Source organism: Artemia sp. Qi Xiang Cuo, chromosome 1 (genome assembly GCF_049724085.1).
Source record: "Artemia sp. Qi Xiang Cuo chromosome 1, ASM4972408v1, whole genome shotgun sequence".
In the NCBI taxonomy this organism is placed as follows: domain Eukaryota; kingdom Metazoa; phylum Arthropoda; class Branchiopoda; order Anostraca; family Artemiidae; genus Artemia; species Artemia sp. Qi Xiang Cuo.
The window spans coordinates 47,615,798-47,759,976 of NC_142794.1; the positions used below are offsets into that span (position 1 = coordinate 47,615,798).

Genomic DNA, 144,179 nt, shown 5'->3' on the forward strand with positions numbered 1-144,179 from the left:
TTTAACAACAACATTTTTAACAACAACAATTTTTAAACATCACGGTATTGCCGACAAAACCTGCATTATGTCCCATTCACTGTGGTGCAAATTTTTTGACCTGAAACATATCGGAATAAATTTAACCAACGATGAAATCACTGAAGTAATGAGGTTTATTGGCAAGTCTTTGGAACATATTTGTAGTGCTGGGGAGCTACCCAATTCCTGGCAGAATTAAGGTCCTAGCTGATCAAAGGAAGAATTATTTGCAAAGTCTCTTTACTGAAAATCTATGGAAAGAAAACAGCCTCTACTTCGTACAAGGCGTTTGCAACATCCTGGAAACTACAGAAGCCGCCATGGGATGTTACGTTTACTGCTACCTCCGTATGGTGTCCACGGAGCTAAACGTACCTGGCTTGAAACTGGGAGAAATATAAAGCTAGTTTATTTTTCTCACAATCTCAAGCTTGTTAAGCAAAAGGAGACTGGCTCTAAAAACCAACATTTCAGCCCCATCACAGTCCAAAGAATCAAAATACGAGTCAGAGGGAGAAGAGTTAGATATGCTGGGAGATACTGCTGAATGGGGGTTCCTAACAGCTTTGAAACTGACTGACTTTAGTGTTGATATAATTCAATGCTTACTCAAGAAAAATCTTACAACCCCCATTGCCAGAATTTAGGTAATTCAAGTTTTACAATCGTTATCCTATTTGTATTTGGTACTTCAGTCTATTTGTATTTTGTTCTGTGTTAATATGATTCCGAGCTTACTTGACAAAATTTTTTAATATCGCCTTTCCAGAACATAAATTATCACTGTTTAAAGAAGACCTCGTTATCTATGTAGAGTGGATTATTTTCGCCCCAGGGTATTCAGGCGGTAAAAGAAAAAATTCGACCTTGGGTTTTGTTCTATCTTGTGGGGGTACTAAGCATAAGATTTTCTCAGAGTTTGAAGAAAGGTTGTGTGTGAAGAAAGCTAATACAAGGATAGTTGAATGTACTGTTGATTAAGCTGAGCAATTATAGAAGTATGGAGGAAAAAATAGATCACTAAAGCACCTTCAAAACGTTGCATAATATTGCGAATCTTCGAGAAAATTCAAAGAAGTCTAAACAGCACAAGGACATGTTCAAATGGTTAATGCATGTCCAATTTTGTTGCATAATTTCAATAAAGACCGCGCCCCTTTTGAGGGAGTTCAAGTCCTATATATAAAATTATGCAAATTTTGGTGCGTATAGCTTTTGATGAGCAACTTGTACATTAATTAATTTTACACATTTAGAATCGGTATAAATAATAGTTGCACGTACTTTGACCAAAAATAAAACAAGGCCTCGAACGTTAAAATTTGTTATAAAGAAACTATAGAACGTAATCAGCAGAATTCACAAATCCAGAAGAGGGGTTTTCATGTTAGGTTTCAATCAGCATAATCCCTTAAGGGTGCTTAGAAACAAAATAATTTGTTAGGAACGTTAACATTATTCCAGAAACTACTCTAAAGTCGCCCGTTTGAAATTAAAAAGTATGAACACCAAAACCTGATCCTATTTCTAGGTTTTGAGACAGCCAGTACTGTTGGAACTAAAGTAAAGTTAGATGACTGAGTTTATTTTAGTCATATCTAATTAAACCATGTTTTGGTAATTTGAATTTTTATGAAAGAGACTTGGTTGTTCTGTAAAGCAAATAGATGATTGATTTCTTGACTTCTCTCAAGCATAAAAAGCAGATCTAAAATAAATGTAACTTAGGGTAATGAATATCTTTTTGAAGCTATCTACTACATCTACTTGCAATATTGTGGTACCGAGAACTAAACGGTTTGTATCAAGAATTTTAGCTCTATCATAGACTGAAAGAGATGTTGTAAAGGTATTTACAGGAGCAGCTTTTTGCTTGAGGACCTGAACAAACAAATATATACAAAGATTAGTCTATTGAGACTTCATTTTGGCATACAGTTCATAAAGCTATGGCTCTTTATCTTTGAGTTAGAGGTGGATAAATGTGCCCTGTCTCCCTTCCCCCTTCAAATTAAATATGCGAAAAACACCGATGCTACAAGTAGATACGCTTTCCCTAAAGGAATCTTTCGCATTTTCTAATTCACCGAAAAAAAAATAGTACAAACTATTTTATTTTGAGCACGTGAATATTTCTTATTCAGTAATTTATTTTAGGCTGTTTCAAGAAAGTTATGGCTTTTCTAAGTGAGAACAAGATCTATTGTATTCTTGACAATTCTAATAAGCCAAAATACTCACAGAAATAAAGACTTCTATGTGCAATCTACCCAGCCAAATATAGTACACTACGTACAGCCTTGTATATTAGAAAATCATACCAACCTTCAATAGACTTTTGTTGATTCCTTTCTTGTCAATAGTATTTTTTTTTAGATTTTTGCTTGGGTAATAATTTCAACTCTTTTCTTTTAATCGTTTGTTTATCCTTCCATTCTTAAGAACTTATTCTTGCTGTTGTTGTTTTTTTCTCCTACTAGAAGACACTTTGTCTCATAAATTAAATTTCAATATTTTTATTCTGTATACAAAGAGATCATGAGAATGATGGTGAAACTATGTTGCTAAAGGGAGTGGGGTCTCACCTCTGCCAATAGTTCGAGAATTCGTCAACTTTTTAAAACATGCAATATATTGTTGACGATTTATTAAATAGTTTAAGGATGAGGATTCATTGGATTTTCTGTGAAATTCAAAATCTACCATTATGCAAGCACTACCGCTAGAATTCTTTCCCGGATGGGGGGCCACAAGTAATCAGGCCAACTGTCACAATATCAGACCTTCTAAACACTCTATGAAAATCATAAAGTGTTATAAAACGAAATGGCGTTCTGGGACGTTTTACTCAAGCAGTAGGTCCCATATCCCATACCTACAGTTTTATTGGCTACGATTGGCTACAGTTTTACCTTCAAATTATAATTCATGAAGAAAAAAAAGTTTAAGATAAGCTTCTAAATACTCTCGTTTATCACGAAATAACGGAATATGTGGCTAATGGAGAAAACCTAAATTGTTTCTTATATTCAATTAATTAAAAAAAAAGTTTTTTCAATTGAAAGTAAGAAGCAACATTAAAAATTGGAATTAACAGAAATTATTACGTATATGAGGGGGTTTGTCCCCTCCTCAATACCTCGCTCTTCACGGCAAAGTTTTTTGGAACTTTAAAAAAAGCTTTTATTGTTCTAATTAACTGACCCTTGTTTTTCTGAAGTCGTTCTTGAAGAAATGGGACAAAAATTTTAAATTTGGCGTAAAAAGCTAGGTCTTGAGGAGGGGGCAACCACCATCATATACATAATAATTTCTGTTCGTTTTAAGTTTTAATGTTGCTCCTTACTCTCATTTGAAAAAAACTTATCTTTTTTGTCACTTAAAAAGAGCACAAGAAATTTTAATTTCTGTTTGAACGAGCCCTCTTCCGATATTCTGGGACCACTGGTTTGATACGATCACCCCTGGGAAAAAAACAACAACAAACAAATAAACACATATAATCTTTTTTTTGCCAAAAAAGGTAAAATTCCAAATTTTTGCAGATGGGAGCTTGAAACCTCTAAAGTAGGGTTCTTTGATACGCTGAATATTTATTTTGTTGGTGATGATGGATTTTCGTTAAGATTAATTGACCTTTAGGGGGTTTTTCCTCATTTTTTCGAAAATCAGGCAAATTTTCTCAGGCTCGTAGCCTTCAGTGGTAAAACTGAACTTAATGAACCTTATATATTAAGAGTCAGCATAATAAGTCGATTCTTTTGATATAGATATTGATATTAAAATTCTGCTTTTTAGATTTTCGGTTACTGTTGAGCCCCATAGTTTGATAGTCTGACTGTAATTACGCTTGCTAGAATGGGTATATAGTCCATTCTTATCTGATTGATTTTATTAGAAGGTACTTGGCGAGATCCAAAAAGAGCCACATTGTTCTTACATTTAAAGTAATTGCATCCCATGAGCTTTGAAATAACCATGTTATTTATACCCGTAAAATAGATTGTAATTACCATGGAATGAATTGGATATACAACAAAAACTAGTTAATATGAAAGCATTGTCTGTGGTCCATATGTTGGCATATGTATGGTAGCATTGGTGCCACACGGTGGGGCAACGTTATATGGCCAATCGTAGTACTCTTCAAACTCGTTGTACACTAGATTTTCTGGGCAGCTCTGAAAAAAAAAATTGTTAGACGCAAATCAAGTAGGCTGTTATTTTAAATTAAATTTTGAATTTTTTTTACGAAAAGAAATGTACATGTCCAACAAACTATACTGAAAGTTCAACTTAAATCATGTGTTTTAGATTCGAAACAATATTTCCTTCTTTTTCAAGGTTCTGAAACATGATTATGAATTAACCTCTTGAGTATGGGCAATATTACATAGGAAAGGACTATTATTTTAAAAGGGAAGTCACCCCACAGTGTTTTGATACAGGTGCCCTTTTAAATGTCGATGAAATATATAAATGATCTGAATAACAAATACTATTCCACTTTTGGAAATTAACATATGAAATACTGATGTTTTTCTTTATAGTACTGATGTTTTGTAATTAATTAAAAAAAAAACAAAGTTTTTCCGAGGGAAGTAAAGAGCGAAGTTGAAACTTAAAACGAACAAAAATTATTACTTCACTGCCTATCTAACATATAGCAATAAAACTAGTACGAATAAACCAACTAATTATGTTTCCGTATGCTTTTAGGATTATACAAAACTAGCGCTTTACTGAAAATACAAAATAATATAGGAGTTTTGGTGCAGTAAAAGCAAACCAATTAAGGTCATCATTTATAGAATCAAAATATTATCAATCCCTTTTAGAATCAATTCTTTTTAAGATAAAACAACAATCCATTTTAGGATTTAAGTTAATTTTTTTACGTTTAATTTGGTATCACTTCTGCACAATGGCTCAGTTCAATGACTGGCTCTCGTTTTTGTTCTGAAAAGGGATCTGTCATGATTAGTTTGTACGCAAGTTCGAAGTAAGGCCATCTTGATAGTATTAGGACTAAAGACTAGCTTTAGAATTTGTATCATAGTTTGAAATTCACTCTTGTATAGAAAGAACTAATCGGATTTCCAGAGCTCATAATATGTCTTATTTGATCTCCATTTCAAGTGATACTAAAGCATATTTCTTACAATTTAAGACTGTATATTACCCACTATTGGTATTATAGCTAGTGAGACCAAAATAATGCTTGATAATTCAATCAAATATTTCTGTATGCTGTTCAATTACTTCACAGTTATTAAAAAATATTTAGTTTTACGCTTATGTTTTTAAGATAATTTAATTGTATACTTTTGGTCACTATGGGCTGTGGTTCACTCTTTGCTAGGTTGCAGCTACCGCTGCAACCAAGATACCTTGCCGGGACATGCTTTGAAAAATGAGCCTAAAAAATGACTAAAAAAAACAACAGCGGATGCCGATATTATCGATACGATACATATGATACCAATACGCACGATACCGATTCGCGCGATGTCGATACGCCCGATACCACATACAGCCCTTACCTAGGGACTACGGACGGCCATATCATCATCAAAACCATATATATTTGACCTTTGAACTATGTTAAACAAAACGGCTATTTCAAAATTTTTATAGGACTAGTTGTGAGGGCGGGGGTCTGGTGGGGGAGGGGCTATTCACCCTCCAATCTTTTTGGTCACTTAAAAAGGGCACTTACAAATTTTAATTCCCTTTCTAATGAGCTATTAAACACCTCTAGATGATCCTCTAGCCACCCCCTAGCTCTTCTAGAAAAAAGAAAAGAAAAAAGGGAGATAGATCAGTGCTACCCATGCAAAAAAGTCATTTTCCTTGGTGTTCAAGGTGAGGGACTGTTATTATCCTACAAAAGGTTTTGGACCATGCTGATTCCAATGGTACGCTTTTTATTTCAATATGACGCCATTTTCAAGGGGTTTTAGGCTCTTTTTCGAAGTCACCTTAAATTTCTTTTCGCAATAAATTTTTACTTCTAACATTAACCAAAACAATAGTTACCATTTCCGTTTCAGAGTCAAATGTCAATTTTTTTCACTAGACAGTTTTTTTGAAAACGCGTTTTTTAACTTCTGGCTAATATGGGCTGTGGTTCGCTTTTTACTAGGTTGCAGCTGCCGCTGCAACCATGATAATAGTTAAGATACATGGTAATGGCAGCAAAGATGTTTTTCCAGTCCAAGACAAAAAAAAATGTACCATAATGAAAAGAGCCATGTCTCTTTAGGGTATATCTGATGATAAGCCAACAAAAATTTAAAACTATCTTTCTGGACCATATATATTATTTTTTTGTTTTTCTTCGCCATTATTGTTTTTTTCTTCTCTATAAATATTTTTGCAAAACCCTCATTTGTATTTGATTTGGTACGATGAATTGGCATCAATGATATCCAGTCAGTCACTTTATCGAGCATCAGTTTTGTTTAAACATATTTTGACTTGTTTTTATATCAAGTTGTGATTATGTAAAAAAAAAAAAATTGAAAAAAAAAGAAAAGTTATCTGTCGACGGATCTGTCAAAAGGTGACTGAAAATATGAAATTTAAGAATAGAAAGTTGCTTGTACTTTGAGTAATACAGAAAAGGTAAAATATAAAACAATACTTAGGCATTGTTCATATTGGTGTAGTAAGGTGCAGCATGGCGAAACAGAATAAGTAAGATAAATAAATTTCAATTCAGTTTTTTGTTACGCATGACCAATCAGAGTGCTTAATTTGTTGCTTCAGCAGGTCAATGAATAGGGTGGTGAAAATAAATAAATATTTATTTTATATGATTAAATTTAGTAATTTGGGCTATAAGGCCACACTGCTTGTCACACCAATGTGAAAAATCCATTAATTGCCTCAGAATACGGTTGTATTGACAATAAAAAAAATCAAGAAAAATCAATTTTTAGTCAGAATCAGATTTAACACCTTCTTTCTTTTTTTCCGATGGTAGCTGAAGCCTTGACTCTTTTCATGTGCAGGAGTAGCTGCTCGTCGGTATGAATGCATAGCGTACTTCCTTCGGCCTGCTTCATACTGAGTTTTGTCTTAAGAATACCACCTAATGTTTCCGTTTTAAGCTTGTTCGGTCTGTCTGTCTTTATGATTTTCACTGCACTAAAAAACCTTTCGACAGCAACGTTAGAGATAGGAAGAGAAAGCACTAATATAACTGCCAATTTTAGATGTGTGTATAGATCGGTTCCGGAAGAGTTTTTCTTCGAAAAGAAAACCAGACATCAGTAGGTAGCCGCATCCATAATTTTCTATATTTTCAACATTGATGGGACTTTGCTTCCTCCGCTCCTGTTCGATTTTGTTTCCATCCCATGATACTTTCCCATACTTTTGAATATAGAGTTGGTGAGAATCAGGCCGCAGTGACTAAGCTGATACAGGGTAAACCATTTCTGCATATTTGTAAATATCATCATCGAAACCAAATCGAGTTTGGATCTGCAGCACAGGTTCGATGTAAAAAGACTGTGCAGCTCTGAGGATCTTTAGAACCGCGTCTTGGGGCATACCAGGATCTGAGTTTTTTGCCAAGAAAGAGTTCCGCGCATTTGGATCCAAATAAATACTTTCGAGGGGAAGGTAAACACTTGGGTCATTCTCTTTAAGTTGGAATGGATTTGTTGACTTCAGATAGTCCTTCTTCTTGAGGCTCAAAGATAGTTCCTTGAAAAGAGATTCAGGCGAGAAAAAGACATTTTTGGTAGATTTTTACATATAGTAGCTGTTCCATTTTGTCTTTTCTCAAGTTCATTTTTTTAAGCATAGTAATGTAACCTAGTTTCATATGACGATTTTACAGTTATATAGTACAGCAGGCAGGTGGATATCAATGAGTATTAACTGGCTTTCAATCACCTTAAAATAATAAAACAATCATCTTGTAAATGGAAACATTCCTTATTGACAAGAAAGTCATTGTCCTATGGAAAGAACAAAATGTTTGAAATGTCAATACAAGGTGACAGATCACCTGGTATCCCAAATTTATTCCATTTTTGGTGTCATTAGAGGATAGCAGCAACTATTGATTGCAAGTCAATAATCAAGAATCAGAATGAGGCAGGGAGGCTGCGGAAACAGGAAAAGGCAGAGAAGTTCTAATGAAAATAATACACTAATTGCTCTTATCTGGCTAACTAACCAAGTTTTCGGTAAAGGTTCAGAAAAGGGCAGGAAAAGGGATTCCTGACAAAAACATCTCATTTATTGCTATACATTATTTAGTCTAATGTGCTCCAAAGGCGCAGAGGGCTGTCCAGTACAGGCAGGATACTACCAATTATTCTCTTACTGCATGTCCTGGTTTAACTGAGCAGGACCTCTGCACCTTTTACTGCAGGGGTCCCTAATTTGCACATTTACCAAATTGTCTTCAGATTATTAGTAGTATTGAAGGAATTTCGGACCCCTCGCTTCCAGGTCAATATAGTTGTTATCGTCGTCTTCTAAAACGCTCTATCCAGAAAAAGCAAGCATTGAAACATAATGAACTTCCGAATCGACAGTGCACAACATCCTTAACTCACTTTATGGCATGGCCAGACTATCAGCTTTCTGGAAAAATGGGACAGAAAACTACTTCCGTCCCATTTTCTTTCTCTGGGTCGGAAGAGTATTTTCTAAGGCCGAAAACATAAAAACTCCTTAAAAAATCCAGAAGAAAATCCTAAAAAAATCCTAAAAATCCCCAAATCCCCAAAAATGAAAGAGTTTGCCCCTAAAAGACGTCACAATCCCCATTGAAGGGGGGACATTCCTAGAATAGAAACACTGAAACAGTTTTTAGTTTGTTGTGCTCGTGCCTAGCAGTATAACGTCTACTGGACGAAAAAAATGGCAAGCTGAAATCTTCCTAGAACTGGCAAAATTCTTTGACAAAAATTACATAAGGGTATGTTTACAGCCAATTAAATCTTGAGAACTGTTGATTTCTACATCCTTTGTATAATTTTCTTAGAATTACCCTGTTTCATGAATATTAGGAAAGCATGGATTTGGATAATGTACTGTAAAACCAAATTTTTCAAAAAAAATTAAAGGTTATTTCACTACTTACAAGCTAATTCACCAAGTAAAAAAATAATATGTTATATTTGTTATGCTACAAGTAGACGAAATTTGCTGCTTTAAATTTCTAAATTTTCAAAAACAGAAGACCTAAATGAAAAAAAACATCAAAATAAATATTATGCACATTATAATTGACTTAAGCTAGTTTTCATGAGCACTACTTCTTGCAAAAAAAAAACGACTTCTTACCTGTAAAAAAGGCTTATTATCTGAGCACTGATAGAATTTGCTACAGTCACTGGGATGAGCATAGAGACCCTCTGAGGATGGGCAGTCGTAACACATATCTATACCACTACCCGCAAATTCTTCCAGAGTCTCGCCGGTAAGGCATACTGCATTTTTTAAAAAAATGGCCAAATGAGGATTCGCTGTGAGCCATGCCAATTCGCAGTCGCAGGATATTCTATCACTTGTAGCCTCATCAATACCTGCTATATCTATGTCCCATTTTATCCAAGAATTTGATAAATTTCTAATATGCCAGTCTTCCAATATCGGCTTAAAGACAGTCTGATTGATATAGCCAAGTTTATTTCCACCAAGCTGAATTTGAAAAAGGGTTTTCTGTGAATCAACGAAGTGCGACTCAATTATTTCAATTGGAGTTTCTTCGAAAAATATCTTTAAAGCATCATAACCACCATTGAAAACATTAGTCTGAAGTTTCTTCAAATTGTAATTATTTTTGAACACGACATGTTGTTCAGTAATAAAATTGTATTCAAACATTTTTGTTGGTAACGACTCTAGACTTGTATTCTCAAAATGATATTCGCCCATAATATTGGCCTGTACGCGGCCGATGGTTCTCATAGATCCTGCATTCATTAACTTCAACTCGCGCAAATTACTATCAAAAGTAAAATTCATGTCCAAGCTGGTTAATCTTGTTCCAGTTATTTCAATTCCCCATATATTTCTGAATCCCAAAAACTGTTGTTCGTTCAATACTTCAAGCAAATCACTTCTGATTATAAGCCATTGCAAAGCCTCACGAACATCATTTGACCGTATATCCAATATATCTGGCTCAATTATTGACAAATTCCTTGCATTTATCTCTAATTTGAAAAACTTGAAGCCAAAAAACACACCTGAACTCAATTCCTGAAGATATGGTGTTGTTATTGTCAACGTGTTGATGCTCGTATAATTGTCCTGAGTCTTGAAGGTGAGGAGGCATTCTCGTATTTCTGAGCTGTTTTTTGCCTATAAGTAACAGTCTAGTTAATAAATAGAATTGCAATTTGGTGGCAAAACAAGTTATTTTCAGCTTATAGTAAGGGGCGACATTAAAACTTAAAACAAATAGAAATTATTCTGCCCCGTCCTCAATCCCTCGCAATTTACGCTAAAGTTTATTATAGTATTTTGAGACATCTTATTATTGTAGTTAAATGGCATCTTTGTTTCAGGACTAGTTGTTACAAAATTGGAAGAAAAAGTAGCGTAAAGAGCGAGGGCTTGAGGAGGGGGCAGCCTGCTTATATACGGAATAATTTCTGTTCATTTTAAGTTTTAATATTGCTCCTTACTTTAAGTTGAAAAGACTGTTATTTAATTTTGAGTATTTTTTTATGCTTAATTTCTGATCGTTTTTCAAATAAGGCTGGAAAATCCATGACAAATTTATCCACGGAAAACCCCCACTACGTAACCCCTTCTTCCTAGGAAATTCCACGCGGAAAGTGCCATCCTCGCTGAAAATACCTCCGGAAAACTTTCTGCGGACCATTCCCCTGAAAATTCTCCTTACTTTTGTCAAAAAAGATAGTTTTATATGTAAATTTTAATGATTTTTCCAGTCATACCGGAAATCCCCACCCCCTCCATGGAAAATTTTCCCTGGAAAATCCCCAAGGGCATTGACTCTCTGATAAAATTTCCCCCGGAAAATTCTCCCTGAATTTTCTTTTCACGAGTAAAACCGAGTAGTCAGAGAGAAAATAAGAATTCTAGAAAATTCTCCTGGTGAAAATATCCCCTAGGAAATTCCCCCTATTACTTTTCTCCTCAGGTAAAATTCTTCTCCTAGAAGGTTCCCCCACATAAATTTCCCTTGAGAAATATCCGAATATTTCTGAATAACAAAACTATATCTAAACCATGTTCAAATTGCATAATTTACGCCCCTTTCCCTAGGGGGTCAGCGGGGTCATACCATCCCCAGGACTTTTCAACTATGCTGGACAAAATGGCTAGCTCAAAATTTTGATCTGATTTCTTCGGGGAAAAAGGGGTTTGGGAGGGGAGCTAGTTGCCCTTAAATGTTTTGCTCACTTAAAAGGTCACTAGAACTTTTGTTTTCTGTTTGAATAAGCCCACTACCAATCTTCTAGGACCATTTTCACGGTGCGACCAGTCCTGGGAAAGAAAAAAAAAACAATTATCACTCTTGCGCGATCGTTCTTCTGGCAAAGCATACAAATATCAATATTTTTGTATATGGGAGCTAAAATTCTCTGCAGTAGGGTTTTTTGATATGCTGAGTGTGATGGTGTGATTTTCATTAAAATCCCTTGACCTTTTGGGGGTATTTCCTTCTTTTTTCGAAAATCAGGTAAAGTTTCTCAAGCTCGTAGGTTTTTAAAGGTACGATTAAACTTAATAAATTTTGTATATTTGGAATCAGTATAAAAAACTAATTCTTTTGATGCATTAATTGTTATCAAAATTCTTTTTTTAGAGTTTTGGCTACTATTGGGCTGAGTTGGTCCTTACAGTTCGTTAGCACGATTTTTTTTTATGTATTCAGCCTTCTATCATGATGAACCCCCTATCTAGCCACCTGATGCGTATCGAATGATCTGCAGCCATGTCTAAGGCGGTAAACAACCAAAATACTCTGCTACTGACCTAGCAAGCGGATGACATATGGATATCACCGATAAATATACATTTACGCGAGTTTGTAACTTAAAGAGTATAAGATCCACAAATTTGTATAGTAAAATCCACTTCCTTTTAACTACAAACATGATTAACTTTGTGGAATGAGCGAAATTGAATTGTAGAATTGACAATTTCAGTTAAAAAATTTCAATTTGAAAGCCTATAATTAATTGAGCTTTTTATCGATTAAAAATTTAATAAGTTTTTATGTACTTCATATTTCATAGAGAGTAGTTAACGAATTTTCCATGGGAGCTAACCATAAATTGCCTTTATTTTTTATTCTAAGTGTGGATTTATTGTAGAAGTATTTAGTTCCAAGATCTTTCTTTAAATTTAAACAACTGACATGATATTTCTTTCAACTCATCTGTATTTTGTTCGGGGTACGTTTTGGCATTTAAGAGAGGAAATAAAATTTAGATCGATTCCAAGCTTAGTATATTTAGACTCAGACTTAATAGACTAAATAGACTAAAAAATGACTTAACAGATTTCAAACCTTGATACTTCCCCAAGTCTACTATAATGGGTAGACTAAATTGAAAAAACTTAATTTTAGAGCCATATTCTTGAAATTAATAGAAATAAAAAACAAAACAAAAAAAAACAAAAAAAAAACAGTAAATTTGCTCCTCACCAATTTGAAAGAAGGTATCTATGGAGAATAAATACAGAGAAGAATGAAGACGGATAATCTTTTAAGTTCGTCTTCAATGGAGGATCTGGTAATGACATACCATTGGCATCTTTTTCAGTAATCATAAGCAGCGTAATAGCGCTGCCTAAGTAAAGAACGATGTTGGCACAATGTATTATTATTTTTTTTTTCATATCGGGGCACTTCGTGTCGAAGGAGGTATCGTAGAAACTTCGAACAGGGCTCATTCGATTTGTAATTGGAGTGGCTAGTGCCCTTTTTAATAGTCGAAAATGATTGGAGGGCAACTAGCCCCCCCCATACCCATCATTCCCCCAAACACATCCAGTCAAAATTTAAAGATAGCATTTTGTTCAGCGTAGTTGATTTCCAGATAGAAAATATGTTTTTGAGGAGGACACGGATATATAAGATTTTTATAGAAGGTGTTGTCGTAGAAACTTTAAAAAAGGCTCATTCGATTGGAAATTCAAAGGGCTAGTGCCATTTTTAATAGTCGAAAGTGATTGGAGAGCAACTAACCCCCCTCTTACGCCCCCCGGTTCTCAAAACACATCCAATCAATATATCTATATAACAAGATTATTCAACGTAGTTTTAAGTTCTGGAAAATAGGTCTTTGAGGATGACAACCCCCCCCCCACAGCCCTCCTGGCAAGGATTGTAAGTTATGCCCTGGGGGCATCTATGGTTTTTATAGAACGCGTTATCGTAGAAACTTCAAAAAGGGCCCATTCGATTGGAAATTGAAATGGCTAGTGCCCTTTTAAGTAGTCGAAAGTTTTTGGACGGCAACTAACACCCCTTCCACGCCCACCATTTCCCCAAACACATCCAATCAAAATTTTAGAAGGCAACTAACAACGTATTATTTTTATTTTTTTTCCTTTAGAGCAGGGCACTTCGTATCAAAGAAGCTGTCGTAGAAACTTAGAAAAGGGCTCATTCAATTGAAAATTGGAGTGGCTGGTGCCCTTTTTAATAGTCGAAACTGATTGGAAAGCAACTAACACCCCTTCCACGCCCACTTTTCCCGAAACACATCCAATCAAAATGTTGAGATAGTCATTTTGTTCAGTGTAGTTGATTTCAAGATAGAAATTATGTATTTGGGGAGGGCACTCACCCTCAGCCTTCGGACAAGGGTTGTAAGTTATGCCCTTGGGGCATATAAGATTTTTATAGAAGGCGTTGTCGCAGAAACTTCAAAAAAGGCTCATTCGATTGGAAATTCAAAGGGCTAGTGGCCTTTTTCATAGTCGAAAGTGATTGGAGGGCAACTAACCCCCCTCTCACACCCACCTTTTCCCCAAACACATCCAATCAAAATTTTGAGATATCCATGTTATTCAACGTAGTTTTAAGTTCTGGAAATTAGTTCTTTGAGGATGACACCCTCCTCCCCCCCCCACAGGCCTCATGGCAAGGATTGTAAGTTATGCCCTGGGGGCATCTAAGGTTTTTATAGAACGCGTTGTCGTAGAAACTTCAAAAAGGGCCCATTCGATAGGAAATTGAAATGGCTAGTGCCCTTTTTAGTAGTCGAAAGTTTTTGGAAGGCAACTAACAGTAGAATGCTTATATTGAATTCTGCTGCCCGTATAGGAATTCCACGTTTCATGGTACCTTTCCAAGGCAGATTACCAGACTGGTTATTTGGCAGTGTATAATGTGGTCAAACAGGGTTTTTTCTGTTATTAATAAGAATTTCATAAGAATATACGTCGTGAGTTCACGTGCATAATTTTTTTTTCTTAAAAAGCTGATATGGTATAAAGTGGTCAAACATGTTTTGGGAGCATGCACGAAATTATGTAGCTCAAACAGTGTTTTTCGAGTCAACATCCGCAAAGGCAGATTACCAGACTGTTTATTTGGCAGTGTATAATGTGATCAAACATGTTTTGAGAGTATGATCATAATTATATAATTTAAGCAGACAGGTTTTTGAGTCAACAACCGTTTTTTAGGAGCCAATCAGAGAGCGGAGGTTACTCCATATACGATAACTTGATTTGTGGTTGGGATTTGAATAAAAGGAATGTTTTTCTTTACAATTCATATTGCTAAGAAACATGAATTCAAAGAGAGTAGTTTATTCGAGAGGATATTCGTAGAGAATAATGAGTGGTGCATTTACACTATTGGAGATTAATTATGAAGTCGACAGCAGCAACAACGATATACGAATACCCAATGTGGCTGTGGAAATAACCGGAGGCTGTAGGCTATGTCTTGAATGGGACAATATGTATGCTAGAAATGTGATATCATTAAGCAAGTTTAAGCAGGAGGAGCAACTATGTTTTGCTGGAAAAGTGAATATTCTCCATATAAATAAACTTCGGTCAGCATTATATGTCCTATCGAAATAAATTGATGAGAACAAAATGTATCAGTGAATATTATTATTGTAATTATGTTCAATAAAATTGTTTCTAAATCAAAGGTATTTTTATTTCTATAGAAGACTAGCTTATGTTTTTTAGAGTAGAAAAAAAAAATTATGGTTAATCTGTAGTTGTTTGTGAGAGTGTTAAAACTCTAAAAAATTGATTGATTCTAGACAGAGCGACTCATGAGGAGTCTTGTGTTTATGGACAAATGTTTCGTTCTAGATGATAATTCTCTAGAATTGTCTATTCAAAGAAAGATATTTTCTCGGGGAATGCTTGTCGATATAATGAAAAATGATTCTCCATCATTAGACTATTGTATGAAGCTTCTACATCGTGGTCCAAATGCATTTACACAATTTATTGATATATTGATCAAGACATAGCAAAATGATATTGTGGATATGCTTTTAAACATTAGTTTATAAATTTAGGACTTTTTTTCATGGGAAAGATGGTACTCAGGGATGATTTACTCCTCTCTCACTATCCCCGGCAATTTTTTGTTGTTGTTGTTGCTAGCTCAGTTTCATTGTGGCAGTGAGAGTGTCAACAAATGAAAAAATGTTCCATACATGTCCGCTATGTATGTACACACTGGGCAGCTGGTCATCATGTAAGAATTGCACAATGATTGACGAGTATGATGAAAAGTGTAGATTATGCAACCCGTGTAAATTGCATAGAGGATATGCTGTACAAATTAAAGTTTGTAATTCCTGTCTTGAAGAGGTGTGTGACTCTCATCCTAGAGGGCACCTATGCTCCAATTGCCACTAAGATAAATGTAATCAGTGAGAGAATACATATCCTGGTATGATTGGAAAGAATCCTAACCGCTATTTTAGTTTATTACTGCGAGATTGGTATCTTCGTGGCTTTAGATTGTTTTGGGAGAAAGGGCCGGGTCAGCGATTCAACTGTTGGAGCAATAAAAGAATTTGGTTTATACTTCCTCGTTGTGAAGACAATGGGTGTTATGATTATAAGCACACTGATTTTTATTTGGCAGTGACGAAGTGTGATTCGACACTTGAGGACACTGTTTGTGAAATTGCTTCAAATAGACAAATTGAAACATGTGAATTCTATAGAATGAATGAGAATAGTGTCATTGACTATACAAAGAGATATGACAAGAGTGAAGTTACACTCTACTGTAGAAAATTTGACCCTGACATTGCACTACATCAGGATCAGTACACTGTGAATTCAGATAATCTACCTGCATTAGTTGTTGTCGACAAATAGCTATACCTAGTAGTAGATGAAATCTAAAGAGTAGAAAAGTCGTTTTATCATGTATATAAATTTTTATCATTTATTAATAAACAATTTCACATACATTTTTAGAAGATTTTATTTTTAGAACACTATAATCAATATTAAACATGCTTGCAAGTATATTATCCCACGAAAAGTCTTTCAATTAAGGTAAATCAACACAGATGTCGATAAACTGTTTTTAGGTATACCCACGACATCTGAATATAAAAAAGAGTAGCGCATGAAAGCCACATGTCTTAGTCGTTAAATTCTGTACTCTTCGTTGATTTTGAATAATAGTTTACCCACTGCTTTCAATAAAGCTGCTGATGTATGTTGTGTAGAATTTATACGATAGGCCAAGAGGATAAAAAAATTCAATATTCTTCGCTGTTTGAAAGATGCGTAGCCAATGGCCGGTCTTCAATGTCGATGGACTGCTATTAACAATGATTAGGGTGTTGTTAACACTTGGAATTTTTTCAATGTAGTCCAAAGGTAAATAGTAGGACTTGTACTGGGACATGTATAGATCCATACTAAATACGTTGATTGTTTGATTTGTGTTCAGGGTGCTAGGTCTAGTAGAACACTGCCGTCGGGTGTGATTTCCCAATAGGTTTCAAATTGACTCAGTGATATTAACGTGATACTCTCAGTCAAAGCATCGGCAAATGTACACTCTAAACGTACATTCCCTGATCGTACTACTAGTATGTTTCATATCCTGAGTCACCGACAAGTCCAAAATAATTACCCCATGACTTTTTGAAAACATTGAATCGGTTATTCCATTTTCAAATAGTTGAGTCATGATCTAGGGATTGCATGGTCAACTCGTAGAGTGTTCTATAGGATTTTTTGTCAAATGATAGAGTGTAGAGTGGAATACCATTCACTTTGCACACTAGGCTAGATAGACCGAAACAATTAAAATCATGGGGGGATTCAATCCAGGATCAAACGGCACTGCCACACTTCACAAAGGCAAAAGCCAATTTCTTTTGGGATTGTCCATTGATAAAGGATGAAACGCTATAGCTACGAGAGTCTGTGGCACTGTGACGTTGATTGGTGATCGTATGTGAGACAAGAAGTTTAATAATGTTGCCATTGGCTCTTAGCTTTTCCACTGCCAATGCAAAAGAGCTCATAACATGTTGTTTTTGTGCGTGGAGAAATGCCGATGTGATAATAAAATTTGCATCTGATGTTGCTGGAAGTATTTTTCTCAAAAGGAAATTTAATCGGGCCATCTGTAAGCTTATGTTCGTTTTGACATGGGGGGGTAACCATTGGGACTTATTGAATTTCTCAGAATTTAATTTCCCGACCCGATAATACTCTTGGGTAACTACAGTAGTATACTCGCCATCAGTAACAACACCTGATCGATATTCATAGCCCAATGTTTTTCCTCTCAACCCCTTGTATGCCTTTGGTGCCATCATCATAAATTGTATGTAGCTTGCATAGTTTGATAAATTATTGCTAGTGCTCACCAATGTTCCATTAATAAATACATTAATTTGTTTGAATAGATTGTGTAGAATACAGTTTTCGTAGGAGAGACCGTCGGCAGCATTTGGAGTTGTATTATCTGACTTTTTCTTCACCGCTACATTTAAATCAATAAATGTTGATGACAAAATCCATGAAATAGTCTTCATTGGAAAATATTTGAAAGTGTATATTTTCCGCGAGGGGTTGTTGGGGATGAAATTGTTCATAGTAGCCATACTTGACACTTACATCATCATTTCAGCATCGAATAGATTCAATGAGGAACTGATTGATGGATATGCTTCCTTGTCGGGGAGATAAGTCATCTTAAGAGAAGAAATCCTTCTTTGATCTAACAATCTTTTTCTTCTTCTTCTTCTTCTTCTGCTTATTGGTCTTCCTTGTTTTATTCCTCAAAGTCCTTGTTGATGTCCTTCGCTTCCCGCCTGAGTGGAGACTGATGAGTGAATAACGTGCACGCATTATTTTCAATCCCTCCCTATTTTGCCGATATTTTAATAGCTCACCAACGGTTTTGCTGAAGATCTAATATTTTCCCTGACACTCTCCTTGAAATTCTTGCCCGACCCTCAGTCCTGTAGCGTTGAGGCAGCAAAATTTGATACAGCAGGTACAAGATATTTTCTGGCAAGGGGTAATCCAGAATGAAATAGCCTAGCAAACCAGCAAACAAGACTATAGCCAGACAGGGTGGTACACCCCTTGTAGTAGTCTAATCCATTGCCTATTTGACGTGGACTCAAAGCACCAACATAGCAATCGATATCGGGGCAGACAAATGGAATTCTTCTATTGTTCATTTTAGGTGATTGTGCTTTCGCCGACAATGGGTCGAAAATGACATGTAATGACTGCTAAGCCTTTTGTTATTGCAAGAGGATCACCCAATTCACTTCTTAGTGTTAACTAACAGAGTTCAAAATACGAAGTGTTTACAGGAACATACTGAAGATGCTTTATATTATAATGATGAACAAGTTCATGAGTTGTTTTTCGTTCAAGAACACTTAGGAGGGGGACATTTGAATTACCGACTCTCGATGTTTCCACAAAGGATGCATAGAGAAAAATGCAAGATTCCGAGGAGAAACCAGGTGGATAATCAGCAAAAATAACTTGATACATCCCGTAAACGGTGCCAGCATTTTTCCCATTGATCATATTCTGTTTAAAGCCAAGAACATCTCTCAGATTATCATTGAGAATAATTATTTCAGTGTCAACAGGTGAAGTGATATAAATCCTATCATATTCCAATGAATAATTAAAATGGAATATACCCTACCTACGATATGAGATTTTTCTATTGATTGTACGCCACAAATCAGTCATGTTATCATATTCAATATATTTCAATTTGGCATGTGGATATCTGCTAGATTTAAGTGCTTCAACCCATTCATAGTCGACAAAGAGTGTCCGATCGAATGGTATAACTTTTATATCATACATACGATCCTTTCTCATCATGTCATAGGTATTTTTGAGAATACAGTCGACAAGAGCCACTTCATACGCACCGTCAAATTTGATGGCGGGGGAGAGTTTTGTCGAAAAATCACTTGTCGTATTCAAGTCGTTGTAGAGAGTATCGGAAACGTTGGACATAAATGTTACATAGAAATCACTGGGCATTGTCAATATCTTCAACACCAATCCAAGAATCAAAATCAGAGTTGTATCCTAGCCACCGAACAAGTAACTGTTTCCTACCTCAGTGAGTACGAGTCTTTAATATCTTTTCAATTTGATAGATTTCACTATTATTTTTAACCTTTTGTAGTTCATAGTCATAAGAGCCGCCGAGAATCTCTTCATCTTTGGTACCGCACAAACGATAAGTTATGGGTTTAGTGTCTAGGATTTTTACCACTTTATAAAGTTCTATTGACCACAAGTAATTCCCCTTTTCAAAAACATTAGTTGCCGTATTAATTCGAACAGTATCACCAACATTGAATTTATTTTTCTTCTTGACAATCGTTTCATTGGAATATTGTTTAAGAAAGGTGTCAATTGTATCATGATCAGAATGATGAACTTCCGTTCGGGCTGAGTTGGACAATGATCGATGAGGTCGTTGATTATAAATCAACATGATTTTTTCTAAATCATGAATAAAAGCCGGTGTATTTTTCAATGTACAATATCTCGAAATTAAAAGTCGAATAGGTCTTATCAATCGTTCGGCCAATGCAGCCTTTATTTGGCTATAACTATGACAGAGCAGTGTACTATATTTCACTAGTACTTTTGCAACATGGGGGTTAACAAATTCACTACAGCGATCCGTTTCAATTTTTTTACATGAATCCTTTTCGAAAATACTTTCAATGTCCTGAGCAACTTCAACGCCTCTCTTTCATCGCAATGGAATGGCATATACATAGCGACTCAAAACACTGATTGCAAGTAAATGTATTTGTACGGTGTATTGTGACGTTGTTGAATCTCATCTAGAGTCAGGAGATCTGCTTACATTATATACAATGGAAAAAAGGCTTTAGTTTTTTGATATTGATTAGCACGAAGTCTATGATTTCTATGCAGAGTGTAACTTGATTCATTTTGTATATAGTTTTGTACACTTTTAGTGTGAACACCAGTGACCATGGAAAGAGTGGTGGGTAAACTTAAACTCCCCACCTCACCAATATTTTCATAAACACGTTTCAGAACTTCAACCATTTTGAACGTAAACACGTTGTGTAACGTCCGCTACCCTTTTGTATACTGGCGTGTTGGTGGTGGTGGTGGTGACGTTGACTTGATACGTCTTCGCTTTTGTATAGCTATCAGTGGTGTGCTAGTATTTTCCAAAATTGATTTAAAATCTTCTTCTTCATGTTCATATTTTAATGGTGTTGACAATGATGCATGTTCATTTAATTTTTTTAGAATTTGTCTATTGCTAATAAGGTTTTGGGAGAGTTTAATGTATTTAGAAAGTTGTATAGATGAGCTTCCAAGAATAATAATCCCCTACGATCTGTAACTATGTCAAAGATTAAATCGAGTAGATTATTGCTCTTGCCCTGAATTATAATCTCATTCCGATTGCTCTATACTTAAATCTTATCTTGGCCACTTTTCAAGAAACAGGCTAGGAGTTGTGTAAATTTTTAAAGATATTATTGGGGCCTTAAGTGTACCATTTTCAATACAATTGAATCCAGTTCTTCCTTTTTTAATTGTGTTCCAGCAGCAGCAGACTCTTGAAGAGATGATTCTTTTTTGTGATCAATACCACCGGCCTTCACATGATAGGATTTATATTTGTACACTAGGCGAAGTGCATCCTGAAATGCAAGCAGCCTTTTATCATCGTAAATATTCTCGTTGACAAGTCATTTACTAAAATTGTCCTTAAAGTGTTCCACAGGGGAAAAAAGAAATTTTATTTGGGTCAACTAATAGGGTTTTACCAACTAGTGAAAACTGTTTAAAAGTCCTGCAATTATCGGCAGTGAAAGTGTAAAAAAGCTACCTCCCGCCTGAAGATGTTGTTTATTTTTTAAACTATTTCCTTAGTTTGTATATGCCAATTTATGTAAAATTAAAAGATTTTGTTTTGCCTGTTTCTTATATACTTCTTGCAGTTGAATATCACCCTCAATTATATTTAAACAAAGTTCAGATATTAGATTAATGAAATCATTGTCAATACCATGTTTGAGTATGGCTTTCCTAAGCGAGGGTTTTGAAGTGTTTCGAACTGAAAACAGATGTCTATTTTCATTTAGTTTCTTCAGCGTCATTATAGAGACTAATAGCTCTTTTTAGTGTTCACGGGGAGATATACTGTAATTTCATTGTCCAAAATATCTCCGACTACACAAGGATCCTCGGGTGTATTTTGATTCAAATCCAATAGGATAAAACCGTGGGGTATATTAGTTGACTGATTGTATGCTGAGAGCAGAAATTTAGGGGCACCGGGGTTTATCTGTTTATTGAGAATTATTACGGAGCTAGAATCGCCACCAGATCTGTGGATGATCTAGTAGGTACATTTCAATGCAACTGTTCACATACATTTGCTCTGATGAAAGAGATTGTGTAGAACCATAGTAACAGAAATCTGTTCATGATGAGAGCAAACGGTGAATAGTTGCAGTATTTCCTGGGACCATTATTCAATAGATTCAGCCAGATCGTCAATAATCAGCCAAGAGTTTGCTTCAATAATGTTGAAAACATCAAGTCCCTGTATGAATTGTATATGCACCAATCCCGTCGTGGCAATTGCTTTTATTTTATCGTATGACTCCTGCCAAATACTGTAACAATAGAAGATTTTTTTTGGCTATTCCACAAACATTTTATCACAATTTTTAATTAGTTTAGTTAAGAGTGTTGTTTTGCCCGACATTGATGGCCCACACAGAAACGATCTGAATGGTGTTTTAAATTGATACACGTTCCCTTCAATAGTTCACCTGGACAACTAACTGTAGACTATAGTTGTCTAATGACTAAAAAATTTCCCTATTACTACTCCATTCAAGAACAAAAAATTAATAAAGAATTATATTTCTTGTATTAAAAACAGCACTTTACAGAAAAAAATACACCTTTTTAAATTTATTTATAAAAAAAATGCACTAGAAAAAGCACTTAAAATAATATCACTTTTTTTTTAATGCAACATGTACAAAAGCACAAAAAAAAATCTGCTCTAAGTCAAAAAAGATAACTTTGGTAGTGGCGGTGCGCCCCCGCTGGCGGCCGGTACCCCCACCCCCCGGGCCGCGAGGCTCCCCCCCCCCCAAAGGCCGCGAGGCCCCCCCCCCAAGGTTTTGGAAAAAATTTTACTGGACTTTATGCAAACCGAGACTTTCCCTATGGATAACACATTTGGCCCGGTCTGAAGTTAAATAGTGTCGAAGGGGGAGGGTAGTCATACCGTCTTGACAAAGATAGCCCTTGTCGGAAATGGTACTCAAGGCAATTTTTTCTACATTTACAGTAAAGTTCCTCTTGTTGAGGGAACGAATTGCCAGCAATTTGGCTCGTGGAATTGTATTTTGAACAATACAATTCCTATAGATGTCCGTTTTGAAATTCTTATCAACATAGCGCGTGGTTACTCGTTTGCAACGTTTGTTGATTTCCTCTTCGTATGTCTGTATAAAGTACACCTTCAGACTTAAAAACATACGACGGGAGATCATGTCGCTTCCCGTTTCTGATTTAAAAAATAAAAGTTGATTTGGTGCCCGACGTTTCAATAGCTCTGGGTAAAGCCCACTCCAATTGGTGTAGTCCATCCTTGAGCTGATAATTTCACCGTGCGCCAAATCATCAATTAGATTTGGAGTTTTTACTTTTAACAGTAGAGAATTTGTGTCCCCGTAGAAGACCTCTACTTGCCCCTTCTTCGGCCATTGTACTCTAGCCAAATTGTAGCAGAATTCTAACAGGAGTTATTTTGAGATCTCCAAGATCGCAAAGCCCGAACCAATATTTTTATTCAGGACAATAATTCTTTTTTTTCTATTCAATAGTACCATGTCCGGGCCAATGATTGTGAAGGAAGTGTAATTTGGATCTGCAATAATTCGAGCATAATGTTTGGGATCGGTCACGACGTCACAACGATTCCTATTGCGAACACTCTCACACATTTTTCCGAAAGCCGAATTCAAAATGAGCTTATAAATTTCTTTTTAGGCTTTCGTTTGTGCTTCAGAACGTTTCTTGGCAAAAGTGTCAACAAACGTTCTCAGATATGGTTTTTGGCTAAACTGGAGCGCTCTGTTAACCTTTGTGGTTTTAATAATGTTGTTGCACATACATTCTAAGGCAATGTGATGTAAATCAATATTTTTTTTCGGCAACAGGTCAGCAATAAGTTATTTTTTTGAAGGTAATCAATGCAATCCGTCCACCTCGACTATAAACCTAGTGCCGGGTCTCAAAGAGTCCCTAGTCAAAGGTCCATTGATGCACGGGAAAACAAAATCCTTTACTGAATCGTGAAGCTTAACTGGTATCTCCCCATCAATTTCAAAAAACCATCTAACCAGTCCATTCTCCTCAACACTGTCAATGTTGGGGAAATGGGGAGCTTGAGGGTCATTGAGACATTTATAGTCACCGCAAGGTAGCGCATAATGGGACATGGCCGAGGGGTAGAGAGAATTCATATCAAGGAAAACTGCATCCGATTTTGTCCCCGTCTTCTCTCCAGTTGGATCAGTTTCCAATATACGATCCCCGTGAAAAACGTATCCACCCCTCATTGACCTTTCGATGAACAGATGCTGATCAATATCTGTGATTAGCCCAATTTTTTCCCCGCTAATTTTTAGGATGAGGTCCATCACCAGATGAGGGTATGAAAAATAATAGCCCAAATCAAGATTAAATTCCCAATACATTTTGTCAATATTTTTACACATAATATCTTACAAAGTTCACACATCATCCGACAAATACATCTTGTAGTAGTGAAACCCTTTTTTAAACCCTCCCTCTGTCGACACTTTTTTAGAAAAACTGTATTCATCGGGGGTGCGCCTACGATCTTGCAGACTGTCGTAAAACGATTCAATCGAAGGAATAGTTTCCTCGGCAAATCTCGACATGGAACAATAATACTCATAAGGATATATACCCTTGACCGTCAACAAATCATATAAATCATTGGGAAATTGTTGCTTGAGAAGGGGGAAAGCGTTGCAGCCGTCATCGTTTTTCTGTACCTGAATTAATTCACTCAATCATTTGGGGAAAAAACTGTAGGTATCTAAAAAGCGAATTTTATTCGTTTAGTCAACGTTGCCTTCAAAACATTTACACCCAAATTTCAAAACAAGCAACTTTTCCAATGATTTATGAAAGATATTGTAGGAAATGCTGTCTATCACCCATGCATCATCCACTGTACCATTTCTTTGAAGATGTGCCATTGCTGGTAGCACATACTTCAGATCGTAGTTAGAGCTATGTATAAAAACCGGAAGAAAGAGTTGCTGTTTAATTTTTAAATTAAATGAATTGTTAGCCCACCCCAAAAATTTACTTTGTCCCGTTGAATAGGGGTCAAAAAGATCATCATGCCCCTAGACCTTGTCTTTGAAGGGAGAAAACCCCTACAAATCCAGCACTCCGTCCTTCTTTATAATATTTACTTCTCTTTAAGTTACACTGAAGCCGGGGCGTTTATTAGACAATACTATAAAATTACAGTATTTGCCATGTTTATTAGTCACTTACAACTTTTCAATACTGCACTTCTCATCAATAGCCAAAAAAACTTTTAAAGTTGCATTTTTTTATTATAATCGTGACGAGCATGCGCATAGGAACACGCAACTAGTTTGTGTTCATTGACTATATTTGGCCTTGATGGGTCTGATACCTCCACCAGCCTTGATTCACAGTCCAAAGATACTTTATCAACTTGTAGCAGGGAATTTTTGAAATTTTTAAATTGTAAAGTATCTTTGCCTTCTGCCGGCATTTCAATTCGTTGATTGCCATGGATTTTGCAATGCCTCATGTGATCCGAGAATGTTGGCTCACATCTAAATGAAGAAAGGCACATGGGGCAATAGTGACATTCTCCTTTCTTCGTGCTTTGGGATAGGAGTCGACTTATTGCTGGAACGGGAAAAAAATGACCATAGGAATTTACATCTTTGGGGGGTTCGTAGATAACCCAAACCCAATTTTTAACATTATCTACCATCGGTGTCCTAACTGAATATAAAACCCCTTTTTTATTTGGTTTCTTTCCCCCATTTACAAATTCCGTTTCATACTGGAGAACAACCACCCCCAACCCAAGATTTTCATTTGTTTTTTCAAATATGGTTATTTCTTTCAAGGACACCGGATACTTCCCCTCTAAACAATCAAAATTTACTTTAGGGAAATTTTCTCCACCGTTACGAGCAAGGCTGTCGAGATTTTTCATTGATGACTCATTTTTTAATGTTTTATGGGCTGCTGCTAAAAATGCATATTTAAAGCATTGCAGCCCCGTGTTAAATTTGAAACTCTGAACTCCTTTGGTAGCCGAAGAATCTGGGTGGCATTTTATTTGTCGACTACCCGCTCCCCTTAAAATAAAGTTTTTTTAAATCTACTTAGATTCAGATCCATGTATTCAATGCATAAAATGGTGGACCCACTTCCCCTCTTGTTAAACATGTCCAAAGTTGATAATAATTTGTTTAACCGGTTGAAAAGTTACTGTCAAATTCATTTAGACCGGGGTAAAAAGTTTGGTTGCCAGCTGAAAAATTAAAATAAAAAATGTCCCCAGATGTCCCCTTTTGTAAATAAATTTTTTGATTTACCGATACCTTAACCCCCCCCCCTTGACCCCCCCAATTCTGAATCTGAATCTCAATGAGTGCTCAAATTCGGTTGATGTAGCTATGGAGAACATTTACAGGGTCTGTTAATATGACCCCATCGTCAATCACGTTTTCTTCGGGAGGATGAAAATATACTCTATATGTTTGTAAGTGACCTGGAGCAGACGCTAACAAATGAAATTCACGTAGTTCCGAGGATATGACACTATTTTTTTGTCCTGCATCCATTTGCACAGGACCAAATTCACTAATTATAAGTCCATCGTCGAAAATATCCCCGGAAAAATTAGGTCGAACAATTTGCATAAGACTGTCCATTTCTTCAGCTATAAATTGAAAATCCAGGGGGATATTAAATGGCAGACCTTCACTAATATCATCCGGCGGGAGGGGACAATTACCCATGATGCTTTGAAGTCCCGGGCCAGGGAAGGCAGAAGTTTTCACAGCTTCCCCCTGAAACTAGAAAATGAATGGATTAAGTGTTTTTCGTTGACGAAAGTTTTATCACAATTATAGCACACTTTTTTTTTATCGAAATTTTTTTTTCTTAATTGGATTCGAATTTATCAAACAAACACACAATAAAATAGTGAAAATCATTACGTTGTTATTGAATTTTCAATAATCATTATACTATCTCCATGAATTATCAGGTAGACAGAAAAATAAGCGGCACATGCACCACTCACACACACACACACACGCACACACACACACACACACACGCACACACACGCACACACGCGCACACGCACGCACACACACGATCACACACACACGTACACACACACACCACACACACACGCACACACACACACACACGCACACACACACACACAAACGCACACACGCTGAAATAGTCTTACAGTTTGAAATTACTTTTCTAACACATATATGTATTAAATTAGACTATAAGTAATTCTGTCTCTGAAGTCAGATAGAAACACGTTGCGGAAACAAAATAACGCGACATCAGAATTTCTGCTTAAAAATTTCTTAATTTTCTCATAACTTTTGATGAATTAAGTTAAACGAAATAATTTAAAGATATTCGAAATCAGCATCAAAATACAATTCAGTTGATATGTATATTGAAAAAATTTCACCACTCGGATCAAACATAAGAAATAATGATATTGAAATAAATATATACCATCCAATCATTACGTCGTTATTGAATTTGCACTTTTCATTATACTATCTCTATGAATTATCGAGTAGATGCGGCGCATGCAGCGCTCATACAAAAACACATATACATACACAAACACTTGCGCACACACACACGCACACACAAACGCTCACACATACAAACACACACACACACACACACACACACACACACACACACACACACACACACACACACACACACACACACACACACACACACACACACACACACACACACACACACACACACACACACACACACACACACACACACACACACACACACACACACACACACACACACACACACACACACACACACACACACACACACACACACACACACACACACACACACACACACACACACACACACACACACACACACACACACACACACACACACACACACACACACACACACACACACACACACACACACACACACACACACACACACACACACACACACACACACACACACACACACACACACACACACACACACACACACACACACACACACACACACACACACACACACACACACACACACACACACACACACACACACACACACACACACACACACACACACACACACACACACACACACACACACACACACACACACACACACACACACACACACACACACACACACACACACACACACACACACACACACACACACACACACACACACACACACACACACACACACACACACACACACACACACACACACACACACACACACACACACACACACACACACACACACACACACACACACACACACACACACACACACACACACACACACACACACACACACACACACACACACACACACACACACACACACACACACACACACACACACACACACACACACACACACACACACAACACATCATTACGTCGTTATTGAATTTGCACTATTCATTATACTATCTCAATGAATTATCGAGTAGATGCGGCGCATGCACCGCTCACACACACACAAACACACACACAACAATCATTACGTCGTTATTGAATTTCCACTATTCATTATACTATCTCCATGAATTATCGACTAGATGCTGCGCATGTACCGCTCAAACACACACACACACAAATACACAACAAAATAATGAAAATCATTACGTCATTATTTAATTTACAAAATTCATTATGCTGTCTTCATTAATTATCGGGTAGACAGAAAAAATACGTGGTGCTTGTACCGGTCACACACTCCATCGAATAGATTTAGGAAAAATAATCAACAGTGATGAACAATATTTGAAATCACACATATAACTTTTCAACTTGCATATCGAGAGCTGTAGGGGTCACAGCATTCTCGCCTTGCATTGGTCGTGAAGGGCCCGGCAATGCTTGATAGGGAGTGACCTCAAAATCTTGTGCAGCAGCAGTAACGTTATGAGAAAGCATCCATTCCTGAGAACTGTAATAGAGCTAGCATATCTGATGATGGATGGTCTTGCAGCTTGCATCGATGTGGTATCACCCCATCTTGGTCTCTTTTTGTGGGGAGAGTAATTGTAGGAATCTTCCTCCTCCTTTAAAAGGAAGAAAAATTTAGTAAGGAAATAAAAATAGCCTCTCTTTTACAGATAAATTGTCCTCTAAAGTTTATTCTGATGTTTGTAGTGCTATAACTATTAGCACTTTAGAAATATTCAAAAGAAAAGCTTTTAAAGTAAAATTTTGGAAAATTTTTAGTTTGGGGGGAAGGGGGATTTCAAAAACATCTCCCCATAATATAATCTGCCCTATAAAGTAGATTCTGATATTTGTAGCAATCTATGTCTTAGCGCTTTAGAAATAATTAAAAAGGCTTCTAAAGTAAAATTTTGAGTTTGGGGGGGAAGGGGGATTTCAAAAACACCTCCCAATAATATAATTTGCCCTATAAAGTCAATTTTGATATTTGTAGCACTCTATATCTATTAGCACTTTAGAAATATTTAAAAAAAGGTTCTAAAGTAAAATTTTTGAAAATTTTGAGTTTGGGGGGAAAAGGGATTTCAAAAACATCCCCCCATGCGATGAAATAGTTTTTTTTTCACATCGTAAAACCTTCTTAATCATGGAATACAATTGAAAATAGAATATATTTCCTTTAATTAGGCTAGAATACAATTTTCTCTCTTTGTCAAGGAACATCCTTGTTGCTAATTCATTAAGCATATGCCATTAATTTATGGTAGCAAGAGCGTGTGAAATTTGATTCCCAAAACTGTCACTTCCTTTGTAACACCGAAGCTTTCTATTCAAACCGGAAAAAGACAGCACATTTTAGATGGACGATGGGAAAAGGATATTTTTGAACGAAATAACTAAAAGTAAGGAATTAAAACTTGTAAACAAAGCAGTGGAGGAGAGATTTTATTTACATAATGGAAAAAAGCGTAAAATTTGTTTTCTATCGAGTATACTCATAATGTTTTAAGGTTTGTATTGTTGGAGGGGAGGGGGGCCTATGCCCCTGAAATTTCAATTTACTGGTAAAATGCTTCTTATCTGGAAATACATTAAGAAATTCAGTAAACTATACTCACGTTGAAAATATAAATATCCATTGTTTCAAAGCTAATAATATTCAGTGTACTATGCTCGATATGTTAAAAAATAATGGAAATTAAATTGTAGTGCATGAACATTTTATACGGAATTTCAAGGACGAATAAAAACGGAAGTTACCTCGAAAAACCACTCTGGTTGAGTTACATAATTTCGTGCATGCTCCCAGAAGATGTTTGACTACTTTATATCATACCAGTTTTTTAAGAAAAAAAAATTATGCACGTGAACTCAAGATGTACATTCTGATGAAATTCTTATTAATAACAGAAAAAAACCCGTTTGACCACATTATACACAGCCAAATAACCAGTCTGGTAATCTACCTTGGAAAGGTGCCATGAAACGTGGAATTCCTATGCGGGCAGCAGAATTCAATATAAGAATTCTACTACTAACACCCCTTCCAGGCCCACCATTTCCCCAAACACAAACACATCCAATCAAAATTTTGAGATAGCCATTTTGTTCCACGCAGTTTAACGTTCAGGAAATTATACCTTTGAGCAGGACAGTCCCCCCCCCCACAGGCTTCAGGGCAAGGGTTAAAAGTTATGCCCTGGTGGCATATAAGTTTTTATTAAAATCTTTGTCCTAGAAACTTGAAAAAGGGCTCATTCGATTGGAAACTCAAAGATCTAGTGCCCTTTTCAATAGTCGAAAGTAGTTTGAGGGCAACTAATCCCCCTCTCACGCTCACCTTTTCCCTAAACAAATACAAACAAAATTTTTAGATACCTATTTTGTTCAGCGTAGTTGATTTCCAGATAGAAACTATGTTTTTGAGGTGGACACTCCCACACAGCCCTCAGGGAAAGGGTTGTAAGTTATGCTCTGGGGTCATATAAGGTTTTTATAGAGCGGTTGTCGTAGAAACTTCAAAATGGGCTCATTCGATTGTAAATTTAAATGGCTATTGCCGTTTTTAATAGTAGAAAGTATTTGGAAGGCAACTAACACCCCTTACACGCCCACCATTTCCCCAAACACATCCACTCAAAATTTTGAGATAGCTATTAAAGTTCAGGAAATTATACCTTTGAGCCGGACACTCCCCCCACATTCTCCTGGGCAAGGGTTATAAGTTATGCCCTGGGGGGATATATGGTTTTTATGGAAATCTTTGTCGTAGAAACTTGAAAAGGGGATCATTCCATAGGAAATTCAAAGGGCTAGTGCCCTCTATAATAGTCGAAAGTGATTTGAGGGCAACTAACCTCCCTCTCACGCCTACCTTTTCCCCAAACACATCCAATAAAAATTTTGAGATAGCCATTTTGTTTCACGCAGTTTAAAGTTCAGGAAATTATATATTTGAGCAGGACACTCCCCCAGAGTCTTCAGGGCAAGGGTTATAAGTTATGCCCTGGGGTTTATTAGTTTTTACTTAAATCTGTGTCATAGAAACTTGAAAAAGTGCTCTTTCGATTGGAAATTCAAAGGACTAGTGCCCTTTTTAACAGTCGAAAATGATTTGAGGGCAACAATTTTTAGATAGCCATTTTATTCAACGTAGTTGAAAGTTTGGAAATTCGGTCTTTAAGGATAACAACCCCTCCCCACTCCCCCCGCACAACCCTCAGGGCGAGGGTTGTAATTTCTTGCCCCGGGGGCATGTAATGTTCTTATAGAAAGCAATGTTGTAAAAACATCAAAAAGGGCTCATTCAATTGGAAATTGAAAGTGCTAGTGCCCTTTTAATAGTCGAAAGTAATTGAAGGGCAACTAACCCCCCTCTCATGCTTACCATTTCCCCAAACATATCCAATAAAAATTTTGAGATATCCATTTTGTTCAACGTAGTCGAAAGTTCTGGAAATTCCCTCAGAGCCCTCAGTGTAAGGGTTGTAAGTTATGACCTGGGGGCATATAAGGTTTATATTGAAATTTTTTGTAGAAATTTCAAAAAGGGCTCATTTGTTTGTAAACAGAAATTGCCCTTTTTAATAGTCGAAAGTGAGTGGAGAGTAATAGACCCCCTTCTCACGCCCACCATTTCCCCAAACACATTCAATCAAAGTTCAGAGATAGCCATGTTGTTCAACGTAGTTGAAATTTCTGGAAATTAGGTCTTTGAGGATGACAATCCCCCCCCCCAGCCCTCTGGGCAAGGGTTGTAAGGTATGCCCTGAGGGCCTATAAGGTTTTTATTGAAAGCGTTGTCCTAGAAACTTCAAAAGAGCTCATTTGATTGGAAATTGAAAGGGCTAGTGCCTTTTTTAATAGTTGAAAGTGATGGGAGAGCGACTAACGCCCCTCTCACATCCACCGTTTTCCTAAACATATCCAATCAAAATTTTGAGATAGCTATTTTGTTTGATGTAGTTGACAGTTCTTTTAATTATGTTTGGTTCTAGAAATTATGGAAATTGTGAGGGGTATTACAACCACCCTCACAGCCCTTAGGGTAAGGGTTGTAATTTGTGCCCTGGGAGCATGGTGTTTATAGAAAGCGTTACTGTAGAAACTCAAAAAGGGCTCATTCGACTGGATATCGAAAGGCCTAGTGCCCTTTTTAATAGTCGAAAGTGATTGGAAGGCTTGAAATTTTTATAGTAAAGATCGATGTGGGTATAATGTATGATTTTGTTGCTGTTTTTGTTGTTGTTTTGACCAGGGCACTTCGTATCGAAGGAGTTGTCGTAGGAACTTCTAAAGCGGCTCATTCGATTGGAAATAGAAAGGGCTCATTCCCTTTTTAATAGTCGAAAGTGATTGGAGCCTAATCCCCCTCCCACGCCCACCCTCCCATTTACCTTTATGATTAAAAACTAAATGTTGCCTTAAGATTAAATCAAAATGCACTGTGTTAATGCTAATTCCCAATAAGGCATCTCAGCAGTATCCCAAGAACGACTGATGGTATTATGTTCAAACTTTCGGGGTTACTTCTGCTTCTAAAATTTAACCAAGCCAATATAGCGTAAGTGTATCCAAGCTATCAAAGAAAGTAAGCAGGTTTTTTTCCGAATGGTACCAGGTTTTCCATTTCAGGTCAACTAGAGGAGGTTTGAAACTAAATTAAAGAGTACTATTTGAGTCCAGATTTTTAAAATGGTGTATGCTGCTAGAAATTGCTAAAATATGTTCTCCGGCAAACAAACAGTAGGCAAAACTATACATTCTTAAAAAAACAAAAAGATTTAAAGTATTGTTTTCTTTTTCCCTGAAAAGAATATGTCAATATAAAACGAACAGTTATAAATTAGAAAAACTTGTTCCACAAAATAAGTTTTTCAAAGAAAAGTAATGAACTCCATTAAACAAAAAATTAGGAAAAATAAAATCAAATAATCTACCAAGCATGCAACAACCACAAATCAGCATCGATAAATAAATGAAACCCAAAACAAACAGAAATTACAATATATAACCGAGTCAAACTCAAAACGAGCAGAAATTAACATAAGTTGGGCTCAAAATCCCTGTGCCTTCCCAGAGCCAGAACATAATTTGCACTTTACTGAAAAAAATACAAATGAATATACATTGTCAATTTATGATACAATTACTGATAGTTAGTAATCAAAATGTTAATATTATTTGATTTATTAAAGTTATAAAAATAAAAACATTTATGTTTTTTCCGTATAGTGCAAATTGTATTTTGGCATTGGGAAGGCTTGGTAGTTTTGAGCCCATTATCTTAATTTCTGCTCGTTTTGAGTTTGACTCGGTTATTTATTGTAATGAATTTAAAAAGCTTTTTCCACAAAATAAGTTTTTCAAAGAAAAGTAAAGAACTCCATTAAACAAAAAATGAGCAAAAATAAAATCAAATAATATACCAGAAGTGAAACTACCACAAATCAGCATCGATAAATAAATGAACCCAAAACGAAAAGAAATTACAATAATTAACCGAGTCAAACTCAAACGAGCAGAAATTAACATAAGTTGGGCGCAAAACCCCTATGCCTTCCCAAGGCCAGAACAAAATTTGCACTTTACGGAAAAAATAAATGTTATATATGTTCTTACTTTTATAACTTTAATAAATCAAATAGTATTAACATTTTGATTACTAAATATCAGTATATGTATATTATACTGACAATGCAATTTCATTTGTTTTTTTTCAGTAAAGTGCAGATTTTATTCTGACCTTGGGAAGGCATAAGGGTTATGCGCCCAACTTATGTTAATGTCCTCTCGTTTTGAGTTTGACTCGGTTATTTATTGTAATTTCTGTTCGTTTTGGGTTTCATTTATTTATCGATGCTGATTTGTGGTTGTTGCATGCTTGGTAGATTATTTGGTTTTACTTGTGCTCATTTTTTGTTTAATGGGGTTCTTTACTTTTCTTTGAAAAACTTATTTTGTGGAAAAAGTTTTTTAAATTAAATTCTGTTTGTTTTATATTGACATAGTCTTTTCAGGGAAAAAGAAAATATTACTTCAAATCTTTTCGTTTTTTAAGATTTTATAGTTTGGCCTGCTGTTTCTATACTGGAGAAAAATTTTCAGCAATTTTTAACAACATACACCCTTTTAAAAATCTGGACACAAATAGTACTGTTTAATTTAGTTTCATACCTCCTCTAGTTGACCTGAAATAAACAACTTCATACCATTCGCAAAAAAATCTGTTTACTTTCTTTGATAGCTTGGATACACTTACACTATTTTGATTTGGTTAAATTTTAAGAGCAGATATGGGAGGTTTGGTGTGGGAGGGTGGGCATGGGAGGGTGGGAGTGGAAGGGGGATTAGTTTCTCTAAGTTTACTTTCGACTATTAAGAAGGGCATCAGCCCTTTCTATTTTCAATCGAATGAGCCCTTTTCGAGGTTCCCACGACAACTCCTTCGATACGAAGCGCCCTGGTCTAAACAACAACAACAACAAAAAATAATACATTATACCCACTTTGATCTGTACTATAAAAATGTCAAGCCTTCCAATCACTTTCGACTATTAAAAAGGGCAATAGGCCTTTCGATTTCCAATTGAATGAGCCCTTTTGGAAACGACGACGAGTACTATTTGTGTCCAGATTTCTATAAACACCTTATATGCCCCCAGGGCATAAATTACAAACCTTACCCTGAGGTCTGTTAGGGTGGTTGTCATCCTCTAAGACCGAATTTCCAGAACTTTCAACTACGTTAAACAACATGGCTATCTCAGAATTTTGATTGGATGTGTTTGGAGAAATGGTGGGCATGAGAGGAGTGCTGGTCGCCTTCCAATCACTTTCGACTATTACAAAGGGCACAAACCACTCCAATTGAATGAGCGCTTTTCGAAATTTCTACGACAACTTCTTCGATACGAAGTGTCCTGCTCTAAAGGAAGAAACTAATAAATAATACATTGTGCCAACATCGTTCTTATATGCCCCCAGGAGATAACTTAAAACTCTTAAACTGAAGGTTGTGGGGGAGTGTCCTCCTCTTTACTTAGTCCCCGTTTCTTGTCTCGTTTCTCGAGTGTCCCCGTTCTTTACTTAGGTAGCGCGATCGTGCTGCCTAGGATTTATTCAACAACTTTCTATATAAACCTTATTGCCCCCAGGGCATAACTGACAACCCTTGCTCTGAGGGCTCTGAGGGGGGCTTTTTCCCTGAAAAGACTATGTCAATATAAAACGAACAGAAATTAATTAGAAAAACTTTTTCCACAAAATAAGTTTTTCAAAGAAAAGTAAAGAACTCCATTAAACAAAAAATTAGCAAAAATAAAATCAAATGATCTACGAAGCGTGAAACTGCCGCAAATCAGCATCGATAAATAAATGAAACCCAAAACAAACAGAAATTACAATTTATAACCGAGTCAAACTCAAAACGAGCTGAAATTAACATATGCTGGGCTCAAAACCCCTGTGCCTGTGCGATCAGAAATCATAAGAAACTTCGAAAAGGGCTCATTCGATTGGAAATTGGAGTGGCTAGTGCCCTTTTTAATAGTCGAAAGTGATTGGAGGGCAACTAGCCCCCCCCCATGCCCATCATTCCCCCAAACACATCCAATCACATTTTTTATATGGCCATTTTTTCAGCGTAGTTGATTTCCAGATAGAAAAATATTTTTGTGGGGGACACTCCCCCACAACCCTCAAGGCAAGGGTTTCAAGTTATGCCCTGGGGGCATATAAGGTTTTTATAGAAGGCGTTGTCGTAAAAACTTAAAAAAAAGCCCATTCGATTGGAAATTCAAAGGGCTAGTGCCCTTTTTAATAGTCGAAAGTGATTGGAGGGCAACTAGCTCCCACTTCCATCATTTCCCCAAACACATCCAATCAAATTTTTGAGATAGCCATTTTGTTCATCGTAGTTGATTTCCAGATAGAAAATATCTTTTTGAGGAAGACAATCCCCCACAACCCTCGGGGCAAGGGTTTTAAGTTATGCCCTGGGGGCATATGAGGTTTTTATAGAAGGTGTTGTCGTAGAAACTTCAAAAAAGGCTCATTCGATTGGGAATTCAAAGGGCTAGTGTCCTTTTTAATGGTCGAAAGTGATTGGAGGTCAACTAGCCCCCCCCACGCCCATAATTCCCCAAAACACATCCAATCAAAATTTTGAGATAGCCATTTTGTTGAGCGTAGTTGATTTCCAGATAGAAAATATCTTTTTGAGGAGGACACTCCCCCACAACCCGCGGGGCAAGGGTTTTAAGTCATGCCCGGGGGGCATATAAGGTTTTTATAGAAGGCATTTTCGTAGAAACTTCAAAAAAGACTCATTCGATTGGAAATTCAAAGGGCTAGTGCCCGTTTTAATAGTCGAAAGTGATCTTAGGGCAACTAGCCCCCCCCTCGCGCCCATGATTCCTCCAAACACATTTAATCAAAATTTTGAGATAGCCATTTTATTCAGCGTAGTTGATTTCCAGATAGAAAATATGTTTTTGAGGAGGGCACTCCCCTACAACCCTTGGTACAAGGGTTTTAAGCTATGCCCTGGGGGCATATAAGGTTTTTATAGAAGGCGTTGTCGTAGAAACTTCAAAAAAAGCTCATTCGATTGGATATTCAAAGGGCTAGTGCCCTTTTTAATAGTCGAAAGTGATTGGAGTGCAACTAGTCCCCCCCCCCACGCCCATCATTCCCCCAAACACATCCAATAAACATTTTGAAATAGCTATTTTGTTTAGCGTAGTTGATTTCCAGATAGAAAACATGTTTTTGAGGAGGACACTCCCCCACAACCCTCGAGGCAAGGACTGTAAGCTATGCCCTGGGGGTATATAAGGTTTTTATCGAAGGCGTTGTCATAGAAACTTCAAAAAAGGCTCATTTGATTGGAAATTCAAAGGGCTAGTGCCCTTTTTGATAGTTGAAAGTGATTGGACGGTAACTAACCCCCCTCTCACGACAACCTTTTCCCTAAACACATCCAATCAAAATTTTCAGATAGCCATTTTGTTCAACGTAGTTTAAAGCTCTGGAAATTAGGTCTTTGAAGATGACAACCCCTCACACCTCTCAGGACAAGGGTTGTAAGTTATGCCCGCGGGGCATATAAAGTTTTTATAGAAAGCGTTGTCGTAGAAACTTAAAAAATGGCTCATTCGCTTAGAAATTGAAATGGTTTGTGTCCTGTTTAATAGTAGAAAGTAATTGGAAGTCAACTGACACCCCTTCCACGCCCACCATTTCCCCAAACACATCCAATCAACATTTTGAAATAGACATTTTGTTCCACGCAGTTAAAGTTCAGGAAATCATACCTTTGAGCAGGACACTCCCCTCACAGTCTTCAGAGCAAGGGTTATAAGTTATGCCCTGGGGGCATATAAGGTTTTTATAGAAGGCGTTGTCGTAAAAACTTAAAAAAAAGCCCATTCGATTGGAAATTCAAAGGTCTAGTGCCCTTTTTAATAGTCGAAAGTGATTTGAGGGCAACTAGCCCCCCTCTCTCGCCCACCTTTTCCTCGAACGCATCCAATCAAAATTTTTAGATAGCCATGTTGTTCAGTGCTGTGGATTTCCAGATAGAAATTATGTTTTTGATTAGGACACTCCCACACAACCCTCAGGGCAAGGGTTGTAAGTTATGCCCTGGGGGCATAAAAGGTTTTTACTGAACGCGTCGTCGTAGAAAAGTCAAAAAGGGCTCATTCGATTGGAAATTGAAATGGCTAGTGCCCTTTTCAATAGTCGAAAGTTATTGGAAGGCAACTAACACCCCTTTCACGCCCACCATTTCCCCAAACATATCCAATCAAAATTTTTAGATAGTCATTTTGTTCCACGCAGTTTAAAGTTCAGGAAATTATACCTTTCAGCAAGACACTCCCCCCACAGTCTTCAGGGCAAGGGTTTTAAGTTATGCCCTGGGGGCATATAAGGTTTTTATTGAAAAGCTTGTCGTAGAAACTTGAAAAAGGGCTCATTCAATTGGAAATTCAAAGGGATGGTGCCCTTTTAAATAGTCGAAATTGATTTGAGGGCAACTAAACCCCCTCTCACGTCCACCTTTTTCTCAAACACATCCAATCAAAAATTTTAGATAGCCATTTTATTCAACGCAGTTGAAAGTTTTGGAAATTAGGTCTTTAAGGATGACAACCCATCTCCCCACAACCCTCAGGGGAAGGGTTTTAAGTTATGCCCTGGGAGCATGTAAGCTTTTTATTGAAATTGATGTAAAAACATCCAAAAGGGCTCATTCAATTGAAAATTGAAAGGGCTATTGCCCTTTTAATAGTCGAAAGAGATTGAAGGGAAACTAAACCCCCTCTCACCCCCACCATTTCCTCAAGCACATCCAATCAAAATTTTGAGATATCCATTTTGTTCAACATATTCGAAAGTTCTGGAAATTAGGTCTTTTAGGATGATAACCCCTTCAGAGCTTTCACTGCAAGGGTTATAAGTTATGCCCTGGGGGCATATAAAGTTTATATAGAAAGTTGTTGTAGAAATTTCAAAAGGGGCTCATTTGATTGGAAATTGAAATTGCCCTTTTTAATAGTCGAAAGTGAGTGAAGAGTAATTACCCCCACCTCCCCCCCCCACTTACGCTCTTCATTTCTCAAAACACATTCAATCAAATTTTAGAGATAGCCATTTTGTTCAACGTAGTTGAAAGTTCTGGAAATTATGTATTTAAGGATGACAAACCCACCAGAATCCACAGGGCGAAGGTTCTAAGTTATGCCCTGGGGGCATATATGGTTTTTAATGATAGAGACTCTATGATAAAAACTTCAAAAAGGGTTCATTCAATTGAAAATTGAGAGGGCTAGTACCCTTTTTAATAGTTGAAAGTGATTTGACTGTAACCACCCCTCCCCCCTCACGCCCACCATTCCCGCAAACACATCCAATCAAAATTTTCAGATAGCCATTTTGTTCAACGTAGTTGTAAGTTCTGGAAATTAGGTCTTTGATGATGCAACCCCCCCCCATCCCTAAGGTCGAGGGTTCTAAGTTATACCCTGGGCGCAGATAAGGTTTTTATTGAAAGCGTTGCCGCAGAAACTTCAAAAGGGCTCATTTGATTGGGAATTGAAAGGGCTAATGCCTTTTTTAATAGTTGAAAGTGATTGGAGAAAGACTAACGCTCCTCTCATGCCCACCATTTTCCCAGACACATCCAATCAAAATTTTTAGATAGCCATTTTGTTTAACGTAGTTGAAAGTTCTGGAAATTAGGTCTTGGAGGGTGACAACCACCCTCACAGCCCTTAGGGTAAGAGTTGTAATTTTTGCTTTAGTGGCATATAAGGGGTTTATAGGAAGTGTTGTCGTAGAAACTCAAAAAGGGCTCATGTGATTGGAAATCGAAAGTCCTAGTGCCCTTTTTAATAGTCGAAAGTGATTGGTCAGCTTGGAATTTTTATAGTTTAGATCGATGGGTGTATAATGTTGTTTTTTTTTGTTTTTTTTTAGACCAGGGCACTTTGTATCGAAGGAGTTGTCGTAGGAATTTCAAAAAGGGCTCATTCGATTGAAAATGGAAAGGGCTGATGCCCTTTTTAATAGTCGAAAGTGATTAGAGGAAAACTAATCCCCCTCCCAAGCCCACCCTCCCATTTGACTTTATGTTTAAAAACTAAATGTTGCCATAAGATTAAATTAAAATGCACTGTGTTAATGCTAATTCCCAATAAGGCATCTCAGCAGTATCCCAAGAACGACTGAGGGTCTTATGTTCAAACTTTTGGGGCTGCTTCTGCTCTTAATATTTGACCAAATCAAAATAGCGTAAGTGTATCCAAGCTATCACAGAAAGTATACAGATTTTTTTTGCGAATGTTATCAAGTTTTTCATTTCAGATCAGCTAGACGAGGTATGAAACTAAATTAAACATTCTATTTGTGTCCAGATTTTTAAGAGGGTGTTTGTTGTTAAAAATTGCTGAAATTTTTTTTCCAGCATACAAATAGCAGGCCAAACTATAAATCTTTAAAAAAAACGAAAAGATTTAAAGTATTATTTTCTTTTTCTCTGAAAAGACTATGCCAATATAAAACAAACAGAAATTAATTTAAAAAAAACCTTTCTTAAAAATAAGTTTTTAGAAGGGAAGTAAAGAATTCCATTAAACCAAAAATTAGCGAAACTGAAATAAAATACTTTACCAAATCTGAAACTACCCAACATCAGCATCGATAAATAGATGAAACTCAACACGAACAGAAATTACAATAAATAACCGAGTCAAACTCAAAACGAGCAAAAATTAACATAAGTTGGGCTCAAAACCTTTATGCCTTCCCAAGGCCAGAACATAATTTGCGCTTTACTGAAAAAAATACAAATGAATGTGCACTGTCAGTTTAATATACATATACTGATATTTAGTAATCAAAATCGTAATATTATTTGATTTTTTAAAGTTACAAAAGCAAAGACATTTATATTTTTTCGGTAAAGTGGAAATTATGTTCTGGCCATGGGAAGGCATAGGGGTTTTGAGCCCAACTCATGATTAATACTGCTGGTTTTGAATTAGACCCGGTTATTTGCAGTACTTTTTGTTCGTTCTGGGTTTCGTTTATTTATCGATGCTGATTTGTGGTAGTTTCACGCTTGGGAGATTATTTGATTTTATTTTTGCACATTTTTTGTTTAATGGAGTTCTTTACTTTTCTTTGAAAAACTTATTTTGTGGAAAAGGTTTTTTTAATTAATTATGGTAAAAAGACTAAGTCGCTCTATGAAATGTAAATAGTGTAGTAAATTAAAACTCAAGACAAATAGAAATTAGGCACTTGCAAAATTAACCAAACAAACACAAATTAACTGATTACAACATGATAACGCATAGCACACTTTGAGAAAAAACAACGAAAAACAAACTAAAAATCATAAATATCCAGACAAAGTGTTTTGGCAGCCGATGAATATCTGAACCCTAATCCATTTTATGTGACTCCCGAATATAAGAGAACACTTGACGACTTCGTCTATTGGGTATTTTACTTTTTGAGATCTACATTTGGAATTCGGAAATGGTATCCATTAAGACAGTTTCAAAAATTGGTAGATATGGAAGTTACACGTACGATCGGTAGGAATCTGATAGTATATACCTTAGGTCACCTGAAGTATTTCCAACCAAGATACTACCCACGGTATTTGTTGTGGGGTCGTTGTAACGACTTTCATGTTGACCATAAGGTCTTTTTTGATTAAATAAGAAAAAAGTTCTTTCAGCCAAAAGTAAGGAGCTAAAACTTAAAACGAACAGAAATTATTCCGAATGTCATGGGGGAGCCTCTTCCTTAACCCTTGCTTTTTGTGCGGATGTCTTAAAGTTCTTCAAAAAAAGATTCTCATTCAAATTTAATGGCCCTTGTGTTTAAGCAGTCTTTCTTAAAGATTTATGACAAAAAGTCAAACTTTGGCGTAGAAAGCAAGGGTTGAGAGAGGGGCAACCCCGTCATATACAGAGTAATTTCTGTTCTTTTCAAGTTTTAAGTTGCCAGAAGAAAGATCACATATGTGTCTTTATTTGTTTTTTCCCAGCGGTTAAAAAAAAAAGTTAAGTTGCAGCAGTTAAGTTGCTCCTTACTTTCATTTGAAGAATCTTGTGTCGTTTTATTCAATTTCTGATCGTTTTTCAAATCATTGGCAGGAAGTACCCCCCTCTCCCGTTCCAAATATTCCTTAACAAATTCCCCCTGGAAACTTTCCTCCCCAAATAAAATTCACCCCGTGGAAAATCCCCTTTCGCAGAAGAGGCCCCCCCTCCCTATAAAAAACTGTATGTTTCCCAATCATACAGACGATGTGTAAACAATGGTCAAGTTGCACAGCTTACAGCCCCTCTCCAGAGGCTATAGGACGTCATCTCATCCCCAAAGGCATAGCTATTGAATCTTTCTGCTATGCTGAATTAAATGCCTATTTCAAATTTTATTCGGATGCCTTTTTTGCGAAAAAAAAAGGCATGGGAGCGGAGCTAGTTGCGCTCCAATCTTTTTAGTCACTTGAAAAGGGCATAAGCTTTTATTTCAATTCGTCGATTGGCCCGACAAATTACCGCTGGGAAAAAAAACAAATAAAAACACATCTGTGATCTTTCTTCTGGCAAAAAATACAAAATTCCATATATTTGTAGACAGGAGCTTGAAACTTGAAACATTAAAACAGGGTTCCCACCTTTTATTCTTACTTTTGCTTATTTTAATGCCCTTTTTTACAGCCATATGGACTATTCTGTCCTCAACCATTGTGTCTATATTACCCAATTTGCAATTCCCAGTTTTTGGCCTTTATCTCCCTGCCAGATTCTTCCTGTTTGGCTGTTTCTGTAACTTCCTCTATGGACTTGATTTTTGGTCTTTGTTTCTCTATTAGTCTCCTGCTTTCGGGTTGTTTCCTCCACTGCCTTTGTCCCAAGGTTTGACCTGTATTTCTCTGTCAGCTTCTTTTGCTTAAAAGCCAGATTGCTTGTGCACACAGACACGAATATATATATATATATATATATATATATATATATATATATATATATATATATATATATATATATATATATATATATATATATATATATATATATATATACACATACATATATATATATATATATATATATATATACACACACACACACACACACACACACACACACACACACACACACACACACACACACACACACACACACACACACACACACACACACACACACACACACACACACATATATATATATATATATATATATATATATATATATATACCGAGAGCCAAGCAGCTTCACCGCCGGGCCCCGGCACTCGGCACGCGGCAGGCATCTATATATAAATTCTCACTGTCACTTGTCTTCTAATCGCAGACAATTTGAGAATTTTCTTGATTTCATGACCTCCAAATATATATATATATATATATATATATATATATATATATATATATATATATATATATATATATATATATATATATATATATATATATATATATATATATATATATATATATATATATATATATATATATATATTCGTGTCTGTGTGCACAATTAGAAGAGGTGCCTTTTTAAAATTAAATTTTTTTTATTGGACCTTTAACTTTTGCCTCGGCTTGTCTTTTGTCATTATGAAAGACATATCGCTGAGCCTTTGTTTCTTTCAATTGTTCAGGTGGTGGGACAAAAACTTATTTTTCTTCAAACAATTTATCTTGCCCAGGTTTTTGATTTTACATGGAATGGAAGGCATTGACGACCACCTTTGTTTCTTTTAATTGTTCAGGACAAAACTTATTTTTCTTCCAACGATTTATCTAGTCAATATTTTTCATTTTCAAAGGTATGGTAGGTATTGATGATCTTTTCCATGTCAAAATCCAAAACCCAATCATCTTCGCTATCATTTTCAATTTGTTGGTTCGTTACACCTCGGCTTATCTTTCGACATTATGAAATACATACGCCGAACCTTTATTTTTTAACAAAGTATGTTAGGCATTGATGACCTTATGTATGTCCAAATCCCAAACCCAATCATCATCCCTATCATTTTCAATTTTTGACACGTTTTGATTCTTGCTGTCCAGGTTGATTTTCATTGACTTGCTGCTCTTCATTTTCATTTTTGACTCGCTCATATGTTCGATGTCGTATGTCTTCTAACCGCGTGTGTCTTTGCTCTTCATTTTCATTTATAACATGCTCTAATTGTCGTTTTCGCATGTCTTCTAACCAAGAGAGGGCAACCCCCTTCACATAGGTAATAATTTATGTTCTTTTTAAGTTGTAATGTTGCTCCTTATTTCCAGTTATAAAAACTTGTTTTTTATTTTATTTAATATGTATATATGAACGTATGTGTGTTTGTGTGTGTTCGTGTGTGTGTGTGCGTGTGTACACACACAGACAAATATTATTTATAAATTCATATATATATATATATATGTAGAGAATTGGGTATAGCAGCCGGGCTAATTGGAATCGTATAATTTTAAATAATTTTCCATGTTATAGTGTATTATTTTTCTTTCTTTTGCTGGTTCTTTTTCAGGTTTAACAATCAAAATTTATATTTGTTCTTGCTGTTTAATAAAAAGGTATCCTTATTTGTATTTTATTGAAAAAAAAATATCTGTGTGAAAAATTTTCCGTTCAAAGACGTCAGTTGGAGGGGGGTGTTTTCATTTCCCATTCCTATACCTTTTTGTCCATCCTAGATTTTGAAAACACCTTTTTGTATTTTTCACTAAAAAACTATATTTTTGTTTGGTATATTCAAAGAAATATTTGAGAAAAACAACGAAATTGCCTCCCCTAGATTTTGAGAAATATATTTTGCTTTCAGCCCTTTCATTTTTCATAGATTGAAACTTAGGAATATGGGCTAGATGCATCACCTTCACAACCCCCAATAGATAGCATCCCTTTGGTGGGCGAGAATAAAACTTTCAAAGCTACCCTATATTCCTAAATAAAGTGGCAAGCTGGGAAGAATCTTAAGAAAACATAACCTTAATGTCACTTTTAGAAATTAAAATAAAATACAGACTTTTTTCAACTGTGACAAGGATAAAACCAGCCCCATTCTGGGTAGTGGTGTTTATAGAATTCCCTGTTCTTGCGGCTTTTTCTAAATTGGGAGGAACCACCAACGATTGGGGGAGAGAGTATCGGAATACAGGTCCTCAATCGACAAAGCCATGGGGCTACGCCAAAGACCCGAGACTTTTGATTCCGCCTTGGTTCAACACGTCTATGGCAAGCCACATCATCTCGTTTTGTTTCATAAAACCTCCATTACTACCCCCATTAAACGTATCATGCAAGTTTTCAACGAGGCCGTTGAAAGAAGAAAAAAAAAAGTATCCACCAAAAGGTCGCCATTAATTGAGATGCTGGTGAAACTTATCTAAGCCCCAGTTATAATGCACTTGTTAATTCCGATCGTTTTTATATCTCTCCAACAAGTCATGTTTCGTAACCTATCTATGCTAAGGAACCAGACGTTTATCCCCCCCCCGGAAAATACCTTAGAAATTACTCCCCACGGAAAATACCCCCCCCCATGGATGGCTAGTCTTCATTCACTTTCGACTTATAAAAAAAGGAATAGAACTCTCAATTTCTGATCGAATGAGTATCTTCCAAAGTTTCTATGACCATGAGGTGGAGGTGGGAATGAGGAAGGGGCAGTCCCAGTCCTGTATATAATTAATTCTGCTCAGTTTGGGGTTAAATGTTTCTCTTCACTTTCATGATAACAGCGTGAACCAAAAATATTCCCGGGAATCAAGAGGGATTAAATGTCAATTTTGTATTTTTTTTATGCGTTTTTAAAAAAAATTTGTACCACTCCCACCCCACCCGAAAAACATAACCCAACAAATAAAAGCCCTGGATACGGTCCTGGGGATTATTTATCAAATTCTACCTCCACCCTCCCCTCGTCTCACCCTTAGATCTAGGGCTTTATACCTCTATAATGGGGTTCTCTGATTGTTTTGTAGCAAGGGAGGGAGGGAGATGCCTCAAAGGGTGCATTTTAATGCCAAAACGATCCAACTTTCATTGAGCTTTCAGATAAATACAGAATTAGTTTTAAGGAAGAGACGAGGGGAGGTGGAGGTAGAAATTTATATATAATCTCCAGGGCGGTATCCAGGACTTTTTTTTGGGGGGGGGGGGTACAAAAAAACTGTAAAAAAAAACAAATCAAAAATGTGAAATTGATGCTTAACCCCACTTGATTTCTGGGAATATTTCTGGTGTACGCTTTTATTATGACATTAAAGAGTAACATTAAAGCCCAAAATTAGCAGAATTTGTTCTGTATAGGAAGGAAGCGGGACTGCCTCTTCCTCATCCCCATCTCTGCCTCACGGTCGCAGAAACTTCTGAGGGCGCTCATTACGTAAAAAATTGAGTGTTAGTATGATTTAAGCATGAGGCTCAGCATGATTGAACCTCATCCCTGGTTGTTTCTATGCGTGGTATCAAACAGTTCGTGGTAACGAACTGTAAGTAAGGAGTGACCCGGCTCAATGGTAACCGAAACAATGGTAACCGGAATTTTGATACCAATAGGTACATCAAAAGAATCAGATTTTAATTCGGATTTCAAATATATAAGTTTCATCAAGTTTAATCTTACCTATTAAAAGTTACGGCCTGAGAAAATTTGGCTGATTTTCGAAAAAAGGGGGTAAAACCCCCTAAAAATTATAGAACCTTAATGAAAATCACACCATCATATTCAGCGTATCAGAGAACCCTACTGTAGAGGTTTCAAACTCCTGTCTACAAAAATGTGGAATTTTCCATTTTTTGCCAGAAGAAAGATCACGGATGCATGTTTATTTGTTTTTTTTTTTCTTCTTCTTCTTCTTCTTTTCCCCAGGGGTGATCGTATCGATCCAGTGGTCCTAGAATATCGCGGGAGGGCTCATTGGAACGAAAATTATAAGTTCTAGTGCCCTTTTTGAGTGACAAAAAAAATGGAGGGCAACTAGGCCCCCTCCCACACTCATTTTTTTTCCCAAAGTCACCCGATCAAAATTTTGAGATAGCCATTTTGTTCAGCATAGTCGAAAATATTATAAATATGTCTTTTAGGATGACTTAATCCCTCGAAGTCCCCAGGGGGAGGGCTGAAAGTTATGAACTTTACCCAATGTTAACATATAGTATTGGTTATTGGGATACAAATATTTGATACAAATAGATACATAAAAAGAATCGGATTTTAATTCTGATTTCAAATATATAAGTTTCACCAAGTTTAATCCTACCTATCAAAAGTTACGCACCTGAGAAAATTTGGCTGATTTTCGAAAAAAGAGGGAAAAACCCCTAGAAGTTATAGAACCTTAATGAAAATCACACCACCGTATTCCGCGTATCAGAGAACCCTACAGTAGAGGTTTCAAGCTCCTATCTACAATAATGTGGAATTTTGTATTTTTTGCCAGACGGAAGGCCATGGGTTAGTGTTTGTATTTTTTCCCAGGGGTGATCTTATCGACCCAGTGGTCGTAGAATATCGGGAGAGGGCTCAGTGGAACGGAAATTAAAAGTTCTATTGCTGTTTTTAATTGAACAAAAAAATGGAGGGCAACTAGGCCCCCTCCCAAGCTCATTTTTTTCCCGAAGTCACCTGATCAAAATTTTGAGATAGCCATTTTGTTCAGCATGTTCGAAAGTATTATAAGTATGTCTTTTAGGATGACTTAATCCCCCGAAGTTCCCCGGAGGAGGGCTGAAAGTTATGAACTTTACCCAATGTTAACATATAGTATTGGTTATTGGGAAGTATACAGTACAGACGTTTTCAGGGGAGATTTTTCCTAGTAGTGGGGGGGGGGGTCGGGGGTTATGGGGGAGTATCTTTCCATGAAGGAAGTTTTCATGGGGGAAGGGACATTGCTATTAAGGGGACGCCAGACTTCCCAGCATTATTTAAAAAAAGATCAGAAATTAAATATAAAAAAAAACAAGTTTTTCAACTGCAACAGCAGCAACATCAAAACTTTAAACGAACAGAAAATATTACATATATGATTGGGTTCGCCCCCTAGTTAATACCTCACTCTTTAAGCCAGAGATTTTTTAGTACTTTCATAAGAGCTATTTATTCTAATTAACGGCCTTTGTGGTTAAGTGGTTATTTTTAAAGAATTGGAACAAAATTCGAAGTTTCGCTTAAAGAGCAAGGTATTGACTAGGGGGCAAAACCCCTAATATACGTATTAAAAATATAGGAATATAGAAGTTCGTTACGTAAGTTAATTCGTAAGTTACGTATATTTATTACTAATAAAAACGTTCGTAAATAAAATGAAACAAGTTTCGAGAAAGCCATTTAACCAAATAAAAGTAAATTAATATGAAAATTTTGTTTAATTATTCATGTACTGTGAGCCAAGATCAAAACCTGCATTTATTCAAAAACGTTCAAAAATTAAATAAAAAAACAAGTTTTTTTTAACTGAAAGTATGAAGCGACATTAAAACTTAAAACGAACAGAAATTATTCCGTATATGAGAGGGGCTGTCCCCTCCTCAACGCTTTGCTCTTTACGCTAAAGTTTGACTTTCTCACAACTCTTTTTTTAAACAATAAAAAACTTTAGCGTAAAGAGCGAGGCGTTGAGGAGGGGACAGCCCCTTTCATATACGGAATAATTTCTGTTCGTTTTAAGTTTTAATGTCGCACCTTACTTTCAGTTAAAAAAACTTGTTTTTTTTATTTTATTTTTTAAACAATAAAAAACTTTAGCGTAAAGAGCGAGGCGTTGAGGAGGGGACAGCCCCTTTCATATACGGAATAATTTCTGTTCGTTTTAAGTTTTAATGTCGCACCTTACTTTCAGTTAAAAAAACTTGTTTTTTTTATTTTATTTTCTAATACACCGTCAAGGGGTCCTTGTTATGGATTTCCAAAAATCAGAATATGCATGATTTGAATAAGAGGGGTAAGTAACTCGTCTCCGATAAAAAAAAAACAACTACCGACACCATCCAGTATTACCCATACTCACCAATACCAGATGTTACTGACAAAATCCTGGAAATGAGCCAAGACCCATGACCATAAAAGCAAACCCGAAGGGTAAACCAGTTTTTCACTGCAATTGCAGGCACTTTGCTGCATCACCAGAACTTCCTTGTTGCATTTGCTTACGAACCGACAAAAACAAAACTTTTTATGTCATATCTCAAAATCTCATACGTATCTCAAAGCTGAAGAATGGCAGATTTCTAGGAAAAATCGCAATAAGGCGGAAATGCTAAAATGCTCATTTGTTGGGTGCATAACCAATTGGAAAAACTTCCTCCTATTCATCTGGTCAATAGCTAATGTACTCATAGACTACTGCTACAATACCCTCGTAAAGCTGTTAAAGAAAAAGGAAACACGATATGCAACAACTAACCCGACATTTTATTGCTGGCAATCTCCTGTTTGACATTATACTGGTTCAAATGCAACGTCATCTAGAAGAATACCTTCGTGATGAGTAGCATGGGTCCCATTAAAATCACTTTTACACACACTTAATAATTACCCTCCGAATGTTCATAGAGGAGAGTTTAGAATGGCACCAATAACAAAAATGTTTTACCTGGATTATTTGTTTTACGTAGGCTTCGGCTTCATTTAGTCTTGTAGCGTTTTTGATATTTTGATGAAAAAACGGTGACTCATCAGTTTCACAAAAAAGAACTTTTGTAACTACCCAATTAAGCGATGTTGCAAAGCAGTAAGTTCCATGCAGAGTTTTTGCATCCGTGTTTTTCGCACATCTAAGGCCAGATTCCGCGGAGATAAGTCTACTCCCATTAGTAGCTTTGAAGAACAGTCTTAATAATGTGACTTGAGTATTGAGTGTCACATACCAGTGGCGTCACTTCACGAAAATTTAGAGGAGGGTCTATTTTTTAACATCTTAAGGGACAAATTTTTCGTCATTTCAATTTTTTCAATGGTAATTCTGAAATAGGGCATTTTCAATGAGGATACCACACAAAACATTTCAAAATCCAGGGTGGTAGAGGGCACTCCGGCTTTCTTCCCCCCAAATAGCTGACATTGCAAGTGAATAGCCTTCCAAAGCTGCCTATAGTTTCATACAGGCGGCTTTGACCCTGGGTTATGACCTACTCCCATAGATATGCTCATATCTTATTGAAATGCTAACCTTACCCATTACATTTATTTCAAAACAATAAGTTGGTGATTAAAAATATACCTTGTTGTTAATAAACAAGTTACAAATATTACAAAATGCACAGTTGTAAAACCAGTTTTAATATAATTTTGAATTTCATAAATTGAATTTCATTTTGAAGTTCTACTACTACCACCACTACAACTACTGATTATGCTACTAGTTGAAGTGCTACTGCTACTGAGACTACTAGCGTCTGCGACTACTTGCCACAGTGAGACTTGTAACTGCAACTGTGACTACTTGGAACTGCAACTACGGCTATATGCATCTTTAACTACTTGTAACTGTAACTTTGACTACTGCTACTACTACTAATGCTACTATTGCTAATACTAATACTACTGCTACTACTACTACTACTACTACTGCTACTACCGCTACTACTTGTACTAATACTACTATTACTACTTCTATTACTACTACTATTACTACTACTACTACTGCTACTACTCCTACTACTACTACTACTACTACTACTATTACTACTACTACTACTACTACTACTACTTCTATCACTACTACTGCTACTACAACGACTTTTATTACTACTACTGCTACTACTACTACTAACTATTACTACTAGCTCTGCTACTACTAACTCTGCTACTACTATTGAACTAAATCAGAAGAGTTTAAACACATCCAGGTTGTCAAAACGGTACAAATGCAATATAGCAGGAATGGAATAGGATATTAAGTTGAAACTTTCATGGAAAGCTGAGGGGAATGTCAAACTAAATCAAAAGACATCATGTGCATCCAGTTTTGCCCAAAAAAGTTAGTTTACATTTGAACAACAGTCGTATGTTCTTCTCCCTACACCAGAAAAAAACCTTTCATAGAAAATAGAGTAAAAAACGCTTATTTCGATGTTGTTTTTTAGTCTATTTTCAATATTACTAAATTCAGTAATGCATAAATATTGAATGACTTAATTTATTATGTTTGCGTAAATTTAACATATTTCCTTACAGCTTATTCCTGAATGCCTTTCCCTATGGCCCTTACACATAAAGATTTACTTACATCAACAATAGTCACACCTTCTAGGCAATCGTAAGCAAGGGCACGACTATAAACAAGGCAAAGAATAGTTATCAACACTCCAGTTAACTCCATCCTTAAAATGTGTAAAATGTAACTGGGATTTAAATTATCTTTTAAGACTAAGCATTATCAATTTAGCAAGTAGCTAAATTAATCCTATTGGTCTGGCAGTCTTAGAATTCCTGACTTTATTGCTGAACACTGACGTCAGATGTAAATTCATATTTGGTTGAAATAACGTTAACTGGATAAATTTGCTGTGTTTTACTCAATTCTTGGTATTGCACCCGTCACAGCCGTTTGTACAAATACTCTCATTGCGTAAAGGGCTGAATTCTTTGTGTTTTATGGGAAAAGATAACTTAATTGAAAATTTTATCAAAAGGTTTCTTTATCAGGATGATCACAGAGTACAAACATTATGTCAAATTCTTATTTTTAGCAAAATTCTCACAAAATTGCAAGTTTAATTGAAATGTTTATAATTCTAAACGGTGAGTGTAAAATTGGGGCACAAAAAAAAGAATTGCGAGAAAAGTGCTCGATCAACTCATTAACCTTAACTGGGTTAAAATTTTGAGTAATTAATTTTAAGGCAAAATAATGCAACACGTAAAACTGAAATTTTCCTCACCTGCCTATGCGAGGAAAAGCTACGAGTAAGAAAAGCAATTAAGTATAATAATAATAAAAAAAACTGTTTGAGTAATTTACCGCAATTGTGTAAGTGCCACTAATGTAATGTCATTTCTCAACGGACCTATTACTCAAAATCATTTTCATTTCTAGTGACAAGTAATAGCTCTCGCTTTAAAATTATTTGTTTTTCAATTCATAAAATAGAGCTGGAAAATTTTTGTAAAACCTAAGAGCCTAGAATGTTAACTCAAAATAAAGCCGTGAATAGACAATCTAGGGCTAAACGGAAAGCAGGTCGTCCCCGTCTGGGGTGGGAGGATGTCATAAAGAAAGATTTAAAGGAAATGGGAATTTCGTGGGCGGTTGTAAAAAGGGAGCCTTTGAATAGATTGGGGTGGAGGAGGAGCGTGCGTAGCTGTGTTGGCCTCAGGCGGCTTGGTGCTGCGATGAGTTGTTAGTTAGTTAGTTAGAGGGAGACATTTGCCCTCTGATCACTTTCGACTAATGAAACAGGCACGAGTTATTTCAATTTCCAATTAAATGACCCCTTTTTGAAGCTTCCACGACAAAACTTTCTATAAAAACATAATATGCCCCAAGGGCGTAACTTACAACCCTTGTCCTGAAGGCTATGGGGGGGGGGTTCATCCTCAAAGACTACGTTGAACAAAATAGTCATATCAAAATGTTGATCAGAAATTTTTGGGGAAATGATGGGCGTGGGGGGGGGGGGGTATCCTCCTTCTGATTACTTTCGACTATCAAAAAAAGCAATAGCCCTCTAAATTTTCAATCGAAAGAGCCCTTTTTGAAGTTTTTACGACACAACTTTCTATATGACATTATATGCCCCCAAGGTATAACTTACAACCTTAGTTCTCAGGGCTGTGGGGGGTGGTCATACTCAAAAACATAATTTCCGGACCCTTCAACTATGTTCAACAAAATTGCTGTATCAAAATGTTGATCGGAAGTTTTTGGGAAAGTAATCAGTATGGGGGGGCATTCGCCCTCCGATCACTTTTGACCATTAAGGTGGGCACTAGCCCTCTCAATTCCCAACTGAAAGAGTCCTTTTTGAAATTCTTACGACAACGCTGGCAAAGACCCAATTTCGCTGGCAAAGACATTTTGTTCAACTACGTTCAACAAAATGTCCATCTCAAAAGTTTTATTGCATATGCTTGTAGAAATGGTGGGGCTTAATAGGATTGTTATTTAACCTCCCATCCCTTTCGACTATTAAATTATCCACTAGCGCTATCGGTTGCCTATCGAATTAGTCTCTTGTAAAGCTTCTACTATAGCGTTTTCCATAAAACCTTGTATACCCCCAGGGCATAACTTACAACCCTTGCCCTGAAGACTGTAATGGGAAGTGTCTTGCCTGAAGATATAATTTCCAGAAATTTAAACTGCGTTGAACAAAATGGCTAGCCTATTAAAAAGAGCACCCGCCCTTTCAATTTCCAATTGAATAAGCCTTTCTTGAAGTTTCTACGACAATATTTTCTACAAAAAGACTTTATATACCCCTAGGGTATACCTTACAACCATTGCCTTGAAGGCTGTGGGGGGGTGTCATCCTCAAAAACCCAATTTCCAGAACTTTCATCTACGTCGAACAAAATGGCAGTCTCAAAATTTTGGTTGTATTTTTTTGGGGAAATGGTGGGAGTGAGAGGGGGGTTAATTGCCCTCCAATCACTTTCAACTATTAAAAAGGGCACTAGCTCTTTGAATTTCCAATCGAATGAGCCCCTTTTCAAGTTTCTACGACTAAACTTTCAATAAAAACCTTATATGCTCCAAGGGCATAACTATTAACCCTTAACCTGAAGACTGTGAGGGGTAATGTCTTGCTCAAAGACATAATTTTCAGAACTTTCAACTGCAGTTGAACAAAATGGCTATCTCAAAATTTTGATTGGATTTGTTTGGGGAAATGGTGGGCGTGGAAGGGATGATAGTTTTCCTCCAATCACTTTTGACTATTAAAAAGGGCACTAGACCTTTGAAATTTCGAAGTTTTCAAAGTTTCTATGACAACACTCTCTATAAAAACCTTTTATGCATCCAGGTCATAACTTACAACCTTTACCCGAATGCTGTGGGGGGGGGGGGATCATCCTCAAAGATCTAATTTTCAGAACTTTCAACTACGTTGAACAAAATTGCTATCTCAAAAATTTAATTGGATGTGTTTGGGGAAATGGTAGGCGTGAGACGGAGGCTAGTTGCCTTCCAATCACTTTCGACTATTAAAAAGGGCATTAGCCATTTTAATTTCCAATTAAATGAGCCCTTTTTGAAGTTTCTACGACAAAACTTTCTATAAAAACCTTATACACCCCCAGGGCATAACTTACAACCCTTGCCCTAAGGGCAGTGGGAGGAGTATCCTCCTCAAAAACGTAATTTCTATCTGGATATCAACTATGTTGAACAAAATGGCTATCTCAAAAGTTTGATTGAATGTGTTTGGGGAAATAGTCAGCGCGGAAGGGGTGTTAGTTGTCTTCCAATCACTTTCGACTATTAAAAAGAGCACTAGCCATTTAAATTTCCAATCAAATGAGCCCTTTTCGAAGTATCTACGACAACCCCTTCAATACGAAGTGCCCTGATCAAGAAAAAAAATGACACATTGTGCTAACATCGTTCTTTGCTTAGGCAGCGCTATTGTGCTGCCTATGATAAAAAACGAATATTTACCCTTTCGGTATACTTTAAAGCTAACAATGGTAATTAGTCCTTAGTGTTATGTGTCTAACAATATTAAATTGGTAGGCACCTAATTGTGGAGGACACGGATTAACTATTGACGAGTCCAAGTGGTAGGGACTTTTAATTGAGTGACAGAAAAATTCATTCTTTTTGTTAATTTTCTAGCTAAAATCACATTTTTTTTCACTTCATTACGAAAATATGATAGAAAAAGCTCTAAAAAAAAACAACTCAAATTCAAACATTCGAGTCTATGAACACAACCACTCCTTCGTACTTTTCTCTGTAACCTGCAAATTGTCCCAGCCGTCTAATCACCTTTCTGGTGTTTTTATTTAAGAAGATGAATATTAAGTTGTAAATGGGCGAATCAAATTATTAGCCGTCTTAGCCTCCTGTAAAAAAAAAAATTAAAGTAACCATTCTTTTTTAAAATTGAAAAGTGACTATGCCAACCTACTGCGTGAAGGTGATGCAAAAGCACACACTTGAAGACAACATGTTCGCCAATATCTGTCTTGTTACTCTAAAAATAATAAAAAAAAAGTCAAAAAGTTTTGCACCAGCCAGAACTATACCCAGGTTTTCAATTTGATTTAATTCCATACTGTCAAAATGACAAAAAGAGTTAAATTATGAAAATATGCTTTTGGCACCATTGACCTTTAACAAATAAAATGTTGACAGCTTACTATCAACAAACATTTTATTGGGCAAAAATAAATTTTGTTTTTGATTTTAGGAGGGTCCAAAGGCCCTTCTCTCCGTCAGTACCTGAAACTTTCTATAGTGAAATCTTCCTTTTGTTTATTTACCATACCCAATAATTTGGAATGGCTGTCTTTGCCAAAATTGTTCAAACTGCTCTATGCAAAATAAATAGTGTTTATAATTGGTAGGTCTATTAAAAAATACCCATTTGGTTACGTGATGTTTTAGGATAAGTGGCAAACAGTCTCAACAGGCGGGATTAGTTAAAAAGATATTAGGATTTTGTTAGCATAATTTTTTGCAGACCGCTAGTGTGCCATGATTTTCCTAAAAGTATTAGTTGAACAAACCTTGTAATAGCAGAGCCCGCTTCTCTTGATCTTCGCGAACCAAACAAAGGGGGACTCAACTGGAAATTGAGAAGAAAAAAAAAGTTTCAAAATTCTTGCCTTCAGTTGTCCCCCCCCCCTTTGCGACCCCCAAACGACGCCTCTGCTCTGCAGAAAATCTGCATTAGTTTTTTTTTAATGTTCAGACCTTTAACTAAAAGAAATCCACAACTATTTTTGACTTTATTTCACTCAAGTCAATTACCGCAGTCTAGGGTTCAATTACAATCCGTGGTTCCTGTCGTAGTTAATTTTGGACAATCTGGTAGCTTTTCATTTATTTTTTGGCTGGCCTGGATCAAAACCTTAGTCACACGAGAGAATTTCTTTTTCTTCCTCTACAGGATTTCTGTTTCTTGAAAGTTTCCTTCCTTTTCTTGAAAACTTTATATAATGCATGTAGCTTTCTGGGCACAATACAAGAAAAAGGATATCTGTTTTTTGCGGCGAATGAACTGCTTGGTTTACAGTACGCTGGGTACTATTTCAACTTGCTGTCTGTACACATGAACAGCGCCAAGCCTACCAAAACTCTTTAAGAGCCTGTAAATCCATGTTGCAATTTCCAAAAACTCTTTGTTCAGTATATTAACCTTGCGTAAGACGAACGGAAAAAAAGTAAAAACCGAATTTCACTATAATGTGATATTGTGAAGATAATGTGAAGAAAAAAATGATTATACATTCCATGCCCTTTGACTGGACCTTTGATCCGGGTATGGACCTTTCTTGCCCCCCCCCCCAATAAAAATGCTGGAGATTCGCCCCTGCTGCAGAGTATTACCTTTTAACTATAAAATATTGCGATTTATTATTTACCTCATTGTATAGAAGATTATTTAAGTAAGGAGCCTTTCAACTTTTAATTTCAAGTACATTTAAATAAGTTTTAAGGCAATATTGTAAATGCTTAATGCCTATAAGATAGGTGATAAGTTATAGTGCAGTACTTTCAAAATGAAGAAAGAGTAATCAGAAGAGACTGAAGGGCCGTGCCCGCACACTGGATCTACCTTTTTAACTTGACTCCTTTGGGTGACAACATTCAGTCGCTTGAAACGCCACCATCTGCCAACCCTGCCTATCCCTTTTGACATTTTTTTGTGGAAGAAATAGACGGAAATATATATTCAAGGCATTTTGTAGTATAGGCTATACCTAACCTAACCCTGAATTGGCATATATAGGGGGGGGGGGGCTAAAATGAATTTCCGATAGAAATGCTTATTACATTCGTAATCAGCAAAAAAAAAGGCATTGAATGGTGTATTCACTATTGTCCTAACTCAATAATATGATTTTGTAGAACTTTACCGAAATATATACCCTGAATTGGCATATAGGTCAATATATACCAAATCATATTATTGAGTTTCAAATAAAGTGAATACACCATTTGATGCCTTTTTTTATGCTGATTACGAATATAATAAGCATTTATATCGGAAATGAATTTCAGCCCCCCCCTATAGCGGCTATACCTAACCTTGAATTTGCATATATAGGGGGGGAGGGGCTGAAATTCATTTCCGATAGAAATGCTTATTATATTTATAATCAGCATAAAAAAAGGCATTGAATGGTGTATTCACTTTAGTCCTAACTCAATAGCCTAATATGATTTGGTATATATTGACCGGCATATATGGGGGGGGCTGAAATTCATTTCTGATAGAAATGATTATTATATTTGTAATCAGCATAAAAAAGGCATTGAGTGGTATATTCACTTTATGTGTAAGTCAATAATATGATTTGGTAGATATTTACCAGCTAGCCTCTGTCCTAGAACTAGTCTATATTCAGGTATTAGGAGATAGGAAGAGTAGGATTTTGGAGAACAGTTGAAATGGTTGCATAGATATTAGGCTGTTTAAAATTCTACTTTAGCTACTTTTGGCTATCTTCAAAAGGGGTTAGGTTAGGAAAATGAAACTTTCAGGGATGGGTCTACAGGCTAAAGTAGGCTATAGATAATTTTTTTGCAGTTCATATCATTGACTTACAAATAAAGTGAAGATAGCACTTGATGCCTTTTCTCGTGCTGTTTATGAGTATAATAATTACTTCTATTGCAAATAGGAGTAATGTTTGAACTTACCTCTCATTTGCATCAGAAATAAACTTTACCCACACCCCGCTAATGTGCAAATATATACCCTGAATTGGTATATATATATATAGGGATGGGGGTAAAATTCATTTCTGACAAAAATAATTGTTATATTCATAATGAGCATAAAAAAGGCATCAAGTAATGTGTTCATTTTATTTGTAAGTCAATAATATGAACTACCAAAAATCTACTGCAAATTAAAATTTACCCCCCCCCCTAATGTGCCAATATATACCCTGAATTACAACCATGCAAAGAAGTCATCAACTCTAGTAAAGTTATTGAAAAGTGGTTAAAAACATATCACTAGTTTATAAATAAGTTGTTCAAGAGTAACATATTCAAAAAATATTTAGGCCTGTTTATAACAATTCAAACCTCATTTATTAGGCAACTCAAATATAAAATGTTTATCTACTGTTTCAAGTTTGTCAAATGCAGTCAACAAAAATAGTGCTGAATTTTGCTATTCAAAACTTTGCTGTTGACAATTCACAGTATATTCCAATTCAGGGTATATATTTACACATTAGAGGGGTGGTGAATTTGCAATAGAAACAATTATCACATTCATAAAGAGCATAAAACAAGGCATCAAGTGGTATGTTCAGTTTATTAGTAAGTCAATAATATGAACTGCAAAAAATTTATCAAAGTATGTCCTGGGAAGGTATTTTGAAGTAGCCTACCTACCTCTACTCCTTCTCCTTCTAGAGGTTCCTGACTTTTAAAAATCTGTGTGTTATAAAAGTAAAACCTTGCAAAATAGATCTTTTGCTTAAATGAAGTACAAAATAATTGTTTTCAGCTTCACAACTTTGCTCAATCCCAATTTATAAGGTTTTAAAATTATTCAAATACATTTCCTAAATTTTGAGAAAAAAAACAAAAAACATTGATATGGCTTAAAATTCTACTCAAATAACAGGAATTGCATTTTCAGAACTAAAGCCAGAGGAAAATAAACTGATAACTGAAAATTAAGGTAAAATGTTGTTTTGTCAAAATTTAATTAGGTTAGGCAAATTTCAGGACCCTCTAGAGGGAGAAGGAGTGGAGGTAGGTACTTCAAAACACCTTCCTGGGAAATACTTTAGCCTGTAGACCCATCCATGAGTTTCATTTTCCTAACCTAACCACTTTCCAAGATAGCCAAAAGTAGATAAAGTAGAATTTTACCTTAAGTTGTTTTATTCAGAAACTAAAGAGTAATACCATTCAATATTCTTTCTAAATATGCTATAAAAGTGATAAACAATTATTACAAAGTGATAACCAAACAATACTCTCTTCACAAAACATGCAACTCAGCACCATACAAGAGGCCATTCATAAAAAATTCCTAAACATACTGTGAAGACACAAATACAGCAAAACTATTTTGCTGAACATGTCATTAATGACTGGAATAGCCTTCAAGACGAAACAGGGACTGTACCCAGAACTGCATCCTACAAGTCCAGACTTGACAAAGAATAGAGCAACAAGCCATGGAAATACAAGTGGGACTGTTTGTTCTATTCAGCCACCCACTGATTATTGATGCAAGTTTTTCATAAGAGTGTGTTGCTAGGATGTTGATGCCACTTGTCATTCCCTACCATCTTGCACACTTTATCCAAAGCTGCTATTGTACAGTGGTGTCAACTCTAAGCCACTGGTGAATGGTTTTTATGGATTGTAACCTACCTTGTGGTCACCATTACCAAGTGGGGTTAAATTGAATCTCTCCAGCAAATAAGAGATAAAGTACCTCTGTAGTTTCCACAATCTGGTTAATAAAGTATTATATTTTTTTATCAGATATTTTGATATTTTGTTAGGATTGAGCATCAGAGAAACAGACCCACTATACTACCCCCAAATGGGTAAATATATAGCCCAAATTTGTTTCTAAAATATTATATTTCAATCTTACTTTGGTATATTTAATCAGGATCAAGCATCAGAGAAATATATTATTCATCAACACCTTTAATAATTTGAAATGTATTAACTAACTCCAATCTATCTCTTCTGAATTAAAAAGATGGTAGCCTCAAACATCTCAGTCAATACTTATAAAACAAGCACTTCAAATAAGGAACAAATTTTGATGTCAATTTTTGTACTTTTTCAATAAATTGTAAATCAGATTTTCTTGTTGGTTACCACACAAATGTGTAGTATTCAACTATTGGCTGTGTCATAGTCTTATACAGCATAGTAAAGCCTTACAAGTTAAACCTTCTTTTGATATAGAGCAGACTGTAATTGGCTTTGTGTGATACAGCTAATACTTGTTTCTCAAACCTCAACTGATTATTAAAAACCATACCAAAGTACCTAATGGAATCAACAGAATATATTAACAACTTCACCAATTGAATACTGGTATGGTACTGCATTCATTAGATAATTCACCACATTGCATTTTTCCTGATTAATTGTCATTGAATTCAAATTACACCAATTAACCAATGCATTTAAATCATCCTTTAGAATAACCACATCATCTGGGGAAGATATGCCCCTGTAAATATTTGATTATGTTGAATTACCTGCAGCAAATCATTTATAAATATACAAAACAGAACTCCTCCTAAGCAACTACCCTGAGGGACTCCACTCAAAACCCTATGCTGGTTGACCTATCTGTTAGGTAATCTGTAACCTGAGCCAGAGTTCTCAATCAAATCCCATACTGTTGGCATTTTTTCAACAGTAGAGGTATTGATGCCTTGTCAAATGCCTTATAAAAATCCACATACACACAATCAAACTTTTGAACTAAGTCAGTCTTCATTTGAAAATCATTCATTGTTTCCATTAGCTGAGTATTACAAGACCTGTTTTTCCTAAAACTATGTTGTGGTATATGCCATATATGCCACAGGCTATTGTCCTTGCTAAAGAATGTAAGCTACTAGAGGGCACTCTTACCCATGATTGATGAGATGATATTGAACCAATAATTATGATTGAAAACTTCTAAATGATCAATGTTGCCCCCATGGCCATAGTGTTGACCTTTATCTTATTCAGCTGTGACCAAGAGAAACATAAAAAAAAGAATTGAAATAAAAATGCAAAAATAAACACTTCATGATATTCTGTACCTCATAGTCTGCATATATTTTGGAATACTTTTAGCATATTTCAAAAGGCCTTCTCTTCTTCTTTATTTTTATTTACCATACTTCCTCTATGGGGGGATTTTCTACAGGAGAATATGCCTAACACCTGCATCAAAATGATATAGCCTAGACTTCAATATGAGAACCCTCCCATACCATGAGTGCTTACAACATTAAAAATTCTGACCCCTATCTACTATGGAAAAAGGCTAAATTCTAGTTTAGGGGCCTTTAACTATCTTGGAAAGTAATATAATTATGTTTGAGTGTTTTGATATCCCTACCTCCACCTTTCCCCCTCCCATATAATGAATGTCTCAACCTTGTTTTTGTTCATATTTGTGCCCATATTAATGTTGTAAATGTCAGTCTGTGCTTTTTTTTAAATTCTAGGTTTCTTATATTTTCAAAATGCAGAACTGCCACAAAGTCCCTAAAATTAAGTGAAGGTTCCTATTGGCCCTTTAAATTGATAAAGGTCCCTAAAGTCCCTTTTCTTGCTTTAGTTTAAAGCTCTGTATTCTGAAGGCTGCCAATACCTGTGAGTATATGGTTTTCAGTATTTTTGTTTTGATTTAGATTCTTGGAACCTGTTTTAGCTTGTCTAAGAAAGACAAAAATTGTTGTTACATAGGCTACAGCAGTACTGTCTGGACAGAAAAGACAGACTAGTCACAAAAAGAAGGGATCTGCTTTGCCTCTGGAGTCAATAGGCTAGGAGACAGCAAGCTTTATTTGGCTTTGTTAATTACTTAGAAAACTCTTTTCTGGGTGTCACTTTGGTGCACACAGAGGAAAAAAAAGAGAATAGCTTGAAGTACAAAATACAAAGGAGGCAATTTTTAAAACCAGGTTTCTTGCACGATTTTGAGCTTACATACATTTCTTGAACTATTAGACTACTTCCTAGCACCCTTTTTTATTGGATACATTTCTGGTAATAGCCTGTATATTTTTCTACTAACTTCCTTTCTTTTTTTGAAGTTTAGGGTTTGAAGTTTCAGTTTGAACTAGAATGGGAAGTGGAAATTCTGGGAGTCTTGGTTGAAAAAGAAAGATGTTACAGAACATTAAATTAAAGAGTGGTGTAGAGCCATTCCAGGAGATCTGTTCTCTTTCTACTGTTCTATCTGCAATACATCACTTTTCTGCCATAAGGGCTCCTATACTTTACTGCAGCATGCCAGAACTGCTGAACATAAGAAGAATGTTACCTTAAAGCTAACTCCAAATCAGCTTCATCTCTTGGCAGCATCTTCCATGGAGAGTGATGAACCAGCAAAACTACCCATGCACCCAGGTGCTTGTGTAGTGTGGGAAGAAACAACATTTGCAGAAATTATATGGGCTCTGAAGATGATTGAGTCTGACTATTCTGGGAAATCTGCAGACAGAATAGCAGATGTATATGGAAAAATGTTCTGAGATACAGTGGTCAAAAACTTTTCCTTAGGGTGAACTAAGTTCGCTTATTTTTTAACCAAAGCTCTTGGACCCTTTTTCCAGAAGATGATCCTTGATGAAGTCAGCAAAAAGCAGCTGTTAAAAGCATTAACTTCTCTGCATCTCAATGAAGTTTCATAGCCAGCTGTCTGCTCACAGTTTATTATACATTGCCAGGAAGTTAGCCATTGTGATGCAAAAAGACGTGGTAGTTGATGAGTTTAAGCTAGTCCAGTTATCTGGACCTCCATCAGAGCCAGGAAGGATTGAAAGCAAATGGAACAATGTGATCCAGGGATGAACACATCATAACTTGTCTGAAGTTGTAAAAAATACTTTGACCATTTCACATGGGTCTGCCAGAATTTAGCTTTGTTTCTCCTTTTCTGGGCGAGTTCTCAGCAAAGAAAGAGCTTTGATGAATGAGTGAACTTTGAATTCAAAACTGTTTGTGATAGATAATTGGGTTATATTTGGAGGATGCGCACAAAATGTTGCTGTCACTGAACACTTGATAAAACTGGCCAAATCTGCTAAAAAGACCTATGATTTGTACCTACAGCAGGAAAAAGGCTTGAAAGAAAAAGCTGAGAAAGATTGGAAGGATTTGGAGGCAAGAGAATAGGCGAGAGAGCAACAGCTCACTAAAACCTCTTTGAAAAAAGAGACAATAGAGACTCTAGAAAAATCTCTCAAAGAAAAAAAAGAAGCATTTGGCTCCAAGGAACAGGCTACAGACGAGTTACTGAAGGAAGCTCATAACCAGCTCAAAAACAGCACTGAAAAGAAGGATATGGTTGAGGTACAGCTAGAGCAGGCTATGATAGATGGGACTCAGAGAACCAGCAGTAGTTAGAGTGAAAGAAACAGTTACTGATCACATCTCTGTTCTAGTAAAAGAAAGGGCAAAAATGTGGAAACAAATAGGTTGTGTGTTCTGGTTACCGTAACCTTATATCTTTCATTATATTTTTGTATTCAAAAGTGAAGGATTCAGAAAAAAAGAAGGGAAATCTCTTCCTATGACATGATGATTCTCAGGTGATCAGTTTTTGTTAATTATCGCTTGACCTCTGATCATGGAGAGATGTCTGCAAATTATCTTTCAATTGTTTTTCTTAGTCAAGTGCCATTTGCTGTGTGTCACTGCTTTTTCTTTCAAAATTTTTCTGAAAACTGAGTTTTGGCATCCATTTTCCATCCAGAGTGGTCCCTTGAGAATTTCCTTTTTCAACTAAAAAGAGGTCCCTAAGTCCCTATTTTTCACCACTTGAACCTGTGACAGCCCTGAAAATGGTATTAAACAAAACAATTTGCAATTTAGTTTTGTTATTTTGCACCAGTGAAGTTTAACATCCTAAGTCATGAAGGGCCTCTTGTTGACTATCTCGATGAAATTTGAAATTGCCCAATAAAAAAGAAGAATAACATCTAGGGAGGATTTGATTTTTATTCCATGTAAGGAAAGGGGAGGATGTGGTTTTGTTAATAATATTTTTTCATTTCAAAATTGTCAGTTACAGAACAAAGAAAAAACTAGATATATTCCACTGTTATTGTTTGTTTTACTTATGGAAAAGAGTAAAGCACTCACACATCCTTTTTAATGTAGAAAGGATTCAAACACCTTGCTGAATTTCTTCATGGTAGCATCAAACCCTGGCATTAACCATTCTTTCTTGGTGTGAAGTCAATGGACAACATTTTCTCCTCTTGTTCCATTTCTCCACACCTTTATTATTGCAGAAGCTGTTCTTGTAATCTGGTTCAACAAAACTGTTTCATAGCATTCAATCAACTTCAAAAGCTAGGTTTTGCTAGCCTGAAATCTAAAGTAGAGCAACTGTTCATATCTACCCTTAGACTTCATCATGTCTTGTTGTAGAGGAACAGAGATTTGATAAAGTGATATCAATAAAATGATGCAAGATATGCACTGCTCATTTTCTGGTATGGCTGCTGATGCAATATAACTAATCATTTGGTAACATAGCATTACCTCTTTCTGTGAACTTCTTGTATATTTGGACTACATGAGGGCTAGCTAAATCTATACATTCTTGAAGGGACTTGTCGTATCTCTACTCTGATATTTCAGTTTTATTTGCATGGCAGCTTGATACAAGGAAGATTGGTTTATTATCAAATCACTCTGTAGTAACAGCAGCATTGTCCTCCATGATGAAGCTGAATGACGTGCCTGTATCTAGGTACTTTTGCTCCTTCACAATTTTAACTAGAGCACTTTCCAGTTGATTCTTTATGGTTGTCCCTATTGCATTTACTTTTGAAACTGAGAGCTCTTCTAATTGTCAGGTACTAGTAAAATACTTGTCAAAATTGAGGTACAAGCCTTCTCTCACATTCTGTATGAGATGTGGTACTCCAGCTGCTCCTAAGCCTTTGGGCTGTAGATCTAGTTTGAATATGACCTTTCTCTGGTATATCCTGGAATCATAAACCAGACCTTTTGGGATGTACTGTTTGATACTGCATTTTCTAGCAAATGGAATCATTTGGTCACTGATGCTAAGAAACAATTCCTGTTCAAGTCTCAAGCAATTTTTAAAACAGCATCTTGTAGAGGCCTGAATTCCAATAGACAATCAGCCATTTTTTCCTATGGTAGTACACTGTCACACACAAGGAAGTTCAGATTTTGTCAAATCTGAAAAGAATCTGTTGCAAAATATTTATCACAAATCACAGGAAATTTAAACTTTTGCTCCAGTACATAAACACTCTTGGAAATTTCAGATAACTGATATTGGTTAACTAGCCAAAAAACTGTCTGTTCAGAAGCAGATCTAGAGAGGGATTTTTTTTTATGATAGTGATATTTCATGGTAAACATATTTTTCTCTATAAGGTAGACTGAAAAATACTTGAAGAAACATCAACACTGTTTCCATTTGCTTCTTAGTACAGAGGCATCATCACAGCTTGACAATAAACATTCAAAATTGTTGTAATTTCTTCAAAGGAGAGTGTCTGTTGCCTGACCTTGCTTCTCTAGTATTTGTATTTGGCTCATCTTAGGTACTAGAGAGTTACAGATTTCTTCTTTATCCTTATGAAGAACATTGAAGGGTATGATGCTTAAAATTGCAACGACAGGCTCTTGCTCTTCTTCCTGAGTATCCAACGCCTGATCTACACCCTTTGCAGTAAATAGAGTTCCCTATGTTGGGGCTGGTACTTCAAAGCACTATGGAATTTAGGGACATCAAAGCATCTTCCTGGGCATAATTTAGGCTTTGCATTCATTCCTGAAAGTCTCATTCCACTAACTACGCTATTTTCCAACATAGCAAAAAAAAAAAAACTAAACTAGAATTTTGTCAGGAAAAAAGGAAGTATCATCATGGCTTTCAACCATGTATGAGCCAATCCTGCTTCAAGCCTACTCCTCATCAAGCTCAACCAGAGAACCTAAGGTGATAACATTCAGCAGCCTACTATAATAATTTTTTGGAATCAGTTGAGTAAAATACTAGATACCCAGTAGCCAGACAGCTAGTCATCTTTTTAACACTTAGATCACTGTAAAATCTCTATTATACCACTTTTTTTTTTTTTTTTGAGAGAGAGTTCAGGGTGCAGACTTAGGTTTTGAAATTAATGTTAAGAAGACTAAGTTGCTTAGTCTTAGTCACAGATTGTTTTGGGTAGCTGTTTGACTTAGTATATTTCAAACAGTAAGCTGTACAGAAAAAATTTGGTTCTATCCTGCTATCTAGGGAAATAGTGGGAGAAAGGTTGAATGAGATGACTGGGACATGTTTTAAAGAAAAAGGAGGACAGATTGTCAACGATCATTCATTTTAGCCATCGATCTAGGGACAGACAAAAATCAGGTAATTCACAAATAGGGTAGAAACAGGTCATAAGAAATGATTTAAAGAAAATTGGAACTTCTTGGCAGGGTATAAAAAGGGAAGCTTTGGATAGATTGAGATAGAGGAGGACTTTGCACTGCTGTGTTGGCCTCAGTTGGCTTTGTGCTGCAGTGAGATGTTAGCAGTAATAGAAATTTGATTGCTTCACAATTGAACTTGTCTGAATTTTCTTGATAAGAATGTGATTAGCTTGGATATTTTAACCTTATACATTATTCACAGTTTCAAGTGTCCTAATAGGCAATAGTGGAGCCTAATCCAGTCTGTAGTTTATCCGAACTTGATGAAATCCTTTGGCTAAATATCAGGCTGAAGGTACTCCCCTATCCCTTTTAATGTCAGTGTAATAGCTGTCTTTTATTACTTGCCAAAGCAAAATGTAAATTAGAAAATCTAGATTCATCCAGCAGTTGCAGACAAGTTCTGATCTTGTTATTTATAAATATTCCTATGCTAGACCTTTTTAGGTGGTTATGCCAAAATAGATTCAATTTGCTCCTCTCTTATGGTTTAACAAATAGTTGAATTCCAACAAATAGGGGAAATACAAAACTTGATGTTATTTGCACTAACATGAATAATCTATTCAGTCCCTCCCCTCAACTTTGTCCAAAATTGGTAAGGAGTTGTCACTTCTCCCTCCTTTTGTCTCCTTCTTTAAACCTTAAGCATTCTTTCTCAATGACTTGTGGCCCATGGCCTTCATTCTTGTGACACATGGCTGAATACCAAAGATTGTATTGTTTTGCAATTTACAAAATCTTGATGACAAAATTCCTGCTTTCACCTAAAATGTTAAGTACTGAATATTTAATTCCCCTCCCCCCCCAAAAAAATGCACTAGTGATAAGATCAATCAATCTATAAAGACACTAATTAGAAATAAATTCAGGTGTTCAAGAATCGTAAATTGGAGGTACAAAAAGAAATTCATAAAGCTGCTCAATGCTACTACAAAAATAAGCTAAAATAATTAATCAAATGTAAACCAAAAATTTGTATTTAAAGGTTAAAAAGTTGGGCAGCAGGAGACTGAGCCAGCTAAATTTCAACCTACCTGAACTGCCCTGAAGTTACCACCTAGCCTTAACAGGTTTCTTGATTCCATTGTCCAAAGCCTTCTGGTATTGTCTTATCAATTACCAACTGATGATTTTCCATTTCTTACCCTCTATTTTTCCTTTGGAGATTAGAAGAAGAATTAAAAAAGAAAATAAAACAAACGTCTGCCTGCTGGATATCCCTTTTCGTTTATTAGTGCCTTTAGTAGATTCTTTTCATTACCCTTGTCTTTTATTTTCAATGAGATTACCAATTCTGGGCTATTTCCACAAATATGTAAGCAGGTTTTCATAGCCCCCTTAAAAATGACAATGGAAGGCCTGGTGTTGAAGATGTTTACCATATTTCTCTCAATCCTATTTTTTGGAACTGTTTGAAAGATTCCTTGCAGACTGGCTAAAGGAACAAATCCAACCCTTTACTCCATTGAGGGAATTCAGAAACCTCAAATGGGCTTCAATTTTTCATGAGGCTACGATGTTCATCTTGATAACACCATTGGAAAAATCCCTGAAAAGCCTAATATTTAGCAAAATTTAATTTCTGTTGAACTCCAAAAAGCATTCAATGTTGTTAACCTCAATATATTAGTCGAAAAGCTTGTCATCGAATTTATTATTAATTTTCCCCTGCTGAAATTGGTTGCCTCCTTCTTATCAAATACAGCACAATTAGTTAAATATCTGAATTATCATTTCAATCTTCTCCTTTTTTACTGTGGACTGCCTTAGGGTACTCTCCTATTCCCCCCTCCTTTGTCACTTATGATTAACAGTCTGGCTAAGGAATTTCCTGATAGATAGAGATTTGTTGATGACCTAATGGTCATTGAAACCTGCTATGAAAATTTAATGAGCAATCCTTTGAGCATCCTTGTGCACAAGATGTATTGGCTAGATAATTAATGTGAGTAAGGATTTTGTTGTTAGATCCTTTTCTATTTTAAGGAGTTAATCTCCACTCTTACTCATCTTGCCACATCCTCATGATGATTGTATATCCATTACTGAAAGTTTTATCTGCCTAGGTTAAATTGAAACTTTTCAGGCACTGCTTCTTTCAATACTTAATCAAACTCATAACAAGGTGGCCAAACAAAATGAATGGTGATAAAAAGGTTCAAGTGCCCCTTAGGGCTATAACATCTAATATCCACTAAAGTGGTACTATTTTCAGCTGTAACACTTTCAGCAAATTAAAAAAGTGTTTAATTTGTTGACAAATAATTTACTATTTAATTTGAACTACTGAACCAAACTGAAAAAAAGACAATTCAGTAGGCATGTAAAAAGTTTATATGATGTTTGTTGCAGGGCAACCTATTTGGAAACTCATATTGGCCTAAAATGTTGGCCTAATGTGGGTTGGCTTAATCTACCAATGCTTCAAAAAACAATTCTAACCATAAGGTAATTTACCAGTAGGCAACATTATAGCTTTAACTTTAAATGAATGTTGTTTGATTTAACATTCTACTACAATTCAAGAAAGACAAACAATTGAAATGTGTACACACAGGATATCCTGAAAATCTACAATTTTAACATAAACACTGTGGTCATTTAATCTCTGATTTTCCTAGTATAGATGTTACCAGCCAACTACCAATAATTCCAAAGAAACTGTCAATAGCTAACAATAGCTTATTAATAACTGAGGATAAAACAAAATGTATATTTCAGGTGAAGTGGTAGCCTAATAAGTGTATTACCTTTTGGGGAAAATGTATTCTGTGCAAGGGTTTGTCTTTGGATTTCAAAAAAATAAAGGCATAACATATCTATTATGCACTCAAGCATCTATAACCTAGCTTTTTTTTAGAAGGACAAAGTATGGAACTTTACCTTTTTTAAAATTATTCGCCGGATCTGTTTCTTTCGATAGATTTATTTTATCTGAAAAAAAAAGAGTAGGCTACCAAACTAGACAAGGATATTTGAAATGAGAGCAAACAAACAAGTATAAATTCTTAAAGAATGGGAAGGGAGGATGCCAAATTTTTTCAGGATCTTAAGGAGGGAGATAGATACATTCACTTCTCAGATGATATTTTTGAAATTGATACTTCATTTTAAATTGGAAGAAATTGTGACACCAAGTAATTAAGAGGAGGACACAGAAAGTTCAGGAGGGATAGGACTAAGAAAATAGGTCTAGGCTAACATCAGCATCTCAGCAGACAAGCTGCATGTATGTTACACCTTGTTTGGACCATTATAACACAAGGATTTTCAATTCGTATGATAGGAGACCTAAGGCAGGTCAGAGGCCATCCCACTGCCAATGTCTTGCCACAACGATAGGCATATTACACCTTTTTTTATGACCAGAATCACACAAGGTTTTTCTATCAAGATGTTTGGAGGATTGAAGTGGACCAGATGCTTCTCCAATACCCGACCAACTTCTTGTACCATTGTCGAATTGTTGCGTATTCTTTAAGCTAGAATCATCCAAGGATTTTTAATCTGTATGATTGGAGGATGAAAGTAGACCATTTGCGTTACCAATATTCTATGCATCCCACATTTACTTTTCAGTAATAACTAAGGCATATTGCACCTTGTTAAAGTAAAAAAATTCGCAATGATTTTTCTTGTTTTGATTCAAGGCATGAAATGGACCCACGTCCCCTCCAACACCCCCTTCCTATCTCTCTACACTGTTTAATCAAATAGTAGCCCTGTTGCATCTTGTTGTAACTAGAATCATGAAAGGATTTTCATTCTTAGTGATTGGAGAAAAAAAGTGGTCCCTTCCCATCCCAATACCTCTCAACCCTCCTACCACCAATTTTTTGGTATAAAGACAGACTTATTGCACCTTTTTAGTTAGAAAACTTGTAATGATTCTCAATTTGTATGATACAAGTGATATGAGGCAGAAAGCAGGTCCGTGTCCCCAACCACCAACACCCCTCTCCCTACCAGTTTTTTTTAGCAGAAAGGTAGGCAGGCTATATCTCGTTTGAAGCGGAAACATAGGCATATTTTAGCTGGCTTAATTTGAATGCGTTCAAAAATTTTCACTAATGCAGTAATCACTTGGTGATAGACATTGAATCAAATTGCTCTTATCATTACCATTGAATCTGGTGGAAGTGAATATGGTTTTATGTTTCTAGACAAAGTAATATAGCACTATCTTGTAGGCTTTAGATGGTGCATTTTAAAAGTAAAAAAAAAATGTTTCAGGAGATAGAATATTCATGAAGTTTTTTTTATTTTGGCTGAAACAGGATATTTCGAAACTATTTTTGAGAATGTGTCATAGTTTTTTGTGTGAAAAAATGTTCTTGGGACATTTGTTGTTAGTAATTTTGATGAGCTAGCAACTGAAAGTTTTAATCCATAGCTAAAAAACAAAGCCAAAGTGCTGCTTGCAACACTTTGTCGGTGAAGCTGATTAAAGGCTTCTGCAACACTTCACATTCCTCAAGTAAGGTAGTTATAATTCATGTTCGTTTTGTCTTAATTTTGCTCTTTATTTTCATTTGAAAAAAGATTTAATTTAATACAACTCAAAGAGATTTATTATTTATCCCAATTGATTGTTTTGATATGATGCCATGTTAATTACCTGATAAAATGCCCCCCCCCCCTCCCCAATTGTTCTAGAGCGTTTTCTGGGTTATCCTTTGTTTAGTTCATGATTTGTGTAATAATTTTTGTTTCAGGTTTATATTGATGCTCATTGTTTTGTTTTTCTAAGATGATAAGCTGACGAAATTTTCCATTATGGAAACTAATTCAGCCGAGTGGTTGCATATTATCCTAAGTGACATTCAACTTGAACAGTTTTTCACGAGGATACGAGATGAACTACAGGTAGGATTTCTTTGAACTACGACATCTTTATTATCTACTCGTATGTATCCTTTCAAAATTTAAATAAAACGAAGCAGGTTCATATCTAGTAATGGTAACGTAATTTCGTATTATATCTTCCTCGACCCTCTCTATCTCCTACTTTATTTCTTTTTCTTCCTAGTTATTTTTGTCTCCCATAAAAAGAAGCAGAATAAATTCTAGTAAGCTGTATGCATACCTATGAATTACAATGGTATTATGACTGAAATGTATTTGACTCAACAGAATTAAGTATTGGTCATTGGCATAGTTACGACACAGTAAGGAAAGCCTAATATTTCTTCTGAAATACGAAGCTGACATTTTTTTATATATCTTGCTGTAAATGGTGTTATTTGTTAGAAAACAGTGATAGGTTAAAACGGTTAGGAAAATCATTTTGATTTTTGAAGAAGTTTTTGATTGAGTAGTAAACAACGAGACAAATTATACTTGTTTAGTCATTGTAAATTCCCTTGAGCTAATTGTAGTCAAATAAGAAATATAACCCCCAGATGCTTTGAACCTCAACTCAATGCAATTCAATTGAACTACCAAGGATTGCATCCATCACTTACAGGGGTAATGACTATGTGTTGGCAAGTAGAGTCTGATGTTTTTGGACTTTGGGTAACATTTCTGAATAGGTACAATGATAATCTGCTAGATACCCCTGGTTAGTCACTGATTTTCATGTTCAGAAAAAATGCAAGTCAAGGAGGATTGGCAAAAAAGTGAATACCCGGTTCATGTAAAGTACCACCTGACTCGAAATTTGGAGGGTGTTTTGAATTGATTTTCTTCAAAATAAAGCTTTACTCACGATGAAATCGTTGGAAAATTTTTCGGATCCCTTTTAGGTTGTACTTCTTCTGTCATGGGTCTAGTGTGGGAAATACTCCGGGCGCTGGAGAAACATAATCATGGTACGGCCTTTATGGGCAATTTCAATATAAACCTGGCCTATTCTCTTACAAGGAGCAACACATTCCTGACGCTCAAGTGTGGATATACTCTATCAGGCAATCAATATCCCAAAAAGAATTACACAATATTTTTTCGGATTTATCTCACTCTCACCTTCAGTCATCATCAGTGATGTGTCGGATCATTTCCCCCTTTTCACTGTTAACGAAACATCAAATGTAACGCAAGGTCACTCTCGAAAATAAGAGATGAAGTACGAATTATTGACTTGTATGTTAAGGTTATTAAATGATGAATTGGAGAAAATGACGCGGATACTGTTTTGGAAGAATAAGACGTGAAGGAAGGTTTCAAAGTGCTCCACACTACTTTCACAAATCTATACAAAGACGTTGTTTGAAAGAAAAAGCAGCTAAATATGGGATAAAATAGCGCCAAATTATCCTTGGGCTACTGAGTTTACTTAAATGTATTAATAAGAAGAAAAAACTTTGTGCTGAATACCTTACCTTCTAACCGTAAAAAGTTACGAATAACCATAACCTTTTTCTGAGTTATCTTATCATATTTGTTATTTTGCTGTGCTTGTTGTTTATGTTTGGCTCTGAAGCGCGAGTTTGGAGCACATGCGCTTGTGATATCTATTTTTTGAATACAAGTTTTATCTTTTCCTAAGCTCATAATCCCTGACTTCACTGATGGAACCCGTTGTTTTCTTGATTTGCAAATGGATTTGAAAGGTGGGATTTTGGCCTTTTGGATCGATAGATTTGTTCTATCGGATCTATTTTTAATTGTTAGTTTGGATTGAGGCCTGTAATATAGTGGTCAAAAGTCAATGTAATTGACGGTATGGTGTCAATATGGGGTTTGGACCTTACGCTCGGCCCTCCTCTAAATTATCGAAGTTTTCTTACTATTTATTTTAGATTTCATCACAATTTGCCTGTGTTTCTTTTTTTTCGGATCTGAGTACTCCCCAAAATTTCAAACCCCCTCCAAATTAAATTCCTATATATTTGTCTACCCATTTAAAAACTTCTGGTGACTGTAGCCGGTCAAATGGGAGGCAGTATCAGCCTCGACTCTTAGCTTATTAACTGAGCTCTTGCCTGATTACTAACTAGCCTTTCATTTTAACAAAAAACCTCTGCCAGCATCTTGTTTTTTTTTTTTATTAGCGTACTATGTTGAGTCTTCTTTTGTTTATCATTGATTTAAACAAAAATCCACAAAAGAAGTTTTCCTAAGAAAATTAAAGAGCGATATTAAGCTCTGTATTGTAAGCAGATATTAAGTCAAATAAGTAATTCAAACGTAAAGCGAACTTTCAATACCAAAAAAACGAACATAAATTGCAATAAAAATCAAGCGGACAGAAGCTATTGCAAACAAGAGTAGGGCTAACATCCCTGATTCTTCTAAAGGCCAGAATATCATTTGCGCTACAGTCAAAACAATTTTGTTTCGAGCCATGTGTTTTCATTTGTCATAACATCAAAAAGAAAAAAAAATCTCCACAAAAACCAATATTACTAAAAAGAAGTAATTGAATGCGTATTGACAGTTTTCAGTATATGCTGATATTCGTAAAAGAAAGTCTACGCAATTTTTGGCTTAAACAATGTAATTGAGGAAGCGTTTAGAATGTATTGTTTCTTCAATAAAGCGCAAATGACATTCTGGTCTATCAAACACTTCTTGGTAACGAACTGTAAGTAAGGAGCAGCTCAATAGTAACCGTAACTCTAAAAAACGGAATTTTGATACCAATAGATGTATCAAAGGAATTGGCTTTTTATGCGGATTCCAAATATATAAGTTTCATTAAGTTTAGCGGTACCCATCAAAGGTTACGAGCCTGGGAAAACTTGTCTGATTTTGAAAAAGGGATAACACCCCTTAAAAGTAGAAAATTTTTAATGAAAATCAACCGATCAGATTTGGCGTATCAGAGAACTTTATCGTAGAGGTTTCAAGCTCCCAACTACAAAAATGTGGAATTACTATTTTTTGCCAGAAGAGAGAGTAGTATAGCATTAATTATTTCCGCTAGCGCAGCATTTGCATAGCGCAAAATTTGCATAACCAGTTTACCTAGCAACTAGATCCTGTCATGGACATTCCTCATTAGCATATTGCGGAGGATACATGATTAGCATATTCCAGCTGATACCTCATTTATATATACGTGTACCTGTCTGGACATGATTAACATATGTTTAACCTTTACTGAATAAAAGGAATGACCACTTTAGTAAACTGGTTTTGTATGAATTCAAATGGAATGGTAGAATCGGCGTAATCAGGGGAATGACCACTTAAGTGAACTATTTTATTTGGTTTCAAATTGGACTAATATAATTTATGATAAGGTATTGAACTTGACTTGACAGCATCTATTAACACAGGCATAGTTTAACCGCTTTTATCATTATATTCATGAGAATGAGTGCTTATATCAACACTTTTTTTAGCGGGAACTTGTGGTCATCAATGTCCCACATACAAGGGCCCCCAATGCCCCCCCCCCCAATTTTTGCCCCCTCCTTCCTCTCCAGAAAAAATGAAAAATAACAAAAAAATAAAAATAACAAAAAATAACAAAAATAAAAACAAATAAAAAAAATAACGAAAAATACAAACGAAGTCTATCATTTTCATTTTATATTTCAAAAATATCACTAGGGATTTATTTTATAAGCATATGTAATTTTTTCGTCAATGTTATTAATGTTTTTATTTGTTTTTCTTTATATTGGGCATGTTTATTTTGTTTTTGTTATGTTTTGTTTTCTGCTAAAAGTAATCATATCAAAACAGTGGTCCTAGCATTTTAGGATGCATTCCTTCGAGTTGAATCAGTTTTTTTATGCGGCTGCTCCCATGGTACTTTATGGTTGGTTAGTTCAAGTTCAGTTCGGATTGTTAACATATTAGAAATTGAACGTGGCATACTGGTAATGAGGTTGACATAGACAATTTGAAATGATTTATACATAAATTTGAGAGGTTATTAGCAAATGGTTCTGTAAAGTGAATGTTTTTGGAAGAGGCTTAGGACTATAGGTTGTTAAAATGGCAAAAATGTCAGACCTAAATCAAGGGTTTGTCTTGCAACTGGCCTCTTTTAATGGAATGTATGATGTTACATGCTAGAAAGAAGCTTGAATCAAGGAATATGCCCTAAAAAAACATTAAACAAAGGCACTTTTGCATACAAGAAACTAAACTAGTAGGTGAGTTCCGAGTGTCTTAGTTGCTGACTGAGTATCAAAAATTTAATGGAAGGACTTTTGGTTACATCAAACTCAGCTAGTTGATAAATTCTGTGTGTTTTAGTTGCTGACTGGGTACCAGAAATTTAATGAAAGCACTTTTGAGTACAGCAGGCTCATCTGCTTGGTAAATTCCGAGTCTTTTAATTGGTGACTGAATATAAAAAAAATAATAAGAAAGTACTTTTGCATAGAACAAGCTCAGCTAGCAGAAAAGTTTTGAGAGTCTTAGTGACTGACTGAGCATCAAAAATCTAATAAAATCACTTTTGACTACAACAAACTCAGCTACTTGGTAAATTCTGAGTCTTTTAATTGGTGACTGAGCAAAAAAAATAATAAACAGCGCTTTTGCATACAATAAATTCAGCTAGTAGGTAAATTCCGAGTATCTTAGTTGTTGACTTAGTATCAGAAATTTAATAAAAGCATTTTTGACTGTAATAATTCAGGTAGTTGATAAATTCCGAGTGTTTTAGTTGTTGGCTGAGTACCAAAAAGTTAACAAAAGCACTTTTGACTACAACAAAGTCAGCTACTTGGTAAATTAGTGTGTTTTACTTGCTGACTGAGTATCAAAAATTAATAAAAAAAATACTTTTGAGTGCAGTAATCTCAGCTAATTGATAAATTCCGAATGTCTTAGTTGCTGAATGAACATCAAGAGTTTAATAAAAGCACTTTTGAGTACAACTAACTCAGGTAGATGATATATTCTGAATGTTTTAGTTGCAGGCTGGGTAAAAAAAAATAAAATAAAAGCACTTTTGACTACAATATACTCAGCTACATGGTAAATTCCAAGTGTTTTACTTACCGAGAGCTGGGTTATCTTCAGTTAACTGCTTTCAAGTTAGGTTGATTTAGGTTCACTTAGCGTGGTCTGCCACGCTAAGTGAACCTGAATGAAGCTAACTCGAAAGTAGTTAACTCAATGTAACCTAGCTTTCGGAAAGTAAAACACTCGGAATTTATCAACTAGCTGAGTTTGTTGTAGTTAAAGTTCTTTTATGTAGTCAAAAGTGGTACTAAAGCATTCGGAATTTATCAACTACCTGATTTTACAATATTCAAATGTGCTTTTACTGAAATTTTTCATACTCAGTCATCCACTAAGACACTCAAAATTTATCAACTCCCTCAGTTTATTATATTCAAAAGTGCCTTTATTAAATATTTGATGCTCAGTCAGCAACTAAGACACTCGGAATTTACACCTACAAGCTGAGTTTGTTCTATGCAAAAGTGTTTTTTATTAATTTTTTTTTACGCTCAATCACCAATTAAAAGACTTTGAATTTACCAATTAGCTGAGTGTGTTGTAGGCAAAAGTGCTTTTTTTAATTTTTTGGTATTCCGCCAGTAACTAAACACTCAGAATTGTTGTAGTAGCGTTTGTTGTAGTCAAAACTACTTTTACTATTTTTTTTTGTACTCAGCCAGCAACGAAAACATTCGGAATTTATCAACCTTGCTGAGTTTGTTATACTCAAAAGTATTTTTTAATTAGTTTTTTTACTCAGTCAGCAAGTAATACACAGGGAATTTACCAAGTAGCTCACTTTGTAATCAAACTTGCTTTTATTAATTTTTTTGATACTCAGCCAGCAATTAAGACACTCGGAATTTATCAAGTACCTTGAGTTTATTGTAGTCAAAACGTTCTCTTATTAAATTTTTGATACTCAGTCAGCAACTAAGACACTCGGAATTTACCTTCTATCTGAGTTTGTTGTATGCAAACGTGCTTTTATTAAATTTTTTATACTCAGTCACTAATTAAAAGACTCAGATTTTACCAAATAGCTAAGTTTGTATTCAAAAGTCCTATTACTAGATTTTTTTATACGCTCTCGGTAACTAAAACGTTCGGTATTTTACCAGCTAGCTGGGTTTGTTGTAGTCAAAAGTGCTTTTAATAGTTTGTTGGTATTCTACCAGCAACAAAAGCTCTCGGAATTTATCAACTCACTCATTTTATTTTAGACAAAGGTGCTTTTATTAAATTTTTGATTTTCAGTTAGCAACTGAGACACTCGGAATTTGCCTACTAGCTGAGTTTGTTGTATGCAAAATTGCTTTTTTTTCATTTTCGGATACTCAGTCAACAATTAAAAGACTTGAAATTGAGTTTGTTGTAGTCAAAAGTGTAGTAAAAAAAACATTTTTTTTTGTTCTCAGCCAGCAACTAAAACACTCGGAATTTATCAACTGCCTGAATTAATTGTAGTCAAAAGTGCTTTCGATAAATTTTTTGATGCTCAGTTAGCAACTAAGACACTCGGTATTTATCAACTCCCTCATTTTATTGTAGTCAAACGTGCTTTTATTAGATTTTAATGCTCAGTCAGCAACTAAGACACTCGGAATTTATCTACTAGTTGTTTGTTCTATGCAAAAGTGCTATTTATTAATTTTTTGATACTCAATCACCAATTAAAAGGCTTGGAATTTACCAACTAGCTAAGTTTATTGTAGGCAAAAGTGCTTTTATTATTTGTTTTGTGTATTCAGCTAGCAAGTTAAACACTCGGAATTTATCAATTACCTGAGTTTATTGTAGTCAAAAGTGCTTTTAATACATTTTTGGTATTCTGTCAGCAAATATTACACTCGGAAATTACCTGCTAGTAGAGTTTGTTGTATGCCAAAGTGCTTTTTATTAATTTTTTGTTGCTCAGTCACCAATTAAAAGACTCGGAATTCACCTAGTAGTTGAGTTCATTGTGCTCGAAAGAGCTCTTATTAATTTTTTTTGTACTCAGCTAGCAAGTGAAAAACTTGGAATTATTTAACTACCTGAGTTTATTGTAGTCAACAGTGCTTTTTTTAATTTTTGATGTTCAGTCAGCAACTAAGACACTCGGCATTTACCTACTAGCTAAGTTTTTTGTATGAAAAAGGGATTTTATTGATTTTTTTTATACTCAGTAACCAATTAAAAGACTCGGAATTTACCAAGTAGCTGAGCTAGTTGTTGTCAAAAGTGCTTTTATTAATTATTTTTGGTACTCAACCATCAAGTAAAACACTCCGAATTTATCAACTACCTGAGTTTATTGTAGTCAAAAGTGCTTTTGTTAAATTTTCTATGCTCAGTCATTAACTAAGCCACTCGAAATTTGCCTACTAGCTGAGTTTGTTGAATGCAATTTTGCTTTTTTATTAATTTTTTGATACTCAGTCACCAATTAAAAGACTCAAAATTTACCTAGTAGCTGAGTTTGTTGTAGTCAAAAGTGCTTTTATTTATTTATTTTTCTCAGCCAGGAACTAAAACACTCGGAATTTATCAACTGCCTTAATATATTGTAGTCAAAAGGGCTTTTAATCAATTTTTTGATACTCAGTCAGCAACTAAGACAGTCGGGATTGGTATACTAGCTGAGTTTGTTGTATTTCAAACTGCTTTTATTTAATCTGTAGCCAAGTTTATTTACCAAGTAGCAAACTTTGTTGTAGTCAAAAGTGCTTTTATTAATTTTTTGGTACTCAGCCAGCAACTAAAACACTCAAAATTCATCAACTACCTGAGTTTATTGCAGTCAAAAGTTCTTTCATTAAGTTTTTGATACTCATTCAGCAACTAAGACACTCAGAATTTATCCACTAGCTGAGTTTTTTTGTATGCAGAAGTGCTTTTTATTAAATTTTTGATACTCAGTCACCAATTCAAAGACTCAGAATTTTCCATGTAGCTGAGTTTGTTGTATTCAAGTGTTTTTTATTAATCTTTTGATATTTAGTCAGCAAATAAAACACTCGGAATTTATTAACTACCCGAGTTTATTGCAGTCAAAAGTGCTTTTATTATATTTTTGATACTCAGTCAGCAATTAAGACACTCGGAATTTGTCTACTAGCTTAGTTTGTTGTATGCCAAAGAGCTTTTTTTTTATTAATTTATTGATAGTCACTCAGCAATTAAAAGACTCGGAATTTACCAAGTAGTTGAGTTTGTTCTACTCAAAATCGCTTTCATTAAATATTTTAATACTCGGTTAGCAACTAAAACACACGGAATTTATCAACTAGCTGAGTTTTTTTTTATAGCCCACTTATAAAAAAAATCGCTTGTGATATCTCTGAAATATAAAATGAAAATATATACATTGTTTTTATTGTTCGTTATTTTTTTACTTTTTTAAACTCGTTTTTATTTTTCGTTATTTTTTTTTCATTTTAAAATTTTTTTTGTTGTTGATTATTTTTTTTCATTTTTAAATTTGTTTTTATTTTTCGTTATTTTTCGTTTTTTATTTTTTTTTATTTTTTTTTTCCTTTTCCATTTTTTTCGTTTTTATTTGGGGGGGGGGGGCAAAAAGTTAGCAGAGGGACATTGGGGGCCCTTGGAGGTGGGACATGGATGACCATGAGTTCCTTAAAAAAAAGTATTGATATAAGCACTCATTGTCATGAATATGATGGTACAAGCGATTACACTGTGCCTATGTTAATATATGCTGTCAATTAAAGTTCAATACTATATCATAAATTCTATTAGTCCAATTTGAAATCAATAAAATGGTTTACTTAAGAAGTCATTCCTCTGATTACGCCGGTTCTACCGTTCAATTTGAATTCATATTAACTGGTTTACTAAAGTGGTCATTCCTCTTATCCAGTGACGGTTGAATATATGTTAACCATGTCCAGACAGGTATATCTAAATGAGGTGCCGGCTGGAATTTGCTAATGATGTATCCTCTGTAGTATGCTAATGAGGAAGGTACATGACCGGATCTAGCTGCTAGGTAAACCGGTCATGCAAATTTTGTGCTAATACGATCGTATTGACACAGTGGTCCTAAAGTATTGGTAGAGGGCTCATTCGAGCAGAAATTAAAAGTTCTAGTGCTCTTTTTAAGTGACCAAAAAGATCCGAGGGCAAATTCCCCGCCCCCTTTTCCCCAAAAATTGTCCGATAAAAATTTTGAGATTGCCATTTTCTTCATCATAGTTAGAAGGCCCCAAAAACTATTTCTTTGGATATGACATGCCCCCTCCCCCAACAGCCCAGGGGAAAGGTCCTTAAGTTATAAAATTTGTCCATTGGCTACTGTAACTCTTTAATTTACTTTGAACACTTTCTTTTGTGAATTTTTTTTTTATTAGCTTCGGTTTGTTCTTAATCGATATTGTTTTTTTATTGGTTTATGAGAGTTTTTCTATTGGTAGTAGTAGTCGTGATAGCCGTAGTAGTAGTAGTAGCAATCGCAGTAGTAGTCCTAGTAGTACTAGCAGTAGCCGTTGTCGTAGTAGTAGTCGTATTTGTAATAGTAGTAGTAATAGTTTTGGAGTAATGGTTGTAGTTTTAGTATGCATGTAGTTTCTTATTATTTAACCTAGCATTCCCCTAAGCCTACCATTAAAGTTTCAAATAAATATCCTAAGCCGTTCCTGAGATATTCTTGAGACGTCCTTTTGACAACGTGCTTGCACATAGTGTGTCATGGTTCAGTTTAACATCTCCATTAATGGTACCCAAATATTTCAGTTTAGTATCCCCTACCCTTTTTGAGATTGTGATGAATCATCCCCTACTTTCAAATAATGCAAACTGCATGTAAATAACGGACACCTTCCATAACATAGAGTGTATTTTCCCCCTGGCCGGGGGGGGGGGGGGGAGTATATCCCCCTGAAAGCATAGTTGTTTGACCTTCAATCATTTTGATATATCAAAATTTTGATTATGGATATATGGATATATATAATGGATATATCAAAATTTTGATCGGGTGTCTTTGGAGGGAGGACTGTTTAATTTACAATTAAATGAGCCAACTCCGAAGTTTCTACGACAACTCCTTCCATGCGAAGTGATCTGGACAATTTTCTAAATAACACCCACTTTGCTCTATACTTAGGAAGCGCAGTGCTGCCTATGATCCATCTTCTTTAATTTAACAGAATACGTATCAGGTAGCTTTAAGTGTTGAGGCTCTTATGGGTAGAGTTATTAGTGTAGGATTGTTTATAAAACTCAGTAATAATGAACTCTGTCCTTTTTATGTTTTTATTTCACGCCATTGAGCCGCGTTAAATGAAACTAACCAAGGAAAAAATAGTCAAAATATGAGCTACAATACTCGAATAACCACTATTAAAAACTTTAATTGTTCATTATGCTTCAAGATATTTCAACAGGTCTGGGCCTAACTTGAAACGAATAATTAATAATTATCTACTGTGACAAGAGAATCTTAAAGCTGAATTCAGTTTGCTTTTATGTTACCCCCCCCCCTGCTTGTTCATTTGATATTGTCTGACTGGATATTAGGAATAACGTTACAAGTTAATGGATTAATTCATAACAGAGCAAGTACGGAAAAACAATTTTGCCTTACCTTTCGTTTGTTAAACTAAAAAAAAATCTTATTCTTTTTATTCTCTTGATAAGGTTGTTCTTCCTTCCCACTTCGATTATGTCACTGTTGAGGACTTGGAAAGGATCGGAATGGGCCGACCTGCTGCCAGAAGGCTACTTGAAGCGATCAAAAAATATAAGGGGACTATCAAGAAGCAAAAAATAATTGGCAAGTTAACTGGCAACCGAACATCCATTCGGAAAAGACCCCAAACAACTATCATACCAGCAAGTACTGACAGTCTTTTTACTTGTCTCATTAAGGAAAAGGTAAGCCCGTGTTCCTTCATATATTTTGACGCAGTCTATATTCGAATTTTTTTCTTATATATAAATAAAATACATAAGATTTATTATGCATCCCAGATGTGGGAGGATTATCTGCCGAGCGGTATAACAAACAACACAGGGGAATAGGGATTTTATTGTCACAGATCTCTGACTTGTTTTTTTTTTTACTCTTGGATTCAAAAATAGTGGTAGTTTTGTCTCATATGTCCACTTTTTAACCTGCCGCACAGTATATCCTCTATCTGTTTCAAAAGTCGAACAAAATGCGAAGCTATGTGAATAAAGCTTTCGTAGATTTTCATGGGGTTGATATTTGAGTTGACCCCTGAATGGTTCATTTACGTTGCTCAATTACTTTCTCTGAAGCGTTGAAGAAGGTTCAAAATTGGTCTAGAGTTGCTACTTCTATTAATTTGAATGAATCGGTGCAAACTTTCACTAGATGAGTTCTTAGTGACCTCCCGAGGTCCACACCTAATGCATGTTAAAGTATATTAACATACATTCTTCCAGCAGCTGTGTTCTCTTCTGAATGAATGTAGTCTAAGCAAATAGAATTTACACGACGATGGAGTCTATCTGTAAATTAAGGATGAGTTGATTTTTTTTAACAAAAGAAAATCATGTCATATAATTTTAGCAGCTCTTCAAGTATTCTAATCAGTGTAAGAAAAAATTGTTTCTCTCAGCCTAAAAGTTGATTTTCATGACTTGGTCAACTTATTAATATAATTTATAATTGCTTTAGAAATTTGAATACTATTAAAGCTTACAAGTTAGTTTTGATGCCATATCCCTCTTTCTGTCCCAAACGCATAAATTAAATAACAAACCCAACCAAAATCACAAAAAGGAACAGTTTGTAGCAGTAAATTGTGACGCTTTTGAACCCGTGAGAAATTGCTTCCTTTTTTGGGTCTCAAAATTTTTGTATCTATTTTTCTAAGAGAACATTTTGGTGGCGAGATCTGGGAACCGTCAAACATCTGAAATACTTGTCAGATGTTAGTTTAACTTTCTGATGGCTGCTTGAATGAAGCTGCTTAAATTGAATATGCAAATCAAGTTTGAATCGAATAAAAATAACTACAAACAAGAGTTTGGGTATCGCCTCACTGCAGAAGCCTAAAACCTACTGCGTCATTGGCGCCGCCTTACTGAAAAATGTATGAGTCTTGAACAGTCTTGGAAAGTATAAACAAAATCAAATTGAATATTAAATAAATAATGATAGTAATTGTTGAAAGATCCATCATTTCAAGATTTTTTTTTCACTGTAATTTTTATTTTCATTTTCAATGCTGTAAGAACTGGAAATTTGTAATATAAGAGTAATTCATTTCCAGTGAAGCGCCAATGACGCAGAAGGCTTTAGGTTTTTGCAGTTAAAGAAGGGGGCAGTATCCAAATTTTGTTTGTAGTGAAACTATATTTGTCTTGACCAATCTTGGAAAGAAACTAATAAATTAAACTGAATATTTGATGTACAATGATATTAATTGCTGAAAGCTCATTAGTTCAAAATTTTACTGTAATTTTAATATTTATTTTCAATATTAAGAACAAAAGAAAATATTTGTAATATAATTCGTTTTCAGTAAAGCGCCGATGACGCAGTAGGTTTTAGGCTTCTGCAGTGAGGCGATACCCAAACTCTTGTTTGTAGTTATTTTTGTTCGATTCAAAATTGATTTGCATATTTAATTAAAGTTTCCCTTGTTTTATGATTTATTTATTCATTTACATTAATATATATTGTATGTTTGTTCGCATTGATTGTTTATTTAATTTCTGTTCGTTTTAAGTTTCATTTATTCTTTAATAGCGAACTATTTTTTTCGTTTTGAGCTTGATTTCCGTATTCAATCGAGGCATTACTCGCTTTAAAATCTATTTATTCATTTATATTATTACTTGTTGTATGTTTTTTGCTATGATTGTTTATTTAATTTCGGTTCGTTTTGGATTTCATTTATTCTTCAATATTAATGTCTGGTTGTTTTGAGTTTGAATTTTTACAGGTATTCATATCTCCTGAGCTTAAGTTTAAAATGGCCTTTACTTTTCTTTGAAATACTTATTTGTCGGAAAGTTTATTTTTAATTAATTTTTGTTCGTTTTTGATTGCAAAAATTTCAAGTTTTTATTGCATGGGGGGGAGGGGTTGCTTAATGTCCAATTATTCTTGACTTTAAAAAACGGATCTAGAACTTTCAATTTAAATCGAATGAGGCTTTTTTCAAAGTCTATACGATTACCTCTTTGATAAAAACCTTATATATGAACAATAGACATCTTCCATAACTTGTGGACGGCGATTGGCAACAATGAATGGATTGACAAAATAGCTCCAATAAGGGTGTTTTGACCATTTCACTTGCTGACACAAAGGGATCACGACTGTTTGGAATTGACCTTAATAGGATTTTGTGTGCCAAAGCAATTTTGCATTTATTACAGAGTATGTATTTTGACCTTATAATTGGATAATTATAATAGAAATACTATGTGTTCTTCCCATACAAAACTTTGCCTTATTAAAGTCTTTGGGGTGGGGGTGGCGTAGTTGGCATAAATAAGAAAAATTTAGCGTCTACCGTAGGAGCAGGGGAGGGGGATGTTTGAAACTCATCCAATATGTGGTGAAACTTCACTTATCTCTTTTGCTCCCGATTTAGGAGATTAGACAGACTCATTGGGCTGTAAAATGTTGGACCGTTTGAGTTGTTGAAGACGTTAAAATACTCAAAAATACTTTATATTTTTAGTTATTGCAGGATTGATTTCATAGATAGTGGAATGGTGAGCCCCCTGGCCCTTCATTTGGGTGAGCCTCAACTCATAATATGCAATTTTGATTAATTGTTCCGTGTTATATGCATTCTATATATTATTGTTCCGTGTTATGTGCATTATTCTATAAATGTTATTTTGAGTTATATTTTTATCGCATTACGTTCATTTTAAGGCTTGAGATAAAAACTGAAACCTTAGCGGAGACAGTGGTGGGGGGAAATCTCCCCCCTTATATGCATAATTGAGCAGCCACAGAGAAATTAAAACAAATGAAATTAATCTGTCTTTTGAAAATGTCTTTTTTCAAAAGACACGAACAAAATTGTCTAAAGGAACATGAAGTGCTATCTCTGACATTTCCGTTGATTCTTTATTCCCGTTACTTTCAGATGTAAAATTTAGAATATTATCGAATGGGTTTAGTCGTCCCCTCCCTGAATAATTCACATTTGGAAAACCACCCCTGGGAAATTCCTCCCCCCTCAAAGAACATTTTCTTTTCCTGCTGATAATTCCCCCGCGTTAAATTCCACCCAGCAGAAATTTCCCAGCCGTGGAATATGCTCCCCACACATATTCCCCTCAGATAATTTCGGATATTCATAAAAATGGAAGCTGAAATTTCTACTCAACTTTTTAGGTCAGAAGCAATGCTATAGCGTTACCTAAGTAAAGAGCCATAAGGGTTCAATGAATTAATACTTATTTATTTTTCCGGGGGCACTTTATATGGAAGAGGTGGTCGCATAAACTTTGGAACGGGGTTCAATGAATTACAAATTAAAATTTATAGTGCCCTTACACCAGGGACGGATCCAGGATTTTTTAGGGGGGGGGGGCAAAATAGGTTGATCGAATAAACTTGCGTTAGGAGCAAGTTTAATTAACGCAATCTTGCGTTAATTAAGTAAATTACATTACTTTAGACTACTTTAGGGGGTGGCGCCCCCCTCGCCCCTCCCCTGGATCCGCCACTGCCTTACACTCTGTTTCTTTCCTTGTTGGGGAGGCGAGCAGATGCCTAATAGGTGCGTGTTAATACCAAAATATTCTAACTCTCATTGGGCCTTCAGATATAAACAGAATTAGTTCAAAGGGTGGGGTGGGGAAAAAGGGCGTGGGGGGGTATTTGCCCTTCGATCGATTTTGACTCGTAAGAGCTGGACTAGAACTTCCAATTTCCAATCAAATGAACCCTCTCTGAAGTTTATACGAGAATCCCTTCCTGCCCCCCGGGCCCTGGGGGGTTTTGTCGACGCCAGAGTTTTGTTACATAACCTTTCAGCTATTTTAACAAAATTTTTATCTGATGCATTTAGGGCATGGGGGAGGGGGGTGGGGGGCTAGCTGCCCTCCAATCTCTTTTGACTCTTAAAAAGTGAACAAGAACTTTCAATTTCCAATCAAATGAGCCCTCTCTAAGGTTTATACGAGTATCCCTTCCATAAAAAGTGATATGAAGGATTTGGAGAATCCTTAAATTACAACCCTTGCCCTGAGGGCTGTGGGGGTGTTTTCATCCTCAAAGATCTAATTTCCAGACCTTAAAACTACGTTTAATGAAATGGCTGTCTCAAAATTTTGATTGGATGTGTTTGGGGAAAAGGTGGGCGTGAGAGGGGGGTTAGTTGCCTTCCGATCACTTGCAACTATTAAAAAAGGCACTAGCCATTTGAAGTTCCAATCGAATGAGCCTATTTTGAAGTTTCTACGACAACGCCTTCTAGAAAAACCTTATATGCCCCCAGGGCATAACTTAAAACCCTTGCCTTGGGGGTCGTGGGGGAGTTTCCTCCTCAAAACATATTTTCTATCTGAAAATCATCTACGTTGAACAAAATGGCTATCTCAAATTTTCATTGGATGTGTTTGGGGTCATGATGGGCGTGGCGGGGGGGGGCTAGTTGCCCTCCAATCACTTTCTACTATTTAAAAGGGCACGAGCCCTTTGAATTTACGATCGAATGAGTCTTTTTTGAAGTTTCTACGACAACGCCTTCTAAAAAAACCTTATAAGCCCCCAGGGCATAACTTAAAACCCTTGCCCGAAGGGTTGTGGGGGAGTGACCTCCTCAAAAACAAATTTTATATGTGAAAATCAACTATGCTGAACAAAATGTCTATCTCAAAATTTTGATTGGATTTCTTTGGGGTAATGATGGGCGTGGGGGGGCTAGTTGCCCTCCAATCATTTTCGACTATTAAATAGGGCCTTAGAACTCTCGATTTCCAATCGATTGAGCCCCCTTTGAAGTTTCTACGACGACCCCTTCCATATGAAGTGCCTTTGGTGGGAAAAAAATAGTAATAATAATAATAATAAAACATTGGAGCCGTATGACCTTTACTATAGGCAACGCTACAGCGTTGCCTCTGATTTTAAGGTCTTCCACAACTCAAACGGTCCAACATTCTACAGCCCAATGAGTCTGTCTAATCTCCTAAATCGGGAACGGAGGAGGTAAGAGAAGTTCCGCCCCGTATTGGATGAGTCTCCAACCTTACCCTCCCCCTCTCCTACTGTCTATGCTAATGTTTTCTTCTTTATGCCAACTACGCCGCCCCCACCCCAAAAACTTTAATAATGTAAAGTTTTGTATGGGAAGAATAACATAGTAAATCTATTATAATTATCGAATTACAAGGTTAAAATACATACTCTGTGATAGATACAAAATTGCTTTGGCACACAAAATCCTATTAAGGTCAATTCCAAACACCGCCCTTTGTGTCAGCAAGTGAAATGGTCTAAACCCCCTTATTGGTGCTATTTTTTCAATCCATTCATTGTTGTCAATCGCTGTCCACAGGTTACGCAAGCTGTGTACTGTTCATATATAAGGTTTTTATCAAAGAGGTAATGGTATAGACTTTGAAAAAAGCCTCATTCGATTTAAATTGAAAGTTCTATATCCATTTTTTAAAGTAAATAATAATCGGACAGTAAGCACCCCCCCCCCCCCATGCCATAAAAACTTGAAACTTTTGCAATCAAAAACGAACAAAAATTTATTAAAGAAAAAGCTTTCCGAAAAATAAGTTTTTCAAAGAAAAGTAAAGGCCATTTTAAACTTAAGCTCAGGAGATACAAATACATGTTAAAATTCAAACTCAAAACGACCAGAAATTACTATTAAAGAATAAATGAAACCCAAAACGAACAGAAATTAAATAAACAATCATAGCGAAAAAGCATACAACAAATAATAATATAAATGAATAAATAGATCTTAAAGCGAGTAATGCTTAGATTGAATATGAAAATTAAGCTTAAAACGAAAAAAAATATTTTGCTATTAAAGTATAAATGAAACTTAAAACGAACATAAATTAAACAAACAATCAATGCGAACAAACATACAATATATATTAATGCAAATAAATAAAAAAATAAATCTTAAAACGAGTGAAACTTAAATTGAATATGCAAATCAAGTTTGAATCGAATAAAAATAACTACAAATAAGAGTTTGGGTATCGCCTCACTGCAGAAGCATAGAACCTACTTCATCATTGGCGCTTTACTGAAAACGAATTATATTACAAATGTTTTTTTTTGTACTTAATATTGAAAATAAATATTAAAATTACAGTAAAATTTTGAACTCATGAGCTTTCAGCAATTAATATCATTATACATCAAATATTCAGTTTAATTTATTAGTTCTTTCCAAGATTGGTCAAGACAAATATAGTTTCACTACAAACAAAATTTGGATACTGCCCCCTTCTTTAACTGTAAAAACCTAAAGCCTTCTGCGTCATTCGCGCTTCACTGAAAAAGAATTACTCTTACATTACAAATTTATTATTTTCCAGTTCTTACAGAATTTAAAATGAAAATAAAAATTACAATGAAAAAAAATCTTGAACTGATGGATCTTTCAACAATTAATATTATTATATATCTAATATTCAATTTGATTTTGTTTATACTTTCCGAGACTGTTCAAGACTCACATAGTTTTCAGTAAGGTGCCAATGACGCAGTAGGTTTTAGACTTCTGCAGTGAGGCGATACCCAAACTCTTGTTTGTAGTTATTTTTATTCGATTCAAACTTGATTTGCATATTCAATTTAAGTTTCAATAGTCTTAAGATTTATTTATTCATTTACAATAATATATATTGTATGTTTGTTCGCATTGATTGTTTATTTAATTTCTGTTCGTTTTAAGTTTCATTTATACTTTAATAGCAAAACATTTTTTTTCGTTTTAAGCTTGATTTGCATATTCAATTTAAGCATTACTTGCTTTAAGATTTATTTATATATTTATATTATTACTTGTTGTATATTTTGTTGCTATGATTGTTTATTTAGTTTCTGTTCGTTTTGGGTTTCATTTATTCTTTAATTTTAATTTCTTGTCGTTTTGAGTTTGAATTTTAACAGGTATTTGTATCTCCTGAGCTTATGTTTAAAATGGCCTTTACTTTTCTTTGAAAAACTTATTTTTTGGAAAGTTTTTTTTAATTAATTCGAAGAAAAATACAGTATTTGGCTGTCCCCTGAGAGATAGGGTGGGATATTAATTCGTTGTCATTTTGTATCAGTTGAAAAAATCATTTCATTTAACATACGCGGTTGTGTTGCAAAGGACAAAAGGTTCTGTAGTATGTCTTAGCTCTTTCTTAAACACTGAGTACCATATTCTACGAAATAAAGGAGCTAAAACTTAACTGTCCAGAAAGCAAGACGTTTCTTTGTCAATAGTCATCATACGAGCTAGTTATACTGTACTATGATCCATACAAATACAATAATTTTAATTGTTTTTCTTATGAAACCTATAGATTATATTTTGAAGATTAAATTAGGTCTAAACACAAAGAGCTTTGAATTCTTCCTGCAAAGTTGGTGATTGGACTCAACTTTTTTCATGCAATAGATGAATGGCATCTCCACAACTCAATCCATGCGAATTGGTTTCAAACAGTTGTTTCACCCGACATCCCAAATGCGTGAGTTATGTTGAAAATTGTATTTTTAAATCAAATACAAATTATGATTGGCAAATAAAGAGCTATAAAGGGTTATTTACAACTCTTTATGTCAATTACTACAGTTTATGCAATATTTGCTCTGATTTTCGTAGGATGTGGTGCTTGGAAGGAAGCTTGGAGATGGGTCATTTGGTGTTGTGAGACAAGGCGAATGGACCACTCATTCTGGTACCAATTTACAGGTTGCAGTAAAAGTGTTGAAACAAGATCCATGCAGTAATCCTCATCTTATGGAGGATTTTATGAAAGAAGTCCAAGCTATGCATTTGCTTGACCATCCAAACATAGTAAGGTATGTGTTGGTTCAAAAAGGGTTGATAGGTTGAGTAAACTATCATGTTCCTGAGACTGTTTACTTTTTGTAACAATTGTTAAAGAAATAAGAAATAAAAAAAAAATGAAGCAAAAAAAAACCCATTACCTACAACTTTACCAAAGATACTGACAAAAACCAAGATGCGTTGCCATAATATGGACTGGAAAAGAGAAATGTTTGGGAATGTGTGCGTCTAACAGAACCCTCCTCGTGCATCTGAACTCAGGTGCAAGCCCAACTGAATCCCCCGTGAAACTTAACACCCGTACATCGGAACCCCCGTATAACTGATGCCTTGGGCAACTGAACCCTCGTGTAACTGAGCCCCCGTGCAGCTGATCCCCATTTTCACTGAACCCGCGTGCAGCTCAACCCCCGGGGCAAGTGAACCTTCGTTTGGCTGAACCTTTGTGCAACTCAGCCCCATTGAACTGAACCCTCATGCAACTCAACTACCACTTAACTGAACCCTCATTTAACTGAATACTGTTCAGCTAAAACCTCGTGCAACTCAACCCCCGCTTAACTGAACACTGGCACAACCTAACCTCCATCTAACTGATCCCTTATTACATTGAACCGCAATGCAACTCAACCCTCACCAAACTCAATATCCATGTAACTCAAATTCAACCTTAGTGCAACTCAGTACTGCAACTGTAATTCAACCTCATTGCAACTGTAATTCAACCTTAGTGCAACTCAGCCCATGTCTATTTAACCCCCATTCAACTCAACTTCCGTGCAATTCAACCATCATATAACTCAATCCTCATTCAACTCGATCCCCGTTGACCCAAACCTGTCTGACTGAGCCCCTATTTGAATCAACGGCTTTTAGCTCAACCCTTCTCAATGCACCTTGATCGAAAGGTCTTGACAAGCAAAGTGTTTGATAGGTATGTATTTACACTTTTAGCTCGTTAGGTTAAGATCTAAGCTAACAATGTTTGCCCCTTAGTTTGACAGATTTCGCGGCGGAAAAAAAAACATCTTAGGCTCAGTTATTCTTGGGCTATATAACAAAACATCTTACATCTCTTATCTGTTCAGCAAACGGTAATACTGAAATTAGCGAACGCCCTTAATATCTCAAAGGACAGCATTAAAAACATGAATCTTGTCATAGGGGATATCTCCATAATGCACTATGATTCGTAAACCATTGTAAACAAAAGGATAATTTTGGGACTAGGTTAAAAATAGTGTTTTTATAGTCTTCCAAAAGAGGATTATTGGTCAAGCGGGTGGTCTAAAGTATGGATGATTTTGCCCAATGGTGTAAATTCACGAAAATCGAGGATCCCTTCATGAAAACATATGGGGAGGGGGCAAATGTATTTTTTAATGTAGGGGGTGGGACAATTAAGTTTTTTTTTACTTTTTAAGTGAGAGTACCAAAAAAGGTATTTTTTTTATTCTATGGGGGATCTCTTGGGCGATTGCCCCCTTCCTCCTACGCTTTCAAATTTTGTGTTTGATTCTGACATTATAGCTTTGTTTGTAGGAAAATAAAAATAATTTGTTTGTAAAATAAGAAGGGGGGGGGGGGCATAAAACATGGAATTGGATCTGAACGGTACCATACCTTGGGGCATTAAGTTTCGGATAAAATGTTTTACCAGTCCTTTAACTTGTATCAATTGACACACCTTATTATGATGTGTGTAATTTTATATTATTTAGACATATGGTAACTTTTTCAAACAAGTAATGTATTCGTACGCGTTGTCTACGGATTTTTTGTGCATTGAAATATTTCCCTTCAACCAATAGCTTAACAAAAAAAAAAATACAAATGGAAAGACTAATATAAGCTGTTCATTGTCAATACTTTTCAATCTATTGTGTTGTTTCTGTATGTTTAGTCTTTTGTTTCATTTCTTCAATGTTGTCGTTTGGTTTTTTTTTCTTTCTTTATACAATTTTTTTTCTTGTTTGAATAATGGTTTTTTGTTACGCACCGGACTTGCGAGAAGGACATGTGCAGCAAATCCTTCGCTTGTGAGTGCAATAGTAACAGGTTCTGACATGCCGCGAGTTGCGGAAAAACGCAATTCTAACTACACATTTAGTTTGCCGAAAAAATATACAAAAATGTTTTAAAAATTGCAGGCATGAGGTGAAAAAACCGTAACTACCCTTACACTATTTTTTATGGTTTTCAATTCATTTGCTGCTGTAAAATCTCTATTATTGCGACGAAATAATCAGCAAAATCCCATGAATCCCAGCTTTTCCATGCAGTCCATTTTTCAACAATTAGCTATTCACTTGATTCCTGAGCAAATTTTCTCGCATATGTGGGAAAATTTCGGAGCATGCAAATTTGCGTTTTTCCACAAAAATACTGGTAAAAAATATCGCCCGTCATACGCTATATTGCGTGGTTATCTGCAAAACGCATTATATGGAATTTAGGGTTTGGCTACCTCAATCGGTTTTTTGTTTTTGAGATATCTGATAGTTTTGTTTCTTTTTTTATCCTCTTCTTTAGTTTCTCACTTATTCATCATTCTAGGCTTCATGGTATTGTTCTTAGCCGACCACTGATGATGGTAACAGAGCTCGCGCCGCTTGGAAATTTGCTCGACTATTTAAGAAAGCAGTGTGGCCATACTTCTATTGTTACACTCTGCGACTATGCCCTACAGGTTGCAACAGGAATGACATATTTGGAATCAAAGCGGTGTGTCCATAGAGATTTAGCTTGCCGGAACATCTTAATGGTTTCCATGAATAAGGTATAAACTAATGTTTTGATGTCTGGGAAGTTGTCGTGTTCTGATAGGGTTTCAGTTAATAAATAGTGCTCTGTCATTCTTTGTCGAGGGGGGGGGGGTGATTAATCTACCGTTCAATGACTATAGAAATTATTAGTCTTAGAAAAAGAAAGTATTCAAATTCAAATTTTGCAAAAGTAAAAAAAAAAATGGGTTTTCTCTGAATAATTCTACTCCAAAAGTGAAAGAAATAATATTCTAAATAGTAGTTGTCATATATACTTACATTTTTTTCTATAGGGATTCGTATCTAAAAGGAACTGTAGTGTAAATCGGCCTTGTAGATGCAAAGTCGAATATGTCCGCTTATAAGGTTTTCAGTGTCAATGTTCTCCATTGGCTCTTAGCGTTTTGTTTACAAGTTTTTTTTTTTTTTTTTTTTTTTTTTTTTTTTTTTTTTTTTTTTGTAAAAAATAGAGTAAAAAAGGACAAGTAAAAAAATAGAGTAAAAAAGGACAAGTAAAAAAATAGAGTAAAACGAAAAAAAAAATATTTATACCATTGCATATTCGATGATTTTCTTAAGAGTCGATCAATTCTATAGCAGTTGAACTAAATTAATTCTAGAATTACTTTAACTAAGTAATCAGCTCAAAAACATAGCATTCCTCCCCCATACGGCTGGCGCGCTAACACCAAAAAGATATTAACTTCCTTGGTTCAGTGTTTTTTTGTAGATTTAAACAATTTGACTTCTGAGCGGATCAAATAATCTGGTCTAAGTCTACTTTAGAAAATAATTGACAGTCAATGAATTTAGTATTTAGTTATTATAAAGTTATAAGTATTTAAGTTATTCTAGCCACAAAGCTCATTTCAATCTTATAGTCGCAAAATTTAAGTTTTAGCAATAAGGCTTTTCATTTCTAAGAGCAAAGTAAGCATTCAGAAAGAAAGTTATGAGCATCATAGGAGAATGTGAGTTTTATATTCGCTTTTCTCTTAAATATAGCAAACAATTGGTGGTTTTTCACACAAATTTTAATCCACTTTAAATCTGAAAAACATTTACTGCCAAATTTAATAATAATAAATGATAATTTGTTCATAACCCGCTATACAAGTATACACTAGTTTTTGTTAGAAACCAAGCCAATTTTTGTTATTAAAATTTTGTTTTTTATAGATTCGGGTACTATTGGGCCGAGTCGCTTCTTACTTACAGTTTTTTTCCTTGAACTGTTTGATAAAAGGAATTTAATAAAAAACGGTAGTCCAGTGGACTTAGCTCGGTTTAGCTAGAAAGAATCATTACTGAATTTTTTTCTTAAAGCCAATGTTTGTGCGTAAAATAGCTTTCAGACAAGAAAGAAATGAAGGGTATGGACATTTGGGAAGAATTCAGGTTTTAAAGAAGCGAGTGTGACTGCGTAACGCAGATCTTACTTTTTTTAATTTAGCAATTTACTCGTGCTTTCTACCCCATTTCAGTTTGAAAAAAATTTATCGCTAACTTTAATAAAGAACTGTCTTCACTGTTGCTTGCATATTCATAAACTTTTGTTTTCCGTGCTTTACATTTTATGGTCTGTTCTGTGAAAGCTGTTTGAAGTGTTAAAAGTCTTTTTATGATCTGAATAATAATTCACTTGTCAAAATAACTAACCTAACTATCGAAGTATTGAAATAACATTTTTTACAGGTTAAGATTGGAGACTTTGGTTTAATGAGAGCTCTTTCTCAAGAGCAAGATTGTTATGTAATGGTTGAGTCAAAACGAGTTCCCTTTCCGTGGTGCGCTCCAGAAAGTCTTAAAACAAGACAGTTCAGCCACAGTTCAGGTGAGTTTATTAGAATTAATGACCAAGATCATTTGAAGTTTACATACCTAGTAAATACGATTACATTTGTTTTGGCCAATCTTCATTTTTGTCCAATATACACTTGGAAGAAGGATATTGACGTAGGCCGCATCTTGTCTAAGAGGGGGGTAGGCGAATCTATGATGGATAGGGAGAGCTGGATTTTTATATCAGCAGTTCACAATACCTCACATCGCCAGCATGTTCTATCTTACCTTTCGAAACATTTATTCATCAAACATTCATAAATCATCAATTAGCTTCAGTACTAATCTTCTTGGACTTACAATACTATAATATAATAAATCCACTATACTAATTACAGTTTCCAGAAAACATACACCATAAAAGCGATTTGACACAGTTCACATTACGGTTAGATAACAGCTTCTTGTTCTAAGAATTCGATTCAAAAGGTTAAAGTTGGGTGATTTTAAATATCAAAATTGATGTATCTGTATATTGGACAAAAGTCAGTATTGAATATCGAAACGTAAATATCTATATCAGAATCGATATTTCCAAAGTTTCTGTTTATTTCCAGTTTTTTTTGTTGCTTTTTTTTTCAACCATCTACCAGTGCATATCCAACTAAAAAAATCCAACATACGAAAAATTCTCGTTAACATTTGGTGTAAATTTGAAGTTCTTGGGGGGGGGGGGGTGGTCAGGTTTTTTATTTAAAGAGTTTCTAAATTTCTTGGGAGGAAGAATGTGCATATGTTTAGTGAGAAATTTATGTGAATAATGAGGTGACAACCGGTTATATCAACATATTTTAGGCTCTAGCGATTGCATAGGGATGAGTCAGGATGGAATGTGTAGACGACAGCTTTGGTGAACAAATCGGTTTTTTTCTTTGTCTCACTTTTTCTTAGTGGAGAAATCAAACCAGAAGTTTGGAGCTGTAGATCTTAAGCATCCTCTCATCAAACTAATATTTAAACGTTGGAATTTTTCAAGATTCAAGAGCATACTGCTCAGGGCTTCAGTTTGATTACATATCTTTTTCCTGTTTTTCGAAAATCAAGCATAGCGCGATGTTTTAATCCGTTGATTTTTGTGTCTTATGTTTTTCCTCCTTTTGCGTTTAGAACGTCTTGTAAAAAGAGAAAGTAATGCTTTTTTTTTTAGAAAATTCGGCTTCTCGCTATTCGTGCCAAATACACAATACGTGTTATTTCCCTGTGTTTTTTCTATAATTATGTAAAGAAAGGAGAATTAGGTCGTCTGATCGTTTTTTGTTGTTTTAATAACATCTATTTAGTAGTTATGGACAGCTGAATAAATGCTGAAGGACTTTGGTTCAGTCTTATATGGATTCCTTTGGGGAAGGGAGGTTGGGGGGGGGGTATCTTTAGTTTAATTTCGTGTAGTTTTCACTTGCTCTTTTATGAGTTATCGAGCAAAAAAAAAGGGGGGGAGGTTTAATTACACGTTAAATCAATTTCAAAGAAGCAAATCTGCAATATAGTATTTACCCCTGTGTCTACTGTATCGTTGGAATGAAATATCTTAAGTGTGTAGGCGTGAACGGCTTAACTAGAAAGACATAGGAGGGGCTTTAAGCTATCACATGATTTTTCTATGCTCTAGAACATGAATCGCTCACAAACCTAGGGAAACTATTTTTTTTTTTTTTTTTTTTTTTTTTTTAGATGCCTGGATGTTCGGTGTTACTCTGTGGGAGATGTTCACTTTTGGAGAGGAGCCTTGGATTGGCTTAAATGGATCTGAAATATTGAAAAAGATTGATACAGGAGAGAGACTTCGTGAGCCAGAAGCTGCCCCTCCTTTTATTTCTGAGTTACTTAAAAAGGTAAATAAACTGGTTTGTCATTTGCTTACGTGTCTACGCCTTTCTATTATTATTACTATTTTATGAACAGACTTACCAGACGGACTACTTTATTTGGTGTGTTGGTCTCGAAAATTGCCTCTGTTTTTCTTCATTACGTCGCGATTGTTTGAAAAATTAATATCGATATTTTTAATAAAATTTTATTCAAAAAAAAAAATTAGTCAGGCAAATTTGCATGCACGATCTAACAACATTGGTTTTTTATCTCTGAGAACATTGGTTTTTGTCTATTAAAAACTATATAAAATAATTTGCTCTGATTCTTCAGCAATTCTTCTGATTCTTCAGCAATCGATTATTTTTTGTAGTTTTAAATGGATGAAAACCACTGTTGCCAAACCGTAGTAGCTGTTATTGTCGAGAGAAAATAAAAAAGTTCCCTTGAGTTTAAACTTTTACATCATGCTGAAGCTTCTGAAAACCATTGGTGAAGCTTCTCGAAGAAAATCAATATCATACTGCTTTAATTTGTTTTATTGTGGTAACTATAAAAAAAAAATATACGATTGAAGGCAATCTAAACTTCATTCTATTTTGTCGTCCTGCTATTCTCGGGTTTTCTATCCTTCAAAAGCTTCTAGATATCAGCATTAAAGAAAATGCCCGCCTTGAACTTGGCTGTGGTTAAACTTCAAAAAGTTTCACAAAGGGATTTGAAACAGTCCCAATTCTCTGGGACTGTTTCCAATCGAATGCGCCCTTTTCCAAGTTTCTATGACAAAGCTTTCAATAATAACCTTATATGCCCCCAGGGTATAACTTGCCCTGAGGGCTATGAGGGGGTTATCATCCTCAAAGACCTAATTTCCAGAACTTTGAACTATCTCAAAATTTTGATTGGATGCGTTTGGATAAATGGTGGGCGTGGAAGGGGTGTTAGTTCCCTTCCAATCACTTTCGACTATTAAAAAGGGCACTAGCCATTTCAATTTCCAATCGAATGAGCCCCTTTTGAAGTTTCTACGATAACGCTTTCTATGAAAACCTTATATGCACTCAGGCATAACTTATAACCCCTGCCCTGCGGGCTGTGGGGGGGGGGGGCTGTCATTATCAAAGACCTAATTTCCAGAATTTTCAACCACATTGAACAGAATGGTTATTTTGAAACTGCGATGGGATGTCTTTTGGGAAAGGATGGGCGCGAGAAGGGGGAAACTTGCCCTCCAATCAATTCCGACTAATCAAAATAGCACCAGCCCTTTGAATTCCCAATCGAATGAGCCTTTTTGAAGTTTCTACGGAAACGCTTTCTATAAAAATCTTAAATGCCCCCAGGGCATAACTTACAACCCTTGCCCTGAGGGGTGTATTCTAGCTAGTTGGATTTTTTATTTTATTTTTTTTATTTTTTATGTGTTTTATGTTTTTTATGTTTTTTTTTAATATATATTTTTTCACAGTGTTGGTTGAAGAATCCAAGCGAAAGACCAGGTTTTAGTGAAATGAGGCAGCGATGCTATGAAAGAATGCCAGTGATAATGCGAGCCGTTACATCTTTCAAAGAAGATGAAAAACTCGAAATTGACGAAGGTGATAAGATTGCGATTGTAAATGGCCAGTAAGTCGCATTTACGCTTTCTTGACCCACGTCGACAAGAGACCATCGTCCCTTAAATTCAACTATTCGTCATCGAAAAAGAAAAACAAGTATTAAAAATGAATATGGGCAGTTTTATTTTTATAAGGCCGGTTTTATTAAACCTACTGTACAACTTCTTTTACAAGGGAAATAGAAAGCAAATTTTCTTGGCATTTAATCATTGTTTGAATGAGCAACAAATAGTTTTTTGGCCTTTTAGGGTCCTGATTGGACAATAATCTGCAAAAAAAATTACAATAATTATTCAGTCAAATGTAATCTTTGTAAAATGTAAATCTCAGACCTTCAAAGGGTTTAGAATTGTTTTTTTTTTTTGCTTGTTTCTTTTTAAGAAGTTTTCTATTTGTTAAAGATGTTGCTTAAGTTAACTAACGAGATATGCATTGAATACTGGAAAACTTACAAGACGATTTTTATACGACCCTTTGAATCTTAAACATAATCACTTTGTGTAGTAGGCTACTGATTTCTTTAACTAAAGGTTGTTTCAGTTATTTTTTTTTCATTTTTAATTTGAAACCGTTCATATATCATCGTATGCCAAATGGGGAGTTATTTATTTAAACTATGCGTTAACCATTTTGTTTATTTCAAAACTTCTCCTAGAAAACAAAAGGCGGGGCAGAGAAAAAAAAAGGAACAATAGTATAAACATGTGCACAACTCACAATAATAAAAATTATGGAAGACAAAGACATAAGTGAAGATAATACAGTCAGTTGCTTAGCTTCAATGCCTGGATATTGTAAACAGATGCTTGTTTTTCTACAAAAATAATAATATCAGCAATGGTATGCTTTCTCATAAGATAAGAGTCAGAAGTTCGTGGGGGAAAACGTAGAAGATATTGTGCGAAATACAAGAAAACAAAGCTAAGCCTGACTTGACCATTGGTAGTTTCCATAACCCTACAAGTAATATGAAAGCGCTACTGAATGATAAGCTCTACAATTAGATAACCCCTCTTTTATTACAAAGATGGGTTGGTAAACCCAAGTCGAGGTTTGTTGTCAGCCGTCAAAAACTTTCGTTTATGTCTTATCGAAGGTGTCAAATGGGGGATTGACTGCCTTAATCCTACTGTTTCAATCTTTTTGAGGCTGTTGCTTCCTGTCAGACATAAAAAAAAAAAAATATAACTTCGGACTTTTCACTGCCAAATTCAAGATGAGGTCTTATATAACCAGATTACAGCGAGTCAAAGACCACCCTCAATACGGTGACTGGATAGGACGTTTCAGGTTCATCTTCGGCATTACAAACTAGCAACATGTTATGGCTAGCAAGGAAAAAAGAAAAAGGAGCTTCTGATTGAGCACCTAGGACTCCATCAAGGACTCCATTAGCAAAAACAAAGGGTTTATGTGTTTATATTTCAATAACGGAACCTTTGTAAAGTTCCTTTTGCAGCATCAACAAGAATATCAGCTCGTGGTATATGACCAAAGGCAGGGCTAGACATTTATGGGAGCTGAGGGCCAACAGTAGAGGATCCGTCAAATATTTACCGAAGTTCGAGATGAGAATACATGTCTCCGAGAGTGCTTCCTTAAGAGGGGCTCACCCACATTTTGCTGCATGAAGTAGCATAGGAGCGTGAATCTATGTGTTGAAGACCTTGCGCAAATCATGGCTTGCAAATACACGAGTTTTGGTGGACCTGCTGAGGTCAATCAGTGCGATGTCAACAGCAGGTAATTCGCTGCTACAGAAGAGACGATGCTGGAGCCCGAAGTGGTACTTAAAATGTGGATTATCGATAAAAGGCACTTGATAGGAAAAGGAAGCTTGTAGAAAATAATAGTCATCGTTTTAGGATGGAAGATGAACATGATATCAATTTTACCTTTTCTTGGCATTGCAGATAGATCTTCTATCGAGAAAGAAGAAGGCAAAACGCTTTTGACGACAAAAACTCACATAGAAAGAGAAATACAATTAACCAGTAGCTCACTATCGTGGAGACTGTGAAGCATATTCGCCTCGTCAACACTAGATGTTTTTTTTATACTTTAAGCGTGGGAAGACTCGCACGACGGATTCCTTCAAAACAATAGAATTTTCAGGCCCGCAACTTAATAGAAAAGTATCAATGAATTTTTCGGAATTAGACTTAAGGAGGCGTCCAGCGGAGTCTAATCGTGTGCCTCATCGTGAACCTTAAGTTCAGTGCATTGCAATGTAAGCTGTAAACTGCGAATCAAACGAGATAAACTTTTGGCCTTCTAATCAGCACTGGTTAAAACTTATTCTAAGGCTGGCCATATATTTCTGCAAGAAGTGCTCAGTTAACGTGTTTTACGAAAAATCAGTTGTGTGGGGTCAATTTGAATGAAGGCTGAGTTAAAGGAGAGGGAAATTACCATGGGTTGAAATGAATGAGAGTTGAGTTGAATGAGGTGGGGTTGAATGGGGGTTGAGCTAAACGCGTTTGGATTGTATGGGGTTGAATGAATGGTATTTGAGTTACACACATATTTGAATGGGGATGAGCAACTTCCTTGAGTATGACTATTAATTGGTAAAAGAAAAAAATGGGGGCTTTCTTTTATTATTTATGTTGAATTACTTAGCCTGTCCTTATTATAGGTTCAGTACTGCTGGGTATAGTCTTGTCCAAGTCAGGGCAAGCCTGCCAATTTTAACTTTGGGCCTTATGCATCTAAGATGTGTCTTCGTCAAATACACTACAAATGCTCAAGCTTTATACCATCATGCTCTTAATTGTATGAGGCGAATCCGTCAATTGTTCAGATGAATAGTTTTGGCTTTGAACTACGACATTGAAAGCCAAACTAGTTGTAAAAAGTTTGTTTGGCACAGATTATCATTTTAAATTTAATCCTCTTAGGGCTGATCATCACTGGTGGACTGGACAGAATCAGAGAACATATCAGGTTGGATTGTTTCCGCGAGTTGTTGTTGATCCACAAAGGAAACTAACCGGAGAAGATATTAGTCGCCCCTTGAGACATTCTTTTATACATACAGGTACAAATTAATGGCTTATTAACTAAATTCTTTAATAACACTAAAAAAAAAAAAAAAAAATTCAGGGCGTCAAAATAAATTGTATGTCTTCTCATAAATATATGTCTTCAAGTTGTTGAATTTTATTGTATTCTTTCTTGAAAGGCAAATTTACCCCAAGGAATAACAAAAGAGTAATGCCTAGCCTAAATAAATATATTATCCCCGAGTGTTAATTGAAAAACTAGGAATATCAAGAAGATTCAAATGTTAGAAAGTAGCATGGTCTGAATAATGGTACTTAAAATTTGATTATAACTTAAAAATTGCTAAATATCCAATGTTTGCAAATCGTTGCAATGTCATGGGAAAAATATGCAAAAAAAAAACAGAACCAGCAAATATATTTTATGTAGTTTGACTGGTGAAAGGCGTATTCCACCCGGGAAATATCCCCAGAAATTTTTCTCGTGGAAAATCCCTGCCAGGGGATTATTCCCGCCGTGGAATAATCCCCCCCCCATGCAAAATTCAACAGCCAAAAAGAAAGCATGAGAAATAAAAATAATGAAAAAAAGATAGAATTTCGGAATATTCCACCTATATTCCAAAATATAGGCAGAAAGTATTGTATAATGTTCTATTACATTTGTTTTTGCATTTTTATTTATTTTGAATCCTTCTTCGTGCTTTTGGGGTTGATTTTTCATAGCAGGGTAATATAAAGATTAAAGAAAGTAATTTAAGAGTATGAAATTAGTGGCAACTATAGAAGAGTTGCTTTATGACGGAAGTGTAGAGAGATAACAAGCTGGGATTAAGAAGCTCGGGTAATCATTTTCCATGGACTTTGTCTTGTACTGATCAGAGCCGTCTCTAGCCAATAGGTTGGAGAGGGGGGGAATTGGATTTTAGCCCCTGGCTGGTCATTTTTACCGACTGATATTACAAATTACTTCGTAAAAAAATAACATGTATCTGTGATCTTTCTTCTTGGAAAAAATGTAAAATTACACATTTTTGTAGATAGGAGCTTGAAACCTCCACAGTAGGGTTCACTAATGTGCTGAATCTAATGGTGGGATTTTGGTGGGTCCTGAAAAATACTTTTTCAATGAAAATACTAAGTACCAAATAGCCATCTTTGAACTAAGACAAAATAAATATATATAGACTAGTGAGGGAGACCGAAAAATTGGGGGCAAATGCCTCTCTTGCGAGTAGAAAATGATAAGACAAAATAGGAAGTAACAATCCCAGTCCAACATAGGCTGTCTTGTTGCAATCCAAGTCCCTCCAAAAACAGACTGACCGAAAAATAGATTTTAATCGCAATTGAACCACCTAAAAACCAACTCAAGTCAATATCATTAATCTCGTTTCACAGTATCACCTTAATCAGAAAAACAATAATGGACTCAGAAAGCCCTAATTATATTAAGCAGTTAATTTTTTTGTACTCAGACACTTCAGAAGAAATTCATTGATCCTCTCCTTTTCTCTACTGTATAAATGATCAGATTTTTAGTCGTCGCTCTTTTGTTGGTTGAATAAAACCTAAATAAGTTTTAAAATTAATTGAATTTCTGAAAGCAAACCTTTTTCCTTTTATTCATTATTGCTTATGTTTTGCTTTCTATTGTTTTTTCAAGTAATTGACTAAAGCTCCATGGTAGATTTTAACATGTTTATCACTCTATAAATGTTTTCCAAAATCTCACATTCTTGCTTACTTGTGGCAGGAACCAGGGATTGCAACAATAGTCGAATTCGTTTTTCTTAGAAATAAGTTCTGTTCATAATAAATATGGAATTAAAACAAGATTTATATTTTTGCCTTGGAATACAAAGCGCCTATCTGCCTTTTTATTATACAGTTTTATCAAATATTTGAATTATGGATTATGTTCGTACAAAGAAAACTTTTAAGAGCTTGGAAGTTAGCTTTACGAGTCTGGTGTATTTTGAGGAAAGGGCTTATTTCAATTGTCCTTCGGGGGAAGGACAACAGCCGAAATTTCCCCAGGGGAAGACTGTAGAAAACTCCTTTCTTTTCAAAACTTTTAAGAATCTATCCTCTTTAAATCATATTGTAATAGTTCTCAATCCTTGGAGGAGGAGCGGATGGCTCAACGGGGTTTCCCTTAAATAAATGCCAACAATTTGAACCACACACTTATGGAACATTTTGTCTCGTTTTTTTACTCTTTTCTGCATGTATTCGATGCTTTAAAGCTTTTTAAATGGTTTTGTGGCATTATTGGCTCTAATATTTGCAACATTTCATTTTCTTGTCTTATATCACACCATTATATCTTCTGCCCTATAATCTTAACTTTTAAAGCTTGTTTTGATTATTTTTTTTTATTTTTTAATATTACTTTAAAACACTGAAATCTTTTCTTGACACAATCTGTTCAAAAGTTGTAAAATTATTTTAATATTGAAGTAGCTTTTGTATTGCTTCGAGATTGAATGCTCAAACGCTAGTCTTTTTGTGTGTTTTTTTTTTTTTTTGGTGGAGAGATTTTGTTTTTTTTTTTTTATCTTGCTGCTAGCTTGGTGAAGGAAAGTGCTTATTTATTGGTATTTGTTTTAAATAATCACTTCCCGTACAACGGTAATCCGTTGATTTTGAATTGAAAATAAAGTATATTGCAATAGGCATCAAGGCATGGCTAATTGTAGGAAAAAAGCCAAGACAGATAGTCCGAGTAATTGAGAGGCAAAAATGTTTAAATGGCACGGGTATAATGGTGGGAGTAAGTATGATTCTTCTTTAAGGCAATCCGTAAACAAAACACTTGCAATTACCCACTGGCTAATTTTGTTTCAGTCTAAAAAGCTTTCAGAACATTAGAAGTCAAACTTAGACGGAAAGTGCGGGTAACTGAGCCCCCCCCCCCTTCGTTCTAGTTAATAGGATTATAATCATGCCTTTTAAGCTTTAATTGTAGTGTTTAATTATATTTGAAAACCTTTATTGTATCACTGTTTATTATGTGTTGTTTCTAACAGCATGTCAAAGGCTCACGAGGGGGCAGGTGTGGAATCTTTCATCCCCTATCATCTCTTGTTGTTTTCTTCATGTATAACAATGCTTGAGAATGATAATCGCTCTGAAAAAAGTGTACCTCTTAATATGTTTGTTAGGATTGGGTTGGGGAGGGGGCTGGGTTTAAAAATTTCAAAAAAAACAAATCGGGTCGTGATTTTCATGTTTCATGTTTTATTTTGATGTAAATATTGTTTCACTTTGTTTTACAGTTTTGGTAACAATTGGCAGGGCTCGCTCTAACACTCCGAACATTGTTATTTTATTCGGAGACTTTGAGTCGCAACTAAAGTTATTTTATTTAATTAAACCAACGATATTTTTAAAATCATTGTAATGAATTGAGTTTTTTTTATATAGATATCCTTAAACTTTTAGCAATTGCAATTGTAGTTGTCATCGACAAATGAATTTGCCAAAACCATTTGGTGATTAAAGAGAATTGGGAAAAACTGATGGAACTTCTGATCGCGTCTGTAAATGCCCTTTAGATAGACCTAAAGCAAGGGCTCTTCCAAAGTTAATGGGGTACTGCTGTGAAGTGGCCATCAAACCTAAATATTTAGTTCATTGGATTCTTGTTGTACAATATTGAACAAAAATATTCAAGCTAACAGAAACATCAGTATAATTGAGCAAACCACAGGTACACACTGGGCACATGACATGTGATATTTTTTTTGGATGGAAAGGGGGTAATAGCTTCAAAAAAATATCAAAATGGGTGAATTACACATAAAATATAATAAATGGTATAAAAATTGGACAACAATTAATTTTTCGGAGAGTAGGGGGAAGGAGGAGGCATGGGCCCAAGGTAGATGTTACTGAGACATTGATGCCTGGCAAAGTGCAATATAATTTGGCTTTATATTAACCACTGAGTTACCTACAGAAAATTAAAGACGGTCAGCTTTATGGGAAACTGAGCCAATGTGGAGGTGTAGTATTCTGTGATGTACAATCTGATTTACGAACTAATCTACTTCTTTTGTACGTGTAGGTCACGGATCATCTGGTGGAAATTCCTGGGGAAGTCCAGTTCATATCGATGAGGTTTACTTGCGAAATCCCATGTCTCCACCCGATCTTTTGGGAATGAATCCTAATGCTGCTGGCTTATCCCGTAAGTTACTTTTAAACAAAATTACAATATTGATTCGAGGATGGCTCGTTTAAATGTTAAAAATAGAAAGCTGTTGAAGGTGAGATATTAGCTAGATTCAAAAATTTTAAAAAGAATATTCTAAAGTTTACCTTTTGACGAATCCACAACGTCAAAATTATCGTAATATTTGAAATAATCTGTTTGAAAGTCATTGAAAGTTTGACTGACTGTATCTCAAACAGTTTTCTGTACAAAAAATGTGGTTCAATCCCGCTTTCTAGGGCTTTAATGAAAGAAAGGTTATGATGGCTAGGACGAATGCGGATGAAGGATGACAGATTACCGAATATTCTCCTTTTTGGCCAACCGTCTAGGGCTAAACGGAAAACAGGTCGTCCTCGTCTGGTGTGGGAGGATGTCATAAAGAAAGATTTAAAGGAAATGGGAACTTCCTTGGAGGGTGTAAAGAGGGAGGCTTTGAATAAATTTGGATGGAAGAGGAGCGTGCGTAGCTGTGTTGGTCTCAGGCGGCCTGGTGCTGCGGTGAGTTGTTAGTAGTAGTAGTAGTAGTAGTTTTCGATATTCTTTTAAACAATTCCTAGTGGCCAGAGCTAAAAAGGAAGGAGTTACAATAAGCTTATGCCCAAGTTGGTGTAAATTGGCCAATTCTCTAATTTATTTTTTCTTCGAATTTATTTTTCCTTAAAACCCTTTGTCTCCATAGGTATGAATTTGTATGAATTTGTTTAAAGGGTGGTATAGTTGAGTCACTCTCAGGTTTGCCCGGAACCCGTTTTTCCCGTTTTTCCTATATTTATTTTTTTTTTTTTTTTTTTTTTTTTTTTATTATTATTTATGGGATGGCGGCGGGAAGTTTTGGAGTATGTGAAGTATTGATTTTTGGTTATTGCGACCAGGAGCCGAGTGAGTTTAAGATTTTCATTTTTTCTTCTTTTTTTTTCTTTTTCTTTTTTTTTTTTTTTTTTTTTCTCCCTCGTCTTTCTCTTTAGTATGTTATTATAAGTGTTAATTTTAAGAGGGTAAATACTTCCGAACAAGCGTTAGCTTATGGAAGGTCATTTTTTTTTTTGTGTTGTGTTGTTTTTGGAATAAACCCTTATCTTATCTTCAAAAACATTGCTTGGAGGTAAAAGACGCATCTTTGACCTAAGGCTATTAAGCTTTCTGAAGCAGTCCCGAGAGAATTCTCAGAAAGATAATTATTGCCAAAACATTTGACACGGAATTTTTTTTTTTTTTTTTTTTTGGTTTACGACTTTGAAGCTGTACTTTTGTTTAGAATTCTTGTTTACCATTATCATTCACCAAAAAACCTTGGAATCATCAGCAAATAAAAAAATCAATCAGGATAGGAAATGGAAACAGGGAATAGTTGAAGTGTATGTGTCCAATAAGAGAAACCATGCATACTCCTGCCATTTACCCTTGCCCCAGCCATTTAAACATTTGCCTCTCAATTACTTGGACTTTCTCTGTCTTGGCTTTTCTCTGTCCACAATTAGCCATGTCTTAATGCAACCTACTGCAAAATACTTGATAGAAAACCTTGGAATCATCAGCAAATAAAAAAATAAATCAGGATAGGAAATGGAAACAGGGAAGAGTTGAAGTGTTGAAAGCTTTACTCATTTATACGCGAGTAATACATTAAAGCATTTTAGTTATGCATTAAAGCATATTTTTAAAGTAAACTCCTTAAGAATTTTCAAGTAAAAAAACTTCTTTTTTCTGTAACATAATTTCTGTAACAAAACAGCTTTGGGCCAACAAAATTAGCTTTTGACTCCCAGAGCCTACTGAGCTATCTTAAATCTACTAAATAAATGATCAGATTCTGGAATCGTCATTTCAAATTTTGGTAGAATAAACCCTAAGGAGTTTCAAATCTACAATGAGTTTCTGAAAGGATTTTTTCTCTTTTTATACCTTTCTTTTCTTTGATTGAATTCAACTAGATGGTTTATTTAATGATGTGTTTCTTTCTTTGAGAAACCTGTCAAAATCCATCATTTCTCCTTAGTTGAGGCGGCAGCCTGCTGCTACCAGGCATCAATAGTTATTTGTTTTGTTATAAATATTTCCCTCATAATGATGGTAAAATGTAATTGTAGTTTTATACTTTGGCTTGGAATGCAAACTCTGCCTTTTCCTTTCCTTTTTTATTATAACTTTATCAAAGGTCAAAATTTTCGATTATGTTCCATAAAGAAAACCTTTAACGCCGTCGACGGTGGCCTTGGGAGCCAGGCCGATGTTGGAGGGAGAAGTTATATCAACTGTTCTTTGGGGATAAGGCAAGAGCCAAAAAATTCTCCTAGAAAAAGACTACAGGAAATTTATTTCTGTCCAGGATTTTTATAAATCTTGTCCCTCCTTGAGCCTCATAATGTTTATTTTCAAACCTTAGGCGGGAAGGGAAAATGACGTCCCTTAATTAAAACGATAGGAATGTGGAACGTTTGCTGTTTTTTTTTTTTTTTTACTCTTTGTTGCACTTGTTGGATCTTCAAATAACTCTCGGTCATTATCGACTCTAATATTTACGAATATTTAACTTTCTTGTCCGGAATCATGCCATCACACTTCTTTTAGTTTTCTGTTTTAAAAAGCAGTTTTTGAGTGTCATTACAGATTTTTATATACTACTGTATTTTATGCTAAAGTTACAACCAAATAAAAATATAGTTGAACTGAGGAGGCTTCATCCAGTAAGAACAACCCATCTTCCTCTAAAGTTTTGGTGGTCTATATTTCTTTTGGATGTTTTCTATTTAGTTTTATAATTCAAGGAGTTCGTTTTTGTATTTGTTCACTTCTAATTGCTTATTTCAGGGTACGTCCCACCTAAAATAGTACAAACCAGGCAATTCATGTATTCCAAGTTCATCAATGATAATGATGAAGAGTTAAGTTTCACTCAAGTTCAAGCGAGCTCCACGTCGAATTCTAGGTCAAGTGCGCCTGTAGATATGCTGATAAACCTGGAGGAAAGTGCAGCTGAAATCCCTGCCTATGCTAATCTTCAGCCCCATGTTTATGACATGGCACCGATATCACCTGTTACACTACATCCGACAAGTCCCTTTTATGATAAAGTAAATACATCTCAAAGTAACATCTCTATTAGTACTGTATATGGTAGTATCCAAGCTAGACCATATGATGAACCATTGAAACCGGAACCTTCTCAAATACCCTCATGTGAGTTTAATGAATCTCTTGTTTTACCTAAGAGTGTTGCATATGTAATAGATCCTGCGGATGATCCTTTTATCACGGACGGTAGATATGGTGGCCGGAGATCAACAACAGTTGAACAGTCATGTGATATTATTAATAGGATAAGCGACGATGCTTGCCGTTCTACAGCTAATAATCACGAAGTGGAAATTAGTGCTAGTACTAGTGATGATTTGATAGCAAATCGAGTTTCTGAAATTGTTCCTTGTGTAACTTCTAGTGCTTCTTGGAATGTTTCAAGATCTTTCGAGAGTGAACGGTATGGAACGCCAAGTCCTTTAGCAGAATTTGAAAGACCTCAGAGTATGGCGATGTTTGGAAGCGGCAGTGCAAAAACCAGTGAATCAAGATCTTCTTGCCCACAATTAAATATCCAGGATCCGGAACTTCGACGGAAAAGGGATGAAGCTTTTAGTTGGATTGACACAGTTATTGATGGAAGTAAACGGACAAGTGAATGTTCTGCTTCAAATTTTCGAATTGAGCAACCATCAACAAGCTCGTCTCAAACGTCTCAGCAAAAGTGTAACGTTCTTGACCCGTCATTCATATCTGAACTTGAAAAAACATTAGTTATCAGTAAGAATAATTTAACGAACAAAGATGCACGACAAAAACCATCGAATACGGCAAAGCAGTTTGTGTCTCCAAATCTCGCCAATTGTAGTGCTGATCGCTATGCCCAGATCCATGCATATAACGAAGCAGTTAAACAAAGCATTAAAGAAAACGTAGTAAGCCTTGACTTTTTAGTAAAGGGGCTCAAAGAAAAGTTGCCAGGAATCTCAGAATCTGAATATAGACAGGCCTTAAACATATGCAATAGTGATTTTGAGTCCGCATTAAGGTTTTTGAAAGTTGAGAAGCTTTATAGGCTAGGTCTTTGTGATAAAGTTGAATGTGAAAATATACTTGCTTCGTGTGATTGGGACTTAGAAATGGCTGCTGCACGTTTAATTGAATCATTCTAACTAAAAAAATGCATTTGAGGCAGCATGTTGGCAGTGTTTTTTCCTACATTCTGGTTATGCTCAGAAGTGCATCTATATTCGATATTAATTTTTTTAATTCATCATACATAGATGACAGTGTATATACTACATTCTTATTTGAGATATATCCGTATTCTCACTACCTTAGATTCTATTCATGGCAACTCTCTGGTCAAAAGCTTCTTGATAAAAGAATTAAAATTGCTTCAATCTTGAAGCAGCATTTTGCTTTGCTTCGAGATTGAATGCTCAAACTCTAGTTGTTTATTTTATGTTTTTTTTTTATAAATGTATTATTATTTTTTAATTATTGATTTGGGCTTAGAATGCTTAAGGGATTAAAAACCTTCTTAATTCCTCTCAATCCTGACTACTAACTGCCCCCTCGCCAAAAGCTTACTACTTTTGCCCTCTCCCAATAAAAAAAATAATGCGTACGTGCCTGGGTGATCAGGATTTGTCAGGTACGTGCCTGGATTATAAAGAATTATATTAGACTTGGAACAGCTTTTATTCATTTATCTTGGTTTATATATATATATTTTTTTTTTTTTTTTTTTTTTTTTTTTTTTTTTTTTTTTTTTTTTTAGCATGTCATTCTATTATTGTTTTTCTTCTTTATTGGACATGAGCTTGAATTCGGTGACATTCACTTATGAAATAGTGATATCGAAAATAATAATAATCTGTTAGTAATAATATGCAAATATTACTTCAAAGTAATCTTTTAGGTTATTATATATTCTCTGTATAACCTCTCTTCCTCTTCCATCTCTTTTCAAAAAAATGTATTGGCTTAAGTTTATAATATTACTAGCTTTTAATGTTAAATTGGCTACCACATATATTATGCTGTCTATGTCTATATTTTGGGTCTTTACAAGATCGCCCGCGTATATACAGAGTGTTTGCCTGTTTTTCAGCTAAGTGTATTTACAAAAAGAATTAGTTGTCATAATTCTATTTGTGTTTCGAAGAGTTCAAGCCTCTCCAGACCCTCTTCAAAAAGCCAATCAGTCAAATAATTTATGCTTATGTTAATTCTGGAGATTCGAAAAAAATTGCATGTTATAAGATATCTAATGTTCAACAGTAAGATAAAATAGCAGAAACTTTTTAAGCGTTTGCCGGTATGTTTACCCAGTTTAAAAAGTAAGATCCTGCCAGTAGTAGAATATGAGCTTTTTCTTGCTCAGTTGCTTTCAAGACTGGGATTTGTTTTCCGATTGTTCAGACTTTTTATGGTGTGTAAAATATGACATAAGCACCAGAATTGCCCTTAGTACAGAACCCAGCTGTGTGATGCACAATGGATTCAAACTGAAGCTATAACGAGGTGGCCCAAATTAAGTTCATTGCTTTATTGTGTTGGGTCCATCCCTAAAAGGCACGTAGGTAGGGGAAGGTCGTGCTTCGAGCCCTTGCCCTTCCCTCCCCTCGTAAATAAAAAATATTTTACCGAATATGCCACCTCTCCCTCCCCCACGAAATAATTTTTTTGTTTGTGAATTCGTGAAACGTGATATAAGTCATTTTCTTTCTTTCCGTTTTCTCGAGTAGCTGCTTCCTATGCTTAATATTATGCATAGGTTTTTATTTGACTTTATAAAGTGTTGTTCATTTATACTTGATTCCAAAGGTCTAGAAGTTTTTTTTATGTGCAATAATATTATTTCGCTGATTCTGAATAAATGATTGAGTTTTGTTTTTCTGAATTTTCCTTGTTTAGACAAAGTTTTAATTCATTTTGTTTGTTGTTATTATTTTTATACATTGAGCTATATATGCGTGAAACTCTAATTGATACAGATAAGTGCTTAATGGAGAATTAACTTGGAGAAACTTTTATTTTTTGCTTCAACAGATTTCTAGAGGTCAAATAGAACAAAAGCAAGCCCTTTTGTCATTTTCATTTTCATACCGCTATTTTTTTTTTTTTTTTTTTTTTTTTTTTTTTTTTTTTTTTTTTGATCTGAAGAATAAATTCGTTTCCAAATTACATAAAAGGATAATAAGAAAACTGAACCATAAGGAAAACTTATTATTGAAAGAGAAAGTTTTAAAAATTCATTTCACCCTTTATCTCTTAATTGGAGGTTTTTAGCCCTCCTTATTAAAATTGAAACCAAATTTTAGCTTAGGTAGCACTGATGAATCTTTTCTCCTTAATGTTAGCGGGGCTTAGGAACGTTGTGGAAAGCTTTTTATGGGTTAATTTGAAAGCTTCTGCTTATACCTACGTCTTGGTAGCATTAAAGTAAAATGCAATTTTTTTTACAAATTTTTTCGTAGTGTTACTTCCGGATTAATCCTTGAAAATTATGGTGGATCGAATTAAAATATGTCATTGGAATCTTAATTGTCGAAAACCTTTACCCCTCCCCCCTTTGAATATGGTACCTCAGAAAATATTTTTTAGTCTATGCGCTTGTAGCTCCGTTTAATGAATTTGAAAATATGTGCCTTAATAGAATACTGAACACATTGTGGCAGCAAAAGGTCAAGAACATAAGAGTTCACCAGCAAACTGGTAAACCATTACTTACTGACCTTCTGAGACATAGGAGATGAACGTATCTTGGCCACGTCTTTTAAATGCCAGAGGATTAGTTCCCATTTACAATTTTATGAGTGTTGCCCAGAAGGGAGGCGCCATAAAGTTCGGCCAAGAACTTTACGACGGCAATAAGACCGTTATTTGAGTAGTGGAGAGATATCTCCTCAACCGCAGTGGGAGGACGTCGGGGCTGCAACTCAGCTCCATGATGTCTGGTGAGGTTTCGTAGACGCTCTATGTACCAATCCTGGCTCTGGAGGATCTAATGTCTAACGTAAACGACCACTCACTACTGGTCACCGACTGAGCACCGACAATATTTGATAGGCAACTCATACATTTTCGAAGACCCCTACATCTCCGTGTTGCATAATTGATTCTAACACGTCTATAGTTTTCTTTAAGGAAATATGTCGGTGTTGATTTGTTTTTTCATATTTTGTAGTTCGTGGAATAACTTAACGGTAGCTAAATCATTGCAATATTTTACTTTTATTGCTACTTATTTTTATTTTCAAGGAATGGTGATGAAGTTATGGGAAATATGAAAATTTCAGAATAAATTTGCATATACTTACTGCCACTTGCGCCCTCTAATTTATTTTAATAAAAATAAAATTTCAAATATTGCAAAATCATTGTAACGATTAGATTAATTATTTGAAAGTTTGAGCTCCTAAAATTTCTGCGCCCAGGGCAAGTGCCCGCTCCTCTGTCCCCCCCCTATAACCGCCTTTGAATTCGCCAGTCCAATTTTTCAGCTTACTGGCTAAATTGTATTCTAGACTTTCAAAAAGCACCAAAAACAATGAGGTTGGCGTAGGGGAGATTGGAGCACGATCGGCATGGCTTTTGATGGAATGCGAAAGTTCCACCAGATTACAGTGTGTGTTTTTGAAATAGTTATCCTTGATTTAATCCAGATACTAACTAAGCCCTTGAACTGGATACAGCTGGGCCCGTGAAGATAGTGGAGGCATTGCAGGCAAGTTGTGGAAAGCTTTTTATAGGTTAATTTGGAAGCTACTGCTTATACCTACGTCTTGGTAGCATTAAAGTAAAATGAAATTTTTTTTACAAATTTTTTCGTAGTGTTACTTCCGGATTAATCCTTAAAAATTATGGTGGATCGAATTAAAATATGTCATTGGAATCTTAATTGTCGAAAACCTTTACCCCTCCCCCCTTTGAATATGGTACCTCAGAAAATATTTTTTAGTCTGCGTATCGCTGATGTTTATCCTTTTGTCTGGGGTAAGTCCTAGTAACTAGTGATAGCTTCAAAAACAGTTGTTCGCTCTTCAGTCGGATTCAACTAAGAAAAAGCCGAAGACTTTTTAGGAGGGGGATCCTGCCAATTAGGAGAAATGAGTTAATTTATGAAAAGTATTAGCAAAAATAAGAGCGTCTATAGTCCAAAGTAGGTCTCGTAAATGCCTTGTATAATTCCTGAAAAAGTATTAGTTCAAAAGTGTGAATGTTTTTTGTTTTTAGTTATAGTTGTCATAGAACATAAGTCTTTATCAAAAGCTACAATTTGTGATGAAAGTGAAGAGATGATTCTCACTGATCCAACTAAATGAACATGCTGATAGCGGTGATTTGTCAAGGATCAATTATATTGATCTTGTTTATTTGGATGCAGTTTCAAGATAGAAACGAGTCTTCACACGACCTTCTAATTTACAGCTTGTTTGTACCTACTCTACAATATCTTGCATTCAGTAGAAAGCTAAAACGATGGTGAAATTTGAAGCGATCTGAGAAGTAAAAACAAATCAAATTTTCCATAGTAAGTCTCATCAGTCGCTTTATTTATCACCCATCAAAACAAGGAGAGCCGAAACCACTAAGATGGAGTATATAAATCATAGGCAGCACAACAGCGCTGCCTAAGTAAAGAGCGAAGTGGGCACAAATCATTATTTATTTCTTTGTTTTCTCTGACCAAGGCACTTCGTATAGAACCAACCCTCCCCGCCCATCATATCCAAAAACACATCCAATCAAAATTATGAGATAACCATTTTCTTCAGAATGGTCAAGAGGTCCAGTAACTGTCTTTGGGGATGTCAACCCCCCAAAGCCCTCGGAGATGTCAACCCCCCAAAGCCCTCGGAGATGTCAACCACCAAAGCCCTCGGAGCAAGGGCTAAAAGTTATGCAATCCGCCCATTGTTTACAAATAGTATTTGTTATTGAGAAAGGCTATAACTGCCTTCAGTTATAGGCAGTGTAATAGCCCTTCGAATTGAGCTCATTCGATTGGAAATTGAAAGTTCTAGTGCCCTTTTTAAGAGTCAAAAGTGATTGGAAGCAACCCGGTAAATTTTTCGTTTTCCGATGTCTCCAGGGACTAGAGCCATGGCTTTGAAACTTTATTTCGCCAGGGCTCCCTTAAAAATGTTTGCCTCCCTTCCATTTTATAAAATAATTGATTTTATTTCCCATTTCAATTATTCTATTATGTGAAATAGTAAAGACATGACAATTTTTAATACTGCAAAGTTAATTAAGACAAACTCTTACAAACAAAGAAAGCGAATAACAATTTTATTTTATCGTCTTTTAATGAGATGGATGTGATTGCTTGTAATTAGCACAGAGTTTGTCAAAATTGGATGTCAACGACGATATGAATGCATGAAGTTTCTTTTCTACAACCAAACGAACACGATTTTTGGTTTCAGCTAATGCACAAAATCCTATTTCATGTAAATAACATTTTGCAAACGGTATCGATATTTTTTAAGCTTTATTGGACTAAATATTATATTCACATTTAATATCTAGCCAAAATTGAATTAGATGCATTTTGAAAATTTTGTTTTAAAGAATTACCACAAGCTAGTTCAATAAATGTTTTTTTTTCTCATTACTTATAAATTCCAATTCATCATCTTCTTTTTTGATAAATGGATTCTATATCCAGGCACATATTGTCAAAATAATTCGAGAAATGAAATAGAAAAGCATCCAAATGTTAAACAAATGGATTTTTGTTTGTTTCTATGTTAAATTGGATGCATAAATTTAAAAGTGGACATCTCCACCTTTTTTTTTTGCCAAATTTGCCTTCCATAGCTGCATTTTTTATGATTGGTTTCACATTATCTTTTTGAATCAATAGAAGCATTTTTGATCCTTACATCGACTTTTTCAAAAATCTGAAGTTTCCTAAAATATCCACCAAACAGGTCAGTTTAATAATTAGATTACCATCGCTAAATAAATTTGTTTCCTCATTTCGATTTTCTTCGACAACAATTGCAATTTGCACTTTGAGTTCATATATCCTCTGAATCTCTTTGTCACAAGATAGCCACGAGCCAAAACCCTTCACAATAGTATAAAGTAGCTCCCATATCGTTGCACAGCTTTACAAATAATCTTACTTATAGTGGACTGTTTTTATGTAGCTTGTATTTTTCGTTACTTTTGTAAGAACGGCTTTAAGCTCCTCAATCATTTCTTTTCTTTTTTTTTTATACGAGAGCTGCTCTGTGAAGCATGCACTGTGTTCAGAGAATATCAGCAGTGTTTTCATTTATAATTGGTTCTACAAGGCCAGTTTTGTGTCCTGACATTGACTACACGATCTCTAGAAAGCCGAACGCAATTTTTCCACAATATGCCTTTTTCATTAAAGTAAAAGTTAAGTTTATTAAGGATTTCACTACATTGGCTTTGTCACGAATGAATTACTGGATTGAAGAAAAGTGTCTGAATTCAATTTATGCTTTAATGTAACAAAAAATCTTAAAAGAAATAAGACAAATTTGAAAGATAAGTTGCTTTTCCTTCTTTTTTCTTCTTTGAATTGTAGTTGATCCTCAACTTATGCGACATAAAAATTGGATTCGGACCCACTCATTAATTACGACCTGCTTGGGTTTTTCATCATCTACGAGCCTACGAATAACTGCAAAATCACGAAGCTGTGCACAAAAAATGTCTTCAATAAGACATTTTATCATCTAATCTAATCGTCTCTACCTGAATCAATGGAATAGCATTATTCTTGCAACTCCCGCTCAATTTCTCTTTTCCATGTCTCCATTAGAACAGTCAACGAGTTTTTAAGTATCAATATGAAAGCACCTTTACAAGGATATCGATGCTTTTCTACATTGACAGTTTTTTTCCTATTTTCTTATGAGAATTTGTATAAAAAAAAAGTGCCACTTTGAATGAAAATGCTACGTTTTCCGAAAAGTGCTACTTTCAAAAAAAAGTGCTAAAAGTAACACGGAAGTTCTATCAGTGACAACGCTGCTGAGGCGAATGAGCAGGGTACGTATCTTTCTGAAACCTCCCACCACTATTCCCGCTGGAAGTTGTGATGCACAAGCGCGCTGGGGTGGCAGAAAAATATCATTACCGGAAGTTTTGGGATAGACCATGTACATCTCTGGTTCTCATAGTTTTGAGTAAGATATGTCATAAAACAGTGTCAACTTTTCTGTGCCAACTAGGAGAGCCTGAAAACCAAACCAACCTCAATTTTCGATTTTAATCAACTCGAAGCTAATGCATACCGTCATTTTTCATGTAACCTAGCATCGTCGAATTGTATTTTAAGTTCAAAATTGCTTAAAAATAATTTCTTTTGCATAGAATGTGGTCAAAGTTTAGATGGTAATATCGAAAGTTTAGATGGCAGTACCAGGGACCGAACTTCGATCGGTCCGTGGTAATCGGCGCGCCGCAGGCTTGCATAATTGTTATTCTCGCTGTTGCTTGCCTTCTAATCCCAGATTAATATGAAATTCTTTTCCAGCTATATCTTCAGTAATTATTTTTGCTTTAATTACGTCGTTACATAAATCAGTAGCAACCACGCGTGTTCCATTGCATATTTGCTTGTGATTCGTTCGGATGCTCGTTGTTGCATGTCTTCTAACCATATATTTTGCTCTGCAACATTTCAGTTCGCGATTCATTGTGATTCTTAATGTTGCTTGTCTTCTAACCGCATCATTGCCTCAGATATTTTTTATATACCTTTTGTTTTAGCTGTTCCGATTCATTCGTCATCTTGTATACTTCTGCATGACTTGCATAGATCCCATGTGTTTGATACGATCACCCCTGAGGCGAAAAAGCGAGTTTTCCAAAAGTCGTGACCTATCTAGACCATCTTTTTCAGGCGAGAAAATGTTAGTGTACCAATTAAAAAAAAAATAATGCATCCTTTTCGAGAAAAATATATTCACAACTAATTGCTCGCTTAAAAAGAGAAGATAGATGTACAATTTTCCATAAAACAGTCGTTAGTTTGAGACACAGAAATACTGACTGAATATTCCTTGCTTTCGAATACGTTAGAATTTCTCGGAGGGGGGGGGGAGGAACAATTTGACGGAGTGTTAAAAAACTTGAAACGCTAAAAGAGATGAATTATATAGAAAATATATTATTATGATTTGATTTTGAGTGGTTTGTGAATGTGTGTGCGGATGAGTGTTTTATGGGTATCAGAAGCTTGGCACGATTCCTTTGTCTCGCGATGAATCATAGAAGTAGATTTCTGTAGGATTATGTTAGGTTGTGTGCAATTTCTTTGTAATGGTTCATTGTTTATATTTTCTGCCATGGCCTATGGGCTTTTAGCGCAAATAAATTCTATTCCATTCTATTCTATGAAGTTAATATCTCAAAATATATCAATATTTTGTAATTATCTCAATGTATTGGTCGGGGAGGAAGCATGGGCTGGAAGTCCTTTCCCTCAAATATGTATCAGACACCATGTGAATTTTGTCTTCTATAATCTAAAATACAAATCAATGACATAAAAAAAAAGTTTCTTCGAAGAGGAATGGGGAATTTTCAAATTGAGTGACAAGCAGATCAGTTATTTCGCAAGTTTGCTTATAGCATCGAAGTAGACAGATAGAGGAGCATCTCTGGCACGTGATTATCATTTGAGTACAAAATCCAGTTAATAAATATTATACTAAGGGTTCAATGTTTTCAACTGGACTCATCTGATAAATTCTAGCCTTATTCTTGTTTATATTTACAGTTTTTTTTTTGTCTTGATAATGAAGGGATTCTGACAATCTAGGGCTAATCCTCATGACCATGTCCAGATACTTAATATCATGAGGAGACAAGTTTATTTTGAGCTTCTATATTGACTTGAAGTTAAGCCAATAGGGAAAAAATATAGCAGTGTTAAACTATGGTAAATTAAGACTAATATTTTAATGAATGCTTAATGTGAGGCTATTCTATAAAAATCTTAGCAACAAATATTTCAGCACTTCTTATAGTAGTTTCTAAACAGAAGTTCAATTCGCCCAGTGGTGGTTCTGACCTCTCGCGTTTGGGGCGAATATAGATTATCCCCCCCCCCCCTGCCTGTCTATAACAATTTTCAGGTCAACTTTTAACAACATTTTCATTCATTAAAAAGAATTTCATTTATTTAAATCTGACTTCTCTTGTTTTAACCTTTGCAAAATTATTAATTAACTCGTCCCTATTGATTGTTTCTAATTCTTCACGTTCTATGCTCATTTTCGGTAAATCATTAAGTCGATCTGACTGTGGTCTACAGTTGATCTGACCTTTCTTGCTAATTGATTTAAGTGCTTACCCCCCTCCCCAGCACTGGAGAGGTGACGACAACTGTGAAAAATTTGAAAAATGGACGTGTATCTGGAGTCGATGTGACCACGACAGAGATGCTGAAGACATCCTTTCAAGCCTGCATAACTGTTTGTAATGCTCTCCTAGTGTTCATCCGGAATGAGTAAAAATTACTAAGAGACTAAAGCACGGGCGTGCTGATCAAACTCTTCAAGAAGGGCGATGTGCTTATCTGCGCAAACTGGAGGGGCATCAACTTAACGTCTGTGACTAGTAAAATACAACACCTAAGAACAGCCTTAGAATCACGAACTTTCGAAGAGCAACACGGCTTTCGACCTGGTATGTTTTACTCTGATCTCATTTTCATTTTTAGATTAATGGTTGAAGAGTCCCGATTCTGTTGATCAAAAGATTTTATGGAAGATTGTAATTATTAAACTGGTCAAAATAATAATCACATTCTATGAAGATATTAAATGTTGTGGGCGCAGAGAAAATGGGTATAAGAATTTCTTCAAGATAATGCCTGGTTTCAAACAGGAATGTGTCCTATCCCATTCCTGTTTGTTATTGTTATGGACGACATTCTAAGGCAGTCTTCAGACTCTGGAGTGAAGATTTGCAGCTGACAGATCTCTAACTGGACATTTGCTGACGACGTTGTTCTTCTTGAAGAAGTGAAATAGCGACTGCTGCTGCTACTCGACGCCATAGGGAGATAAGTCGAAAAAGTGGAACATACAGTGAATGTCAGTAAGACAAAGAGCATCGCTACATCTGAATCTCCGCTGATACTAAAATGCAAAGATGAAATAATTACTGAATCAATTTAGGTACCTCGGGAGTTGGTTGGATTATAATCTTCAACAAAATTGTAATGAAAATATAGTCAACAAAATCAAGAAGAGGATTGGACAAGCTACATTAGCTTTTAAAAAGTTGAAACCAATCTAGAGCAGTAGGAAATACTATATGCGCTTGTAGCTCCGTTTAATGAATTTGAAAATATGTGCCTTAATAGAATACTGAACACATTGTGGAAGCAAAAGGTCAAGAACATAAGAGTTCACCAGCAAACTGGTAAACCATTACTTACTGACCTTCTGAAACATAGGAGATGAACGTATCTTGGCCACGTCTTTTGAATGCGAGAGGATTAGCTCCCATTTACAATTTTATGAGTGTTGCCCAGAAGGGAGGCGCCATAAAGTTCGGCCAAGAAACTTTACGACGGCAATAAGACCATTATTTGAGTAGTGGGGAGATATCTCCTCAACCGCAGTGGGAGGACGTCGGGGCTGCAACTCAGCTCCATGATGTCTGATGAGGTTTCGTAGACGCTCTATGTACTAATCCTGGCTCTGGAGGATCTAAGGTCTAACGTAAACGACCACTCACTACTGGCCACCGACACGATGATTGTTAACAATATTTGATAGGCAACTCATACATTTTCGAAGACCCCTACATCTCCGTGTTGCATAATTGATTCTAACACGTCTATAGTTTTCTTTAAGGAAATATGTCGGTGTTGATTTGTTTTTTCATATTTTGTAAGTTCGTGGAACAACTGAATGGTATCTAAATCATCGCAATATATTACTTTCATTGCTACTTACTTTTATTTTCGAAGAATGGTGATGAAAATATGATAAAACTCAAAATTTCAGAATTAATTTGCTTATACTTACTGTCACCTGCACCCTCTATTTTATTTTAATAAAAATAAAATTTCAAAAATTACAAAATGATTGTAACCATTAAATTATTTATTTGAAATTTTGCGCCCCTAAAATTTCTGCGCCCAGGGCAAGTGCCCCCTCTGTCCCCCCCTATAACCGCCTTTGAATTCGCCAGTCCAATTTTTCAGCTTACTGGCTAAATTGTATTCTAGACTTTCATAAAGCACCAAAAACAATGAGGTTGGCGTAGGGGAGATTGGAACACGATCGGCATGACTTCTGATGGATTCCAAAAGTTCCACCAGATTACAGTGTGTGTTTTTGAAATAGCTATCCTTGATTTAATCCAGACACTAACTAAGCCCTTGAACTGGATGCAGCTGGGTCCGTGAAGATAGTGGAGGCATTGCAGGCAATGATTGTACCGTCATTTTATTGATCGCCATAAAACTATATCAGTAAGAACGCCAGAAGGTGCAAGCCTAGGACGGGTGATTGTTTTCATCTGTCAAACTGTATGAACTTTCTTTGACAACCTGGAGTGGGTCTTAGATAGATAGAACTTCAGATCAGAACATATCCGGAAAGTAGACGCGTCGGATCTGACAACCGTCCATAACCCTGGTAAAAATCATAGTATGGCAAGGCCAGAAGCAAGAAGGAAATGTCACGACTGTGGAAAGAGGCGAGTTGACCACGCTTTGTGCTAATATTAATGCCATTAAAGACGCAATTTGTACTCTGCATAATTTCCCCAGGAAAAAGTGTCAGAAATTTTTCCCTAGGAAAAATTGTTCAGAAATTTTTCTAGGGGGCACTTCACTGGGAACCATCATGACTGGCTCAGAAAATACTTCTGTCAAAATGACTGCCTTCCTTTTTCACGCATTAACGATTATCGTGTTATTTTTTAGTTTTAAGTCATTGAGGGGAAGAATAAAAAAATCAATTAAATTTAGAAATTTAGGTGAGAATTCTAATCCTCCTTGCTTTGTGAGAAGTGTGGGGAGGGACGGTTAGAAGTATAACACCATCATCCTTAGCCAGATCAAGCACTTCGGTGGTATACCCCGCTAATGTGGTTGTATAGTATGATGTGTTTTAGAGGGTTCGACACGATTGATACAATGTTTGAAGTAAAACAGGAAAAGGTAGGTATTCATCCAGCCAGAAGCATTTTTTGATCTGATCATGATGGTTACCGGTGGAGCTCCTTTGAGTAAGATTTTCGGACATTTTTTCCCAGAGAAAACAAGCAGAGGAGTGACTTTGTTTTCATCGGACTTAACACTAACAAATATCATGGTCAACTGGCTTCTTTTCAAAAACTGGGCTTTCCCTATTTGCTTCTAGTCTCTCCGTGCAGTGATTTTACCAGGCTTTTGGAGGGTGTCAGATCCAACTCGCCTACTTTCCAGATATCTTGTGGTCTGAACTTCTATTCAATCCAGGTTGTCGAAGGAAGTTCCTATAGTTTGACGATTGAAAGCAGTCACCCGTCCTAAGCTTGAACCTTCTGGCGTTCTCACTTTTACTGTTTTATGGGATCCATGAGACCAAGGTGCCAATTCTTGCCTGCAATGCCTCGACAGTCCTCACTATCTTCGCGTATCCAGTTGTCTGGTACTTTTGCACTCTCAGTAATGCGAGTTTATGTACTTTCATCATAGTATACCCAAAATACATATCAGCAACCGTTTTCAAGTAAGTTTCTAGTCCTTTTTCTTGCTCCTCATAATATATTTATCTTTTGCTATAACCAGGTGTAAAGAAACTCGGGTCCAGACTTTGTGGAGGAATATTCAGCTACTCAAGTTTTTTCAAGTAGTCTTGCACTGTTCCCCTAGGGACACCTATGCCGCTGGCAGATTATCTGACTGGCTTCTTGTCGATTAGGACAGGCAAACTGCTGCTCTTATAACTTCTGGATATCAGCCTCCTTTTTTTTCTCTGTTTTATGTCTAACCATTTTTTCGCTAATGAAATTTATCTGAAAAAAATAGACTTTTGATTCACTTACTAGCCTAACAGGGCTAAATAGCGCCATAATTAATTAATTCACAGGTTCTGAGACTGGCGTCGTCTGTCATGCCGAACCCACCCCGTTCATTGTGGTCGAAAGTGGGAATTTTCTATCTCGCGGGATAAAAAAATGCTAACATCAGACAGGTAAACATGGTGCTTCTCGAATGATGCTAAGAGAAAGGCAGAAAATAAGAGAATGTAACGTAAGTTTATGCCCGGTCAGGTAATTATAGATAGGCGTAGAATTTTAGATAAAACATAAACACAATTCAGGATTTAATCACAATAAAACTCGATCCAATCTCATATTTTTGGTAAAAGTGTTAATCAAGGGTAGCCATTTCAAAAAAACACGATGCCATATGGTAGAGTTTTTCAGTCCACCAGAAATCCCCATCTGATTTTAAACTAAAATTATATGCATTGGCCAAACGTGGGCAGTATTGATCGTTTACTGTTTTCCCTTACGTTAACCTCGTTGTTTTGGGTATTTTTTCAAGGTTTAGAGCACAATTTAACCAGTGATCTGAAAAATACGACTGGTGTATTTAACTTCTGCTTAGAAACTACCCTAAAAAGTGCTGAAATATTTTTCTTTGAAATATTTTTTTTTTTAAGTGCAGATTTTGACAAGATAGCCTGAGGTTTGACATTGTTTGAAACTTCTCGAAAAAGATTCTCAGGGTGAAGGGCGAAATTTTGACGGAGCGTTAAATATTTGATACGCTAAAACAGATGAATTATGTAATAAGTATTTGAAGTTATTAAACCGTAAATATTAAACCGTAACTATTCAGGTTGGGATGAAGCATTAGCTCGAAGCCTTTTCCCTCAAATAGGTATCAGATGTCAGGTGATTTTTCCTTTCTAATTTAAAAATAAAAACCAACGACATAAAAAAAACAAATAAACGGAAGTTTCTTCAAAGATTTATCAAGAATAAAGAGAATTTTCAAATTGAGTGACAAGCAGGTCAATTATTTCGCAAGTTTACTTATAGTATCGTAGTACACAGATAAAAGGAGCTTCTTTGGCACATGATTATCACTTGAGTACAAAATCCAGTAAACAATTGTTTGACTAAGGGCTCAATGTTTTCAATTGGGCTCACCTACTCAATCCTAGTCTTATTCTTGTTTATATTACAGGTTTTTTTTTGTTATCTTGATAATTAAGGGATTCTGACAGTCTAGGACTGATCGTCGTGAGTACGTCTAGATGCTTAGTATAAAGAAAAAAAAATATTATTTTGCGTTGCTGTATTGACTTAAAGTTCAGCCGGTGTGCAAAAAATGCAGCATTACTAATCTATAATAGTTTAAGACTAAAATTTCAATCAATGTCAATCCCGAGGCTATTGTTCCAAAATCTACAAAAAATATTTCAGCACTTCTTGGGATAGTTACTAAACAGAAGTTCAATTCACCAGTTCCAAAATCAAGGTTCCCAAACCAATTTTCCCAAATCAAGTGAAAATGACAGTAAAAACTGAAAAAATAAGCCATTTGCTACCATAAGGGTTCTATTTAGTACTATAAAGGTACTTTATTCAAAAAAAAAAATATTTCGAAATATATTTCAGCACTTTTTGGGATGGTTATTAAACAGAAGTTCAATTCACCAGTTCCCAAATCAAGATTCCCAAACTGATTTTCCCAAATCAAGTGAAAATGACAGCAAAAACGAAAAAAATAAGTCATTTGGTACCATAAAGGTTCTATTTAGTACTATAAGGCAATTTATTCAAAAAGAATATTTCAAAAAATATTTCAGCACTTCTTGGGATAGTTACTAAACAGAAGTTCAATTCACCAGTCTTATTTTTCAGATTACTGGCTAAATTGTGCTCTAAACCTTCAAAAAACACTCAAAACAATGAGGTCGGCGTGAGGGAGAACGGTACACGATCGACACTACCCACTTTTGGCCAAGATAAATAATTTCAGTTGAAAATCAGATGGAATTTCTGGTGGAATGCCAAAACTCTGCCAAATGGCAGTTTTTTGTTTAATGACTACCCTTGATCAACACTTTTACCAAAATTATCAGGTTGGATCGTGTTTTATTGGGATTAAATCCTGAATAGCTTTCAAGTTTTGTCTGAAGTTCTACGCCTAGCTACAATTTCCTGATAGAGCATAAACTCACGTTTCATTTTCTTATTTTCTACCCGTCTATTAGCATCATTCGAGAAGCGTCATCTTCACCTGTCTGATGTTACCATTTTTTTTTATCCCGTGAGATACCAAATTCCAACACTCTACTACTATATCCGGAGTGGGATCGGCATGCCAAACCAAGGTGTCGGAATGCAGGTCATTCTTATAAAAGCTGAGTAAAAAGAATATTTTGAGGTTTCAGGCAATTTCAGAACCCGTGACTTGATTAATTCTGGCACAATTTAGCCCTGTGAGACCAGTAGGTGAATTGAAAGACTATTTTTCCAAGTAAATTTCATTAGCGAAAAAATGGTTAGATATAAAAGAGAGGAAAAAAGAAATAAAGAGACAACTATTCAAAAGTTATAAAAGCAGTAGTTTTCCTGTCTTGCTGGACAACTGGACACGAAGAAGTCATTCAGATAATCTACAAGTGCCATGGGTATCCTTCAGAATCATATCCAGGAATTATTTTTCGGGGGGTTGCAAAAAACGCATCAAAAATTTGTTTAGATTCTTTTTGTTCCATTTTTATGAGTCGGACAAACATGTCGAGGGGATTCAAACCACCTACCCCCCCCCCCTGGTATACGGCCTTGGTGTATCTTGGAACACTTAAAGACTACTTGTAAAAAGTGGAGTAGCTGAATATTCCTCCACAAAGTCTGGACCTGAGTTTCTTTACGCCTGGTTATAGCAAAAGATAAATATATTCTGGGAAGCAAGAAACAGGACTAGAAACTTACTTGAAAACGGAAGCTGATATGCATTTTGGCTATACTCTGATGAAAGCACGTAAAGTTGCATAATAATATGCCATTACTGAAACTATAAAGTACCAGCCAACTAGATACGCGAAGCTACAGGGAACTGTGAAAGGAGTGGTTCTGTGGTTTTAAAGATTGCCATAAAATCATATAAGTAAGAACGCCAGAAGGTGACTGTTTTCAACCGTCAAACTGTGGGAACTTTCTTTGACAACCTGGAAAAACAGAAGAAAAACAGTCCTAGAAAAACAGAAGCTAAGACCACAAGACATCTAGAATGTAGACGAGTTGGGTCTGATACCCTCCAAAAGCCTGGTAAAATCAGGGCACGGCGAGGATAGAGGTAAATAAGGAAAGTACTATTTGGGATATGAGGCCAGACCACGATTTTTGTGGGTTTTAATGCCATTAGGAACATAGTCACTCTTTGGCTTATTTTCCCGGGAAATTTTACTTCAAGGAGCTCTACCGGTAACCATCATGACCGAATCCGTTGTGAAACACCCGATTTTTCCATAAATTAAGTTATCTCTGAAAGTACTTCGACAATTTTTCGTTAAGAATGTGTGCCTGTTGATCCTGAACTGGAAGCATTTGTACAGCATATCATGGAACCTGGAAACAGAAATCTTTCAAAACATGATTTCAGTGAAATCAAATTACTTGAGGATATAATTTCAAGTGGTACTTAATTGAAGAAGTATTTCAAAATTGCCTTGCAGATCAAAATTACAATGGATTGAAGGAACCCGTTGTTTTAGCACTGCCCCAGCAGAATAACAGTCCTATTAAAGGTAGGATTCTGTGAAGGATAAACAGGAAGGAGGGACTGTCTTCATGCCAAAATTTTTAAATTCAACTGAAATTGTTGATTGCCACCCCATCACTGAAAACTAAAGCATAATCATGACAATTATACTAATGGGTATTTTAGATGTTTCAGAGGATATATGCAATGGAACACGCGTGGTTGCTACTGAGTTATGTAATGACACAATTACAGCAAAAGTAATTACTGGGAATAGATCTGGAAAAGAAGCTCACACTAATCTGGAATTAGAAGACAAGCAACAGCAAGAATAACCCATATATAAGCCTACTACCTGCCAACTATCCCGTACTGAGCGAACTTTGGTCCCTGGTACTATATATATTTAATTATCACACTGCCTATAGTGCCGTCTAAAATTTGACCGCATTCTATACAAAAGAAAAAGGAATTATTTTATAGCAAATTGAGCGTAGATAATTTCGGAGACCACTCTGTCTTTCCATGACGATAAATAAAAGTTCAAATAGGGATAAATCCTTTTAATAGACAGTGATGATGATAACAGTGATATAAACTCACGAAAATACCAGATATTTCGGTGACATATGCAGTGACTGTCATCAGTAGTAAAACTGATGACGGTCACTGCATATTTGACCGAAATATCTGGTATTTTTGTGAATTTCTATCACTTTTATCATCATCACTGTCTATTAGAAGGATTTTATCCCTATTTGAACTTTTATTTATCGCAATTTGAACTTAAAATACAATTTGAAGGTGCTAGGTTACATGGAAATAATCGAAAATTGAGGTTGGTTTTTGTTTTCAGACTCGCCCAGTTAGCACAGAAAAGTTGACACTGTTTTATGATATTAACCAAAAAAGCTTTTTGCACAAAATAAGTTTTTCAAAAACTTATTTTGTAGTAAAACTGATGACGGTCACTGCATGTGTGACCGAAATATCTGGTATTTCTGTGAATTTCTATCACTGTTATCATCATCACTGTCTATTAAAAGGATTTATCCCTATTTGAACTGTTATGTATCGCAATTTGAACTTAAAATACAATTTGAAGGTGCTAGGTTACATGGAAATAATCGAAAATTGAGGTTGGTTTTTGTTTTCAGATTCGCCCAGTTAGCATAGAAAAGTTGACACTGTTTTATGATATTAACCAAAAAAGCTTTTTGCACAAAATAAGTTTTTCAAAAACTTATTTTGTAGTAAAACTGATGACGGTCACTGCATGTGTGACCGAAATATCTGGTATTTCTGTGAATTTCTATCACTGTTATCATCATCACTGTCTATTAAAAGGATTTATCCCTATTTGAACTTTTATTTATCGCAATTTGAACTTAAAATACAATTTGAAGGTGCTAGGTTACATGGAAATAATCGAAAATTGAGGTTGGTTTTTGTTTTCAGTTAGCATAGAAAAGTTGACACTGTTTTATGATTTTAACCAAAAAAGCTTTTTGCACAAAATAAGTTTTTCAAAAAGTAAAGAACTCCATTAAACCAAAAATGAACAAAAATAAAATCAAATAATCTACCAAGCATACAACTACCACAAATCAGTATCAATAAATAAATCAAACCCAAAACAAACGAAAATTAAAATAAGTCAAACTCAAAATGAGCAAAAATTAATCTGAGTAGAGTTCTAAGCCCTATGCTCTCTAAAAGCCAGAATATAATTTGTACTTTACTGAATAAATTCAAATAGATTTACTGAAATAAATTTGCATTGTTAGTTTAATATACATATGCTGATATTTATTCATTAAAATATTAACTAATTTTGTATTTCTTAAATTTAAGAAAGTGAAAACATTAAAAATAATTTTTTCATTAAAGAAAAGATTATATTTTAGTTTTTAGAAAGCATAGGGTTTAGAACCCTACTCATATTTATCTCTGCTCGTTTTGAGTTTGACTTATTTTAATTTCTGTTTGTTTCAGGTTTAATTTATTTATTGATACTGATTTGTGGTAGTTGTTTGCTTCGTAGATTATTTGATTCTATTTTGTTCATTTTTGGTTTAACGGAGTTCTTTACTTTTTTTTTGAAAAACTTATTTTGTGCAAAAATTTTTTTGATTAATTTCTGTTCTTTTTATACTGACATTTTTCAGGGAGAAAGATTGAGCCTCTTCTAGAGTTAAACAACCACCCCTTCCGTAAAAACTTTAAAAACTTCATAGGTACAACATATATCTCTTGTTTCTACTCACGGGTGTTTGTTTCTATCCTAATAACTTTGTTATAAGATATTGAGACCATTATGAATAGACTGGATATCTGAAAATATATAATAAAATGCATTTTGGGACAATAAAATGTGTGTGCAGAGTGGAAGGGGTAGCTGCCCTCTGATTACTTTGACTCTTAAAAAGAGCACTAGAGCGTCTGAGTACTAATCCAATGAGCCCCTCCAAAGTTTATATGACCCTACTTTCTGTATAAACCATACACGGCTCCAGGGCATAACTTACAACCCTTGCTATTAGGGCAGGGGGGATTTGTTGTCCTCAAAGACATATTTTCCATACCTTTCTGATAGGCTGAACAAAATGTTTTTATCAACATTTTGATTGGAAGTTTTTGGGGAAATGATAGGCGTGGTTTGGGGAACACTTTCTATATAAACATTATATGCCCCCAGGGCATAACTTACAACCTTACCCCTGAGGGCTATTAGGGGGTTGTCATGCTCAAAAATATAATTTCCGAGCCTTTCAACTACATTCAACAAAACTGGTGGCGTGGTGGCAAAATGATGGGTGTGGGAGGGCATTCGCCCTCCAATCACTTTTGACTATTAATAAGGGCACTAGCCCTCTCAATTCACAATTAAATAAGTCCTTTTTGAATTTTCTAGGACAACTCTGGCACAGACCTAATTTCCAGAACTTTCAACTACGTTGAACGAAATGTCTATCTCAAAATTTTGATTGGATGTGTTTGGGGAAATGGTGGGCGTGAGAGGGGCTTTACTTACCCTTTAATCACTTTCGACTATTAAAAAGTTTCGAATACTTGAATATTTTATTATTTAAATATTTTATTATTTAAATATTTTAATATTTTATTATACTTATGCTGACTGTAACGTGTTTTAATTAAATTCTATTAAAAAATAAGCATGCCTCTTACAGTTACTTCAAATTTTCGGAAACCTTGGGCTCAGGAAAACTTAACGGAAGGTTCTCAATACTTTTTCAATTTACAATTTATATATATATATATATATATATATATATATATATATATATATATATATATATATATATATATATATATATATATATATATATATATATATATATATATATATATATATATATATATATATATATATATATATATATATTGTTGTATATATATTGTATATAAGTAAAGTATATTTAATATACTTACTCTGAACTGAAATTGAAAGGGCTAGTGCCCTTTTTAATAGTCGAAAGTGATAGGAGGGCAACTAACCCCCCTCTCACGCCCACTGTTTCACCAAACACATCCAATAAAAATTTTGAGATAGCCATATATTTATGGCTATCTCAAGAGGTTTAATAAAACCTCTTTTCCATACCATCCAAGAGGTAAAGATCTTAGTACTTTATTTTATAGGTTTCAGCAGTTTCTTTTTCTCGTTAAGATTAGTCAAATATTACTTGTTAATTGTACAAGCAAGTCAGAAACTAGTAGCCACCTAACCAGTTGTTGACTATAGCCACTAATCTTCTGCTTGATTTTTATCAATTATACTTACTCAAGTTCAGAGTAAGTATATTAAATATACTTTACTTATATACAATATATATACAACATGTATATATATATATATATATATATATATATATATATATATATATATATATATATGTATATATATATATATATATATATATATATATATATCCTATCACTTTCGACTATTAAAAAGGGCACAAGCCCTTTCAATTTTCAATCTAATGAGCCCTTTTTGAAGCTTCTACGACAAAGTTTTCAATAAAAACCTTAGATGCCCCCGGGGCATAACTTACAACCCTTTCCCTGAGGGCTGTGGGGGGGTGTCATCCTCAAAGACATAATTCCCGGACTTTTCAACTACATTGAACAAAATGGCTATCTCAAAATTTTTATTGGGTGTGTTTGGGGAAATGGCGGGCATGGGAGGGATGTTAGTTTTCCTCCAATCACCTTTAACTATTAAAAGGGGCACTAGCCCTTCTAATTTCCAATTGAGCCCTTTCCGAAGTTTCTATGACAACTCTCTCTATAAAAACCTTATAGGCCCACAGGGCATAACTAACAACCCTTGCCTGAGGGGTGTAGGGGGCTTATCACCCTCAAAGACATAATATCCAGAACTTTCAACTACCTCTAACAAAATGCCTATCTCAAAATTTTGATTGGATGTGTTTGGGGAAATGGTGGACGTGAGAGGGGGTTTAATTGCCCTCCAATCAGTTTTGACAAACCTTTTAAAAAGGACACAAGCCCTTTCAATTTACAATTGAATGAGCCTTTTCTGAAGTTTCTATGACAACATTTTCTACAAAAAACCTTATATATCCCCAGGGCATAACTTACAACCATTGCCTTGAATGCTGGGGGGGGAAGGGTAGTCATCCTCAAAGACCTAGTTTCCAGAGTTTTCATCTACGTTGAACTAAATGGCTATCTTAAAATTTCGATTGGATGTGTTTGGGGAAATGGTAGGCATGATAGGGGGCTTAGTTGCCCTCCAATCACTTTCGACTATTAAAAAGTGCACTAGCCCTTTCAATTTCCAATCGAATGAGCCCTTTTTGAAGTTTCTACGAAAATGCTTTCTATAAAAACACTTATATGTCCTCTGGACATAACTTACAACCCTAGCTCTGAGTAGTTTGGGGGGTTTGTCATCCTCAAAGACATAATTTCCAGAACTTTCAACTACGTTAAACAAAATGCCTCTCTCAAAATCTCAATTGGATGTGTTTGGGGAAATACTGGGCGTGAGAGGGGGGTTAGTTGCTCTCCATTCACTTTCGACTATTAAAAAGGGCACTAGCCTTTTCAATTTCCAATCAAATGAGCCCTTCTTGAAGTATCTACGACAACACTTCCTGTAAAAACCTTATATACCCCCAGGGCATAACTTACAACCCTTGCCAGGAGAGCTCTGAGGGGGTTATCATTCTTAAAGACCTAATTTCCAGAATTTTTAACTACGTTGAACAAAGGGATATCTCAAAATTTTGATTGCATGTGTTTGAAGAAAATGTGGGCGTGAGAGGGGGGTTAGTTGTCCTCCAACTACTTTCAACTATTAAAAAGGACACTGGCCCTTTCAGTTTCCAATCGAGTGAGCCCTTTTTGAAGTTTTTAGGACAACGCTTTCTATAAAAAACTTATATACCCCCAGGGCATAACTTACAACCCTTGCCCTGAGGGATTTAGGGGGAGTGTCATCCTCAAAGACATAGTTTCCAGAACTTTCCATGCTTCCCACAAGCCCTTTCAGTTTCCCATCGAGTGAGCCCTGTTTGAAGTTTTTACGACAACACTTTCTATAAAAACCTTATATGCCCCCAGGGCATAACTTACAACCCTTGCCCTGAGGGCTGTAGGGGAAGTTTCATCCTCAAAGACATAATTTCCAGAATTTTCAACTACGTGGTAAAAAGGCTATCTCAAATTTGTTGGGAAATAATGGGTGTGAGATTGGGGTTAGTTACCCTACAGTCACGTTCGACTTTTAAAAAGGGCACTAGCCCTTTCAATTTCCAATTGAGGTAGCCCTTTTTGAAGTTTCTACGACAAGTCTTTCTATAAAAACCTTATATCCCCCAGGGCATAACTTACAACCCCTACCCTGAGGGCTGTGGGTGGTTTGTCATCCTCAAAGACCTAATTTCCAGAACTTTGAACTACGTTGAATAAAATGGCAATCTCAAAATTTTCATTGGATGTGTTTTAGGAAATGGTGGGTGTGAGTTGGGGGTTAGTTACCCTCCGATTACTTTCGACTATTAAAGAGGGCACTATCCCTTTCAATTTCCAATTGAATAAGCTCTTTTTGAAGTTTTTACGACAACGCTATCTATAAAAACCTTATATGCTCCCAAGAGCATAATATGCCCTGACCTGAGGGGTGTGGGGGGGTTTGTCATCCTCAAAGACCTAATTTCAAGACCTTCTAACTATATTGAACAACATGGCTATCTCAAAATTTTGATTGGGTGTGTTTGAGGAAACGGTGGGCAGGAGAGGGGGGTTAGTTACTCTCCAATCACTTTCGAATACTAAAAAACAAAACACTAGTCCTTTAAATTCCCAATCGAGTGAGACCTTTTTGAAGTTTTTACAACAACACTTTCTATAAAAACCTTATATGCCCCAGTGCATAAGTTGCAACCCTTGCCCTAAGGGCTCTGGGGGAGTGTCATCCTCAAAGACATAATTTCTGGACCTTCCAAATACGTTGAACAAAATTTCTATCTCAAAATTTTGATTGGATGTGTTTGGGGAAATGGTTGGCGCTAGAGAGGGGTTGGTTGCCCTCCAATAACTTTCGACTATTATAAAGGCCACTAGCCCTTTGAATTTCGATCGAATAAGCCTTTTTTGAAGTTTCTACGACAATCTTATGCAAATCTTATTTGCCCCCAGGGCATAACTTACAACCCTTGCAGTGAGGACTATGGGGGGGGGGGGAGTGTCCTCCTCAAAAACATAATTTCCAGATCTTTCAACTACGTTGAACAAAGTATCTATCTGAAAATTGTGATTGGATGTGTTTGGGCAAATGGTGGGCGTGGGAGAGGGGTTAGTTGCCCTCCAATCACTTTCAACTATTAAAAAGGCCATTAGCCCTTTGAATTTCCAATCGAATGAGCCCTTTTTGAAGTTTTTACGACAATGCGCTCTATAAAAACCTTATATACCCCCAGGGAATAACTTACAACCCTTGCCTTGAGGACTGTGTGGGGAATTTCCCCCTCAAAAACTAAATTTCTATCTGGAAATCAACTACGTTGAACAAAATGGTTATCTTAAAATTTTGATAGGTTGTGTTTGGGGAAATGGTGGGTGTGAAAGGGGTGTTAGTTGCTTTCCTATCACTTTTGGCTATTAAAAATGGCACAAGCCCTTCCAATTTCCAATCGAATGAGCCCTTTTCAAAGTTTCTACGACAACTTTTTCGATATGAAGTGCAATGGTCTAAACCAAAAAAAAGAAATAATAAAATAAATAAATAATACATTGTGCCAACATCGTTCTTTACTTAGGCAGAAAAAAAAAACTATAAAACTAGAGGGGAACCATCATCTAACCGTTACAAGCACTAAACGTCATTTCGTCGACAAGGAAAATCCGTCAGAACATCGACACGCCAGGACATCGACAGTCAACATCGACACGTCAGGACATCGACAGTCACAATTGCTACCCGTCAGAACGTCGACAGTCATAACATCGACACGTCACTTCATCCACAGTCACAATCGCTACCCGTTAGAACGTTGACAGTCATAATATCGACACGTCATAACATCTAAAAAAATTTAGATGTTACTAGGTGTCGATGTTATGACTGTCGATGTTCTGACGGTTAGTGGTACTGACGGATTTTCGTTATGTAAAAAAAAAATTATAAGTTTACATAATAGTAATAAGTATATAATAGTTTGGAAACAAATTTCGGCTATATATTTGCACATCAGGGGGGTGGGGTTAAAGCTTAGCATATATTAAATACGTAACCAAGCCTAACCTAGGTACCTTTCCCCCCTAAACCCCAAAAAACTAAAGTTTTAAAACTTTAGATGTTCAGAAAAATTTTTAGATGTTATGACGTGTTGATGTTATGACTTTCGACGTTTTGACGGTTAGTGGTTGTGACGGATTTTCGTTATGAAAAAATTTTTTGATGTTATGACGTGTCGATGTTATGACTGTCGACATTTTGACGGGTAGTAAATGTGACCATCAATGAAATCACGTGTCGATGCTATGACTACCGACATTCTGACGGGTAGCGATTGTGACTGTCCATGGACTCACGTGTCTATGTTATGACTGTCGATGTTCTGACGGGTAGCGATTGTCACTGTCGATGTCCTGACTTGTCAATGTTACGACAATCGATGTCCTGACGTGTCGATGATCTGACGGATTTTTTGTCAATGTTCTGACGAATTTTGTCGATGTCCTGACGGTAGTGGTCCAGCGTGTCGATGTCCTGACGCCATCCCAAACTAGAGATATACAGGATCTATTCTTAAAGTTCCGGTAATGATAAAGATCAAATAGCAATGTCTGTTGGGATGGCATAACACTTCACAGCTTTGGAAAGGAATGGCGTACACAGTCAAAACATACTTTGTGCATGCTAGTTATCAAAAGGGCGTGTCAGCAATATCTTAGGAACGGATGAGGGTATTAAGTTGAAGCCTGCATGTATGTTGAAGGGTACGTTGAAATATGACTGGAGGGCAACCAGTCCCCCTCCCATGCCGTTTTTAAATGCAATCTCCCCAAAGACATTTGACCAAAATTTTGGAACAGCCATCTTGTTCGGAATAGTGGAAAAGTCAAATAACTATGCTTCCAGGGAAGACAAAATCCCCCAGAGCCCCTGGGATAAGTATTCTGTGCTATATAAGACACCCATTGTTTACATATAAGGTTGATTATTGGTAAAGGGGGCATTTTCGATCCTGAGTCTCCAAAAAGGCTAAGAGTATAAAGGTAAAAGCCTTAGAAATTTGTTTTTTTTTTTGGGGGGGGGGTCAAACAAAATTAAAACATTATATGCAGAAGGGCTGTCAAATATGCAGAATGGCTGTCAAATATGCAGAATGGCTAAGCTTATTAAGTTGGAAATCTAAAATCATATTAAGATAGAAGTTACTCCCTTCTAATTGAGATAGTACTCCCCCGTATATTGAAAAAATCTCAAAAATCCATCTTATTTAAAATCGTTTAGGGTCTAATAGCTATGCCTCCGGGGATGCCTTGCCCCCAGGGCCCCGGGGAAAGATTGAGAATTACGCAATTTGTCCATTATTAACATAATGAACCCTTGGCTCGATGCGAACATCCCTGGGGAAAACAAAAAAGAAGCAACAAACAGCACATATACATTATCTTTAAATAACGACGAAGAACACACTGCCTTTCCATCATAAAAACAACAAGCTTTAGACAGTATTTAATTTTTCAATGTCAGGTTTAAAGTTTCACTTTATCGTAAATTTTATTTCATTTATATACGGAGTTTGCTCAGGACAGCTCTTGGATCTAGGCCAAAATATTTTTAAGGTCTAAACAAATTTCAATTTCTTGGGTTCCTTGTTGTTTTACTTGTCGTTATTTTTGTCCATCATCATTCTTTGGCAAATATACACAGTTCCATATATTTGTAGATAAGAGCTTGGAACCTCTACAGTAGGGCTCTTTCCTAGTTTTGTAGCTACGAAGAGGGCAGATGCCTCAAAAGGTGCATTTAATGCCAAAACATCCTGACTCTCATTGAACCTTCTAATAAATACAGAATATGGTCTGAGGGGGGCGGGGTTTAAAAATCAATATGTGATCCTTCTTGATTTCTGGGAATATTTCTGGTCTACGCCGCTAGTACGTAAAGAGCAATATTAAACCCAGAAATGATCTGAATTTCTTATGTAGAGAAGGGGAGCTCCTCCTTCCTCGTCCTTAACCTCCCTCTCATGTTCGTAGAAATTTCGGAGGATGCTCATTCGATCGAAAACTGAGATTTCTAGTTCTTTTTCACAAGTCAAAATTGATTGAAGACCAATTAGCCCCTGTCCTAAAACTGTTTTTGATATCTATTTTTTTTGTTACCCCTTAGGACATGTCATCGACATTTTGAGGTACCTATTTTGTACTTTCTCTGTGACTGCTCAATTTCATGTTTGGGGGAATGTGCCATAGGGGAGAGTTATCCGGGAGGAATCTTCTCACGGGGGTGGAACTTTCCGTACGGGGATTTTCCGTGGGGAAGTTTTCAGCGGTGGAATTTTCGGCGGGAGAATTTTCCGCGGGGGAAGGCATTCTTCGGGATGGGGGAATTTCCAGTGGGGTTGATTTTTCGATGGGAACACGCTGGCTTCTTAAGGATTCGCTCTTCCGATGAAAAAAAAGCAAACGCGAAAAATACAAAGAAAAAAGAATCACTGAACAACTATTATGACACTTTTTTTCTTCTCTCTTATTTTAATCAGACGATATGAAGAAAAAGCCAAATGCAAACATTCATTTGTTTGCTTGTGTCTAGATTATCTGGATTCTAAGATTGATAACTTATTTTTATATGCATCACATGACAAAAAAACGTCGATAGATGAGTTAGCAAGGACTAGGATTCATTCTCTCAACATGGTTTTGGGTAAGGTTCGATTTATAATTTCTTTTTTCTAGTTATGGACCTATGGTTTATATATATATTAAATAAAAAAAAAACAAGTTTTTTAACTGAAACTAAGGAACGACGTTAAAACTTAAAACGAGCAGAAATTATTCCGTATTTGAATGGGGATGTGCCCCCCTAACACTTTGTTCTTTACGCTTAAGTTTGACTTTCTCGCAACTCTATTTTTTTTAAGCAACGAAAAACTTTAATGTAAAGAGGAAGGCGTTGCATATACGGAATAATTTCTGTTCGTTTTAAGTTTTAACGTCGTTCCTTACTTTCAGTTAAAAAAACTTGAAAACTTTTTTTATTTAATTTTTGAACGTTTTTGAATTAACGCAGGTTTTGATTTTGGCTCACCGTACATGAATAATTAAAACAAAATTTGCATATTAATTTGACTTTTTTTGGTTAAATGGCTTTTTCGAAAGTTGTTTAATTTTATTTACGAACTTTTTTATTAGTAATAAATATACGTAACTTACGAATTAACTTACGTAACGAACTTCTATATTAATAGATTTTTAGTACGTATATTAGGGGGTTCGCCCTCTATTCAATATCTTACTCTTTAAGCTAAAGTTTGAATTTTGTTCCAATTCTTTAAAAATGACCCCTTAATGACAAAGGCCGTTAATTACAATAAATAGCTCTTATTAAAAAACTAAAAAATATTTTACGTAAAAAGCAAGGTGTTGACTAGAGGGTGAACCTAATCATATACTTAACATTTCCTGTTCGTTTTAAGTTTTTGTCTTGCTCCTTCCTTTCAGTTGAAACACTTGTTTTTTTTATATTTAATTTCTAATCTTTTTCTTTAATAACGCTGGGAAGTCCGGCACCCCCTTCATAGCAATGTCGTTTCCCCCATGCAAACTTCCTTCATGGAAAGATCCTCCTATATAACCCCCGGCCTACCAGAAAAAATCCCCTTTGAAAACGTCTGTATACTTCCCAATAACCAATACTATATGTTAACATTGGGTAAAGTTCATAAATTTCAGTCCTCCCCCCGGGGACTTCGGGGGATTAAGCCATCCGAAAAGACATAGTTATCATATTTTCGACCATGCTGAACAAAATGGCTATCTCAAAATTTTGATAGGGTGACTTTCGGAAAAAATGAGCTTGGGCGGGGGCCTAGTTGCCCTCCATTTTTTTGGTCACTTAAAAAGGGCACTAAAACTTTTAATTTCCGTTCCAATGACTCCTCCCACGATATTCTTGGACCACTGGGTCAATACGATCACCCCTGGGGAAAAAAAAACAAAAACAAAAACAAAACAAAAAAACAAATAAACACGCATCCGTGATCTTTCTTCTGGCAAAAAATGCAAAGTTCCACATTTTTTGTAGATAGGTGCTTGAAACCTCTACAGTAAAGTTCTCTGATACGCTGAATATGATGCTGTGATTTTCATTTAGGTTCTATAACTTTAAGGGGGTCTTTCCCCCTTTTTTCAAAAATCAGGCAAATTTTCTCAGGCATGTAACTTTTCATGAGTAAGATTAAAATGGGTGAAACTTATATATTTCAAATCAGCATTTAAATTTGGTTCTTTTGATGTATCTATGGGTATCAAAATTCTGTTTTTTAGAGTTTCGGTTACCATTGAGCCGGGTTGCTCCTTACTTACAGTTCGTTACCACGAACTGTTTGATTACCTCACGCAACCAAAGCGTACCACTGTTCTGCTTCATATCCGTTATTAGATGAGATTTACAATCAGATGTTTCGATTCAAATTGGAAGTGTTGGGCGATAATTTGATTATACGATATATCGATGTTTTAACTATCTATATTTTGTTAGGGGAGAGTCGGGTACGTTGGGACGCGGGTCTGTTGAGACAAGTGTACTTTTGACAGAAAACTTCAAGCTAAAAATCTGCCGCTACTCACACTTCAAACGCCATCTGTTGGACTATCTGTGGATGTAGTATAGTAGCCGCATCTGTAACTTTCTATCACAAAATCTAGGTAAGAATTTTCTATGTGGTTTTGAAAAACGTTTTTGCTTTGCGAAATTTTACGATATTCTTTGGTAAGTAGCTTCTAAAAAATTGGTTATAGTCCGTTAGATAGACAAATTTATGAAATTTTCTATGGTATAAATCTTTTTGTGTTCTTCTATCGTTTAGTGGCTGATCTAATTTTTTTTCGTAAGTTCTTTCACTTTGGTTACCCGGGGACGCGTGTTCCAGGGTACACTGGGACAGGTTCAGTATATTTTGTCTCCCGTTACCCTTGATTGCTTTAGCCTAGAGAACTTTCAAGAGCATGATTCTTGTCTTATCTCGGCTTCTTTCTTTCGTTTTTCTACTCTCGATGGGCCTTGTGTTATTACGTAGCTACAACAATCCCAATAAAAAACTCCCATAAATTAAATATTTTACAATCCGGGCCAATCGTATCCCCCTCAATACATAGAATATACTCCACTAGTTTAAAATAAATTCCAATAATAATTAAGAGAATTACTTCAAATCTATAATCTATAATCTAAAAATTCATAAAAATCCTATACTATTTCTACATTCCCTAAAAATTTACTCAATTTTTTTCATAAAATAGACTCCACTAATTCAAATCTACGACCTCAAATCTAAAACCTATAATCTAATTTTCAAATACTTCAAATCTAAGCTCTATAATTTTTTCTTTATATCATACAAAATCCTATATTATTTCTATATTCCATAAAACTATATTCAATCATAAACTCCATACATTCTAATTATTCAATTAAATTGAAATCTTACCTAATATATAAAATTAGAAGAACTTAAACTCAATATATAAACTAAAAACTCTTTCTTTAGTTTTAGAATGCTAAAAACGAGGAAAGCTGATCCGTCACTTTACGTCTGGAATGAGGAGGACATGAAGAAAGCAGTAGACTTTATGGGATGCCACTTCGAGCAGCTGCTGAAGTTTACAATGTCAAGCGGTCAACTCTTAGCAGATATGTTACTGCGTTTTGTAACAGAACAGATGAAGAAAAAGAAGAGTTTAGTTACACTCCCGCCTATGACAACAGGCGAGTATTTACGATTGAGCAGGAGCTTCAACTTGAAGAGTACATCCTTCAAGCAGCCCGAATGCACTATGGTCTCTCCAGGAAGAGAGCCAGAGAGCTTGCATGGCTTATGGCGAAACGAAACGGACTTGCATATCCCTAAAGTTGGGACTCAAAAAAGTTTGCAGCCAAAGACTGATTATATGGTTTTGTTAGATAGCATCCTTCGATTTTGCCCCCAAGACCAGAACCTACATGCATCCAGAGAAATATTGGTTTCAATAGTGCTGCTGTTGACACCTGTTACAGGAATCTCGGATAGTTGTATTCAAAATACAAGTTCCCTGCTTGCCGAATATTCAACCTCGATGATACTGGGCTCACGAATGTCCAGACCAAGTGTTAAAGAGTGCTGAGCCCGAAGGGAGTAAAGCAGCTTTGTGCTACGACTTCCCAAGAGAGAGGAAAGCTGGTGACCATGGTGGGCATTATAATTGCCATGGAAGGATTTATTCCAGCCTTTCTGATTATTCCAGCACACGAGCACGTTTTGTAGAAAGGCTTCTTGATGGAGCCCCCCCCCACAGACTGCTGGAATAGCAAGTGGCAAGCCTGGAAATACTTGGATGACAAAGGATCTGTTTTTGCTGTATTTCGAGCACTTTGTATCGCATGTTCACCCATCTCCTGAGAATTCTGTCTTGATTCTGATGGACAATCATGAAAGTCACACCAGTTACGATGCAACCTCGTTGGCCAAAGAAAAGGGAATACATTTACTTACTTTCCCGCCGCACACATCATCCAGGTTGCAGCCTCTCGACGTTTTGGTTTATGGACCTTTTAAATAATTACTGGTCGCATGAAATGAAGAACTGGTTGAGACTTCACCCTGGTTAAACAGTGACGGAATATGAGATCAATAAATTATTGGGGGTTGCTTTTCCTAAGGCCTTATCTCAGAGTAACATCACTAGCGGATTCTCAAAGCCTGGAATTTTCCCGCTGAATACTGGAGTGTGGCAGAAGTCTGACTTTCTTCCTGCTTTGCGACAAGAAGATACTACTGAGCCATGAAATCAGTCTGCCGCTGTTGACGAAAATTTACCAGATCCGCAAGAGCTTTGGTTGAGCCAGAGTCCCATTACTACAACCCATTCAACCTCGTTTGTTGTGCCAGAAGACATTATACCCTTGCCAAGAAGGGAAGCTACAAACAGAAAGACAAACAGAAAGGAGTATCCAAGATATTGACTTCTACATCGGTGAAAGACTCGATCCAAGCTGCAGAAAACGAAAAGAAGGCTAAAAAGAGAAGAAGGATCTCAAGAAATGCAAGAAAGCGGCTCTTGCCAAAAAGCCAAAGATTCAGAAGAAAACTACCAAGAGATTGCTGACGTTCAGTGACGAGAGCGGAGATGAATCGGGACCAGGGGATTTTGAGCTTGACGACAACTCTGATGACTCGTTCTGCTCTGAAGATTCCCGATTGGCGGAAGAGGAGCCTGTGACTCCTAGTATCTGGTCCGGTGACTTTGTTCTAGTCGAGTGCAAGGGAGAAAAGGGATCGAAATTCTACACTGGTGAAGTGCTTCAGGCCGAGCCAGACAGCTACACTGTCAATTTTATGAAACGAAACGTTCCAGCCTGGAGGTTTACGTTTCCGAATGAGCGCTATGAAGTGTTTGTCGATAGATCAGAAGTAGTGATGAAATTACGAGTTCTAATGGTCTCGGGCGGAACTAAACGCATTGCCAAGATGATCAGCTTTGATGAAGACCTGACCAAGTACTCTGTTGAATAATTTTTTAAATAAGTTTATTGTATTTTTACAGCTTTATACCACAAAATATACGAAATTTTAATTGATTTATCATGGTGTCCCAAAGTACCCACCACCCTGACCCATAGTACCCGCAAAAGTGGTACTCTTGGACAAAACGGGACCCTCTGAAAAATAAGTCTTGCTAATTTTACAGCGAGCATTAAAAATCTGAGAAAAATTCCAGTAAAAGCCAAATGATTTTGCCACAGATTGATGTTTGATACAAGAAAATTGGACTGTAAATGTAGGAGATATTGAGCTTTAAGTTGAACTTGTCCCAGGGTTCCCAACTCTCCCCTATATCGATTTCGATATCTCCGGTCTTTTTTTCTTTTTTTTTTTTTTTTGCTCAAATTAATTAGCTCTTCGTCTTGCTGAAGTTCAATAACAAAAATTTTAATTATAGATTATTTTGCACAATTTTTTTCCAAATATTGAATAATATAAAAATAAGCTTCTATGACATAAATGCTTACCACAAAAATCTATATTTGAAATTACACGGGCTCAGCCTCCAGAAAAAAAAAACAACTGGCAATTTTTGGCGTTTAAAAATCAGCAGCATTTCAATGTTTTCTCCTGAGAATGGTTTGTTCCTTTGAGTGATTAAACAGAAAAGAGCAGGCTTTTACAACTGAAAGTAAGGATGAACATTAAAACTTAAACGAACAGAAATTATTACGTATATGAGGAGGATATCCCCTCCACAATACCTCGCTCTTCACACTAACGCTATTTAGAATTGTCAAAAACCTTCTTATTCTAATTTAAGGAACCTTGTGTTTCACTTGTTGTTCGTAAAGGATTGGGATATAAATTCATACTTTAGCATAAAGAGCGAAGTATTTAAGAGGGGACATCTCCCACATCCCACCACTGAAAATTACGCCATAGAAAATTCACCTCCCCGAAAAATGTCTGTTTACTTCCCAGTAACAAAAGCTATGCGTATAACAAAGCTAGGCAATAGGATTTTTTTTGAATTAAATAAAAAAAGCAAGTTTTTTTTAGCTGAAAGTAAGGAACGACACTAAAACTCAAAATTAACAGAAATTTTTCCGTATATGAAAGAGGTTGTTCCCTCCTCAACACCTCGCTCTTTACACTATAGTTGGACTCTATATCACAACTCTACTTTTTAAAACAATGACAACTTTAGCGTGAAGAGCGAGGCGTTGAGGAGGGGACAATCCCCTTGTATACGGAATAATTTCTGGTCGTTTTAAGTTTTAATGTCGCTCCTTACTTTCAGTAAAAAAAAATCTTTTTTTAATTTATTTTCTGAACGTTTTTCAACTAATGTAGGTTCAAACTTGGCTCACCGTACATGAAAAATTAAAACAAATTTGCATATTATTTGTGCGAATTTACTGATTCATTCAGTAATTTCAGTAAATTCAGTAAACTGACATAATTGTCAGTTTAATATATATATATATATATATATGCTGATATTTATTCCTTAAAATCTTAATTAATGTTTGTTTTCTTGAGGTTATAAAAGTGAAAACATTTAAAAGAATTTTTTCAGTAAAGTGCAATTTTCAATAAAGCAAAAATTATATTCTGGCTTTTAGAAAGCATACGGTTTAGAACCCTACCCAGATTAATTTCTGCTTGTTTTGAGTTTGACTTATTTTAAATCCTGTTTGTTTGTGGGTTTCATTTATTTATTGATCCTAAAGAGAATCCTAGAGATTATCCTTTAGGAGAGAATCCTAAAGATTATCCTTTTCGGCCAACCGTATAGGCCTAAACGGCTAGCAGGTCGTCCGCGGTTGGAGTGGAAGGACGTCATAAAAAAGATTTAAAGGAAAAGGGAACTTTTAGCGAGGGTGTAAAGAGGGAGGCTTTGAACAGATTGGGATGTCGGAGGAGCGTGCGTAGCTGTGTTAGCCTTAAGTGGCTTGGTGCTGCGGTGAGTTGTTAGTAGTAGTAGTAGTAGTATTGATTATTATAAACATTTTAATAACAAATACAAAATTATTGACAACATCAGTGCCAGCCCGGAAGTATTACGGTTTCTGCCAATGTGGAGATGTTCCGGCAGAATTTTCCAGAGGCTATTTTTTTTTTTGTTGTTTTGATTTTTTGAGACATAATTTCCACGGAAAGGGACATTTCTGGAATGATTGAGAAACCGATAAGAGAATAAAATCTTATTAAAATGAAAGAAAGCTAAGAAGAATTTTTCAGGCTGAATCGTCCGTAAGCAAATTTACAAGGAGGGGGATTCTTAGCGAGGATAGAACTGTCTGGAGGTCCTGCCATTAATAATTTATCATCTAAACTTCTTAGTAGTCAACAGAAGGCAATTTTGTCGAAAGGTTCTAAATTCTGTTTTCCAACACCGATTTCATATTCAAAATAATTTCTAAGTTGGAGTCAGGGATTACGGCTTCTATTTATATTTTAATTAAATATTTAATCTATAGAGATAATTAGGTTAAGTATTTAATAAGATACATTCTTGGCAGCCTGTTTTCCATAATTCTGTGTTGTAGTTTCCATAATTTTGTTACTAAAGTATTATAATTTCATCAAATTTTAGTATATTTCATTATGACAAACTTCAGTTCTTTTGTGTGGTTGCTATAACATGTAATCTAAGTACCGTAATTTCTATCACTATTTGGAAATCTGCTTTCATTTTATTGTTTTGGGTTTATTGTCTTAACTTATGCTCCTGGCCTCCCCCAGGCCACTCAGCGTGGCCCCAGGTGGAGATAGGGAAACGCCCTACAAATATGTAGGGTACCTCCATAGGAGGCACGGACCATGGAGGGACCTTCTTCCTGCGGTCCATAATAGAAACTGGGGTCCAT

At 35.7% G+C, this 144,179-nt stretch overlaps 3 protein-coding genes across 5 annotated transcripts in view; 2 read left to right on the forward strand and 1 right to left on the reverse strand.

Moving 5' to 3' along the window:
- The window catches only part of LOC148956401 (uncharacterized), a 69,473-nt gene extending 18,047 nt beyond the window's left edge, over positions 1-51,426 (reverse strand). For 2 of the 3 annotated variants that reach the window (XM_089095183.1, XM_089095176.1), the window contains exons 1-3: positions 51,124-51,426; positions 9,334-10,356; positions 4,035-4,202 (exon numbers count right to left, since the gene is read on the reverse strand). In XM_089095183.1, the coding sequence (XP_088951309.1) occupies positions 4,068-4,202; positions 9,334-10,356; positions 51,124-51,216 (1,251 nt within the window). In that variant the 5' untranslated portion in view covers positions 51,217-51,426 and the 3' untranslated portion in view covers positions 4,035-4,067. Of the gene's footprint in view, positions 1-78; positions 101-4,034; positions 4,203-9,333; positions 10,357-51,123 lie in introns of those variants that run through there. The other variant, XM_089095191.1, reaches the window with a different exon arrangement.
- An 8,963-nt stretch (positions 51,427-60,389) lies between these two features.
- Ack (activated Cdc42 kinase) lies at positions 60,390-110,044 on the forward strand. Its single transcript, XM_089095198.1, has 11 exons — positions 60,390-61,383; positions 70,923-71,073; positions 81,703-81,939; positions 89,856-90,055; positions 92,601-92,823; positions 94,505-94,643; positions 96,323-96,483; positions 97,929-98,086; positions 100,980-101,119; positions 105,157-105,279; positions 108,115-110,044. The coding sequence occupies exons 2-11, from the start codon at positions 70,984-70,986 to the stop codon at positions 109,491-109,493; spliced, it is 2,850 nt and encodes a 949-aa protein (XP_088951324.1). The 5' UTR covers positions 60,390-61,383; positions 70,923-70,983; the 3' UTR covers positions 109,494-110,044.
- Positions 110,045-136,387: 26,343 nt separating this feature from the next.
- LOC148956404 (putative inorganic phosphate cotransporter) overlaps positions 136,388-144,179 on the forward strand; it is a 72,906-nt gene continuing 65,114 nt past the window's right edge. The window contains exon 1 of the mRNA XM_089107985.1: positions 136,388-136,487. Coding sequence (XP_088964111.1) covers positions 136,478-136,487 — 10 coding nt within the window. The 5' untranslated portion in view covers positions 136,388-136,477. The remainder of the gene's footprint in view (positions 136,488-144,179) is intronic.

Excerpts from the sequence above, each read along its gene's own strand:
- Ack (XM_089095198.1), top strand. The coding sequence starts at position 70,984 with ATGGAAACTAATTCAGCCGAGTGGTTGCATATTATCCTAAGTGACATT. Across the intron at positions 81,940-89,855 it reads CTTGTCTCATTAAGGAAAAG|GATGTGGTGCTTGGAAGGAA; the intron begins GTAAGCCCGTGT and ends TGATTTTCGTAG. Across the intron at positions 92,824-94,504 it reads TAATGGTTTCCATGAATAAG|GTTAAGATTGGAGACTTTGG; the intron begins GTATAAACTAAT and ends CATTTTTTACAG.